Below are 144,179 nucleotides of genomic sequence, written 5' to 3'. Positions count from 1 at the left end.
GTGCATTTAAGTGCCTGCTGGGGCTGACCCTCTTTAAACTGCGGAGCCCTGTAAGATAGAGTCATAAATTCCTGCGTAACCACCGTATTAATGTTGCCCCTATAAAAATGATAAGTTTGCCACTGCTTGCTGGCTGACGTGTGTCATAAATATGGTGCGGTGGTGATTTCTCTGCTGGCTCGCTGTCACTCTGATCACTTTATTGGGGACACTGTTGGTGGAAAACTGGAATGAAATGCCACATATCAAGGCTGTACCTGCCTACACACTCTGCACTCCATCCCCAGTGCCGTAGACTTATTACCCAGTCTCTCAATGTATATCAGCTGTCGCTTGTCCAACTCTATGGCGAATGGTGGTTAACTAATTTGACTACAGACCACGAATTGGCAAACTAAGCCAAATCTTATTTAAAATTTGCATGTTGTACCTTTTACTGCTAACAAGGTAGTATGTGGAAAAAAGGACAGTCAACTAATTATGAGCACGGACTCTAAGACAAGACAATATTTCACGATGTCCTGATGTCCGTTAAAGGACAGGTTCGTTATTTTTCAACCCATCTATTGATCTTCTTTTGATCAATAGATTTATTTATTATGGGAAATAAAATGATAACAAATAATCTTACGGATTTTCCCTTAAAAAATTAAAAATAAAAGTTGAACCCTGGGTTTGAGATGTCCTACCTGCACAGGTGGTCGGTTTCAGCACAGCCTCCCGTGAATCCATCACTCAGCGAATCACAGTTGTCGAACAGAAACGCTTTTGCAATTTTCACATCATGTCCTCCTGACTTGGCCTACTTATGTTTTTCACTTTTTTCCTCAGTTAACGTTTTATTGTTTTCATACACTGTGAACCAAGTCAAATCCCACGTGTCAAACCTCATACAAGGCAATGAAGGGATTCTCATTCTGAAACAATGTGAATCTCCTTCATAAGATTAGAGCCATTTATTATATAATGAAAGCACAATATTTAAACGTTGTCTGGTGTCTCGGTGGACATTAACTTTTTATTTCTCTGCAATAAATTCACTTCAATTAAAATGAAAAGGAAAGGAATGACTTTACAAACTTACAAGCGGAGTTCTGAGAACTTTTTGAGGGCAGCGGTGACGCAGAGCTTTCGAGTTCATTCATCTCTTCCCAGTTCCCTCTCATTCCTCACGCCAAGCGGAGTGGAGGGATCCCGTCCATCCAGCTCCCTGTACAGTCTACTGGCATCGTGGAAAGGAATGATGCCGGGTCAGCTCCGCCTGGTTGTGCTACGTGCGCGCGCCGACCACACACATTCCTTGGAGGTCTAAGTGTGTGTGTGTGTGTGTGTGTGTGTGTGTAATTATAAATGTATGTGTGTGTATATATGTGTATAGGTGTGTGTGTGTGTGTTTGTGTGTGTGTGTATACATGTGATTGTAATTATATATTTGTGTATATGTGTGTGTGTGTGTGTGTGTGTGTGTGTGTGTGTGTGTGTGTGTTTGTGTGTGTGTGTGTGTGTGTAGGTATATATGTCTGGGTGTATGAATGTATGTGTATACAGTATGTGTGGGTGTGTGTATGTATATACAGTGCTGCTTGAAAGTATGTGAACCCCTTGGGCAGTTTAGATGTTTCTGTTGTTTTACCATGATTTCCTTATTTTATCATCACCAGTTTTTATGTATGAAATGACAGATATATGTTTATCAATTGCATGTACTTGTTTAGTGTGACTTGTTTAGGTAGCCCAAAAACTACATGAAACATGGAATTAGTGTATGTGCAAAAGTAAGTGAACCCCCAGCTGCATTGGTTAAGTCAAGCAGGTAACAGACTCAGGTCAAACACATTTGGGTGCTAAATGAATCATTTAAGCAGACCAATGAAATGAGACATCCTTGGGAAAGGATTTGGCCTGCACTAATTTAAAAGAGAGAGGAAACCAACCAAACCCCTGTGGTCCCATACAAATCAACAATGCCGAGAGGAAAGGAGATATCCGAGGACATGAAGAAGAGGGTAGTGACAGCCCATCGGTCTGGGGAGGGCCATAAGACCATCTCCAAAAGATTCCAGCTCCATCCATCCACTGTAAGACAAATAATTTACAAATGGAGCCTTCACCATGACAGCAACTCTGCCTAGAAGTGGACGCCCATCAAAACGATCACCCAGAAGCACCAGAAGAATAATAAATCAGGTAAAGGCCGACCCACACATCACCTCTAGAGAGTTGCATATCTCTCTGGTAGCATCTGGGACAAATGTGCATCCCTCTACAATCATACGAAAATTGAACAGCCAGTCCATTCATGGGAGGGTTGCTAGAAGGAAGCCTCTGCTCTCATAAAAAAACAAAGCTGCCCGTTTCAACTTTGCCAGAGAGCACTTGGACAAACCAGAGGCCTTCTGGAAGTCAATTCTCTGGACAGACGAGTCCAAAATAGAATTATTTGGTCACAATCAAAACCACCGTGTTTGGAGAAAAGCCAACACTGCATATGAAGAAAAGAACCTCCTCCCAACAGTGAAGCATGGGGGTGGAAATGTGAAGGTCTGGGGCTGCTTTTCTGCTTCTGGACTCCATATTATCCAAGGAACCATGTATTCTCAGGCGTATCAACAAATTGACCAGTTGACCAGAATCTCCTGCCATCAGTCAGGGAGTTGAATCTGGGACAAAAATGGATTATGCAACAAGACAATGACCCAAAGCATTCCAGCAAAACTACAAAGGAATGGCTTCAGAGAAAGAGGATTCGCACTCTGGATTGGCCCAGTCAAAGTCCGGACCTTAATCCAACTGAAATGTTGTGGCGAGACCTGAAGAAGTTGGTACATACCAGATGTCCCTCCAACCTCTTTCAACTGGCTGGGTTCTGCAAGGAGGAGTGGGCAAAAATCCCCATAAGCAGATGCGAGAGACTGGTTAGTGGTTCCAGAATACGTTTGGTTGAAGTAATGACTGCGAAAGGAGGAGCCACAAGCTACTAATAAAAGGGTTCACATACTTTTGCACAGTTTTTGTGAAATAAACCACCTTTGTTGAATGAAATAATGGATATTTATCTCTTTTTGTGTGTGTGTCCATTGTTTGGAAGGTGTGCTTTACAAATTGGGATTTGGATGTATGTTTAATAAGGTTATTTAAATGTTTTTCGCAAAAACAGTGACCTTGTCTGGGAGGGTTCGCAAACTTTCAAGCAGCACTGTATATGTGTGTGTAAACATATACGTGTATCTATGTATATACCTGTATACGTGTATACAGTATGTGTGTATACAGTATGTATGTATATACCTATATTTCATTGCACCAAGTTTCTGTACTCTTTGATGGCGTCCTTTTGCCACAACACTGATTAACGTTAAGTACTTACAACTGTTCCTTCGATCTAGGCTCATCAATGTAGTTTTCCATAGCTCCCGGGAAGAGAACTGTCATCACTGTGACGAGTGTCCTCCGAGTCCTCGTAGCAATGACAGTGATGGACGTGATCCCACGAAGGTTCACGAGCAGAGCGAGCGACCTGGAGTTTTGAAACCTGACCACTGCTTGCAGATGCAGAAGGCCAGCTCCGTGCCCCAGCCTTCCGGTGTTGATCGGTGACGACAATGTTCGCCTCTTTTTTTTTAGACTCGGATATTGGCGAGTCAATAAAAAAACATTCCTTACATCTTTATTTCATTTATTTTTTTGACCTGTGCTGCCAGCATTCTGGGCATACACCAGAGAATTCCTGCAATTGCATCTCGAACAGAGTTAGTCTGCAAGTGGAGTTCAGCTTCTTAACCTCCAATGCAATCAATCGGTATAATGCCTGGCTGTAGTTAGAGTGTGTGTGTGTGTGTGTGTGTGTGTGTGTGTGTGTGTGTGTGTGTGTGTGTGTGTGTGTGTGTGTGTGTGTGTGTGTCCTTATTGAACAAAACAAATGAAGCACCGTGCATAACGGGGGAGGTGGGGACGCTCATCCGTCACCCACCAACAGAGTGCCGACTGGACGGTACATTTAAGGGTCCCGGTTTGGGGTTTTCAAAAAATTTGCATGTACGAGGAATTTGTCCTGGTGATTGTCGGTGCGTTATTACAGACAATTAGCATTTATAGAAATAATAATAATATTGAAATAATGAACACACAAAACACATTAATATACACAAATAGCCAAAAAATACAAAACATGCACAGGATAGGTTCTTGGTATGGGTATATATGGTATAGATTATAATTAATTATTGGTTAACTAATTAATTATTAGTATTAGTTCATTGAATCAACTGAACAAATAGTCATATAATAAAAGAGCTGTTTTTAATGAGTGACTCATCAAGATCCAAATCTCAAAATCAAGTCAAACCTTTCATCAGTAGTATAATCGCAATAATCAAAGGAAAGGTATACAGTATTGATTATAATATTATACTATACACTAATATCAGACCAAAACTCCAGTTTTCAGGTTAACTCAAATATTTTGGATATCCTCTTGACAGACAATATATTGATAATATTGAATTATCATATCCAGTCCTGCACGCCAACACAAATGCAACCAGACCAAACATGGAAGACCGCGCGACAGATTACCACCTTCATTTGCTTGCGTGTCGACATCGCGGGGCCAGGGGCCTGTTTGAAGCTCTCGCTCCCAGAAGCCAGATGTAGGGGGCGCTGCACCCGCCGGGGCCGCGCTCGCTGGGACTGTCGGAGAAATGAGGCGTTTGATGTGCGCTGCTCATTTGGGATGCTGCCGTGTGTGTTTATGCTTGTTATGTAAGATGAAATATTCATGCGACAGCCTGATGGAATGGTAAATAACAAGGAAACAGGGCCCGTCGGCTCCCTGAGCGCCGTCCCCCCACTCACTGCGTGGGAGAATCAATTGGAAGTGACTTGTTGTTGTTGACTTGTTGACGTGTGGAATTGAGCAACATGTGCCGAGTCAATCTTTTTCAACTTGATTGTTTTGTGCCGTACCTTTCCAAGATTTATCATTATGGAAGTGTACTCTTTTTTGTACGTATTTACTTAACTTTTGCTTTTGTTTTTTACTTTAAAATATGAACTACATTCATGTTCAGGTTGCAAAACATGAAGTTCGGCATTTTCATGGCCAGCATCCCTTGTTGTTTGTGGATCAACATTTTTTTTTAACATCCATGGGAAATGGTTAGAAATAGATATGTTCTCTGGCTCTCGTGGTCTAACAATAACGTTGATGGTCTCGGGTGGCAGCGACGCTAGGTTTGCATTTTAATAGATACTGATGATGTTTGGATATCTCGAGAAAAGACACTGTTACTTACTGTGTGCCTCACAAGTTACACAGAAAACAATTTGAACTTTAGAGAATGTGCGTGAGAATGTGGCACAATGGCACATAATCGATGCTCGCGTTGAACCTCTATTGAGTTGTTGACTTGGTGCTGAAACAAAAGTGAGACAGTCTCGTGCACGTTGGCCATCCAGTAGCATTGTATTGACCAGAGGAACTATTATTATTACACTATGGAACTATTAGGTGTTCATAAGATTGGACTCTTCTAATAATCACACAGGTTCCAACTGTGTTTAGAATCGCTGTCAAGGTTTCACCTCAGCAAGTAAGCATAGCATAGACTATTGACTATATCTAAAAACACAAAATCTGTTGCACATTTCATCTTTCCCGTCTTTCTGCTGCAAATTGACAACGCACGCCCGGAGGCATGAAATACACTATACAGGGTGTGATGTGGGGATGGGATGGTTTGAGCAGCCACACGTGACCTGGATCTATGTGATTGGGTCAGGGTGGCTGCATACCTGTTGCTCATTGGTTGGGTTAACGAGCAGCAGGTTAAATTCCCCCATCCACACACACACACACACACACACTCTCAGGAGAGGAGCCCTGTCATGGCCTGTTCTATCTGCTCCTGGTTAATTCCACCCAGCCTCCTCTCTGCGATAAACTGATGTCTACAACCCATTGTCTTCTGTGCCGGGGGGCCCTGGAAACGCCACTAGGGTGGCATGTGGTAGGCATAAACTACCACACTGGGGTATAGACTTTATTTACTTTGATATGGTAATGTGCTCCCATACCACAACTGAAAGCTTATTTTACACTGGGAGCGTTTTGAACATGCTGTGATAATGTGTTGGTGAATGATTTTGTTGGAAAGTGTGAAACTGAAGAGAATTGACATTTTGGCAAGTAATGTGCAGTCTGCACTTGCTGGTGATATCCCAGCTCTTATTAAGTCTTACCACACATGACATGAAACAGACACTTTTCAAGATGGCGGCAGTTGTTTTTTTTTTATAAATCTGATAAGAATTTGTTTTGCTCTCATTAAAAAATAAATAAATCAGGATGCCAACAAAACATATTGGCTCAGTTCCCTGTGGATAGAACACATCACATTTTCATCCAAACTTAACCAAGCAGTCAAACTTTGGGAAGCAACTTGAGAATTCAGTTTGTGCTTGTCTGTGCATGTCCATTTTTTTTTTTTTTTGTTCAGTTTATGCTCTGTTAAAAAGAAAAAGTAACAGAAAAGCACATGTGGTGAGAAAAGGTGGGATTTGTGTTTCTCACCCACTACCACCACCCGAAAAAGACCCTTGATCACCCATCCTGAGGCTGTAAAGTAAAGGAGGAAAATAGATTGAAAATGAGCAAGTATATAAATACATAATATAGTATCAATAATAATGATGGTTAAATTACTGCATTTATCTCATCAAATTTGATATGACATCCTCCCAGCAACCTCCTGAGCCATGAATAGAAATGGGTATACTCTATAACAAAACAAAATCTATTCATCTATGATTTATTTTTAATAGATCAACAATCTATCCATTTTGGTAAACCTGCTGGTTAAGAAAACGGATCGAGCTGGAGTCTCTCAGCTTGTTTCATATTGAAAAGTTAAAGCCAAGCATTCTGGAAAATGAAGAATTTTCCTACTACTTGCACTAAAAGAAAGATCAAATAAATAAAATATGATTTACTCTTGAGATGGTAGATCTGAAGTATGCAAATTCCACCTCCTTCAGTGAACATCCGACACATTTAGAATTACATTTCATTATTCAATTACATTGCATAAGAATTTCCTACTTTTTTTGCTCACTTTGCTGCTTAGTTTGCACAACTCCGTACTTTTTGTCAGAATGTGAATTGACGCACAAGTTTGTTAATTTTTAGGTTTAGATGCATTGTCATGTTTCTGTTTTTTAGCATTTTTTTCTTTTTTTTTACTTTATTTGTTCTGATGTGAGCCGCTGTTATACTGCAATGAATAAACTATCGATCTTTAGAGACACTCTCAAATCAGTTTTGATTGGTGCACAATCCTGATGTCAGTCTCCGTTAGAAGCAGAGCTCAGGCGGTGAAAGGTGCCTCCATGAGAGCTCGCAAGAGCGGACGAGTAGATATTGATAAATGTCCCTTATTTGGCACCTTACATACGACATCGCGGGGTCAGGGTTGATGGGAGTCAGATACTGATAAAGCGCCAATAATACTTCTGCCGCTGCAAGGTCAACAACGCCGCTCGCAGTGATGCACCTCCCACGACGTCCGGCCAAATTGCATTTTTATGACAGACCATCAACAGTAATTAAGCTCTGAAGAGACACGATCCGGCGCCTGTTGCTGCTGCGCGGTGGATGGATGGCTGCGGCACTCTGATCCGTCACGGCCCGGTCGCCCAAAACACAAGGACGACGCGGGGCCGGCATGCGATTGATGGCTGGAAGTCACACAAAGACGTTTCCATCTGTAATCTTTACCCCCAAAATACTTTAAACGCTGAAAAATCACCGTGATGTTATCAATTTCCATCGCTTCAGATGGAACGGGGCGGTGGCTTGTGATGTCCGCGCTCTCGATTTCCAATTTATTCTTGAGGGTGGAAGATTGTAATTCCCAAATGATATGTCACTGGGGAAAGAAAAGAAAAACATCTTAGGTTTGGTTGGAGGCCATGTTTGGTAAGTACCATCGGGGCTTTTCTGTTTTGAGACCTATTGATTTTACGCGAGCAAGAAAGAAGTCACAGCACGAGCCGAGCGGAATTCAAAGAAAAATCCGATCAATTATTCAGGGTTTATCTTGAATTCCAATTACGCAGAACTGAACATGTAATGGCTTAATATGTGGATTGACTCAGTTGTGTGAAGAGATTACAGACCCTCGGTGGGAAATGACGTCCCCGTTCAAACGAGCGCATTACGTGACCTATGATGTGTATTTACATAATGAAGCAGACCATGCTTATTTACACGGAATAATTGCTCCCGTTTTGCTTTTCGGGAGTGCGACGTGATATTTATTGTAGGCACAACGCCGGCTGCCCTTGTGGGTTCTCAAATTAAACTGAGTAGCCTGAAATGACCTCGCCGCCTTTCCAGATATACGTTGATGTGAATAAAAAGTATGGATTGATTTGAAAAATCTCTATTCAATCCCATTAAGCTGGAAAGCACAATGTGGCCTCTAGCGGTCGACCGGTGAGTGTGCGGGGCTCTGGCGTTATTCACGTTATTGTATAAAATGTATGTATGCATCGTATAACAAGACCAGGCCACTAATATTTCAACCACAAATTCACGGGTCACAGCCTTTTTTTGAATTTATTTTTTATTTTTTTGGCGTCTACGGCGGTGCGTCAGCATCACAGCGTGCATCTCCGTCCGCTTTCGTTGCGTTACACCGATCCTTTCAATATCTCGCCGGTTTGAATTGATCATGGATTCGGGCAAACAACAATTTTCTGTTTTCCTATTACCGGGCGTTCCTTTATGCCGAAGAATCTCTCCGTCTCCCCAAAAGGAATTAATCACTGCTGTCAAGTTCCGCATGGTTAAACAAGAAGCGGTGAACAAAACAATCATCGCAGCCGCGCACCGACCGGAATAAAAACAAAAAACCAACACCGGTGGCAAAATTTATTGCAAATACAACGGCTGTTTTTCTAACACGTCGAGTCGTGATCAAAAAAAAAAAAAAAGGGAGAATTTAATCCGAATCTTTCAGTGGCTTGCCCGGACGAGGGGCGGAGGTAAAAGTTGACACTTTTATGAACTGACATTTTGCTCCAGAAAGCACCGGAGCAGCTCCACCTTCTCCGTTTCACGGGGCACCAACAGGTGTTGCACCCGCTCCATCGAGGCACTTTTCCCATTACAACACCAGAATGAAAAGCGTGTCGTCGGTCGACCCAGGCGTCGGCCCAGCCATTGGCGGAGGCGGTTTTATTATTGTAAGAGAGGAGATGGAGCCTCTTTCAATGGGAAGATCTACTTTATTTTCTCATTTTACTTCTGCAAATTCCATCCATGTTTTGTTTTTGGGTTTTTTTCAGGTGACAGACTGTCCTTTCCGCCACTGATCCAAGTTGACATTATAAAAGTACTTTACGCATTCCTTCCCCGCCTTCGGTCCTGGAGAAAAGCACCGTAATGCCTAAGGACGGAGCCATGGCACCGCGGATCAGTCTGTACAGCTGAAGGCGCTGGAGATGGAAAATAACTACAATTGCAACTTCCTGCCTGGCTTTCACGTTTCGCCTTCTGATTTCTCTATCAGCTGCAGCTTGTTGCGTGCGGGTTTTTATTTTTTTTTTATTATAATGGAATATTTACTGTATATCAAAATCGACAGATGGATCAATAGGTTCTTTAACATCGACGCATTTTTCTTTTCCGTTAATCGCGTCAGATCGACGCATTGTTACCTCGCCCGCCATCCTGACAACTGACCGTTTCCACGGCGACTGTCACCTTGCCAACTGGGGTCCCATATCAAAGCACTAATGGGAGATGGGAAAAGCTTAACATGAAAGAGAGCGAGAGAGATAGAAGATTTAGTACTTTATCGGTCCTCCGAAGGGGAGGATGGAAGGACAACAAACCGTCAAAGAGTTTCAGTCTATATATATATATATATATATAAATATATATATATATATATATATATATATATATATATTTCCCCAATATAGAAAAACTGACACCAAGAGCCATAACGCAAGAGGAAGAAATTCCTGAATTTTGTGCTTTTGTTTTTTTCCCACTGTCACTACTGAAGTAAACTTTGATCATTATCTTTTAATGACATAACAGAGCCTCAGCCTATAGTAGACGCTAGAATAGACCGCTAGAATGACCGTGAAACAATTTTACTGTTTTCGCTGTGTTTTGCAGTTTAAAAATAAACAAGTAAATAAATGTCTGTTTTAGTTTTAAGACTTTGGACACTTTTCTGTGTATTCGATGTGCGGCTGTGTCAAAACAACACGCTTCTCTCTCTCTCGCTCTTTCTCTTTTATTTAAGGCGTGTTGTAGAACACCTCATTGCTTTTATTGAATGACAAATAACAGCGGGCCGAAGTGTCTGTAACATATGGAGTCGCGGCGTTCCTGTTAAATCATGCATGGTGCGTTTTCCACTTCAGGTGGTGCTGCGTTTAATGGCGCGGAACACTGAGGCGGCCGCTCGGCAGAACTTATTGGGGGAATCTCACTGAAAGGCCCCGCGGCGACAAACATTTATAATACATAACGGCGGCCTGTTGGAGCGTTCACGCCTCTTCCTATCTGCTTTTAACAGCTGGTGTGATGTCGCAGGTTTAATTTATTCGACGGCACAAAGCGCACGGCCCTGCACAGGTACCCAGCGGCGCCGGAGGGGTGACCAGGGGTCCATCCAAGTGAAATGGAGCCACGTGAATAATTCAGGCGCCGGCCACAACAAAATCTAGTCCTTGTGCGTCTTTTCATCCGTAAGTCACCCTGAAACGCCGCTACCTCGACAAAGAAAATCAAATACTATTAACGTTGACCAGGGGACCGGAACCTAAATAAACACAGCGTTTAAGAACCGCCTCCGCAGCCAACAAGAGAAATTAAGCAGCAGGATATGTTCAGTTAAGGAGAAAATTAAATCCTGCAGCTGTGGCCCGCGTTCTCGTTTCTCGCCTTTTTACTACGTGGTAATTTTTCATATATTTCATTCTGATGATAATAATAATAATAAGCGTTTTCCCTACTTAAAGTGCGCAACAGGTCAATCTCTTAATGTGCATCGAGCATCTCCGCTTTGCCGTCTTCCCAACCTCCGCACTCACGGAAAACAATTTCCGGAGCGCGCTAAAGGCTTTCCTCCCTGTAACCGCTGTTCACCTGTCACCCGTGCACCTGAACCGACGCTACAGTCACGTTTTCAGGGCGCTGGTGGAATTCATTTTCCCAGCAAATTATTTCCATATGCTCTAAAGAGCCGAATAGCTGAATTAGACCATGTCAGGTTGATTTCCCTTCAGCACGTTGGGAATTAGCCTCGCCGCTTAAAATACACAGGTATTGCTTTAAAGTTGTGTTGATTCCGAGGCAGAAGGCGAAAACTTTTCAAATCAGTCAATCATACCACTCAGCTGAGGTAATACAGCCGTGAATTCCTATCTGCTACGCAAATAAACCGTCAGCCAGGGCTGTATTTATTTCAGGCAATTCAATTTATACTTATACTACAATTCAGATGAGTGTATCAGTAAAACTTCTACAATAATTACAAGCAGAGAATGTATGTATATACCAATATTTCATTGCACCAAGTTTCTGTACTCTTTGATGGCGTCCTTTTGCCACAACACTGATTAACGTTAAGTACTTACAACTGTTCCTTCGATCTAGGCTCATCAATGTAGTTTTCCATAGCTCCCGGGAAGAGAACTGTCATCACTGTGACGAGTGTCCTCCGAGTCCTCGTAGCAATGACAGTGATGGGCGTGAACCCACGAGGGTTCACGAGCAGAGCGAGCGACCTGGAGTTTTGAAACCTGACCACTGCTTGCAGATGCAGAAGGCCAGCTCCGTGCCCCAGCCTTCCGGTGTTGATCGGTGACGACAATGTTCGGCTCTTTTTTTTAGACTCAGATATTGGCGAGTCAATAAAAAAACATTCCTTACATCTTTATTTCATTTATTTTTTTGACCGGTGCTGCCAGCATGCTGGGCATACACCAGAGTATTCCTGCCATTGCATCTAGAGCAGAGTTAGTCTGCAAGTGGAGTTCAGCTTCTTAACCTCCAATGCCGCTCTTTATTCATTCTTTAATCACTCCTTAAACACTCCTTCAATCTTACGTCTCTTTGATTCTGTATAATGCCCGGCTGTAGTTACCAAGTCGCAAACTAATCAAATGATCGACTCCTTTTGCTGCAATGACTCCTACTACTGCCTTAAAATATTTGTTCGGTAGGAACAAATGTGGCCAGACGTGTCCGTCTGAATAGCTGAATAGCTTAGAGTTTGAGCTCCATCATTATCAAAGATTCAAGATTCAAGATTCAAGATTCAAGATTTTTATTTGTCACATACATATACATACTTCCATACATATATGCAGTGAAATGTAATGCAACGCACCCGGTGATAGCACACAAGAAGTCCTAGGAAAAAGTACTAAAATAAAATAAAATAAAAAGTAGAAAATTACTTTCTAATAGACCGACTAACTGACTCCTAAAACGTAATACAGTAAGTGGAATACTTATAGAATAAGATAAAAAATATATAGAATAAAATACAATAAAAAATAAATTGAAATAAAATGGAATAGGTTGAAGGAATATGGCTATGTATATACAGATATGTGCATTAAAAGTGGCATGTGAATTAAAGTGGCATGTGAATGTGAATAGTGTGAGGTAGTGTTTGGGATAATACAGCACAGTATACAACAGTACGGCGCAGCAATACGGCATCACGAACAACCCTGAACAGTGATACAGTATGCGGTACAGTATGCTACATACAGTACAGTAGGTAGTGGAGCCTAGTGCATGGCTCAGTTAGGACCCCTGGTGAGGTCAGCATTGACAGTTCTGATGGCTTGAGGGAAGAAACTCCGTCTCAGTCTCTCTGTTCTCGCTGCGTGACTGCGGAGGCGCTTGCCTGACCGCAGCAGCTGAAACAGTCCGTTGTTGGGGTGATGAGGATCCTTCATGATCCTGCGGGCTCTGCTACTACACCTCCTGGTGTATAACTCCTGCAAGGGGGGGAGGGTAGTTCCAGTGGTACGTTCAGCTGAACGCACCACCCTCTGCAGGGCCCGCCTGTCCTGGGCAGTACAGTTCCCAAACCAGGCAGTGATGTTGCCTGTCAGGATGCTCTCCACTGCTCCAGAGTAGAAGGACTTGAGGATCCTCACCGAGACCCGGAATTTCCTCAGCTGCCTGAGGTGGTAGAGACGCTGCCTCACCTTTCTCACCAGAGTGTCTGTATGAACAGTCCATGTTAAGTCCTCTGTGATGTGGACTCCCAGATATCTGAAGCTGCTCACCCTATCGACAGAAGTCCCATTAATCCACAACGGCGCGTGTGTCCTCGATTGTGATCCACGCCTAAAGTCCACAATCAGCTCCTTGGTTTTGCTGACGTTCAGGTGGAGGCTGTTGTCCTGGCACCAGAGTGACAGGTCAGCCACCTCCTCGCGGTAGGCCTTCTCATCGCAGTCGGTGATCAGGCCCACGACCACGGTGTCGTCAGCAAACTTGATGATGGTGTTGGAGCTGGACCTGGCCACACAGTCATGTGTGTACAGGGAGTACAGTAGGGGGCTGAGGACGCAGCCCTGGGGGGATCCTGTATTCAGGGTGAGGGAGCTTGACATGTACTTCCCCACCTTGACCACCTGGGGGCGGCCTGTGAGGAAGTCCAGGATCCAGGTGCACAGCGGAGCATTCAATCCTAGCTCCAACAACTTGACAGCCAGTCTGGTGGGGACTATGGTGTTGAAAGCTGAACTATAATCAATGAACAGCATTCTCACATAGGCCCCCTTCTGGCCATCCAGGTGCGTGAGCGTGGTGTGCAGTACCTGAGAGACCGCGTCATCCGTCGATCTGTTCTGCCGGTACGCGAACTGCAACGGGTCCAAGGTGCGGGGGAGGGAGGCGCAGATGTAATCCTTAATCAGCCTCTCGAAACACTTCATGACCACCGAGGTGAGGGCCACCGGACGGTAGTCATTCAGGCAGGTTGGAGAGGCGATCTTCGGGACAGGAACGACGGTGGACCTCTTGAAGCAGGATGGGACCACTGATTCAGCCAGGGAGATGTTGAATATTGTGGTGAACACCGGAGCTAGCTGGTTAGCACAGGTCTTCAGTACTCGTCCAGATATGCCATCTGGACCCGCAGCTTTCCTGGTGTTCACCCGCATCAAAGCCCTCCTGACCTCGTGCACGGACACTGAGAGTGCGCGCTCGTCCCCAGCGGTGTAGCTCCAATTAGCCGGCGAGCTAGCGGTGCTGCTGCCAGACTCGAACCGCGCATAAAAGGAGTTCAGTTGGTTGGCCAGGGAGGCGTCCGCACTCGTGGCTGGGGAGGAGCTGCTCTTGTAGTTAGTTATTGTTCGCAGCCCCTCCCACAAGCGTCTTGTGTCCCCCCGCTCCATCTGCAGCTCCACGGTGTCTCTGTACGTCCGTTTAGCGTCCCTCACCGCCCTCCGCAGATTGTACGACGCCGCTTTGTAATTGTCCATGTTGCCAGATACAAGTCCGTCGTTGTAAGCGGCCGTGCGAGCATTCAGAGCGCAGCGGATGGATTTATCAACCCATGGTTTCTGGTTTGGAAATATCCGAACTTTCACCGTGGGAACGATTTCATCCGCGAGCGTAGCCACAAAACTCACTACAACCTCCGTAAACTCGCTGACGTCACTTGAGCTCGCTTGGAACACGTCCCAGTCTACGTCAGTCAGAGCGTCCTGAAGCGCAGCCTCTGATTGGTCCGTCCACCGCTTCACTTCCCTCGTCATCACCAGATCCCGCGCGATCAGAGGCCTGTAAACAGGAAGCAGCGAGATCGCGGCGTGATCTGATTTCCCGAAAGCAGGAAGCGACACGGGCTTGTATCCGTTCTTGTTCCTTGTTCCTCTTTTATGACCGTATCGCTCACCAGTCTCCAAGTAGTTTGAGGGAATAAAGTGAATTTATTTGGGATTCCCATTGATGACGCTCCTATGAAAAGCGGCCGTACAGTTGCTCACTGCTCAGCTACCGCCATCCATCCAAACGCACACGTGCCCGGTGAGACATCAGCATCTTTGATGGCGTTGAGATTAACGACTCTCCATCTCCTGGCAGCTCATTTGACAGTTTGGTGTAAGTGATCAATCCCACCGACCTGCGACCCCTAAATCACTGAAGCAAATGTTCCGGTGTTAACAGGCATTAGACACCTATGGACCCGCCCCACCACACACACACACACACACACACACACACACACACACACAGCAAAAGGTCGGCGGTCGTGGCAGAGAAATCAAGCGGAGGTCAGGGTGGCGGGGTGAGGTCGGACGATCGATATCAGGGCGGAGTAAGGTGCGTGGGCTCCTCTCTCACGCTGACAGCCGCTAACGATGTGATCTTGTTCCCGCCCGGAGGGGTTAAGTGGGAGACGCGCAGCGCTGAATACCAAGGTCAGGATTAGAAGTAATCCATCACAAGTGACAGAAGGAGCCGCGCACGAGCAGCGTCCACGCTGCGAGGATATCTGGCTCCTGATTGGCCGTTTTCCAGCAGCGGGTATACACTATCAAATGAATATATTTTTTAAAAATGTGGTTATATATTAATTTAAAAAATTATATATAACCACATATATAACCATTTTATTTATATATTTTTTTTAATCGATGGTTTTATTTTTTTTGTTTGTATTTTTGACATCACAATTTATTTCCTGAAGTTTTGCTGAATGCTTTTCTTTTCTTGTATTTTAATTTGAATTGACTTGCAGAACAGTTCCCCTGTTCGGCAGGCACCCGCCTCCGTGATGTTGCAGCGCAGGCGATGCTGATGAACTTGTTGTGGTTTTCAGGAGGTTGGCGTGGCGGCACGCTCCATACCATTAGTGCCACTCGTTTAATGAGGAGACAGAACGTCTGCCCGCTCGCCTGCCAAACCTCGGAGAACTCAATATGTCACCGTAATGAAGTCACAGCTTCAACAGCGCAAACCGCAGAAATCCCACATTTATTTATCATCGGCCCATTTTAATCATGTCCAAGGATATATATATATATATAATTTTTTTTTTACTGTTTCAGGATGGCATATTTGAAATAATGACTTACCGAAACAATGCGTTATAACATTAAAATGGATGATGTCAAGGTCGCGGTTTGTGGATCTCCCAGGGAATACGGGAGACTCGACACGACGACATGATAACCCTGAGAGGGTCCCCGACCGGCTCGTCAAGGACTGGAGCCTCATTGAAGACTGAGTTTTTCATGTCTGTTAACTATTGAACACGTTAAATGAAAACGTCGGGGAAAACATTTGTGAATCAAAATTTGTTGATATTATATAAATAACAAATAAATAAATAAAGATAGGTTTATTCCGCTAAATATAGATCAGAGGAATACGGCTGAGCCCTTTCCCCGTCTTGCTCTCTCTCTCTCCCTCTGTCTCTACTTGTTCTTTTTCTGCCATTCTTCTTATTTGCCGTCGTCTCCCGGGTGCGTCGTGTGGATTTCCTCTCGAGACATAGCGGTCCAGATGGACCAGAGAGGCTAATTATGATGGCACCGCTATGAGCACATTCATCAGCCGGTTTCAAGCAAAAGTTTACATTAGTGAAGTTGAAGGTGTGAGATGTGTATTAAGTTAAGTTGTGTGTGTGCTGAATTATATGAGTGTTTATTATATACATTAATATACATGACTTGGATTAACAGTTTACAGGTACCTGCAGGGTCTTAAAAGTATTAAAAAAAGCAATGAATTTAATAGTCTAAGACCTTACAAAGTATTGTATTTCGTTTACAAAGGCCTTAAATTACTTTCTTGTCCTTTCGTAGGATTAAATAAACACTGTGACGTCATATGAAACTGATGTGGACTGGTCTCACACCCGTTAACATGCAAATTCCGCGTCGCGTTCTGTGTCCATCATCAAGTGGCGACTTCAACTCTTAAATTGCACAGTGCAGGCTGATCTCAGTATAGATTCTTAAAACACAAATGAATATAGTTTCACATTTATCATGATTTTGCGGCCGTTTCAAGCAACAGAAAAAAGCAACAAAGCTGTGAAATGTTCTGAAAATATTTGTGGCTAATGGGGGGTTTATGTTGTGTAGTAATACTGATATTTACTATAGTTTACTTCCATTTTTTGCCTTGTTTTTACTTTGGTGCAATTGCTGCGACTTACCTGGACTCTGTGCATTGCTGCCTATATTTATTATTATTATTATTATTATTATTATTATTATTATTAATAATTCTTGTGGTTTTGTTTTTTCACTGAAAAACAGTTTATGGAAATGTGTACAATGTGCAAATTAGCTTCAGTTCTAATAGGAGCTTTTGGGGCCGTGAGGCCATGGAGAGGGGTGGGAGTTTTTTAGTCGACAAATACACGTCTTTTTCTAAGCTATTGTGTATTTAATATGAATGTGAGTATTATAGCAAACATTAAATTCAAATACTCGTAACTCATTATTTTCCAGGGCTTAAAAGCCAAACCCATTTGCCATTATATCCTTCATACTGTTGCCAGTATGGCCGTGTAGTTGACATTAAATTTAATTCTAAGTGGTATTAAAAACGTCTTAAGTCTTAAATTTAACATGGAGGACCTGCGGGGTTCCCTGTAGAAGAGAGATGGGAGTCAACCCATCTATCGTCCATCTACTTCCATCTTTTAACCATCTCCCATCTATTTACTATTTAGTCAGTCGTGATACGGGTGTAGTGAAATGCACTGAATTGATTATATCGGGTGTCGGGAGCATGCACTACATAGATTTTAACATATTTTAACTTGCTGAATCATTAACAAGACGACACCGCCGAACACGGCAGAGAAGATCAGACGAAGTAGGAAAGTCAGGAGAGTGATGGAGGGAAAACAAAAGGTCGAGAATAAGCGCAGCGGAATCAAAGGCGGGAGGTAGAGAAACAACGAGAACAACTTGAGCTGACTGTTCTGAGCGCGACCAGGACGCGGCGGCTGGACGTGGCGGGCGGCTCGGGCTGACGTTGTAACCCCCTGACGGCCGCTGTCCTGCACGCTTCCCCGTGACGAGGGAGGGGCCCGGGTCACGGCCGCGTGTGAACAGCGACGCTGTTGTTACCGGACCAGTAAGGCGCCGGCGCCGGAGACGAGACGCTCGCGGCCACGAGTTGATCTCTCCGGAGGGATGAGCCCAAGGAGGAGGTCGGGGACGAGGTCTTCTGAACCCAAAAACCTTGATAAGGAATCACATCGGGGGAGAAAAACAACGCTGGTGGCGGATTATGAACAAAACACATTATTCTGGGAGCCCAACGGGACGTTATTCAAACAAAGTCAACGACCGTCACTTCCTCTCATATCATGGGTTACCGCCAGGAGCCCTTTGAGTTCTTCGTTTTTCGGGAGGTGCTGTGAGACATTAGTGGCGCAGAGAGAAACTCCGCCACGTTTCCATTCAGCCTCTCAGCTCTTTCCTTTTAGCCGTAGACACGGATCCTTCGCTAAACTAGAGCAACGCAAATACCAACGGCGTTTTGAAAGGTGATATGAACACCAGCTCGGTTTTTCTTTCCGCTTTCCCGTGCGCCGGTGAAATGAGCGTGCGTTGTCCCTACCGATGCTCTGGCAAACCCGAAATGGAAGCTTCCTGGAGAACACGGCAGGGCACCGGCACGCGGGCTCCTCGTTGTACGATCGAGTGCTTTGTTGGCTCCGTGACAATGTGAGGACAGCGGTGACGGGTTGTTCACGTGCGACATCGCTATGGGCCTCGGTGGTCGCGGCCGAGCGTGAACGTTGAGAGTCCCTGGTCATTGGTCCTGGCTGTTGCTAGTGCGGCGCCCGCTCAAAACATGGCTGTTCCTGAAAGTCGCGGTGGAAAAACACACCCAAACCGCGCTTTTGGATCAACCCGCTATGATTATAACACGTGTCGCGGCTCCGCGCCCAACATGCCCTGTTCGCAACGGGCCGAACGCTTTCACGCGAAAACCCCGCCTCCCCCGCTGGCTCGCTGTTTATTGAAAAGTTGATGAATATTACACGTGTTGCGTGTTCAAATTGCACCGAATTGGACACCGCACGTCCTTGTGTCCCCAGCGACACACCCGCCCAGTGGGGAGTTGGGTCGGATGAACGGTTGTGGAGATAATCGAGGGGCATACAGCAGACAGACAGACAGACAGAGAGAAATCCCTTCCTTTATTAGTTAGACTGGTGCTGGCCCCCTCATCTTACCTCATGGTTTGTATACTAAGGTCACAATACCAAGTGGGAGTCATGTTTGGATTCTGTGTGGGTTTCTTTCTTGGCCATAAAAGGTTTGGGAGATTTTGACCTAAACTACAGGAAACAACGTGTGTGTGTGTGTGTGTGTGTGTGTGTGTGTGTGTGTGTGTGTGTGTGTGTGTGTGTGTGTGTGTGTGTGTGTGTGTGTGTGTGTGTGTGTGTGTGTGTGTGTGAATTAGAGATGACAGATTCAGAGGGTGTGTGGTCCCTATACCATGGACAGACATGTGTTGACAGTGGAGGAAGGACACCCAGCAGAGAGAGAATTAGAGCGGTCGGAGCGGCCGGTTGATAGAGAGGAGGGGAAAGAAGGAATGAAGAAAGAAAAGAAAAAATGGAGGGAAAGAAAGGACCAACGAAAAATAAAGATGGAGAGGACCAAAGGATAAAAGGGTTAAAAATATGGGGCGGAAGAAAAAAGGGAGGAAAAGAAGGGGGAGAAGAAGGTAGAAAAGGGGAAGTAACAGGTAAAAAGGAGAATAATCCATAAAGAAAACGACGTAAAGAAAGAAAGGAAGAGCGAGAAGAACGTTGAACTTCACAGTGTTCCGTCGTGTTAACGTCAAGTGCCCAGCAGGCGGAAAAAAGCACGAGAGAGAGAGGAAGGAGAGAGAGAGCTCTCTCTCCCACCCCCCCGTCTCTCCTCTCTGTCTCTCTACCCCCCCTCTCTCCCACCCCCCTCTCTCTCCCCCCTCTCTCTCTCTCTCTCTCCCTCTCTCCCTCTCTCTCTTTCCGTCTTCCCAGGACCTTGTGATCCTCACAGCAGACATGATCATCGTAGACAACAGTCAGTGTCGATGATCCCGGTTTCCGACCCCTCACCTCTGGAAGGTAGAGAAAAGGCTTCCCTACACGTCCGTCTTCCACGGCGGAGGAGAGCTTTGCCGTTTTTCTACCCCGGCCTTATTAAAATGTTGGTCCCCATCGTGCACAACCCGACCTCGACGAAGGCTTTACGGCACCGCTGAGAAACGTAGCGCTCCGCTGCAGCTTCCCACCGCGCTGAGAGGCAGCGCTGTGGCGGCAGGCGTTTAAGCCTGAGGAAAACATTACATGTCCGTCTTGAAAACAAGTTGGCTTTAAAACCAAAGATTCAAAGCTGCACCCAAACGGAGGAGTGCCTACAGCACTGAACATAGCACAAATACGTTGAATGGTTGTTTCTTAACAAGTGCCAGTTAGAAAAACAATACAATTCGGGATTCGTTTTAATAAAATAATCAAGCAAATACAATTAGGGTCTTAATTAATTCACGTGGTCACTTCACGTGTCAGGCTGTCACGTCGGTGCGTTACTTTGTTGAATCGATCACATCACCTGATAAATTGAAGTTCCACAGATTATTTGTCACATACAACTTTACCTGATTTTGGATTACTGATTTCTGATTGTTCGCACTGTGACGTCCTTACTATTTCTTGGCTTTGACCCTCACCTGAACTGTTTTTTCGGATTTTGGAACGTGGACTTTGGCTTGGCTGGCGCTAGTTAGAGCCCAGTTCCCACTGCCCTCCCCGCGTTTCAGCGACGTGAAGTTTAGCCGATTGTGGCAGCTGCACATCTGGCTGAAGGGCGACTGCTGCAACAGAGGCATTCCCTACAGGCATTACCTAATTATCAAAGTGCAGTTAAAGAAGCAAGAGCAGCTTTCTTCTCTAACCTGATTGCCATTCTAACCCCAGAATTTTATTTAAGGTAAAAGACTCCATCATCACCCCATTTTTCCTTCTGCTTTTAAACATGCTGTGGTCCATCGTCTTTTAAGGAAACCAAACCTTGATCCCTCTGTTCTTAACAATTTTAGGCCCATTTCTCAACGTTCATTTCTTTCAAAGGTTTGAGAGAAGGTGGTATCAACAGGGCTTTTGGTTTTTATGTGTCATTATTACATCTTTGAGAAATTTCAGTCTGGTTTGAGAGCTTAACATAGCACAGAACCTGCCCTCCTCAAAGTAACCAACGATATCCTTTCAGCAGCCGATAGAGGGGATGGTGCCATTTAAATTCTTTTAGATCTAAGTGCAGCCTTGGATGCTGTGGATCACGTTGTTTAAATTGAGCATCTTAACACCTGGGTTGGCATCAAGGACACTGCACCTGCCTGGTTTTATTCCAACCTTTTAGAAAGAACCTTCCCAGTCACCATAAGTAACTACTCATCCTCTACAATTCACATTACCCGTGGTGTTCCACAAGGTTCCATTTTAGGTCCAATTTTATTTTCATTATTTTATCTGTGTGCTGCTTCTTGGCCAAATCATCCAAAGACACAAGGTCTCTCTTCATTTGCTACGCAGACGTCACACAGATAGACCTTCCTCTGAGACCTGGTGACCCAAACAGCCTCGCTGCTGCTGTACATTGTCTCAATGACGTCAACTGTTGGGTGGCACAGAATTTTCTTCAGCTCAATAATTCAAAATCAGAATTCATATTGTTCACTCCCCCGAATTCTATTCTATTCTAGTCATGTTGGGAGTGACCTTGGCGCTCTGTCCACAAATATTAAGTCTGTTGCCAGAAACTTGGAAGTACTGTCTGACTCTGACCTAAACTTTGAACAACAAATTAAAACAATTGTCCAGTTCTGCTTCCTTCAGCTGAGAACCATTTCAAGAATCAAACCAATACCATCACACAGCGACCTGGAAAAGTAATCCACGCCCTCATTTTCTCAAGCCTGGACCACTGTAACCCTCCTTTCTGGCATCAACCAAAAGTCACTCTCTCGCCTCCAACAAGTTCAGAAAGCAGCAGCTCGGCCTCTCACCGCTTCCAAAAGACGACGTCACATCAACCTGGTCTGGCTCAAGCCACATAACAGATATGTTGATCCCATATGAGTCGGTGCGCTGCCTCAGATCCTCCGGCGGGCGGGGCCTTCCTGGCTGTTCCACAGTCTGGACTTAAAAGGAAAGGTGACCGAGCCTTTTCTGTCTGGACCCCTCGACTTTGGAAGGACCTGCCTGAGGAGATACGACCGGCAGAGTCAGTGACTTCTTGTAAATCGCTTCTCAAAACCCATTTTTATAATCAGAATCAGAATCAGAAATACTTTAATAATCCCAGGGGGAAATTACTAAGATCTGCTTTAATGTGACGTCTCCCCTTTTCTTTATGTATTTCATTTTTTACTTATTTATTTATTTGTATCTTTTCCTTTTATTTCTATTTCTTATCATATTGTATCTACTTTTTTGTTTGTTTTGTCTCTTTATCCGCTTTTACAATTTGATAAATTAATTTAATTCCTGTTTATTAATGTTCCTTTGCCTTTAAGTTTCAAGATCTGAACACCCTGCTTTTATTTCATCTGTCAAAGCACTTTGTAAACTGTGTTTTTAAAGGTGCTATATAAATAAAGCTATTATTATTATTATTATTAGTATTATAACTTAATAAGAGTCTTATTGTTGAAGCCACCTTCAGCTGTCAACATGCAAACTGCAAGGGTGATTGAAACCCAGTTGTGTCAAGTTACTTTTACTTTTTTCTATTTTGTCTAGATGGTATAACCTTGTCATTCGCAGTGTTTCTTTGCCTCTCCATGCTTACCAGAAAGTGTTTCATATTTCTCTCACTTTTTCACAGCTCACCCACCACAGGGACCCTGTCATCCCACTGAGCTTTCATCTCACTCCAGTGTCTTCTGGGGCGCAGCCCCGGTCTTTAACACGTCAGTTAAACGTTCCCTTCTGCACATTCCCACTGAGCCGAGCCCCGCTGCTGGAAAAACAACAATGTAAATAACAGAACACCCCAGTGCCTAGCTGTTAAGATGCCAAGTTACACAGAGGAAAACTACAGTTTATCTTTCTTGAACCCACTTTTCGCATCGCAGTCTGAAAATCTTTTGTGTGCAAGCTTGACCCTTTAAGTGTGTTTGGACGTCCATAGGGACAACATTCAAGATTCTGCCTAAGAAGCAGGTGCTCCCTCTGCCTCTCTCCCTGTCTTTCTACCTCTGTCATGAGCTTTCTGACTTCCTTTTAAAAGTCAGAAAGCTTCTCTTTTCCTGAAAGAGTTTATTTTCCTCAATACTCATTGTAAGTTTTACAGAAAAATAAAATATGTTGCATAAAAAAATCTATGTTGCGTTAATGAGGTGTTACTTGCAGAGCTAGTTCTGTCAGACAACACGACGGCGCCACACGCTTCCACGCCCGTATGGGCCGGTCTATTTAAGCAGCCAATCCCTCTTGCCCTACCTGCTTCGCTTCCTGCTTTGCTGCCTGCTTTGTTTGCTGTGTGGCTGCGCTCCCTCCACCTCCCCTGCATCCACCTATTGGGCTCTACTCTTCTATCCAGTGGGGGCATTCGAGCTCATCACTCCAATACGTCTAGCGCATTAAGCCCGCCTATGTTTTCTGCACACCTCGCCGGGTGTACAGAAAATAATAAAAATAAAGCTCATTTTAAGTTGTGTTCTTTTCCTGGTGTGACATGAAGGAGGGCTGTTTATTCAATCTCCCTACGGTCAGGAGGCGATGTGCTGGACCGCCGCTAGATGTGGATTACCATGGTGATGAAAGTTGCAGTAGTAACACAACTCAGCCTGTCAAAGTGGCAATTTTGGAAAGATGACATTGAGTAGGTTTAACCCTTGTTGGCTGAATTGAGAACCCTAAGATATTGGTAGGGATAATTCAGCAGCCTCTCAACATTGGATGCCCCCAACATCCCTACCCCAAATGGAGAAAACCTTTCAAAATACCACCCCCAGGCTGTTGCTAGGGTCCCCCTAATGCCCTCTAGTGGACCACTATGTGGCCCCCTGTTTGAAAATGACTCTGTTAAAGTATTCAGGTACATATCATTAGCCTCACTGAGTTTAGGCTATTACATGGTTACATGGATGGCCATGAAATGCAATAATACATCTGCATGGCTGCCATTTTTGACAAGGTACTTTAACTGTTAAACTGTGGTGCGTGACGCAGGAAGTGATTGTGCATATAAGCCGACTCCAACTCTGGAGGAGAAAATTATTCGTAAGAAAATTGTCATCCACTTCAGAATTGAAATTTGTAAAGTCAAACACAACTTTGAGGTCTTTTTGTTGTGGTTGTTTTTAGAAACAACTTCCAAATACCAGAGGATGGACTCACCGGCGCCTGATTGAGACAAGACTAGGAGTAGGGGCAGAAGGGTCACTCCAAACCTAAGATATCTGAACAGACAACACATCCAGACAAGACTGACCTACTGACCCTCGACTTGACTGACCAAGCACTGACGAGTGATGAGGCATCGCTCCTGAACAAGCTCCTCTCTTGTGTGCCTACACCTCCAAAATAACCTCTTCCAAGTTTCGGTAGAACTCTTTCAATTCCTTTACTCTGTTAAACTCAAGTACCTTTAACACAAGCAGAACGCCTGTCTATCTTAAACCAAAATGCTTCTTTTAACAATGCCTATATTGAAACATTTTGCAAGGGAAAGGATGTTGAGACGCTCTTCCAATCACCCATAGCTCATGTTAAGAACACTATAAACAGCGGACCACATGGACATATGTCATACGAAAGAAAGAATGAACAGTCAGACTGAACAGACTGACAAAGAGGATATGAGGCAACCACCACATTTTATCATTTACAAACAAAATACGGGGTGATCCTAAATGTGCCTTTAAGGGAGAGATTAAACATTTCCTACAATTGTCTTTGGGACACCTGAGCCACCCTGAATTTAAATACTCGACTAACAAATTTCCAAGAGTATCATTAAGTTATGGCTCGCCTAAGGTGCATTCATCCACTGATGGCCTTCCCAAATATTGGTGGATGATTGCAGGCATTGGCTCTTTAAAAGAACCTTCATCCAATTATTTACCACATCATCACATTAGACCGCAGATGGAAGACTCATTCCTCCTTATACCCCCTAGTTATCAACTTGAGTGAGTGGCGACATCCGTTTGATAACCACGGATGTAGGCTTCTTTTGGACTCATTCATTTTATTTCTCGACACTAAAGTCCCGGACATAACCTACATGCATGAGGTAAAGATTTATTTAGTGCCACGGGTGCAGCATTTCCCCTTAGACCATGCCAGTGTTGCCATGCGCGGTGAGGGCGTTGTCGCTCAGCCCCAAACCAGTGCAGCTTCCTCGGGAAGCACGGGCACTTCCCCACGGACACCTCGGCCTCGAAGCAGAGTTTGTCATCGGGCGGACTGCGAACAGGAGCCACGCGGATGCGTCAGGACGCTCTGGATGTCTTTTTTCTTTTTTTTATATTGCCGCGTGTGGGATTGTCTCTACGCCGCATCTACATGAGCTCTAAACACGCACACGCCTGAGATGAGAAACATCTTTGGACTCTTGATTATCCAAATAAATGGCGAGAAATCCGTGTGTGTGGAGGCGGCGGGTGGGAAGTTGGCGATGCCCTTTATTATTTTCTGAAGTGGTGGAAAACCGAGACGGAACAGAGGATGTGACGGCAATAGAGAGAAAGATGGACAGAAACGAAAATGGACACAGAGGAATTGATAGAAAGGGAATGAGGGACAAAGCCCCAGAGAGGGGGAGAGTGATCAGCAAAGAGAGGATTAACTCAACGACAGGCCGTTTGAGGGAAGCATAAATTGGATTTCTTCATTCCAACGTTGTGTGGCTTTGTTCATGTATCCTCAGAAGGAGACAGAATCCATTCCGGTCCTTGCAATGTCGTTTTAAAGAACACCGGATCACCGTGTTCGTGACGGACACCCACTGGTGATCATGGAAACATAGCCGGGCTTCGCTGCTTCTAAGAGACACCGCTCAAAAGCCGAAAGAAATACATGAATTATATGCATTAATTTGTAGGATTGTGAATTTAAGACGATAATAGCTGGTAATTATATTTCAAATCTTTGTACCCCGGTTAATAGTCATAGCATATTTTTTCTGAATGTTGTCCTTCCGTCCTTGTCCTTCCTATTGAACATAAAAAGGGGTTTGAAGAAGTAGGGGAACGATGAAAGGTCCAGACACGGAAGCAATGTTGACGGGTCCTCTCTCTATTTTAAATCGATCACCAAGAGCATATGCCTGGAAGCAAAGTGTCCGTTTATTCTCGCGCTTCATTCCTGCCCTGGGTCACACTTAAAAGAAAGAAGTCGTGGAAATGGCCTCGAGGATATAACGTTCCACAATATAAAGACTATTTTCTGAAATTGTGTGGCGCTAAAAAAACATTCATACAGTACATTCAGTTGTAGAAAGTTGTGATTTCTATCAGAGAACTTTATAACTGAAAAGTAAAGAACGCTATGTATTAAAGTAAGTCTGCAGCTTGTAGATCACATTTCAACACGACCTTCCTTTGGAAGAGAAGGTTTCAAAGGTCTCACATGGTTTCTCAACCTTCTCTATTATACAGTACAGCACAAAGACACGGGAGCTTCAAATATCAGAGTAAAGTCAGTTTACTGTAGATTGAAAAATTACCTGAAAAGTGAAAAATCGACAGAGTTTTCATCTTTTACTCTGGCAACCTCGTTGCCTCGAGCTTGCCTTGAGACCCTATTTGCATGTCAGCGGCCGGGTGCGGGCAGAACTAAACGCTCCGGCTCAGAGCTCCACCCGACCCAAATGACCTTCACCACAAAAGACTCCATGTCGCCCGTGTTTGCCTTCGCCTGAAGACAGGCACTTTGGCCCAATGGAGTACTCTCACTGCTGGTTGTAATTGGATGCCCGTCTCTTCTTCTCCTCTTTCCCCTTTCTTTCCTTTTTATTTTTTTTATTTTTCAGCTCTGCGGGAAGTGTCGTCAATGCGCTACAAGGTGGGAGGGAGAAGCTCGGCTAATAAGACGGCCATCAGCGCCTTCAGCTAGTCATTATTCACAGTAATGACTTTTCTTCCCCGCACTCTCTCAGTGCACACAGCAGTCCCTTACTTATAGCGCATGTTATATATGCAAATGCAAAGTTGGATTGCAGTTGGCGCTTCGGGTCATCCGCGATTGTGTGACACAGAAACTGTTAGGAACATAGATGTTCCTTTGTCCTCCGATGGGATACGAGTCCGGGGAAATGGTCACAACCATGGCGACGGCTCAGCTTAATGTCGAGTGGAACCGCTAAGTATTGGGGTTGCATGCTGGGGGCTAAGTATTGGGGTTGCATGCTGGGGGCTAAGTATTGGGTTGGCATGCTGGGGGCTAAGTATTGGGTTGGCATGCTGGGGGCGAAGTATTGGGTGTTGCATGCTGGGGTTTTGTGTGGCAAAGGCTTTAGGTGTTATAAGAGGGTTCAGGGTCTGTTTTTTACAACGTTGTATAACGTCGTCTTCCCTGAACTCCAGGATGAGTGAGAAATTTTAGACCGAGTCATCGTTTCAGCAAATATCAGAACTGTAGTCAATTGGGCGACTGTTTATTGTGTTTCCTATTTGGGAAAGAACATTTTTGCCACAATTTTTGCCATTTAGTGATCTGTAGACCAAAGAGAGAATTTTTAAAATCCATTCTGAATGGAACGGGGAGCCAACGTCATTTTAAAAAGCACAGGAGTAATGTGTTTGTAGTTATGTATTTTTTATAGTTCCAGTCAGTACGCTGGCAGCAGCGTTCTGGATAGTCTTCAGTCTGGCAGTAGCTGCTTTAGGAAGGCCTGTGCATAAAGAATGACAGTAGTCCAGGTGGCTTGACACGAATGCATGGACCGCTTTCTCGGCGTCCCTAATGGGACGGGAGAGGCCTCACATTATCTATGTTTCGCAGACGGAAATACAGCATTTTTATTATGTAATTAAAATAATGCTTGAAGCTCAGATCAGGGTCAAGAACAGCCCCTCAACTCTTGACATGCGGTCTCGCATATGTGGCAAAACCACCCAACCTGGAGAGAACCAAATGTCAGGTCCAACTACGAGGATGTCGATTTATACTTCATTATGCTGAAGGAAGTTTGACTTCATCCAGTCGTTGATGGCTGCAGTGCAATTAGTCAAGAAAGGGTTTCAGGGTTTCCGGGCTTCGCAGCGACGTACAGCTGAGTGTCGTTGCCATACGAACGGAAACAGGCCTTATGTTTGCCAGTTAGATTTGCGACGGGCAGCATTTTGCAGTTTTGTTTTTTAAGAAGGGGATGAACTGTGCCAGGTTTGTATGGTGTAGGAGAAATACCACTTTCAAGTGAGGAGTTAACAGTTCTGAGAATATGAGTCGACAATACTGTTTTTTCATGTGATGTTTTTAGAAGAGATGAGGAGATAGGGTCAAGGAAACAGGTCGAGGGCTTCATAGGAATGCATTTTATATTTCTTTATATCATATTTGTGCCTTTTCCACATAAGTTCAGCTTTACGACATTGACCTTTAATTTTGCATAGAGATTAAGTCTTTCTGGGCACAGGTCCTTTTTTGGACAACTTCTTTTCCTTTAATGGAGCGACAGTATCCGGTGCAGTAGACAGGGGACAATTAAAGTTGTCTATAAGATCATGGGTGTATAGTCACTAGAAGTTATAGACACGTATTGATTTTTTTACTACATCACAGAACATAGAAATGTGTAAAGAATCCATCTTTTTGTAATGTTAATAGTTGCTCCAAAAAAAAACAAAAAAAAAAACCGCACAGATGATTGGAGAGGTTCATATGGAGGATATTAGAGACGTCTATATCAATTGTTTTTGTAAGTAGTACTGTGGAGCTGGGGTATGTCCAGAGTTGCGTGAGGGATCTTTTACATGCTGAAGGAGGTCGACTTAGTCAAGAAGATTTAAGAACTTGGTCAACGCCTATGTTAAAGTCACCAGTCAAGATCAGATGATCAAACCTTGTGCAGACCAAAGAGAACAGGATGGAAAACCCAGAAAAGAAGCCAGAGTTTGGAAGCTGCTGGAGGGCGATTCACACGCCACTTCCCTGCACATATCTGTATGTACACAACCGTCTATTCCTTTAATTTCTACTTTGTATTGACACTCAGTATATTACCATTTTCACTCTTATTTTATTCTATTTACGAACTAAATTACGTTTTTGGAATCAGTTTGTTTAATTAGTTAGTTAATTGTGTCAGTGCTTATTGTGCATAATCTCCAGGTGCGTCGCAATGACATTTCACTGCATATACAGCATGTATGAACGTATGTATATGTATGTGGCAGATAAACCTCTTGAAACTTGATAGGAGACTCATGATGTAACATTACAGCAATGCCGGCGATAGTGGGTTTGTAGTTTAAACGAGTCCGAGAGTCCCTGTGATATTGAGCAGCAGAAAGGGGAGGCAGTGGCAGTAACAGCATGGACAGCGGGCGAGATGAGAAGCAGTTATAGGAGGCAGTGGTAGCAGCGGTTCCTGCAATCTCAGTCCTAACTTTCGGTGAAACTCGCCAGCCCTGCCTCAGCCTCTCATTGTCAACGCAGACTATGTCCACCACCACCGCCGCCACGGAGGAAGCGGCCGTCCCAGGTCTCCCAGCCGTGCGCCACCTTTGCCAAGGACCGTCTCGTTCACGCACGTAGTCGATGCACCGATGGCCTCGGTGCAGCCACAGATTCCATCCCGTTCTCATGACTGTACGATTGAACATTTGAGAGTATTTGCTAGGAAACACTTTTTTACATAATTCTTCTCATTTGTAAAGCTACAGCAGTCGCCCTATTTAACTGCTGAAAAGTTAATTCTGCATAATGAATTGTTTTTATAATAAGCGCTCTTTTTACAGCTATTGATTGAAATACGGTCCGGATGACTCAAGCTTTTACGAGACAAAGTTTTAATACGACCTGTTGGGTAGCTGATGGCAAAAAAAAAAACTTGTTTCCATTGATTTTTTTATTTTTTCCCATCACCAAAGGAGCTTTAATTAATGCATCACAAATTAGGCTCGTTATTATCAGTCAATCAGTGCACTCGATCAGAGCTGAAATGATAAAAGGTTGAAGTGTGTGCACATGCATCAGGGCCATTATAGTGAAGATGATTAAACAAAAATTGATTTAATTATTGTGCTTGCTAGAGCACAAACCAAAAACAAAAGAATCACCCTGGAGATGCTAATCAATTCTAAAGTTCTTCTCTTGTTTTTTTTTGTTTTTTTTAACTGTCTGTCTGTGGGTCTCTCATGGTCGCGTAAATTTTGTATTTATATGACCATCAGCAGAGACCTTTAAGGCTCCAGTGACTCTCAGCGAAAACGTGGCTGCATGAAGGGCATCTACCAACAGGACGCCCTCAGTCCGCCTCCTGAGCAACCACGCAGATGGCCAAGTTCATAAAGGGCGCTGCTAATGCTCATAAAACTCTGGTTATAATGACGTAACTTCCATTATTCTCCTCGTAAGCTTTGCCCTGTGTGGTTCTATGTGGCATGAATGCAGAGCTGATGAAGCTACCCTCTGCTGGACCGAACCAAGCGCTTTAGAGGATCACACTGCAAAATGGGCCGAAATGAGAAAAAGGAGAAGAAGCGGCCACAATCTGCAATCGGCCTGAGATGACAGGCGCCATCTCAGACTGAGATGGCGCCTGATCCTCCTGTTCAGCCTTTCCCGGTGAAACGAGAACCCCCTCCGACCAAAGACTTCAATGTGATCACCCTGATCTGCCCATAGTATGTTTTATACGGCAACACTCATCGTGGAGCGCACTGCTACATAACATAACACGACTACATATCACATTCTACGCTCATTTCACCGCACTCCAACCTTAATGGAAGCACTGGATCTACTGGACTTGGAAATGGAGGGGGGGGGGGGGCTTTCCTAACCTCTCCTAATTTTGAATGAAGCCACCGGGCGGGCGCTGGGCCAGGGGTCGCTATGCGGCGGGTTTGGGCTTCTCTCTCCCATCAGACAGTTGAAACAACGTTGTGTTTGCAGGAAAGTGGCTTCTCCTCCTCCTCCAACACAGCAGCCTGCTCCATCACCACAGTGGAGATGGAGTGAGAGGTGGAGGGAACAACTGGTTCTCAGGTGAGGTTTTTAAAATGGCTGGGGGGTTAGACAGAGGTGAAAATGCTATTCATTCCAAAAATAATAAATGACATATCATCTTTAACAAGTCCCGATGTACTACTGTGTGTCAGACGTTGCCAATTTGCTTAAATCACATCCTTGAGATGGAACGAAATTAAATGCAATGTGTTTGAGATCCATGCTGAATTTGAAACATGCTGGTTTTCGTCTGTTGAGCTCGTCCTAATTGGCTAATGTGTGCATTTGGGTTTTCAGTGCAAGTTGTTGGTGCCAGGCGCAGGGGAAGCCAATTTAAGCTCACCGGGTGTAGCTTAAAGGGGGTCATAGCCGGAAAAAAATTAATACAATAAATTCTGTCGGTGGATGAATTGCTCAGAACAATAGTGAGAGAACAGAACACGGGTCCTTCCTTTAAGAGGCTTTTTGATATCACTCATGTTCTTGGTTTGTTTTTGTTTTTTTTGTGCTTTTGAGTTTGTCTCATGGAAAATGTATATTTTTTATATTTATATTTCTCTTTTTGCTGTGAATTATCTAATATCTCCTCACCATTGCTCACCATTGCCCTCACGTATCCCTTCTCAAAGTTTCTTCCTTTTGCCAGATTTTTCAGCGTGTCAGTCATTGCCCTCAAACTATAACTTTTTGAACGGGGACCTGCGCAGACCTTTCCAACATTTAACCGTATCGAAATAAACGGTGGACATGTGGGCCCTGGCATGAAGTCCCTGGGAGCTTTTGGAGCTTTTGAAACAGAGGACATGAGGTACTCTGCAGCCACATATCAAACCCGACCAGACACACACCTTTTATTGACAGCGCACAGTTGGCTGGACGGAGGGACGTCCAGGCTTTCAGATGCCGAGATGTGAAAAAGAAAGCCATGAAAGGCAGCTTTGATGATCCATTTGGCCAGATTAAGGAAGAAGAATGTACAAGCAGACGAAATCTCTCTTTGCAGGGCTAATAGGGCAACCTCTCCTCTAGTTCAAAAGCAGCCGGCAGCAGGTTTCAGCTTTAAAGAAGCATTCAGTTAAAGGGTTTCAGCCAAATTTAAAAAAAAAGAAGCTGCTTGACTACATTGGCGGAAGTTGGCGCACCGGTCCAAAGCCCGATTCCCAGAGACACAATAACCAACTGCAACTTTAACTGAAAATGAAACGAAAATCACCCTCTTTTGTATTTAAATGTTGGCGCTCAGCTCGTATTCATGACAGTACACAAAGTATACAGTACACATCATTAAATCGGTTGTGGATCTATACCGTGGAAATATTGTGGAAATATACCGATGTATAATTTCTCAGTCCGACTTAGACTTTTTGTTTTTATTGAAATCATTTAATATATGACTAATTTCTTTATAAATCATAATTTTCACATTCATTCATGGGAAAAGGATGTGATAGCTCTTTCAATCATTCTGCTATTTCTCTCTGCTCTATGGTATGCTGGATGCTGTAAAAAATGATTTAAATATATACAATATATATATATATATACAAAATATACACATATACTGTGTGTGTGTGTGTGTGTATATATATATATATACATGGATGCTTTATCATTTTTCAGTCGCAATAAATTAAATGCGTTCGTATATATACAACTCCCTTAAAAGGTCATTTTCCACTCTGGTTCTCCGCCTGAAGACTTTCTCCTGTTGTGTCCGTGATAAAACACTCAAAAACACAGAAGAGGAGGAGGAAAAAGAGAAAGTGCATGGGAGGAATTGTGAAATGACAGAGGGCGAGCAATGAGTCAAAATAAAACTGTTACTCAGTTTGCAAACCGTCGTGATCTGATTCCCTCAAAGTAAATCATCTGATTTCCCAATGTAATGATCACCCCTGTCTTTCAATGCTGCGAGCGCTTGAATGGCAAAGTACCTGAATAAATAACTATGTTACAGTGGCCCTCAATACGCTTCAGTGTGATAGAGAAATATGAGAAATATGAGTTTTGATTTGATTATTTTGAGTCGAGGCAGTTTAATCCTGTTCACCTCGCACTGCTGAGAATTGGCAGGAAGAGTAAGCATTTCATTGCTAACATGACACTCCCTGTAATGTATACAACTGGGAAATACAATTTTGATATTGGCTTATTTAATTGCGATTAATAAAAAAAAATCAGTTTTTGCCCGAGATGTACAAGCAGAAGGTTGGGAGCAGCTCTAACGACAGCGCCGTTATTGTGCCGGAGCGCGCCCTTCACGGGATGCGGCAGGAAGGACGGAGGTGGGAGGAAAGAGAGGGAGGAAAGAGAGGGAGGAAAGAGAGGGAGGAAAGCCCTTGTTCCTCAGGAGCTCCTCCGCTCCCCTGGCAGGCTGAGAATCAGTCGGTGATTTCCCACGGGGTTCGGCCCTCCGTGGCCGACGCCGCGGCGGACGCCAGTGGCGGACGCCGGCGGCGCCGGGGGGAGCAAAGCGGGAGGCGGCTCGTCGATAACGTGAGGGGCCGGTGCTCCCGGGGCCCGCCTGCGGCGTCCGGTGGATGGGGCGTCGACGAGACAAAACGGATGCCGGTCACAGGCTGGACGCGCACCCAGGGCCGCCCCCGTGCTCCATCGGTACGTGGGCGCACGGAGCTGCATGCAGGCACGCCACGGGCTGGATCGGGGCTGAACCGTGAACCGTGAATAAAATAAAAACGGGTCGGTTTGCCCGCGTTGCCATAATTGTACTATTATTATTATTTTTTAAACCAAAATTGCTCTCGCTGACTCTGCTCTTAGTGTCATTACAGTACTTTCTGCTTCACTCGCTGTAGAGCCATGGCTAACCCTCGATCCCTTTATCCCGTTTTCATGTCGACTACCGTATTTCATTTGACAATGTTATGCCGAAAAAGTGGTGGAAGAATTTAAGTGAATTAAAATGTGCAGTTTATGTTTTATGATATTTTGAAAATGTTTTCCTACTATTGGAGGCTTTTTAGGAGGCTTTTTTTTGGAGGCTATTCGCTTGTGACCCACCGCCAACTAGTCGATTATTAAAAAAAAAAAAGAAAAACAGACTTCTAGACATCCCCAGTAGACAGACTGACACACACACACACACACACACACACACACATACACCCACACACCCACACACACACACACACACACACACACATACACCCACACACCCACACACACAGAGCTGTGGAGGCCTCACACTTTTTATCTATTGATCTATCTGGTGCACTGAGACCTAATATGTCATAAATAAAATCGTCAAAGCAGCAATTTCGGCCCCAGAAGACGAGGCCGAGGTCCTCAACCCCTGTCCTCACGTCTCCACGGCAACAGCATGGAGGCGCGCGCGGGGGTGGTGTTCTCGGGGACTGGGGGCTGAAGAGCCTAATCATTTAATTACTACTTTCAACACTATAAAATGAGAGGTGTAGGCTGCTGGATTTATATTCAATTTCCGAAAGCAACAATAGACATCCATCTCACTTTCTCTCCCCGTTCTTTTACTGCCCGTTCTTCTTATTTGCCGTCATTTCCTGTGTGCGTGGAGTGGTTTCCCTCCAGAGACGCAGCGGTCCAGATGGGCCAGGGAGACTGATTATGACGCCACCTGCACCAGCGCATCCATCAACCGCTTCCCAGCCGCAGAAAGTCAAGAGACCTCCTCTCAATGTGTTGTTCCAGATAGATGGGTGGAAAGACAGCGCTTTTGAATTATTGAGATCTCCAAGGGTTTGGAAAACATTTGGAAAATAGAGGGTGTTGAAAGAAAAACAAAAGGAAGTTTTTATTAAAATTAAAAAAAAAAAAAAAAATATATATATATATATATATATATATATATATATATATATAAAATTAATAAATAAATAATATATATATTACAGGGCAGGAAGCCCGTTTTGACCGCGCACACATTTCCAATTACTGTTATTTCCTGGTGACTTTTTGACTATGATATAAATTAGATCCTCGTCATTATCCCCCTGTGGTGAAATGACATGTCAGTTACCATAACAGTGTCGCAAAAATATTCCTCTCCCCAAAATAATCAAGGGTCAAAATAATCCTGTAATAAGCAGGGCATCTGTTCTGGGTTTTGTCAGGGCCTTGAAGTTTGGACTCCTTAGCGCTGGCAGTTTGTTTGGATTGAGCGGCAGACGATGAGTGGGGGTTTTTTTTGTTTTGTTTTTGTTTTTCCTGTGCACTTTCAGGGGAATATTTGACAGACGTGTAGAATTCTCCGGCATAAAAATACACTCACTTCAGCTGTCTGGCAAGGTGAATTTGAAGATGGTGAGCCATGATTACGGGTATTGATTAATGCCACACACTATAAAGCAAATGGAATCCAGGCTCCACATAAGAGCCCGCTCCGGTGTTTATCGATATTGTACCGCGACGGCACGTGCGCGAACGCCACGCTTCAATAACCAGCCAATCACGAGCCGCCTTGTCTTACGTCTTCCCCGTTTGAGCTTTCCCTGCGGATCTGACTTGTCAACAGCACACATGCGCCATGACTATGAACCGTCACCGTCGCAACGCTGCTGAATTTGATGGCTAAAGATAGCGTGGATCCCTGGTGATCTGCCCACCATAGTGGAACTGAGATCATGTTTTAATAGTCACCAGAAAGTAAAATTCCAATCAGAAGTGTTTACATTAGTGGGTTTCAGGGGCTGGTAAGTATAATTCTTCCACTCATACAGACTTACTTTTAATCACCATGGCTATAGCAGACCATCGTTCCCTAAATCCCGTAATGCCACAGCTATGACCTTCAGGGGCTTTTTTATTTTTTTTCTGACTGCAGTTCGAAGTTATGCGAGAATGTTCTTGAAATATGGCTGGCCATTTCAATGCATCGAAGGCCGCGGTACTGAAAGGAACGGTTGTCCCTGTCCTCTCTCCTTAGTTCTCACTCAGGATGTTTTTTCCTGGAAATACTCTGAGCGTATTCCTTGGACCTTGCAACCTCGGCCTTCGCTTCGTCACGATGTGCACGTGCTGTTTGGGATCTTAAAGGCTCTCTCTGTGAGACTTAATGAGTCTTAATGGTCAACCCAGCATCGTCTGACTGTCTGCAGAGTCTTACATTTGAGTCACTAAGAAGGAATGTAATAAAGAACTTATTATAAACGTCTGCATGTTGGGGACGCCCTAGATCTTTGAGATCATTCGGGTGCATTTTACTTGGGTAAACTGTCCTTCCATTCTCCCAGGCTGACCCCCTTGGCCTCTTGTCTTGACCACATTTAGATGTGCTAAAATCAGTCCATCACTTTAAGAGTTAATTGGGAAAACATAATTGGACTGAGCGCGTGGTTTTTCATGACTGGGCTGTGTGGTCATACATCAGCGGACATGTGCTAATTGGCTGTCAATTAACAGGCTCTTCTGGCGATGCTTTCAATGTTTACTCTTTTAAAATCATTTTCAAACCCATTCAAAACAGCTGGACGGCGACCAAGGGCACTTGGGGACATGTGCCGGCTCTCCCCCAACTCACGTTCTGCTGGGGGGGGATCACCCCCCATCCGCATGCGGCGAGGCTGTTTGGAACCATGACCGGGCCACATTTAGAAGAGTCTGCCGAAAGTGATGGAAAAGAGGAGAGGAGATCCCACCACAAGTCCTTTGTTTTTAATCTCGCCCGCCAGCATCAGACGCTCCACCAACGTGGTTTCCCCGCTACCACCTGGAGAGAAGTCTGTTGTTTGTTCATGTCTTTACTGTCGCCAAGCAAACATAACATTATATGTATGCAAGGAATATAGGAAAGAAATAGTTGCTGGACTGGTTCCCGAAGAGCGGGCTCCATCTTAGCAGAGTTAATTTCATCTTTTCTTATTGTATTGGTCAGGATTAAGTCTGTGACAAGAACAATGTGTCTGTCCTGATCAGTTCTTCCTTTGCAAGTTCTCCGCATCAGGGGTGATGTACTGTATGCTGCCAAAACATTCAATGGGCGTTTCCGAACCCTTTAACAGTGAGTGCCACGCTTTCAGTGCCACCACTCACCCTGTGGATAATGCGTTGCTGTTGCTGTTGCTGTTGCTGTTGCCATTTCTGACCATTTCAACACCGCTCCACGGAAGAGTGGTGAGGGAGCGGTGATTGCAGCTTTGGGACATTAGGACATTTACTTCTACGGTAGCAAAGGGGCGCCGGGGTCACGCGTGAAAGGCTGGGTGTTTAATCCTTTCAACAACCGATTCCAATTCCATCCTCAGAATTTTGCACAATGTTGAGCGAGGCGCCTGTTTTCCAACCTCTGCACCTGGGAGGCACCGGCTGACCGACGAGAGTTCAGCATTTTTATGTGATGAATTTTATTAGAGCCAAATCCAGAAACCTGAAATTTGCTGGGAGTTAAATTGGAGGAAAACTCTGTTCTTCTCACGATGGCCAAATTCGAAAGAAGAAATATAAGTAAACATCAATTATATTTGGGGCCTCACCGAATTCCCGGTAAATTTTACTGAATTTCATGGACATAAATTCTCAAAAATAACAGATTTCGCGGATTTTAAAAGAAAAACACGGCATTTCACGGTGATGATTAAATTCAACTTTTTAAGGGATCATCACCTGCAGTGACAGTATCATCCGGTGCCCGGTGTTTTGTGTTTACATCCAGCGGCGCCAAAAAAAACCCCCAACGTGGCCAAAAAAATGCCAGGTACGTCTGCGGACAAGACCGCGTAGATAAACGCCGACACTGTCGTTTTCTAAGGACTTGCTGCTACTGATTCCAGCTCGGTCACCATGGAAACACAAACCGTAAAGTGGGCTCAGCACGCTCGCACTTCGGCACTTCACGTGTGTTTTTTTTTGTTTTTGTTTTTGTTTTGTTTTTTCAAATTGTCAATTATGCGGCAGGAGGCAGATTTCGCGGTGGCTGACGCGATTTTCACGGTCGTGAATTTAGAAGGGTTATCGTGCTAATCGGGTGCTTTTGACTTTACTTTCTCTTCAAGACAAACAACAGCATTGCGTCTGAGCTAATACTCAGCTCCAAGCAGATATAAGGGATGTTTTCCGCACCATAGACGTCGCTGTTTGAAAGAATATGGACTGCCGAAGTGTCCTCTGAAACTCAGTACACTTACATGTCTCATTTTGCAGCTCGACCACAGGGGCCAACATGGAGCACATCCAGGTATTGTCCATCATCGCTCGTTAGCCGCAGATGACATTGTCCGGAAGCCTTTAAACTCAGTTAATGACCTGTGGAGATGACCACGTACATTATCTCTTATGAACATCAAACCCATCTTATCAAATCCAATCTGGTCTTCAAGTGCAGTTCCCTGGTGGAGTTTGGAGCTTCGAGGCCAAATGCACTGAATTAGTCACACTGTCGGCCCATTGTGTCCTGCCTCAGGCCGCGGCTCCAGCTGACGTGAACGCTTGCTAAATGGGAACGGAAAGGTCCCGGTCATTCAAGGTCAGACGGAGACAATCCCCTCGCGCATTGGAAGTGCAGTTTGTAGATCCATTCAGTGTGAGTCAGCGAGGTACGGTATCAGAGGTTATTTATTCAAAGCTGTTTGTATGGAAGAAGCACTGTATAAATGCTCCTATCTTCAAGTGGATCAGGGTCACCGGGGCGTTTTTTTCTGCGAACCGCACGCAGTCCATTGTCTTTATTTGGGAAAATGAAAAAGTTTGTTTATGGAGCAAACCATAAAGACTCCCTGAGCAATACAATAGTGTTCGCCTCCCACCCGCCACCCAAGTGGGGTGTTCAGGGACCTCCGGAGACACAGAAGACAAGGTTGTAGAGAGAGGGCTGGTTGGAATTAGCCCCATAGCAGATGGACACGTGTCACGGCAAGGGCTCCTCTCTCCTGAGCGTGTGTGGGGATGGAGGTTTTACCTGTTGCTCGTTACACCAACCAACGAGCAACAGGTATATGCAGCCACACTGATCCTGGATCCACCAACTTGCTGCTCAAACCACACCATCCCCACACCACGAATAGTTCATTCACATGAGCTCATCAGAGGAACTGTCGAGGCGCAGCACATGGAAAATGACATGGTGATCTACCTTTCGGCATTGCCAGCTCTCTTGATCCTGTTATTTTTTCCTTCTCTTTCTCTGAGCTAAGGAGTTTATATAAGCATGTTCAGTGTGTGTGTGTGTGTGTGGGGTGGGGCTAATCCAATGCCAAAATGTTTCCGAGGTGAATGTCTTTATTTCTCTCTTTTGTTGTTGTTTTTTTCAAAGCCATCAGCCATAGCCTCGGCAGATGTAGTGGTATGATTGAGTATGAGTACTCTTCCTGTGTGTGTGTGTGTGTGTGTGTGTGTGGTCTCATTCCAGGCAATCCTGTGCATTTTCTTTCCTCCTTCTCCCCTTTTTTGAATAAGGAGACAGAGTATTCCTTCCCTTTTTTTAATTAAGAATGAGCGACCGATTGTTTGTTTGCAGAGGAGGCTGTGCTGCCGACAGGGGCTGCACTCAGGCAGGGAGCGAGGCGAGGAGGATTTTTCATTTAAATGTGCAGAGCGAAGTGTTTTGCCTGCGAGCGCCAGCCTCAGCGTGAGCCAAGGAGGAGGAATCTCGTTTCCCCTGCCCGCCGCTGAGACTGTGTAACCCAAAGCAGCGGGGAGAGATTAGGAATTGATATCCTGCCTTCTCACCCATCCCTGATAATACGTACCAGCCGGATGAGAGCGGCTGTCCAGGCTGCAGATAGGCCACTGTCTGTTCCAACACAAAGACGCAGGCAAAGCCCCTTTAGCATCACCGAGTGCTCCAAGAATGGATTGGTGTTCTTGAAAAGTCCTTCATTCTCATGAGCAACAAATTGTGTCGCACTTCACTCAGTCATGGCGTCATTGATGAAGTCAACGCTGGGATATTTGTGGTTAAACCATTTGGTCATTTGTGCATTTCAGAGGTTCTGGGCTTGATGTGAATAATTTTTTTTTCAGAACCTTTTCGGACCGAAAGATGAGTTCGTAAGAAGGCGTGGAAAAAATGTATATATGGCCATGGACACTTAATTTAAGTTAGAATTTTTAAAGCTAGATATTTTAACAAAACGACCCCAGAGTACGACTTGGTTCCATTGTGCAGATAACTCAAAGGCCTGGCTGCAGGCGGATGGAAAGAGACTAACAAAACATTAAAACATTTGCTCACACGGAAAGCACTGTAGTTCCAACCGGGCTCCCCACGGTATCCGTGCAAAGTTTGGGGCCGTTGGGCTCATGGACCTGGACCTCCGCCTGCTTTGACCGGGTGCCGCGGCCCGGCAGCGGGGTCTAGACCCTCCAGCCTCGGGGCAGGTTGGAGCAAGTTTTTTCGCTGTAAATAGCCTTCTTCAAGGTGTGGCTGTCTTAATGCTGTATCTGCTCAACTGAAGCTGTTGCTTGTGGGCGTCATCGTCAAATGTTGTAGGAAATGTTACAGTGACTATCATTGCGTTACAATATAATACATAAATTGATAAATATACGTAATTTGTGCTTTATATGTAACCTTCTTAGCAAAAAAATAATAATATACATATATATATAGAGTATATACAGAATATATATGGTGAAGTATAGATTTCTTCACTATAGTAGAAAGTAAAAATATCGTCCTATCAAATGCTAAGTTACGTGAGAATAACTCATTAATTGCAAAAGCACCAGATGGTGGAGGGGTCATAAACGGGAGAAAGCTTCCAAGTGGCATGACTTTGTGCCGCCGTGACTTTGGCTTACCTCACCTGAACAGGTTAACATGCCTGCTCCTGGCAGATTCTTCCTTCTTGAAAATGTAAATCACCCTGCGCCTGTCGCTGGGGAGATTCTCCTTTCTTGAGACCTTTATACCAGGACTGTGCCTCCTGGATCTTTTTTTTACAGAAGTGGAAAAGGTGAACTATCTCTTCACGGCAGGGAGTCCCCTGCGGGCTGAGTCGCGTCATGCTCTCCGGATAACACTCACTCATTTACATTTATTCAAACTTGTTTTCCAAAGCTGAGTGACTATTGTGACTCTGTTGAATCAGTCACACACAAGACCAACCAGGTAGGGTTGGATGCCGTCCACTGGGAATGTTTATCTTTAAGGATGCCAACAGGACCAGCATTTGGCGAATCTTTATCACCTTTTGTTTTTAATAGACTGAAATTAAATCAGTAAAGGAGTAAAGGTTATATGAAGGTATTAGATCATTCAATGAATAAAATCCATATCATAAAATAAAAAAGACACCGTGATGTGGTGAAACTGGTTGATCTAGTCCACAGTGCACTTCATTGCTTTCAGGTTTATATAAAATGACGGATGTGCAATAGACTCAGTAGCACACTAAGGAACCGTTCAGTGTGAGAAGGCGAGTGTGCTGCGTAACGCTTTTGAGGCGGCTTTGAATTCCACGGCTTCACTTCCAATACAAGATCTGCTCATAATCTTTGATGGGTTTTTGTTATTTTATCTGCCGCCAACTTTCTGTTGTTCTTCCTGACAAGGGACACTTCTAAGACATTTGCAAGACATTCAATTGCTGGTTTTGGGATCCAGTTGATCTCGTTCTCATGCTTCCTTGCGTAAATGGGGACTGGTTCCAAAGCAAGACGGCTGGCTTGCCAGCGTACTAATGATGAACGGTAAAGCACAACTAAATAACTATGGTATCTGCACTTGCCTCACAACTCACCACAGCCAAATCAGATTTGCTCAATCTACTGGTGGTAAAAATAACTAGAAGGACTGTCAATGCTGAACTCACCAGGGGTCCGAACAAAAAACACTGAGACACTCCCACAGGCCCCACTGCCTTACTGTACTGTATGCAGCATACTGTACTACAAGTTAATGTATCACTGTTCTGGGTTACTGCAGACTGCGCTGTATTGCTGTTCTGTTTGGTGTCACTGTATTGCTGTGTCGTACTGTTGTATACTGTACTGTATATCTCCATACTCACTTTATTCACATGTACTTTACTGCACATATCTGTACATACAAATAGCCTATCCCATACACATAACTCTATTCCCTTTATTTCTGTTTTGTACCCCCACTTTGCATTATGTTTTTTTTTTTGTTTTTTTTTTATTATTCTATTCACTAACTGCATTATGTTTTAGGAATCAGTTAGTTTCAGTTAGTTGCTAGGTAGGCATTAGGTTAGCTATTATATTTTGTTTAGAACTTATTGTGCAACTCTCTGGGTGCGGTGCAAAGACATTTCACAGCATATTATGTATGTATGAACATATGTATATGTCTTATATAATATCTATATGTATGAACGTATGTATATGTATGTGACAAATAATCATCTTGAAATGGTGATGTGATCAGGGCCTAATGAGCCTGTGCTTGACTGTTTGTACATGAACAGGCTCAGTCTGAAAAGGTGCTGTGCCATGGTCATGTGGTCGTTAGCCTCGGAGGTCGGCTCAGGAGGATACATTTTGGTCGGTGAGACTCATCTAGGGATGTTGTCAGAGGTGGAAGGAACGCCGGGGAAATCCTAAACCCAGGGGACACACCATTCATGCTGAAGGCAGTAGTCTTCTGGTGGGTCGGGATCTGGGGATATGAGGAAGCTCCTCGGGGCCAGGGGGGCTGGGTGCGTGGGGTACACGCCTGAAAATCTGCAATGTGCAATGCGATGAATGGGGATGGTTTATGGGGATGGTAGCTCAGGCGGTAGAGCTGGTGGTCTAGTGATCTAAAGGTTGCTGGTTCGACCCAGGCTCCTCCTGCTAGCATGCTGTAGTGTCCTTGAGCAAGACACTTAACCCCTAATTGCTCCTGATGGCTGCATCCGTCGGTGTTTGACAATTGTAAGTCGCTTTGTATAAAAGCGTCTGCTAAATGTAATGTAATGTAATGATGAAGATATGACTTGCGATGAATAAACAAATATTGAAGCGTGCATATCTATATATGTATATATAAATATAGATATATATATATCCGCTATTCAGTTCCTATGTCTTTCTTCTTTGCCTATGCACCCTGAATAAAGCCGTGAAATAAATTATTTCGAACATGCTTTTATTGAACAAATTGCGAATTGCACACCCAACCAATTAAACAGAACATTTGTTTAAATAAGACATGACTATAAGAAATTAAAGTTTAATTTCCATTGCTCCCTTTTAAATAGTTTCTTCTAAACTCAACAAAAAATCATCTATTGAAATAAAAATATATCCGGGGAAAAAGCAACTTAGTCTCACTGAAATAAATATAAGTGTGGGGGAGACTGGCCTTTTAAGGAGTACCGGAGGAACGCTCCATCAAACTGCCCTGTGTAGGTTCAAGTTGTCCCTGACGAAGAGACTTGGAAGAGGCTGTTGTTGTGTCGAAGGGCTTTGCAAATAAATCTGACTGGACTAAAACTGTGCCGATGGTAAACTGACATGTTGAGGTGGACGTGCGGGGAGCACCGATCGGGGCGTGAGACGAGACAACCTCGTCTCCGGGGAGCTACTGTAGCAAGGCGTCTCAGTAAACATCCTTGACATGTTCCATCAGATAACCCTCCCATTTAATATCGAGTGGTATTCCCAGTAACGTACCTGATCATTTCAAGACAACGAGTCAGACAGGAAAACAATGAAACCCAACGAGCCTGATCATGTGTAATTAAAATGCAATGCAATGCACCGTCGGAGTCAATTACACATCCACCGCGGTGACTGTCTCGCCGCCTAATGAGCCGCCGGCTTCCACGGAGCAGGTTCTCGCCGCTGCTACGGTTAAAGGACCTTCAGCCCGTCGACTGGTCAGCGCGCGCGGTTCACAGCGTCCCAGCACGCTCAGTAAACATAACTCAGCAATGGGCGAGCCCTCAGACGAGTACATAGCTGCGTTTTAATGCGCCGCCGCTGTGCACCTGCAGGGTGTCGTCCGTCAGGGTGGTGATGCGCTCCAACATTTCAGCCAAACGCCATCACAGCACACACGCAGCAATGACGAGGAAGAGGAAGAGGAAGATTTACACAATTAAGGGCGACTTGATTTGATTCCCCCTGGTGTGTGTGTGTGTGTGTGTGTGTTTGTGTGTGTGTGTGTGTGTGTGTGTGTGTGTGTGTGTGTGTGTGTGTGTGTGTGTGTGTGTGCGTGTGCGCGCGCGCACTTCATCCAAAGCACCCTGCGCAGACTACCATAGATAGCGCGCACACACAAGGAGGCGAGTAGTTATGAGCCCTTTGGTGCATGATGTGTGTGTCATATCCTCTGAAGCTGTGATTGTCTCCAGAAGACGAATCTTCACTCGCCGATGTGAAAGTACAGAGGGTCAACGCGGCTTCGTGAGTCACGCGGCCGTCATATCCAACGCTTGCTTCAGCCACGCTGGTTTCCATGAGAGCTTTGCTGTCAAATCGCACCACGTTGCATGAACTCATCAGGACTTTGTCATTTGTTGAGATTCCTCCTCATTGCGGCGGGCGGGAGAAGCACGGGGGATGTGCAGCCGTGCTGTCGTAGTGCAGTAGTTGTGTGGTTGTGTTCCAGTGTGACGCATCCGAGACCAGAGGTTCACACGCACACACAATCACTTCCCCTCCTCCGAGCTTTTAAGGAGAAATTTGAGGCGGCATTCGCTGACATTTTACTGGAAATAATTAATGAAAAATAATCCTGAAAGAGGGTTGATTAAAGAGTTAAGCTTTGGTGAAAAAAGCTTTTACATCAACCCATCACAAGCATAATGATAGCATCATCAAATATTCTGTTTTAATTTCTGTCAGCACTCATATATGTGTGTGTGTGTGTGTGTGTGTGTGTGTGTGTGTGTGTGTGTTTTTGAGCCAGATTAGTTGATGAAATATGTTTTGCCTCTAGAATTGGCAATTTAGCTAAACAGATTATCTTTTCAATGGAATCCGTTAAGGTTGTTAAAATGGTTCAAATCTGAGTGTAATTTTTTCAGGTTCTGTTTGCCCATTTATTCACTTATCGAGTTTTAACCAACAAATTAGTTTTTTGCCAAGTACATAATACTTCTGTAATTTCCCACTGTTAGAACATTCTGCCCCAAATTTGCAATTTAAAACAAGATTTCCGCCATGGTCCGAATGATCATTACCTTAATCAATATTATTGTCCATCATTCCAAATCTGTATGAACTTTAGGATTTAGACTGTAAAAAATATGAGTCCTTTCCTGGAAATATTTTCTCATTTGGGTGTGATATTCATCTTTTTGAAATAGCAGATTGAACTAAGCTCTGACCTACTTGTTGGAGTTGTTTCTTATTTTTTATTTCAGTTGTTTCTGGAATTTTGCTGATAAGGACACAGTCAAAGTTAGCAATTTGCAATATAATAATACTATACTACTACTACTACTACTACTACTACTACTACTAATAATAATAATAATAATAATAATATATTATTATTAATAATAATAATAATAATAATAATAATAATAATAATAATGTTATTATCATTGTTATTATTATTGTTATTATTATTATTTGTAGCTACAATTTGAGGGGGAAAAAATGAAAAATGTATTGTGCCATCACAGGACAGAATACTAACCCCTTGAATTTGCATACATATGTATTTGTTGCATTAATACTTTTAATACTTTAGCAGCTAGTTTTAATATAATTGTTTTACAATAAATGTTTAGCTCCTCCTCCGTCAGCTGAATTTATTTCTATTTAATCAGACCGCCCCTCACCTTTGGGCTGTGGTCTGGTGTTGTCAGATGCTGCTGCAGGAGCCATTACTCTCCTGTGCCCCCACTGTTAATGAAACTATCCGTTATCATTCTTTATCCCTGCATTCATCTCTCCGTAGTAGGCTGGACTACAGCCCTCCTCCCTCAGGGGAAAGCAGCCTGTGACCTCCACTTCAGCATCAGCTGCGAGGAGGCAGGAGGAGCAGGGCCGGGAGTCACATGTACACACATCGCTTTTGGAGAATTATGCTTATTCGGAATAAGTGGGCGTGGTCACGATTTGTCAGGATTGGATTTGGCTTATTTTACGCGAGCAAAGAGAGAAGAAATGATGAATAAAAATTAACTAAGAAATATTTAATCGATTTTGCGTCGCTTACAAATGCAAGAGAATCGTGGTACCACTGAAGAATAACTCCCGCTCATAACTCTTAACTTTCTTCAATTAATTGGTGATAAAGTAGGCACCAATGACAATTTCTTTAAAAAAAAATTGTGTGAAAACTGTCAGTGGAACAGGTTTTGTTCATTGCTCGAGACGGATGTGATAAAATGTGTTATTGTTATTAAATTAAATTAAAGTGTTTCCCAAATTTCTGTCATAAAAGTACAATGTGACAAAAACCTGAACGTTGTTAATGATAATTAGTGGTAAGAATAGCTTAACTGTGCCCCCCCCCCCCCCCCCCCGCCAAGCTCATACACACTATTTGTGAGCGGAGGTCCGTGTTCCGGGTTCCAGGTCACAGATAAAGCGGAGATGGGGCAGGAAGGGGGGGGACCAGATCTGGAATCAGCCAGTGGAGGGTCGAGCGTCGCGCCGCCGTGCAGGGACATCTGCTCCTCCGCCGCCGTCGTCCATTCCAGACGACAACACCCGAGTGGACGCAGCTGGGCCGGCCTTGTATTGCACCAGGCACAAGAGGGAGTGTGGTGGTGGGGGTGCAAAGACCAACTCATCTGTATTCTATATATAACTCTGACCTGTCTGTAGGAGCACCAAGCACCCCCCCCCCCCACCCCCCCGTGTCTCACAGTGGTACCTGCCGTCGAGGGAGCGCTCATTTATCATGGGGTGCGGAGGGGGGCGGGGGGAGAGGGGGTTCCAGTCGGGCTCATCTGTCTCATCTGGGCCTCTCGCGGGGGATAAGCAGAAGGCTAGAAGGCACGAGGGGAGGGTCCCGCCGCCCCCTCCGCCGTCTGGAGCGGCGGCCAGGGCGGTTCGCAAAGTTTTCTGGTCAAAAGAAGAGGGACGGAGGGGCGTCGCGGCCAAGCCGCCGGAAGACATCGTGATTTATACAGCGCCTTCAAAAAGACGTTTTACAAAAGCGCTTTGAGAGATGAAATAAAGGCAGAGGGCTCGGATCACAAATTTCAAAGGCAAAGGAGCATTAATTAAACAGGAAGTAAATTAATTCACTAAATTGAAGAAGCCGGTAAAGAGACAATAAAAATAATACATAAATAAATAAATAAATAAATAAACAAACAAATAAACAAATAAATAATAATAAATTGAAAATTAAAAAAGCTTAAAAAAAAGGGGGCAACATCACATAAAAGCAGATCTATAAAAATGGGTTTGAGAAGTGATTTACAAGAAGTCACTGACTCTGCCGGTCGTATCTCCTCAGGCAGGTCCTTCCAAAGTCGAGGGGTCCAGACAGAAAAGGCTCGGTCACCTTTCCTTTTAAGTCCAGACTGTGGAACAGCCAGGAAGGCCCCGCCCGCCGGAGGATCTGAGGCAGCGCACCGACTCATATGGGATCAACATATCTGTAATGTGGCTTGAACCAGACCCAGGTTGATGTGACGTCGTCTTTTGGAAGCGGTGAGAGGCCGAGCTGCTGCTTTCTGAACTTGTTGGAGGCGAGAGAGTGACTTTTGGTTGATGCCAGAAAGGAGGGTTACAGTGGTCCAGGCTTGAGAAAATGAGGGCGTGGATTACTTTTCCAGGTCGCTGTGTGATGGTATTGGTTTGATTCTTGAAATGGTTCTCAGCTGAAGGAAGCAGAACTGGACAATTGTTTTAATTTGTTGTTCAAAGTTTGGGTCAGAGTCAGACAGTACTCCCAAGTTTCTGGCAACAGACTTAATATTTGTGGACAGAGCGCCAAGGTCACTCCCAACATGACTGGTAGAATTTGGGGGAGTGAACAGTATGAATTCTGATTTTGAATTATTGAGCTGAAGAAAATTCTGTGCCACGCAACAGTTGACGTCATTGAGACAATGTACAGCAGCAACGAGGCTGTTTGGGTCACCGGGTCTCAGAGGAAGGTCTATCTGTGTGACGTCTGCGTAGCAAATGAAAAGGGACCTTGTGTCTTTGGATGATTTGGCCAAGAAGCAGCACTCAGCAATAATGAAAATAAAATTGGACCTAAAATGGAACCTTGTGGAACACCACGGGTAATGTGAATTGTAGAGGATGAGTAGTTACTTATGGTGACCTTGAAGGTTATTTTTAAAAGGTTGGAATAAAACCAGGCAGGTGCGGTGTCCTTGATGCCAACCCAGGTGTTAAGACGCTCAATTTAAACAACGTGATCCACAGCATCCAAGGCTGCATTTAGATCTAAAAGAATTTAAATGGCACCATCCCCTCTTACTTTGAGGAGGGCAGGTTCTGTGCTATGTTAAGCTCTCAAACCAGACTTGAATTTCTCAAAGTTGTAATAATGTGTGTGTGGTGTGGGGATGGTGTGGTTTGAGCAGCCATCAGTGTGGCTGCACACCTGTTGCTCGTTTGACCAATCAACGGGCAACAGGTGTGCAGCCCCACTGATCCTGGGCCCAATGACCTAGACCCAGGACAGGTGTGGCTGCTCAAACCACACCATCCCCACACCACAGACACATAAAAGCTAAAGGCTGGGTTGATACCACCTTCTCTAAAACCTTTGATATACAGTAAATGGAAGTTTGGAAATTAAATCAAATTACAATAAAATTGTTAAGAACAGAGGGATCAAGGTTTGGTTTCCTTAAAAGAGGATGGACCACAGCATGTTTAAAAGCAGAAGGAAAAATGCCTTTCAAGCTATTTATAGTAGATAATAAACTGAGTCCAATTGTGTTAATTTTTTTTTTTTTGCTGCTTTTTTTAACTGCACTTTAGTAATTGTGCATAGCGTCTTTCAAGATCTTAAAAATACCTTTAAACCTTCTCTTCTTCCATCTCTGTTCCTTTCTCCTACAGTTTCTCTTTAGTTCCTGGGTTGAGTCATTTTGCCAGGGCTGCCATGTTTCTTTTGACTTTTTGTCTTTGTGGGGCGGCAGAGTCCAGGACAGTCAGACACGTGTCATTAAAATGGGAGACGAGCTCCTCCGTGTTAAAATCTGGATAAAAGGCGGTTAAAGGTGAAGCAGCAGCGTTGGGAAGCTCAGAACATCCATAAAATCAGTAACAAAATGAGATAACAACTCAGAAAATTCTTGCGTAAAGGCATTATTCGGTCTAGGTGGTCCCTATAGTATTAAAATTATCACCGGATCCTTAGAATTTTACGTAAAACTAAGACTTTCAAATGATGTAAAACTACAATGTGAAATGGGAGTGCTTTTAAAATCACTCGTTACACCAAAACAACACACAGCAGGAGGAAAAGGGCTTAATGACAGTGAGTTTTCATGGCGTAAATAATTGATATTTTGAGTCTTATATTAAACATTAAAATATCTTATGACATCACGAGATGGCCTTGGCCATTTGGTTTACAGTTAGATTATAGTTCAACTCTGTTGGTGTGTTGAATTTGCGTTCTTTTCTTTGTCGCTGGCAAAGCCCGTTCCATCGACTGGCTCTGTCCAGCTCTGTCCAGCTCTGTCGAAACCTTGACAAAAATGGGCTCAAACTAATTTCAACATGGGATCAAATGTAACTTTTCATGTTTTAAGGTTTGGGATAGACAGGGCAACAGAGAAAAGCGCTGTGTTACTGGAAGATTGAAACTTGAATTAATACTACCATGCATCTCCTTTGGAAACGGGCACGTTGTGAAATGTTGTGTTGATATTGTTGAGATTGATATTGACTAGTTTAATGATCTGTTTGTATACCCATTTATTTTTACAGTGAATGGAAACCCTTTTGATCTATACAGGGAATACAACTGCCAACCATGGGACTGTTGGTGCTCTGGACATTGAGCTCATTGTCAGCAGGTACAGTATTTTGACATTTTCGACAAAGTATAGTACGTCATTTTTGGACGTTTTTTTGCGTAGTATATTTTGACGTTTTTCAACAGAGAATATACGTGTAGTATGTCGTTTTCGGACGTTTTTCAGCATGCTATATTTTGTCATTTTTGGTCATAGTTCAGTACGTTGTTTTTGGACATTTTTCGGAGTACCATATTCTACGGTTTTCTGACATTATAGTATGTCATTTTTGGACGTTTTTCGTCTGCCTGTATTTTGACATTTTTCGTCATAGATGTCATGGATGTCGTTTTTGGATTTTTTCACCGTACTATAGTTTGACATCTTCGACATAGTAATTGTCGTTTGTGGATGTTTTTTCATGTCATATATTTTGAAGTATTTCGTCATAGTAGTGTGTCGCTTTTGGACATTTTTCGTCCGACTATATTTTGTCGATTTTTGACATAGTATAGTATGTCGTTTTGGGAAATTTTTCGGCGTAGTATAGTATGTTGAATTTAGAAGTTTTTCAGCATAGTATATTGTGATATTTTTCAACACAGCATGTCGTTTATAGAGGTTTTTCACGTACTATATTTTGACGTTTTTCACGATAGTTAATTTTGTCGTTTTTGGACGTTTTTCAGCGGACTATATTTTGACGTTTATCGACATTATAGTATGTTGTTTTTGGAAGTTTTTCAGTTTAGGATATTTTGACAGTTGTCAACATAGTTCAGTATGTGGTTTTTGGATGTTTTTCGGCATAGTATACAGTATTTCGGTCACCAATGACCGGGGTGACTCACCAGTTTGGTTAGATCCAGAGTTCCATAAGCCAGTGTTCCACGTATGTAGGCCCAGCCCAAACCTCGGAGGAGGTGCAGGTGGGGATACCCGGTCTCTTGATAGACTGAGCAAGGTCGTGGCGGACAGAAGAGGGCAGTTCAAAGGCAGGTAGAGGCCTGTCTAGGGGACTTATTCCTAACACGGTGAATCACATCAAGGCAGGAGGAGAAGCAACAAAGAGGGGGAGATTTGCTTTTTCCTGTGCCAAGAGCTTGGCAGCTGATGCCTGCCTGGCAGCGACTGCGGGCGAGCCCACCAAATCCCTCGAAGTGAAGCAACAGAGTGTCTAGCCTCCTTTGAGCCGAGGTGGAGAGTGAGACTCGGCTGAGCACAAGACAAGAGTGTTTGGAATCTCTGCACGAGTGATGGTCACTGAGAACTGGTGCCAAATTGGCACTAGTTCCTGATTGGTTAGAACCAAAATAGTATAAGGTACAGATAAGGACAAAAGGTGCATTGGTGCATCCATTGACTGTCGCTGTTACGTAAATTCATTGTAATTTCCTTTTTTTTTTTTTTTTTGGGTTATACAGAACCACCACCAATTCCCCTCTTTGGTGAACTATTCTACTATGTTTGGGTCTATAAACAACTTATCACTACCGCAAGAGGGAGCGAATCACCATGGGTGAGACAAATAAACATAGAAATAAACAACATGTACACATAAACGTAACGTAAAAAACATAAACGTAACGTAATGGAATGGTTTTTCCAGGTACCAGCATACTGAAAAAAGGGGAATTTTATAGCCAAAGGCACCGAGGGAGACAATGAAAATTAAATGTGAGATGAAGGTATTGAGTTAATATGAGTCTGAGCAAACTATTTTTGGGTTCAGTATGTGTTGTTCCAGGAGGGAGAGCAGGGGACCGGTAGTTCTTTCTCCCAAAGTTCTTTCTTCATTTGTAGCATACTGCCTACTTAAAAGCTTATTCCTAGCAGGCCGCTATGTAATGACCCACCAGGGAATTACGTTTGACATGATCCGATTACATTCCATGCATTCCAAGCATGCCGTACAGGTTGAACGTGCCGGCCCACTTTAATAAGGCTACAGCCATACAGCCAAATGCAATTCATGCGAGAAAGCTGTTGCGTGTAAGGAGGGTAATACCGGCGACTTCATTAAACACCCACAAGTACAATGTGGTCTGAGGCATTGGAGTACGTTCCGACTGTCTGAGCAAAGCGGCTGCCTCCAAGCCACACTGAGAGCGGCCTCAAGTCGACATGATTCCTAACAATACTGTCTAGACCTTGTGTTATCAAAGTAACATTGGTTATCAAGACTATTCCTTATGAACCCAAGGTAGTAGTTACACAGTATGAATCAGTTGTAAACACTGTTGATATACATTATGCTCATACGGACAACACTACCAGCCTCATAAGAGGCTGGTAATTGATAATCCCAATTGATAATCAGCATTGATAGTGGTATCGGTATTGATAAAATCGAAATGATACTCATCCCTACTGTGCGTACAATGTACCTGGTACCTACTCAGCTCAAAAGCAGCCTCCAGAAAATGGGAAAAAAATGTTAGTACAGGGGAAGAAATGGTGTTGACTCTCAGCTCGGCCGTGAGAACCAGCATGACCATTTTAGGCTGTGATACACATTCTGGGCAATGATAATATAACATGACAAATCATAGGATATAAACAGTATGAGAGTCAATTTGCTGGTGCAGAGCGCCGCAGCTAGACGCCTCCAGGGATGTGGTCCTCATCAGGCCCGATCCAGGTGGCTCGCAGCAGCCCGACCCCCCCTCCCAAAAACAAAAATAAAGGGGGGGGGGGGGGTAAAACACAGTGGGTTAATATCCAGATGTCATGTTCCAGTGCTAAAGGGTGGAGGCAGGGTGAGAGGCAGGCTAAAAGGACGGGTGTGGTTAACCAAATGCAAGACTGCACAAATGAATCTTAAGTCCTGATTTAAACATTTCAACAGAAGTCGCAGCTGTGATTTCCGCAGGTCGGACGTTCAGGAGTACCCTGGGGCCCGGAGTGAGAATGCTCTGGAGCCTGCGGACTTCTTCTTAACTCTTGGAATCGATAAAAAGCCAGCATGTTGTGAGCGTAAGGCTCGAGGTGGTACATAAGTCCATAAGGCTAGGCCGTGTAGTATTTTATAAGTGAGTAGAAAAGCCTTAAAGTCAAATCCGAGGTAAACCGGGAGCCCGTGCAAGGCGGCCAATATTGGGGTCATATAAACGAACGTTCTAGTCCTGGTCAAGATTCCAGCTGCAGCGTTTTGTACTCACTGAAAGGCTTTTAATACGAGACATGGGAAGGCCAGACAAAAACGCTTTACAGTAATCTAGGCGTGATGTCACAAATGCATGGACTACAAGAGGAGTCTTTGAGCGAGGCACAGCGAGGCGTCCTAAATTCTAAAGTCCGTTGCCTTCCCAGAGGCAATAGAATCACACGTGGTGGTGCTGCCGAACTACCTCAGAGCAATGTCCACTATTTTGATCCCGTCCGCAAAGCCCATATCACGGATTTTCCCCCAGCTACCAAAGTAATTATTCCAGCCCCGAAAAACCCTACAGTGTTTCAGTAAACACAGGGGTCCTCTGATCATTTAAATGCAATCCGGAACGACACCAGCGGTGATTTCGATAATCACGCGCCAGATGCCGCACGCAAATGCGTAGTTCCCGCCGTCTTCCAATATCCAGACTTTTTCCTCTCGTCCTCCCCTTCGACCTGTTGCCAAATTTCACACGCTGTCGTGCTAAAGAGAAGTGGGGCGTGTTACTTGTCACCATCATGGCGAACCGATAGACCTGTGCATGTCTGGGAAAAGCGTACCCAACCCCAGTAAATCCACACCAAGGTCAGCAAACGACTTAGCATGGCGCTGCTGTACCAGCCGGCACTCCCGTTTTGTCCGACACATTTAAAATGAGTGATGTGCGATCTGTATGTGCGGCGGACGAAGGGCCGGGCGGGCGCCGATCGGGCCGATCCGAGGCAGCTTGGTGGCTGCGGGAAAGGGGGAAGCGCGCTGTCGTCCGCAGCCGGCGCTTTGCCCCGCGCCCCTCCCACGACAGGGCGAACGTGCAGCTTCTTCCCAGAGGCTGTGAGGCCTATGGACTCCCTGACTTAAGGTCTGTCCACTGCACTTTTCAATGCCGCTTCTGTATGCGGCTACTTTTATGCACTGCACATCTATTTAAGTTTTTTTAGCTATACCATTGCAAAATGTTATTTATTCAGTACGCTGCTGTACATGGGTTAGGAATTTCGTTCCCTCCCGTTTTAACCATGTTTGAATGACAATAAACGAAACCGAACTGAACTGAACTGAACGGCCGCCGGGAGGGGCGGGGGGTTTCCATTGTTGGATTGAGTGTAACGGCGGCGTTCCATGACACCAAACTCACATCATTTCCGCACTGGGGCGTCGACATCGCACTTCAGCTTCAATCAGTAATTCAAGGTGGAAATCCTATTTTAACGGCACAATGAGAGAGGTGGCAGGTACAAACAGCTGAATGTCAAGTGTTATATTTGTCCGCGCGGCCGATCTCATTGCATTTGGCAAATTGCATTTCCAAGAATATTATTTCCTTAGCAGTGTCGGCAGAGATGATGCAGCACAGACAAGAGAGGAAGAGGCCGTCCACAGGGATTTGCCCCGTGGAAAAAGGATTCTTGTATTGTGAGGAATAAGGATGGATTTTTAATAGGCCGGCACACTCGGATATTGACAGGGGCTAAATTATCATTATAGGATGGAAAGAATAAGACATTTGAGTTGGAATTATGATGCGCAGGCAGGCATAGTCTGAAGGTCTTTTAACACAATCTGAATTTTTTTGATGTTTTATTTCTTGACACTAATGCTCCATTTTGCAACATGGCATTTTGACAGGCGAGTATATTTAAATATTATTATATTCATATGTGCTTATTTTAATATAGGCAGTAGTCAACTGCCTTTTAGCATGTTACTATATTTAGATTACTCATAAGCTTTAAACATTAAACATAATTTTCTCTTTGAATGCGACAGCAAGAGTTGGGACTAAATATTTAAGGTTAGTGCATTTAGGCAAGTATATTTTGCTTCTGCTGTTTTCTTTATTTTCATATAATTTTAATAATTTCAATAATATATTCAGTCTGTTTGCTTACATTTTTTTTTCATTTTTTTTTTATTTTAATTTTAATTAATGGATTTAAACCGTAGACCCACCATCGGGTATGAATCTTTGGAGCTTGTTTCCAGCAGATGTCATCCTTCCCCTGACATATGGCACCAAACCTGGCAACCCATCCTGGTGCTGCCGCACTTGTCTGGTCACACCGCCTCAGCGGAGAGTTGGCGACGACAGGTAAAACATCCCAACCTGCCTGGTGTTACCGCAGCCTGTGCACACCTTCTGTTCTACACAAAAACCGCCGGGTGTCTGGTGCCCAGGCATCATTTCCGTAAAGGCTGGGAGAAGGCTTTGTTGCTCGGGGTTCATGACCCAGTGACTAGTTGAACTTCCAGTAGAGATGTGTGTGAAACAGCCGCCCCTCCCCTCCGTGTCGTACATGCACCGGAGGGACCGCCGGTCACAAGGAATTAAAGTGGGCAATACATTTATTCTTTTATTCTGCAGCCTAAAGTGTACGTTTCCCAAATCTTTTGAAGTTTTTTTTTTTTTTTCCCTAAAGCTCTGATTATTTCTCAAAAGATTTCCTCAGTGAACCAACACTGCAATACGGGACGAATGTTGGAGTGCTGTAATCCATTGGTTCTCAACATGGGGGTCCGGGGCCCCCCAGGGGTTCTTCAAGAGGTTCCAGGGGGGTCCCCGGCAAAATGATTAATCGTTAATAGCGGCGTGAGAGGATCCCTAGCCATAGTGGAGTACAGACAGGTGTGGAAATTTGGACCAAGTCAGATCTAGTCATAATGATCCTCTGGGTTAAGTCCAAGGGACAAAACCTGATAGAACGGGCTCTGTGGTCCAACGTGTATCGAATGGAGTCTCCTTGACGTGAAAAAGGTTGAGAATCGCTGCTATAATGAACAAGTAGCATCCTGAGATACATCCTTACACTGTGTCAACAGCATGTTGGCCTCAACTGGAACTTGAACTTTTCTCCTGGAAATAGGGGTTTTCTCCTCCTATGTAGCGCACTGATTTAAAAATCACGAGTTCTATTCTGGTTAGATCTACACCTGCCGAACACGTGCGTACGTTTATAATTGAAAAAAAGTTGTTCCGGATGTTGCAAAGGCAAACTGCCGCTGTGTAACTTAATTTTTCATCCTAAATGAGATTTTCGGATTCTAGTTTAGTCCTTGTCATGCCCAGACAGAAGTCTCACGCTGTGCGGCAAAATGAGCGGGGGGTTGATGATGTGAAATAATGGCTGTATTTAATCATTTGTGCGCAGGAGTCTGTCGACCACAAGCGCCGCGCCGGCATTAGAAAAATGAAGTGGTCAAGTGGATTTCTCTCTTCCCCCCGTCGACGCTTAAAAGCAGGCGGCGGCGGCGGCGGCTGACCTTTAAAGCTCTATAAAGCACCGTGCTGGCGTGCTGTGTGGAGGTTATACAGGAAAGAGTTAAGTGGTCCAGATAGGGCCCGACATGAAGGCTCTCGGGGGGCGGGTTAGGCACCGGGCACCTTCAGGTCCTTTAAAAATAATACTTTCAGAAGGACTGAAACAAATTCCCAGACACACAAACCGAGACACCCCGTCGACACCTCGACCCACAAACTGCGCGCCCACCGACCGCCTCTCGCCCTCTCGCCCTCTCTCTCTCTCTCTCTCTCTCTCTCTCTCTCTCAAGTGCTTTTTTTACTTGGCTAATCTTCCCATGTCTTGTCCAAAAATCCAAGGCTCAATTACTGCTGACGCTCCTGCCATCCGACAACCCCTCCGGTTGTCGAGGCAGTAAATAAAAAATTAAGAGCCTCGCGAGGAAAGAGCAGAAAGTGCTCGCAGTAACTTTTAACGGCCTTCTTAATTATGCACGTAACCGTACGACAGCCCAATTTGGAGAGCCAAAGCAGCTCCCCTAAAATCCAGCCGAGTGGAGTCCGTTTGATGCAATGCGTCGCAGGTTTATGAGAAGTTAAAACGGACGGGTCAAAGGAAGGACGGCTCCGTCTACTCTGTAATTAATATAAACACACTGTATACTGTATGTATACACACACACTTGGCCGCCCGGCCCGGGCCGAGCGTGAACGCTATTAATAAATAATATATTTGTAGCTGCACTTATTATTATTATTATTGCCATTTTTTCTTTACTGACATTTTACTATTCTTGTAATTTAAATTAAATTGAGTAAAAACATTTATCTATATCAGGAGGTATTTTCATGTATATACAGTATGTGTATATATATACAGTATATATACACAAACAAAATGACTTGCCTTACTAATATAATTCAGTAAACCGTTTTTAAAATATACCTTTGAATTTTCTGTAGAATTCAAAGATTTCCTGTAATATATATTACAAGGCACAATGAGGCCATTTTTTTTGTGAGCAAAATGAAAGCCCAGCCTTCGCCCTGCACTTTTAAATGAGCTATAGATATGAAATACACAAAATTTGATTATATAGAAAACAGAGGCTACCTGAGATCACACTTCCGACCTGCTAAAGGCTGTTATCCCAAAAAGTAAGACACTGTTTGGTTTGTGCTCTCTTGGTCGGCTGTTTCCCTTAAGTCACGGAGCACACACGGCCACTCATATTCTACCGTTTAAAATCCTTTTCCGGAGACAATGAACTGAGACGACCCACGCAGTGCACCCGGCGTCTCTGCTTTATGAGTGAAAATGTCCCTTCCCTCGTCCACTGCATCGTCCACCACGTGAGGTGACAATGCATGAAGATGAGCCTCGTCCAATCAGCATGCTGCAAAGTCAAACCGCTCTGCTTGGATGGACGGATCACACTCAAAAGTGCGAGCGTGAACTTGAATTTGAGACAGAAGTTCAGCCTCTGAACGATGACGTCAAGTACAGACGAGAGGAGGTATTGATGAACGGCCTCGGCGTGTCATGTCTCACCGCTGGGAGAAGCTCTGTCTGGAAGCTTCTCCTCAAGCGCTGGATGTGAGAAACGCCCGTCACGCGTTCGAGAGCAACCTCTCCGGGTCGCCGTCACATCAATCACCCGCGCGCGCGCCCGTGCGCACGCACGCGCACACACACACACACACCAATCTGAACTAAAATCTCGGTCAGAATATTAAATATCCCTCATGCAAACACACATTGGGCATTATGGTCTGGTCTGAGTCACGTTGGGTCTGAGCATCCAGAGGTCGTCACAGCCTGAACTGAACACACAACGAGACCGGAATAGAATGAAAAATTATGTGGGGGTTTTGTCTGGCAGGTGTGATTTGCCGTAATCACAGGTATTATCTGAAACCAAAAAGGGAAGTACGGATCCCGTCTCCTTCTCTCACGGCTCTATGAGGACACAACGGGGAGCAATGTTCTTTCTTGCAGAATAACCCGCGTGAAAGCACCACATCACCTCCTTGTTATGCACACATACAGAAAAGGTTCTTCAGTGCTATCCCATAGTGGTCTGGGGACCCTCAGGGGTCCTTTCGCGGGGTTCCATGGGATCCGCGGCGAAATGCGGACAAGTCGTGAGCACCATGAGAGAATGTCGGGCTACGTCTTGATCCCAGTTTCTCTGTTATCTCTGTAACTATGGTGTAGACGGGTCAAAGCTCACAGTAGAAATCCTCTCAGATTCGGGGTCCCCAGGAGAGATTTATGTTGGGTATTAACGACGATGCAGCATCTGTGGTGAAGTGCCGCGTGACGGGATTTAAGTAAGAAATATATTGTGAGTTTGTACGACACAGGAAGGATCGATTGCATCAGTGTGTGTGTGTTTAGTCTCTGCCTTTGTGTTTGTGTGGCTTTTCGTGAGTGTGGTTGTGTGCGTGCGTGTGCGCGCATGTACCGGGTGTTACATGTATGTGTCATGCTTACTTTTGAGGCCCGTTCCGGTCTCGATCTCCCATCATACGTCTCACATCTCACATCATCCGACACCATACGTGCCCGGTCGCAACCTGAGGGGCTCTGCCGAGGCTCTGCTGGCCGTTCCGCCATCTTGGCTGAGGACACAAGGGCCTTTTCTGTCAGGGCCCCCACTCTCTGGAACAACCTGCCCGAGGAGATCAGACTGGCGGGCTCCTTATCCTCATTTAAATCTCTCTTAAAGACGTGCTTTTGTAAGTGTGCTTTCTCTCTTCTCTTTCTTGTGCTCTGATTTCACTTTCACCTTTTAAGTCACTTCTTAATAATAAGGCATAAAAAAATTATATATACATTTTATATAATGTTTTGTGTTACTTATTATACTCTTCCTCGTATATAGCTCTAATGGTCCTTTATTTCTTGCCCAATGTTGTATAACCCTTAAACTGTTTTAAATGTTTTTTTACTATTGTTGTCCACCTTTTTCAATTTTAAATGTAATTATTTTTTCTTGTGAAGCACTTTGAAAATTTGTTTTAAAGGTGATATACAAGTACAGTTTTATTATTATTATTATTATTATTATTACATAATTATTATTATTATTATTATTATTAATATTATTATTACAGTATTATTATTATTATAACGTTGTACAGAGCATCAGCTCCCCCTGCTGCTCATGCGGAGAACTGATAAGACTCTTACTGCCTTGATCTACCTGAAAAAAGTTGCTTGAACCAAAACACCTGTTCAGATTTTCATCCACAAACCAAGAACTGTAGGTTGATGAGCAGAGAAATTATTTAAACTATTTAAATTTGAATTGTACACACTGTAAACTCTACACTGTGTTTTTCTGATACTGTAAACGGAGGCCTTTCCCATGTTGAAAAAGAGTCGATCTCTGACTGAAAAGGAGACAAATGGAGCGAGAGCAACTCCTATTTTGATTCCTAAAATATCTCAAAAACCTCCACAAAGATGGAATGAGAAAATGTGAAAATAACTGTTATATATAGATAGAATTAGCAATTGACAGACACAGACAGACAGACAGGCCGACAGACAGACAGAAAGATACCTTTAGAGCATGTTTTCCATGTCCTTCCTTAAAGACAGCAGTAGGGTGAAAGGACCAGAGTCACATGGCGAGAGAGACAGAGAAAGACAGACAGAGAGACAGAGAGAGAGACCGAGGGAGAGGACGGATGGCCCGCTAAGACCCATCCATCAGGTTTTTTCCAATCTGGCAACCCGAGACAAACAGAACTGAGATCATTTATCCTGACCTGGCAACTCGGGTGGCGGGAGGATGGCATCCGTTTCATGGAGGCTTCCTGCGGAGGTCAGCCGTCCAGCTGGAGGGGAGAGCGGCCGCCTCGGCGTCCCTCACACTGTGCCAGAGAGGATTGTGGGTGATTTGTTCTAGCGCTTATCTGAGCCGGCATTCGCCTGGTGTCCTCGCCTGTGAGCCTTAAAACTCACCGTAGGGCTTTAAGTCGGAGGAAAAAGTAAACGTACTACAGTAAACAGTTTTTTAGTTGATTTCAGGTGTATTGTATTCTGGCATTTTCCTGATTAGTTTTTTATTTTCATTACTTTATTAATATTGCCTAATGTTTTGAAGTGCACCGCTGTAAACACTGTGGTTTCCCTCGTATCCAACTAAAATGTTATATCATACTAATATCATATCAATATATTAACAGTTATTTTGAATTAAAAAATGTCTATAATCCTATTTAATTTTGGTTCCCTTTGATCTGAATATAATGGGTTTTTTTAAACACACTTTGATTCAGGCAGAATATTTTCTTTCTTTTATAGATAGAAAGGTGTTTGCTATTACCATAAACTTGCATTTGCTTGATGTAGTTACACACTTCATCACTGTCTGTTCACGCCCACACACACACACACACACACACACACGCACACACGCGCACACACACACACACACGCACACACACGACTCTTCGCACTTCTCTACCTGGTACCACAATCAAATAGGCAACACTATTAAATACCATTAGACAGAATCAATTAGCGTGGTTGTAGTAATTTCATCACCTGTCGTGTCGGGGAAGCGGCCATTCACCGGGACGGCGAGCCTCTCGCTGGGTTGCCAGTTATAGCCGAGTAATTTACTGCTCGGCCCTAATCACAGAGCAGCAGCCTGCCCATTACCCATCAGGCTCTCTGGCAGCTGAGGCCTCGCCGTCTCTCAGAGGAAATCGAAAGCTGGGCAATATTTGGCATTGGCTGGGGATCCTTTGAAACCAGAACCCAAAAATAGAGAGAGAGAGAGAGAGAGAGGGAGAGAGGGAGGGAGAGAGAGAGGGAAAGAGAGGGAGAGAGAGGGAGCGCCCATTTTGGATTTAAGTAACAAAACTATTATTTTTCGGCTGATCCATGTTCCATCAAGAAGAACTTTTACTTTTACACTCACCTAGAAGGCTTGTTTGACTGATTTAACCTGCTTCTATTTTGGTTACCAGGTGTCAGATTGTGCCAGACCTTTTCCCCGGGCTTAGACACCTCATATACAGAACCCGTGTGCATATTCTATTCTCTAATCATCCCAATTTCCCAACAAGGACAATGAAGCGTCATACAGTATAACCGAATGTATCCTCAAAATCCCAAACTTAAACGTGTGGTTAGCCGCACATAAATGAATGAGCAAGTCAATGAAATGTGAAGTTTTTGTCGGTGAAGAATTATAATATTTTGTGTGCGTGTGTGTGTGTGTGTGTGTGTGTGTGTGTGTGTGTGTGTGTGTGTGTGTGTGTGTGTGTGTGTGTGTGTGTGTGTGTGTGTGTGTGTGTGTGTGTGCGTGCGTGCGTGCGTGCGTGCGTGCGTGTGTGTGTGTGTGTGGGTGGAACAAGGAACAAGGGGGGGACAAAGTCAACCCTTTCTGTTCAAGTGCTGAAGTTTCCTCCGGTCGGACCTGCCATGTTTAATGAGAGTCTGCCAGATAAAAGAGAAGAGTGGAACACGCTGTCGTCCTGTCGGACATGAAAGAGGGGCGTAGAAATGAAAGCGTTGAACAAAATGAAATGAGAAAAAGGCCCCTATTGACTCCCTCTCTTTTCCTATCAAACACTTCCCTCTTGATGTGTTAGCGGCTCCATATGATCCGCTGATTTCTGACACATTTAATTTAAAACCCTGTCTGTAAACAAAATTACCCCTGTGGCACAATGATATTTTTAGTGCAACAAACATCCGACACACACACACACACACACACACCTCGCACGCATGTGCAGGCGTGGACGCACGTGTGCACGCAGGCGCTGGCGCGCACGCACGCACTCACACACACCCTAGCCAACCTATATGTGCGACAATAGTTGGGATTTGTGTGAATCTCATTCAAGCACGGCCCTTTTCTGAAAACATTCGAACCGATTTTTTATTTCACACATTACTTATCGCGACGTGGCCTGATGAAAGCTCCGCTTCTCTGCTCATTATCCTGCGGACGATCAAAAGTGGACGGGGGAAGGGGTCAGGGTTTGAGGGGCTAAATGGTTCATTTGAATTTTGATCGAAGACTGTTGGGCAAACGATGTCATCTGATGGGGGCAATTTGCAGGCAGGCGGGCCACCAGCACGGAGCAAAGACATATTTACTGTGCAACTTTGTCGCTGGGAGCATATGGTTGCTGCCATCTGTGGTTTTTTTGAGAGCGAGAGAGGGAGAGTTGGAGAACAAAATGTTTGGTGTTAAAACAAACCGTCTGGGGGATGCTTCACAAGCAGGATTTTCTATCTGTCTTCCAATAAATCAATGTTTGAGTGTTAACAGGGGTGTTTCTAAGGTATACATAATTGTGTAATCCTGTCGTATTTTGTACATACAAAGTTTAACGTTTGCACATATCATCTAATCATGTACCTACATCACTCGGGGGATGGATACTGCTCGGCTGCTCTGTATCTGCTGCACTGTGAACTACAGCTCCCTCCTGGCCACAGTGTCACGCACAGATACATCCAGGAAATGGGACGAAAAAAAACACAGAAAGGACACCTGCCTGGCTTTGAGACGATCAACTAACGAGTCCAAATCACCCTGCTTTCCTTATCCCTACGTAATGGCTGTACAGCGTTTCTCATGACTGGGACAGTAAGACTCAGTACAATGATAACATTTGAATTAAATTTAAAATGTTATGAAGTCAGGAATAACTATACTGACATTTGACCTACAGTATGGAGGGGCAGAGCAGGGCCCAAGGTAGACGGGGCAGAGAGTGCCAGGCCTACAGTAGGCAGGGTATGAGGCAGAGAGGGGGCCAGCACAGACAAACAGCATCAATTTGTCTCACATGTATGCCTTCTGTTGTCTTTATCTGTTGTCCATCCCTTTCGTGACCAGATGATAGATCACACACGCAATGCGATTTACACACAAGACAATAAGGGCAGGGGTAGTGTGTATAAAATCTAAAATATATAAAGCAATCTTAACAAATACTATATACTGTACACCAATCAACCACAACATTAAAACCAGTGATAGGTGAAGTGAGTAACATTGCTCATCTTGTTCCAGTGGCACCTGTCAAGTGGTGGGATATGTGAGGCAGCAGGTGAACAGTCAGTTCTTAAAGTGGATGTGTTGGAAGTAGGAAAGATGGGCAAGCGTAAGGATCTGAGCCACTTTGACAAGGATCACATTGTGATGCTAGACGACTGGGTCAGAGCATCTCCAAAACCACAGGTCTTGTGGGGTGTTCCCGGTGTGCAGTGGTTAGTACCTTCCAAAAGTGGTCCAAGGAAGGACAATCAGTGAACCGGCGACAGGGTCATGGACGCCCAAGGCTCACTGATGCACGCAGGGAGCGAAGTCTAGACCGTCTGGTCCGATCCCACAGAAATTGGTGAAAAAAATAATGCTGCTGTGATAGAAAGGTGTCAGAACCCACAGTGCATCACAGCTTGCTGTGTGTGGGGCTGTGTAGCTGCAGACTGGTCAGAGTGTCCATGTTGACCCCTGTCCACCTCCGAAAGCGCCTACAATGTGCATGTGAGCGTCAGAACTGGACCATGGAGCAACGGAAGAAGGAAGCCTGGTCTGATGAGTCACGTTTTCTTTCACATCATGTGGATGGACGGGTGTGTGGCCGTCGTTGACCCGAGGAAGAGATGGCACCAGGATGCACTATGGGAAGAAGTCAAGCGGGCGGAGGCGGTGTGGTGCCCCGGACAACGTTCTGCTGGGAAACCTTGCGTCCTGGGCATTCATGTGGATGTTACTCTGACTCGTACCGACCAACGTGCACACCGTCGGGCGGGCCGGCGCTGTTTTGGCGGCACAAGGGGGACCTACACAGTAATCGGCAGCTGGTTTCAATGTTGTGGCTGAGCAGTGTATTAACCAAAATCAGACCGTTGAAACCTACTAAACGAACATACACCTGTGGTCCGTCCAAAGCAGAATAACAACAAAAAAAAAATATAAATATATTAATATAATGTATATGAATAATTATCAGCTGGATGAGTTGAGAGAGCGACGGCCTGTAAATGAGAGTACCGTACGTAATGACGTCAGGGTGGACGTTAAGTCCCTCCCACCCCCTGATGGGAGGATACGCCGCTACCTCCGGCGCTGTGGAAGGACGACGCGGAGCGGAGCGGCGCGGCGCGGCGTTGCTCTCGGCCCCGTTTCGGGTTCGCCGCCCCGAGGGACGACATGCCCGTGGGGCGATAGCGGCGCCGGCGCACTCGCTCCCCCCGCTCGGTGTCGGCGACGGCATGGAGAGGCCGCCGAGGCTTTTGTCGTCCCGGCTGCGGCTGAAAAGCGGCGTCTTCGAGGTCTCCCTCAGCCGAGCGCTGCTAACATGGAAGCAGCCTCCAGCCGAGAAGAAGCGCGTCTCCGGGGGCGTCTACCGCCCGTTCAAGCCCGGTGAGTGTCGCGGAGCAGCCGGGGTGAGGGTCAGGGTTAGCCGCTGTAGCCCCCCCCCCGGGTGACACGGAGCTCCATCGCTTTGTTGATCCGCTACTTTCGTTCTGCGCATGCGCAGCGACGGTTCCGCTCCCTGCTCGGCTGTTGTGCAGGAAAACGTGTTTTGTGTTTGTGCTCAAGTTGTGGAAACAAACAAACAAACAGACAGACAAACAAGTTGACCCGTTGATGATGAGTCAAATCAACAGAATCGACACATTGCGGTGGACTGTCCCGATGGGGCAACACTAAAAGCACGGTCACCTTCAGCGTTTTTGTTATGACACGTAGCGTTTGTGCGGGGTCCTCACAGGGTCCAAACACGTCTTAGGTTTAAGTTTTCACAAATATTAGGCCTTGAAAGTCATGAAATTGTCGTGCTTTTTTTTTTTTTTTTTATCTGTGGGGTCTTGATTTCAATGTAGGCAGTCTCTGCTTGTATTTATCCGTAATTTTCGTTCTTGTTTAAATTGGTCAAGTTCTTCTCCGTCAGTCAACGTTTCCGAGGTTCTAAAACCCTGAGCCTGCCGACTTAACACAGGCCTCTCCAGCTAATACTTAACTCTGCCCTGTAAAAAAAACATTTCATGTGAATTGTCCAAAAATGGCTCAAATTTCACCAGAATTTGTTTTAAAAGTATTGAGTTGAGCGCTCCGCCCCCCATGGAGACACCCTGCACAGTGCAGTGTCTGTGTTGAGGGCAGGGGGTGACAACATATGTCCCATATATTTGTCCTATTTGTGAGGAAGAGCCGTAAAATTACGAAAAGATTCTCAGCTGCTTTTTCTTCTTCTTCTTCTTCTGGCTTTCGCTCAAACAAAGTAACGGGTTGATTACATTTCAACATTCTTTATTCTTTTCAATTTTTCGATATTCCTTGAAAAAAAAACCCCATTGTCTCCCAACTTGGGTAACTTTGGCTTATTATTTACCCTCTGTACAGAAGTGCTAAGTCTCCCACCAGTTTACAAATAGTCTTTCTTTTCATGTTTTCCTTTCTGGCCATTGTGTAGTTTGCCGCAAAGGCAGTTGAGCTATGGAATGGATGTGTGGTTCAGAAGTCGTTCATTCTCTTTGTCTGATCAAGTGGCGCTCAGTGATCGCATCTCTGCAAAGATGGATTTGAATTGGCCAACATTTGTGATGGGTGCATCTTGTCCGCGGGCCTCGCGTTTGATTCATGCTGCCCAAGGTAATAAAGAAACACGATGACCATTTTGTGTGTAGTGGTCAGGTAATGGAGGATTGACTGTTCGTGTCACTCGTCGTGATGGCCCAAAATGTGGGGTTTATTTTCATGTAATTTAACACGGTAATGTAAGTCAGCAGTCTCACCTGTTTCCACGTGAGGTTGTCAGGAGTGGGCATGTTTTCTCTTTGAGAAATCGTCTAATTTGACACACATTTATCCCCCATTGTACCCTCTCCAAAACGTGATTTACTGTTAAAGCTTTTTCAGTGTACTTGACTAATGTTGGTCAACCTCTGGTGGCTGCAGTTACTCCAGCACCTGCTAATACACATTTCCATTGCTTGAATATTGATAAATTATTCATCCTTAAAGTTTATTCCTTATTATCCTTAGATGATCAAATTCCTTGAGGAAGAGATAAAGTATTATTGTAACTCAGTTTTCAAAGGTTAAACAATGACTGCGTGGCATGTTCACTGAATGTACATGTAGCTCCTACTAATCTTGTCAAGTTGTGCTTTAACAAATGTACGTTTACTATTGATATAGGGTTAACTGTCCTTCAACTACCATTGTTTGAGACTGGAGATATACACGGAAACAAGGGTTTGCATTGTGCGGTTCATTGTAAAATTGTAAGTTTTGCATAGTCAAAGTGGCCTATACATGTCTGAATCCTATATCCAAAGCAGCGTGGTGGTTGGGGGGGGCTAAGGCCAAACTGCTGTTCAGCTTAACTTCCTCCGGTTTCAAAGAGGCCTGATGAGCTGCCAGACCACAGAACAGAAATCCCAGCCTACACAGCAGCAGGAGAGATGATCACTTGGTTAATTTATGACCCAGACGTGGGCATGAATGGCATACACTTGGCTCTCTCTCTCTCTCTCTCTCTCTCTCTCTCTCTCTCTCTCTCTCTCTCTCTCTCTCTCTCTCTCTCTCTCTCTCTCTCTCTCTCTCTCTCTCTCTCTCTCTCTCTCTCTCTCTCTCTCTCTCTCTCTCTCTCTCTCTCTCTCTCTCTCTCTCTCTCTCTCTCTCTCTCTCTCTGACAAATACCACTTCATTCCAAAGTGGCTCTCAAGGGTGTTACCATCTAAAGTGGTTAACATTAACAGTTCTTTCATTTAAGCCAGAAACCAATTATACCTCGGGTCAGATCTGGTTCTTATATTAAACATCATACACATTGCCTGTATTGGGTAGGTCTGTCCTGCCCTGTTGTATTGAGTGGGTTTGTGTGTGTATTGTATTGCTTATTAGAGGTGTATATTGGGTATTAATTCTTAACTTTTGATCACAGCAGGGCCTGGAATTTTGTGTATTTTGGATCAACTATACTCATGGAATTGTCTCACTTTTGACTGTCTACCCGCATGGTCAGCCTATCAACATTAATTATCCTTCAGTTTGGATGTGCATTATCCATCCAGACTCAGGCAAGGCAAACCTTGTTTAAAACAGTTGGTTTAAGAGCAACTTGGCCTAGAATTTGGCTGCTCCTTAGTCCACCAGTGATGGGAACTCAGTTTTATGTAACCATAAGATAAGGAGAGGCATTGAGGTCAGTCATATTATGGAAACAGGATGAGAAGAAAATGAGTTTACCAGAATGCTTCTGTGTGGTTTGAGGGAAATGAATAGCATCATAGGATGAGCGTCTTGACTAAATATATGTTTTCATTGATTTTCTAAGCTGTTTAGTTTTAGCTAAATTATTTTGTTCTCAAAAACAGGATGGTAAATTGTCTCTAGCTCTCTCATGAGCTAAATGTTAGTAAATGTCCTTGTTGCTTAGTTCGTGTGCCAAAAGCAAAAGTGAGCAGATTGCTTTCTGTGAGTTAATTTTACGAGTAGAATACTACAATGTTAGCTGTTGGCTGTGAAGAAAATCACTTAAACAAAATAGGCAAAATAAACACACCCCTGCTCAGACAATGCAGCAAAAAACCCAGACGGCGCCCAAAGTATACATCTGACATAAATACAGAGTTAACTGGGCAGAAGAAAGGGGGCTAGTAAGGAAAGAACCAGCAACGACAGTCCAAAAACAACACTAAAATATGGCCTTAATTTAGACATATCGGGATAGAAAATCCTAACTACAAGGCATTCTACCATTTCTCTAGGCCAGAACAAGGACATACTGATAGGCTGACCTTCATTTGAACCAAACGGAAAAAAGACAAAAAAAGCATTTTTGAAGAACTCGCCTTTGAACAGTCCCTTATTCCACACAAACTGGGTCAATACCAGCTCTCCTTTTGGCCTTCATGCCCATGTTCAAGAAAGCCCACATGCAATTGGATGCTGGTATTTAAAACGCTTTGCAACCTCGATGCACATCCCTACAAATCTTCAGATACTACCTCAGTTTTCGCCATCTCAATGGGTGGTAGGCTTTCTTATGGTCTCCCTTAGGGTCCAATTGTCCTGTAGGGTAAGCAGGCTAATTCAATATGTTGTAATATATTAAGTTGCAATGCAACTTAACAACAACAGTGCAACACAGCCCAATTTGTTGCAGGCAGGCCTGTTAGAATATTGACACTGCAAAGAGAGGACGAGCTATGATTCATCTTAAAACCCTCCGTGTTCATTTCACTAATTGTATGATTGACAAGATAAGGTTTCCCTGGGCTGTGTGGAAGAAAATTGACTGCAGCAAATGCCTTGTAAACAGTTAATTTTGTAAACTTGTCTGTGAAAAGTTCATTAAGCCCAGTTTTTTTCTCAACTAACTGTAGTAGTAGACCCCTACAAATTACACCTGTGGTCGTGATAAATATGTGGCTTGTTAGGACACAGCCCTAGACATGACTAAAAGCTTACACGCGGAAGTTAAGATCTGTATCACCTCAGTGATGATTTTCCTGTTAAATTTAGAGTTACTGGTTTCACAGAAAAGTACTTCATCATTTGGCAGCAAATGCAGACGGGGTAGATATACCCCCACATAATAAAATGTATTTATCTAGCAGAAGCTCAACAACGAATCGTGTTTCCTACATCTTTATGGCCTGCTATCTTACAGTCTAGTATCTTAGCATTGTTAGAGGACTTTCTGTATCTTGTAGGAGAGAGGCACCTTGGTATTCAGCCATTTCATTTTAGCAGAGATGTTATCTTATTGGTACAATACAGAGATATAAAAAGTGCAGATATAACCCTTTACATTACGGCATTTGAGATCAAACATTTTTTGAAAAGTGATAGAGTAACACCAGAAAATGCTTGAATCAATAGATCAGTGGTTGTAATATTTAAATATTCTGTAGCAACATGTACAGTAGCAGCAGCAACAAGGCCCTGATGGAGAATACACAATATTCCTTTTGACAGCTTGCATCAAAAACAATAGGCAGTAACAATAACAGACAATATAATAAAAAAAATAAAAGTGGCCATCTCTGGGGGAAAAATATACGATGAACCTCACAGTTGGCTGTATTCAATAAAATATCATAATAATAGAAAATAAACCTGAAAATTGTAAGCAGTATAAACAGAGAAAATGTAAGCAGTGTGACCTTGCAAAATTGAAATCAATACACCTACATCATGTAATGATGCTGTCGGGTTGAGGTATCAAAGCATTTTTATGAATACAAATACATGAACACAGTATTACTTTGGCATATTTTTCCAAGGTGTGCGTGTGCCTGTGTGTAAAATTTCTCAGGAGCTGAGAAATGAAAGTTTGCTTTCTAACAGAATCTCATGTGTTGTCCAAGTTGTACATTCTTAAAGTAACAAGCATCAGAAATCAAATTCTTTAGTTCATTTATTTCTTCAGGTTGGGTGGTCTGCTTAGAATGAAACATCTAAGCCCTTAATACGGTCATTATCTTCAGAATCAACGCCCTCTCGCTGTGTGGTGGAAGACAGTATGATTTTGCACAGGCCTGTGTTTTGTCCTGGCTTATGTGCTTTCCAGTTCGACCTGACCTAGAAAGAGGGTGTGGAATCAGGTGCTCCGAGGCATCCCAAGTGACTGCACAGCAAAAAAGAAGAGGCTTGCAGTGCTCTGTAATGCGATCCAGTCATGGATATGGCCTCTACACCTGTGCCCAAACCCCTTTGTGTATGGCCAACAATGGATCGCTCTGTAATCCTCCTGTCAGATGGAGTGATTGGCCTGAAGTTAATCCAGGCCCACTGATGCCTTTCATGCTACCTGCTCGCCCTGCAACACCGCAGTCCCAGTACAGCTCTTTTACTTGAAATTCTTTCTATATCTAAATTGACCTAGTTCTTATAGGAAGCAAGGCCTGGTTGAGTCAGTCGTTTCAAGTCTCGTACGGATCATACAAGAGCTGGGTGATATGGAAGAATTTATCACAATAATCAATGTGAATGTATCCAGCTTTTCATCACAGGACTCTACTTCTCTGCTAAGACTCCATTTTTCTCCATAAGACCTTGTATTGCAAGAACTTTTGTCATGATACATCAGGCTAAAGGGCGATAAACAATGATATTGATAGGCTTTAACCATAATATTAGTGTATCAACCAGCCCTTCGCTTTTTCAAAAGCCTCACTTCTACCTAGATGTTGTTGTGACACAGCAGGATGTTTCTGCCTTCATGGAATTATAGAAGAAGAATTCTTCTTTTTCTGCTGCTGCCACCTCCTGTCATTGTAAAGTATTGTGATGGCATGAAAGGGTGGCGTGATGTTTCCCACAAGGGGAGGATGTTATGTAAGCCTGTGTTTCATCTCTGCACATCATGCGTGGAGGGATTCTATCAATATACACCGAAATGCGGTGGTTATTTTTAGAAGGGGAAATGAAAACAGTGATGTTATGAATGTGATTCAGCCACGCCATCACACAATTATACTACAATACTGTGAGTGACGCTATGTAAATGCAAGCTTCGAATAATGGGTTTTAATTGCTTGGTTCTTACTAAAAATATGTCTTGGAAGGCTCTTGGGTGAGGAACTTCTGTCCTCCAGTTGCTTCAGTGTCTCCATTGTCAAACTGGGATGTAGACTGCAGTCGACAGAAGTTCCAACAGTAAAATACCGTGGTTGTACTGGGCAGCACCCAGTGACTAACAATAAATAACTTGGTTTGTATTGAGCAACTTGTGCTATTAATGGAAAGTGCTTGAATGTGAAATGGGGCAAAGTCTGAAAAAAGATGATGAATTCTGACCACTGAAGCATCTCAACGCTTCCCCTTGATGTTAGGGCAAACGGATTCTCTGGTGCCGAGGTAAAATGAATAGAGTTATAAAAAGAGTGTATTTCCACTTCAAGGCCCGCCCATTAAAGACGATAAAATACCAAATGTTTCAGAGAGCAGACTGCTTCCCCAATGTTAACAGATTGGACTTCCCCATGGTGATAGCATTAATTGCCCTCAAGTGACTCTATCCTAGCATTTTGTCAAGGTTAGCCCACGCTTGCCGCAGCGTATCTGGTACCTTTGTTCCAGGCCTGGGGCAATCGGAATCTTTTACACCTGTACCCACCTGAGACGACTATAAGCTCCATTAGTCTGCCCTCGCAACAACAGAATGTTTTTCTGTTTGAACAGAAAACGCAAATGAATCTATCTGAAAGGCTTTAGAGGGTGTTTGGTGTTCCAACGTTCCTTATGTTGACAGATTGTTTTCCTCTCGGCCTCTGGTGAGCTAACGCACTAATGCCATGCGCACACTACACGACTTTCAAAGTGGTGACGCCGCTGTACTGTCCACACTACACAACTTTCTGACCTGTGATGGTAGATCTTGCAGTCTCGTGGTTTGGTCGCTACACTACTGATCAGTGACAGGGGGTCACACGTTACCAGATCTTTCACCAGGAGGAATCGCCGACGTGTCTGTCGGGTCTTCAAGCTGCGCTTTTGTTACGAAAACACACGCGAGAAGTGACACCGGAAATGACATGATACCATGCGTGGGGCAGGATTCTAGTCCGAACTCGGCATGAATTAACACATCAAGTCTTTGAAGTAATTGAATGTCCTCCAACAGGCTCCTCGTGAACATGCCAATAGTTTGTTTCATGAGCAAATGGGGACGGTTAATTTTAGCGATGTGTCGTTATACTCTGCCTGCGTTACCTTGTTAGCTAGTGGTATAATTTGAAGCCAATTAGACATTGAGGGTATGAGAGGATACACATAAACCAAGCAATTGCCAGAAAATTGTAAGTGTTTGTTTTAACATTAAAAGGGTCCAATCAAACATAGGAAAGTAGACAAAGATTTCTTTCCACTTCCAGACCTTCTTAATGAAGTCATGTTAACTAACATTTTCCACTGAGAAGAGTCTACTAGTCTGCTTTTAAATTGGATTTGATTTTATTATTATTATTTATTTTCATTTCAGCCTAGGCCCTTGAGGCCTCCACAGGCTGTGGTTTTGTTGATTCGGGTATCAATTCTACTGTCCCAGACGCTGGACGTGGTGGGCAGATTCTTTCGTAATGGATGTTCATTGGCAGTCTTTGGTCGTTAATTTTGGAGTTGTGGAAGGCGGGTCACACTTTATACCCCAATCATGTAGCTTGAATTGTGTGACGATGTCGTAATGATTGGATTTGGCTGGTCGTCGGTGAAGGAAGGATACAAACATGTAGTTAAATGGATCGCACAGCATGCCGAGGTCAAACGGCTGCATCCCGCGCCGTCTGACTGCTTGACTTGTACTGCATGACGATTTATATTCGAGTCCCATCACACAATCCGAGATGCATTAAATGTAAAAGACACGCAGACGTCGGCGACAGCCTCTTATGTCTCCTCACATTACTCAGCTCGCTATATATTTTAATTCTTCCGTTTAGCTGCTTTGTTTGCGGCTTTAAATTTTTTTTCAGTGTCTCCCGTAATTCCTTAACAAGAATTGAGGGTCGTTTTGTGTTCTGTCAGCTCCCACATAAAGCCCAAGCACAGTCCCCCTTAAAGCTGAAACAGAGTCATTAATTGCTCCATTACAGCTCCAATTTCATCACATTAAACTTTATCAGTTTCAAATCTTTACATGGGAGTCATTCATACAGACTGCCTCTTCTGGTTTGGTCTAGGACAAGGGAAGGGCTCAAACATTAGCCCGTTGTCTTGCAGAGGATGGATCATCTTTTGCTGATCATTGACTAAATTGAAATCTTCAAACTTTTTTTTTTTTTTTTTTGGAAGTCGCTAAAGATGTATTGGAAAAGCTATAGCTGCCCTTTATATGGACAAAGAAAGTATTACATATTTGAGAAGCTTCATCAATTTCACACTTCCACACAAATTTAATTACAATTAAATTAAAGTTTTCTAGACCACAGGGTGCTTAAGGTCGGGCAGCAACCTTGTTTTGGTCATGGTCCAATTGATTATTGTGGTAGAAGTCAATGATTTTGCCGGCAACCAGGATGTAGATGGCCAAAAAAAAACCTGAGGAGTGGTTTGGTGATTCCGTAAATTCTTTATGGATTACACTTTTTTTTTTTTTTTTTATAAATCAACACTGGCAATTGCAGTGACTTTAGGGTTATTGATCCAATTTAATTTAAAAGCAAAGTTTAAAAAGACCATGTAAAGCCACACATCATGCTCGAATCTTTAATGAAAAACTTTTGATTATATTCATTGTTGATTGTCAGAGGAAAGCTTTTGTGGAAAGCATCTCGTCTGCATTTTCTGGGGTCACGCTGATTCTGGACTGACCATCTCTTGTCATCTCTGGATTCCATGTCTTTCTTATTTGTTTTTAAGGTGTGTGTGTGTGTGTGTGTGTGTGTGTGTGTGTGTGTGTGTGTGTGTGTGTGTGTGTGTGTGTGTGTGTGTGTGTGTGTGTGTGTGTGTGTGTGTGTGTGTGTGTGTGTGTGTGTGTGTGTTCGTTCACCAGGTGTATGCCACAGTGTTCCGGTGTCTGAAATCATTGCGGTGCATGAGCTGGATTCAGAAAACCTCAGCAGACCTGAGACTGGCGGCAGGTGGCAGAAATTGCAGTCGCGGCCGAGTGAGGTTTACCAGCACGCTTTCACAGGTAAACACACCACTTAACACTTCTATGGCCACTCCAGTGTTAAAACACAGAACTGTAGTTCAGAACAGTGCTTTTAAAACAATTTTTGTGTGTGTTTTTATGAATACAAATACATGAGCACAGTATTACTTTGGCATATTTTTCCAGTGTGTGTGTGTGTGTGTGTGTGTGTGTGTGTGTGTGTGTGTGTGTGTGTGTGTGTGTGTGTGTGTGTGTGTGTGTGTGTGTGTGTGTGTGTGAAGGTGAATTTGGAATCAGGCTAGAATAGGTGGCACATAACTTAAATAGAACTCAGAAATTCAATATTTATTGTTTATTATCTTCTTAAATACCATTCGAGGAGCATTTTTTTCAGACCCTGATGTAGACCCTGGTTTGAGACATCTGGTTCATGCAACTGATGTCCTGTACCGCACTACACAAAAAGATATGCTCACCATGTTGATACTACCATTGTATGATTTAGCATGTTTCCCAATGCCTGTTAAAGTGCATTTAAAGTTGTGAGGTTTTTCCGACGATGCTCTTGTTTGCTAATGAGGGCCACCACCCCTACCCCAAATGTTCTGTCCACACAGTGTCCTATGTGGAGAGGATGAGTCGACACCGCTGGCGGTGCAGTGACGTCACCTTCCACTGTCCAAAGGGGGGTCTGTGCCAGCAATGGGTCAGCACCCTCAGAGAGCAGCTAGCAGCACTGGGTATGACCTTGTGTGGAACTGGAATCAATTGCTTTGTCGACAGGATTCGACAGTAAAGTTTCTTTGGTAGATAAATAGGGAAAGCTTCTTTTCCGCTAATAGGTCAGGGCTAGGGCTGTACCCGAAATGAGAATTTTGTGAGTCGAATCTGGTTCCGCTGTTCAATGTGAATATTCAGGGAGGGAGGGGCATGAGCGATCGCTCGCTCCTGCCTAGGGTTGGGTACCTGGGGACCCTGGTATTAAACAGGCTCCGGGGCTAGAAAAGAGATTTAGAAGAAGATATTGGAAGACGAGAAGATATTTGTTTAAGAAGCACTTTTTGCTATCATCAGAAGAGACATCTCTCCTCCTATCTCTCCCGCTCCATCGCTGCAGATATGCACGATTGTCCCCCGATCGCCCCCTCTCCATGCGTAATGCGCAGGAAATAAAGCAGTGTTTATTCTTCTTTTAATTTGCTTTAGTTTTCATCTTAAAAAATAAAAAAGGAACCGATAAGAGTACCGTTAAGTACCGGATCGATAAGCAACATCGGTAAGAGTAGTAGTACTGTTAAAATCGTAACCACACCCATCCCTGCACGTGCCCCGTCACTCCAAATAAAACATCTAAAAACATGTTTTCAGTTGTTTTATTTGGAGGAACGGCTCTACACGATCAGGGCACGCAGAGAGAGTGTTTGTGTCCGCACTCGCTCGATTCCCCTTATTTATAATTCCTCATTGCAACGTACTCCCTGTGGATTTTGTGAGCTTCTATCTGTTTAATCCTGTTATTGTAACGCACTCTGACTGACGAAAAAAATAAAATAAAACACTGCTCGACTTAAAAATCTCGGTCGACTGACAGGTCTCCAGCTGACGATTCGACTTGTTGGCCTTCAGCCGTAGAAATATTGGGGAAAAAAAAAAACAAGTCTGACAAATCAAGCTTGTCTCCAGGGAAGGGAACATCTTAAAACTTAATTATCATAGGATGGTCATGCTGAGCACCTGTTTCCCTCTTAAAGTGTGAAATGGAAAGGTCTGCTGCGGTTTGTGCTGTTTCACTGTGAATCTCTGAGCACAGTGTCACCTTTGATTTCACCTCATCTGAAGCAGTCGTCTTTCTGGCTGTACAAGAGTCACTTAATTCCGACAACGAAAATTCGCTATTGATTTGAGAGTCACGGTGACTGTGATAAAGCTACCAAACAACAAAATCCGCATAATCAGATTTTTCTCTTCTGTCCCAGCCAACAGACCCAAGCACCTGCTGGTGTATATCAACCCGTTCGGGGGGAAGCATCAAGGAAAAAGCGTCTACGAGAGGAAGGTGGCTCCGCTTTTTGCAAGCGCCAATATCTCCACGGACGTTATCGGTAAGTCATCGGTGCGTTTGAATTTTTCCGTTGCTGTCGAAAAATCCGAAGAGAAAGTCAATCCTTCATCCGTTGCCGCAGTTACAGAGTACGCCAATCATGCCAGGGACCACCTGAGGACAGAGCCGGAGCTTAAGAAATATGATGGGTAAGTATTTACACTTTTCACTGAACTGAAGCAGTTTACTAGTAATCCAGTATTTAACTTTTATGTAATTGTTACATAAAGTAAATTACTTAGATCCTAATGTGATATGCAAGTAAGGGCTGTGGAAGATGAGTTATATTTAAGTTCAAATTTGTTAAACTGTAATCCTTTGATTACTCTAACGCTACTGTAACAGAATTTCCAAAACAGATATCAGCGTATAACCTGAGGAAGTGACATTTAGGGCAGTCGTAATCATTGACATTTCATTTGATACAAATAATTGCAATTAACAATTTGACTGACTTTTTGTGTATTTTATGCCACTATTATCGTATAAGCAAAAACATGTCTACCCATTACAGAAGAGGCATATATGGACATTGAATATCAGAACTTTCTGTTCATTTGACGGCTCTAACTGCCTTCACACTCAGGCTTGTAGTTCCACTATGGCAGTTTCGGGTACATTTACGTTTAGTTGTTTATCAGAGCAAAGAAACTCAGATTAGAGGAGAGTAGAGGAGGTCGAGGATCCTTGTGAGGCGGAGCCCGAAGATCTGCTTCTTCAGCCTCCTACGAAAGGTCCTCTGTCAAACAGCGGCACAGTGTTCGTTTTGCACGGCAGGCAGTGACTTGATCCTTAATGCTACTCATGATGACCTCCAACCCCTGACCTTTGCATGCTCTTTGACCCCCCGCCCAGCGTCGTCTGTGTGGGCGGGGACGGCATGTTCAGCGAGATCGTCCACGGGCTCGTCTGGCACACGCAGTGCGACAACGGCGTGGACCAGAACTGTCCGGAGGAGAAGCTGGTTCCGTGCACGCTTCGCATCGGCATCATACCCGCAGGTCACACCAAAACACTCCGACGCTCCGAGCCTCCATTATCGATGCGCTCAAACTGCCACGCCATGTTTTATTAGCGGGTTATCTCGGGGAGGCCCGATACTTCCAGACTTATCTCTCTCAAACAAGCGAGCCGCTTGCACATCTTGTTTCTCATTGTTGTACGATGAGGAAACATTAACTGTGATTGATCTGCATTGTTTCCTTGACGGAAAATCAAGTTGGTTAACAGAGGAGTTTACCCTCGTGTCCAGGTTCCACAGATTGTATCTGCTTTGCCACTGTGGGCACCAACGACCCTGTGACCTCAGCGCTGCACATCATAGTGGGTGAGTCACCAGCAGTCAGGAAGGGCTTTAGTTGAATGAACCTTTAAAAAGCTGTGCAGGTTGTTTTGTCATCTGATCGTGGCTGATCATCCCTGACGTGGTCTTTGTCCGTGCAGGTGATTCTCAACCCATGGACGTTTGTTCGGTGCATCACAACAACACTTTTCTGCGCTACTCCGTTTCACTGCTGGGATACGGTTTCTATGGCGACGTGCTGACTGACAGCGAGAGGAAGAGGTGGATGGGGCCGGCGAGATACGACTTTTCGGGTAGGAACCTTCAGACGTTTATCGGCGTTGTGTTTGGGTTGGGCGGTAAATCGATATTATCGTTTCATTGTCTTGGAGTGGAATCCTCAAAGATGTTTATCACCTTTCTCAAATAGACTTTTCCGGCAGGGTAATGCCCAGGAGTTATATATAATTTAAATCAAGACGTGTTTTGTGATGAAGATATTACCGAGTTGATGATGATTCTGATGGAGCTCGTACTAATATAAGTGTGTCGTCCTTGTGTCAGGTTTGAAGACGTTTCTGACCCATCAGTACTACGAGGGCACCGTGTCCTACCTTCCGGCGAGCGACGTGCTGGGAACGCCACGCGACCGGGCCACGTGCAGATCCGGGTGAGGCTCGTTCCACTGTGCAGGCAGCTCTGGCTCGTCCAGATCGCCACTCTGCTGTACTCAGACGGACAGGAAGCGGTTTTTAAAAGAAAGAGATTGAAGTACATCAACGGTTGTCGTGTTCCCAGCCTCCACTCAGTAGCTATCAGAATAACAGTCACCTTGTTGTCAGAGATAAGATTTGTTCTTGCACAGCACTGATATGACCCAGTGTTCTGTTCCTAAAATGACTCGTGCGTGTGTGGACAGGTGTTTACTGTGCCAGCACAACGGGCAGCTGTGTCTGGGGGAGAAGGCTGAGGAGTGCAGGATAGACCAGATGGTGGACAGCGGTAAGACCCCTCGTCCGTCTCTCTGTTTCAGCGTGAAATGGAGGGGGAGCACCGGCGAGGAAGCCGAACGACGTCAGCATTTTGTAACTTGAACACGCTTTTCCCTCCCTGGGATTAATGACGTCATGCTTTATTCCAACCCTCGGAAAACACATTGCAAATGTACAAAATGGGATGTTTACTCACCACTGTCCACGTTTAAGGCGAGGCAGTATATCACATAAAAAGGGTCAATCCGCAAACATATCAGCCCAACACGTCGGTTTTGAAGAACATGAAGAGCTCAGACTCCATAAATGTGTTGACCTCGTAGTAAAGAGGTTTTAAAAGTTACTAACGCTGACGTGACCTTGACTCATTCCAAGTGACTCTCACCTGTAATAATCATCAAAACGTGTGTTTAGCTGCAATACGTGACAGATAATGGTACTTGGACCTGGTTGTAGAGTGTGAGGGCGGCTGGAAGACCATCCGGGGGAAGTTCCTGGCCATCAACGCAGCCAGTATGAGCTGTGCGTGTCCTCGCAGCCCCAAAGGCCTGTCGCCCGCCGCCCACCTGGCCGACGGCACCACCGACCTCATCATGGTCCGCAAGTGTTCCCGCCTCAACTTCCTCAGGCATCTGCTGCGTCACACCAGCAAAGACGACCAGGTAACCCCCTGTTTGTTTTCTATTATGTTAAGATTTCACTGCAGACTCAATTGAGGTGTGTAGTGTGCGCATCTGGGCGATTTCAGCCCATAAGCGGCTTAGAGGCCCGACAAAGCCAACGACACAAAAAAAAACAAAGAAAAATAAAATGCAAACCATCTTCATCCAAAAAGTATAAAATTAACTTCTGCCATTCTAGAGAATATTCTCTCATGTTTTATATCCCTAAATGCACACTGCTTCTGCAGAGTCATATGGCTGTTGGTACTTTAAGCCCTACAGGTATTTCTAACCTTAACACATGTTGAAAGGAACAGTATGCATCAATGTGACGGCTCCAGTTGAATGACTCTGAATACTAAAGATCCAGATTTGTTTTTAACCGTGTTTTGACAAACCTCCCTATAAGTACTGCGTGGTAAACAGGCACGTATCTGCCACCAGTTCGACCTGACCTTCGTGGAGGTTCACCGGGTGCGACGGTTTCGCTTCGCGCCGCGGCACTGCCAGAGCGACTCAGAACTGGAGCTGCAGGAGAACGGCAAGCGGCTGTTCGGCCAGATCTGCCGCGACCAGCCGACCTGCGGCTGCGTCCGCACCTTCAGCAACTGGAACTGCGACGGAGAGATCCTGCCTCACGCAGCCATAGAAGTCAGGTGCGTGCGCCGTCTCACCTCTGTTCATGTCCATTAATATCGACACTTCATTCGTCAGTGACAAAGACGGACTCAAGATGTTTATTTGTACGTAGTGAAGTGAAATGACATTCCAACGCAACTGCTAAATAACTTAGATACTGAGGCACTCTAGATTTTCTGGGCAGCTGCATTGAACGTCAAGGGGAAAACAACGCTTCGTCATTGAATTAAGTTGTTAATATTGATTGAATTACGTTTCTTTCTTACCCCCCCGCAGGGCTCACTGCCAGCTGATCAAGCTTTTTGCACGAGGGATCGAGGAGCAGGTGGTGTTTGAGGATCTCCCCAACCCGTGTGCGGTGTAGACCCCAGAACATCCCTCCACCCCTCCTTTCCTCCCCGTCAGACACTGGACCCCGTGGCTCGATTCCTGCTGCTTCCGCTCGCCTGTGCGCGGTGGATGAGGCGGGCGCGTCCCATTCGTCATCCGCGGAGCGCGTGTTCCCAGTCACGACACTGCTGCGCTGCGCTCCGTACAAGCTGCAACGCTCTGACACCGCTGCTCCGACCTGAGCCGGCACCTGCACATCCTTTCTTTCTCCGGGCGCGAGTCCGGTGACGTCTCCTCCCGACGCCGCCGACACTTCCTGGATCCCAAGCCGCTTCCCCCAGCCCCTCCACCGTCGTGGCGTTCGGAGGAAAGCATCTGGAGCGGGAGCTCAAGCAATAACTTTTCCCACTTTGGTACGGGGCTTTGCTGTGACTCGTCCAAGAATGTTGTTTTTTCTGTTTTTTCCCCCGCGTGGAGGACCAGCGAGCGGCAAACTTACCCTTTACTGGAGGAAAAGACATGTTTGTTCTGTTGTAAGGATGAGAGGTTGGTGTTTGGAATTCCAAATGAACCCTCTTGAACAAGTGAATGTGGAAGTGTAGACCACGGAGAATTCATCTTTTCTCCTTATTTAAATGAAAGATACTTATTATTAGGAATGATGGATTTTCTTAACAGTGCTAATTAACTTTGTTTTTACAACACAGCAAAGTTAAATTTGAGGGGCTGTGGTAGAAACCCTGTCGAGCATCAGGAGGTTTAACTTCTAACTTAATGGATGTGGCTTTAGAAGCTTCTATTTTACTTTGAATAGGAAGAAGCAGAAAGGTATAAACTCACTGTTACCATGGCAACCATAGCGTTACATTGATACTTTCAGGTAGATATTGTGAGAGTGAGTGTTTCTATTTTTTTTTTTTTTTTGTTTGCACTTTTGGGTCAGATTATTTTATGCACAAATTAACTGTTACAGTAGTCTTTTAAACAATCATCATGCGCGTTGCGAAATCAACAAATACTTTTTACAAGAACACCAAACACCAGCCAATCGTTCCATGATCATGTAGCACAGGGTGAGGGGTCAATTTGCTTTTTGTTCATTCGCAAGAATTATAACAGCGGATTGGCTGACAATCAAATACTTTTTCATTTTTTCTTATGTGCAATATTTAAAATTAAGAACATGTACTTCTCTGTTGGAAAATAAAATATTTGGCGTGGAAGCCAAAAGCATAGAGAACCTTTACTTTCTGAAAGGAAACTGACCCCTCACCCCAGCTGGACGGATTACTACCTGTTGTGGGGCGGTGCATCGATGAGGCAGTTTAACAAACTGAATGGAAAGGATCAAAACAGAAGTTAAAAAAAACAAAAAACCAGCCGGCTCTATTATTGATGCAGAAACATGAAGTCAACAGAAAAAGCCTGGAGGTCTGGCTTATACTCAGCAACCATTTACCTTATTCCAATGACTAAAGGAAGTAGTTTATGCAATGCCAAGTTCACACACTGTGTTCGCCACAAGATCATCTCCCTGATATGAAGGAGATATTCACAGGACGGACGGGGCTGCGAAAACAGTCTGGTCTCCTCGGCTGAGCTTGTTCTTTTATCCATAAATTCCTAAACGGATTCAACGACTGCAATGCGATGCTGGTGAAGCTGAAAGGCCTTATCGGGTAGTGTTGTATCTGGTGCGCTGCATTCAATCCAGACCCCCTCAATTATCCAAATCATTTTGTGTAGTTAATGTGTAGAACACAATCATGTTATCCTGCTGTGGAAACTCTTCGCCTTTTGGGATATTTCCACTCTTGTGGTCAACGTCGATTGTTTGAACAAGAGTTGGATAGCACACAAAATGGCCGACACTCTGCTCCCCTACGTCGCTGTAGCCGAGCTGGCCTCGGCACAAAGGAAGCAAAATGGTAGCATTTTACCGTGTCCAAACGGTGGTTGTGGTTGTGGCGCAACTCGCAAAATACAATTAGGTGGAAACCGAATGCAAGTGTGTTCTGGTGTACAAGCGTGTGTGCAGCTGTTGGTGAATGCAGGGAACGAGTTTCCTCCCTCTGCTTTAACTCTTTACTGTAACAGAGACCGAGGCAGCAAGCGTAGAAACTAGGGATGCAACCACGCTACACGCTGTTATCGAACCCCTCGGTGCGCCCCCTACGGTTCAATACGCACACGTGAACCGCAGCGTTACGGTAAAAGTACACTTGGGGCGGCGTGCAGGCGTGCTTCTTCCCCATTGAATGCACTGTTGCAGCTCCACCGGCCCTATCAGCCGCGCGGCATTTCTCCATATTTGCGCGAGAGGTCTATTATTTTTATTATTATTATTATTTATTTTTTTTACTGGGTGCAGCTACGCAGCCTTTTCAAAAGAAACACGAGATAAAACTCCATAGAATGTAGTTTACATGTTTGTAAAGAGCGCGGTCAAACAAGCCGTCGGGAAATAGCCCCCTGGGCTGGCGTGTCCATCGTGTCCATCTTAATTACAAACTTCTCTTCAGACGCTCTCTTCCACTCCCACCGGGGTTGGGTCGGTCACGAACGATCCGGTCCTTTTGAACGGCTCTTTAGTAGGAGCGGAGGGAACCGAGTCCCGCTGGGGGAGGAGCCCTTCTTTTCTCCTTCGTCAAGTTACAGTTTCTATGTTGTGGTGTTTGTTTCAGTTACGGTCTCCTCCTCCATTTAAGAGAGCCCACGCTCCTCCCTCGCCGGGAGGTGCTCTGGCTGAAAAGGAGCGCACCCAATGTCTCAGTTAATATTTGAATTAACCCCCGTCCCCCCTCCCCCTACAGTCATGCACACAGAGCGTTACACTGGTTATTTATGGCAGACTACTTTAAAAAAAAACATTTCTACACCTTTTTAACTTTTTTTTTTTTTTCTTGAATACAAAGAAGCCGAACCTTGAGCCCACTGTACCGTCGCATCCCTAGTAGAAACCAGATGAGGTCTCTCAGGTCAGCGTTAGAAATCCCACCGTCTCAATTCAAGTCCACACGCTCTCTCCCAAGTCGTATTTAAAGCAAGAAGGAGCAGGAATTGAATTGTACTGTTTGCTGGAGGGAGCGACGCAGAATTCACTATTTACTTTTCATGAAACTGCCTAGATTAGAATTGTGATTATCTTTGTGCAAAATGATAGCATACACGACTCAATGTAGCATTTAGTAGCTTAATTAAATCAGGGGGGGAAAAAACTAGGTTCCAAAAGACACTAGTTCTGGTTGATTAGTTACAATTATAAACTATGTAAAAAAAATAAGTGTATTTTAAAAAGTGAAATTGTTGCCAACAGCTGTTATTATTATCAACCTGCTGTAATTATCCATAATCAATGAGCCCAATCCCTATTTTTCTTAACCTCTTCAGAGTCAAATACCCTTCCAATCAAATCCATTCTCTCCAGGTACATGTCATAATGCAGAGATCGCTGCCGCCGCTTCCAAATATCATGTTCAGTTTTCCAATTTGGGGCAGATCGTCGTCAATTTTACGAACCACCCCCACAACCTGAATGTGCTTTAACGACAACGCTGCGTATATCAGCGTGGGGGGGGGGGGGCACACGTTCTCAGGTTTCTATTTCATTTTTCATTTGAGACAGAACTACCCAAGCTTCCCAGTAGCAATTCAAAAGTCGACTCATTTCCATTTTAGTTTTGTTCTTTTATGAATCTGTTTTCTTTCTTGTGTAGAAATCGCATTTCGGGAAGTAGTTTGAGAAATCCCCCCCTGACAGGCCGCCACCACGTAATAACACTGACACCATCAGCGCACACCAAAAGCCTCCGTCACCCGGCCCTGTCGGGGCGGCGTGCGGGCGTGCGCAAGCCCCGGCTCAGAGTAAAGTTTAGAAACGGTTCCTGTCGTCTCGACGGCCGACAGCGTGATCACCTTTTCGATCTTTTTTGTTTTTCCCGTCCTTCCGCCGCGTCTTTCATGTGTCGTTTCGAGTCCCTGAAAATAAAATCCAAAAGTTTGAAGTGAGCGCTTGAGGAATCCTGTCTTGTTTTATTACTAAAGTACATTCAATCTGCATTGGCTGGACCTCTTCCACATAGAACTATCCAAAAATGTATCCTTAGTTTAATGCAATTTAATTATGGGTACATTTCATCGGGCAGGGAGTGGATTTCTAAGCCACTATTTTATTGACTAAATTATCAAAAAAAAATTTTTACATAGTAGTAGTACATTTATTTTTTCATAATTTAATACATTTTAGGATTTATGAAGTAAAATGCAGTATTCTTATTTTATAACCTCACACTTAAACATAAGTTTATGAAAACTGGATTGTTTTGGCCCTTTAAATGAAACAAGGGATTTGGTGAAATGATGGTCAGGTGACCGACAGCTCTCTGCCTGTTTTTGATGTTTCATTTTTGTGAGGTTTCATTTTGTCACTGGACTTTCCGTCCGGCCTTGAGCAGCGGAGGAAGGTCATCGTGTCACCCGTCATCCCGGGGGGGGGGGGGGTTGTGACCCCTCTGCCCCCGCATCCAGCGGCTGGGTGTAGAATTAGATTTGGAGCGGGCGGAGGAGAGGCCTGACGCGCAAAGTCACGACTCCCCCTCCACCTGCGAGGCTGCGTCAGGGCTTTTCCGCCCAGAAAGGGAAATACGGAACAAGAGGCGAGAAAGCGATGACTCAGCGCGTGTCTCGAAATAAAAACACTTTCCCGCCTCTAACCATCCCACTTAGCATCCAAAACAAACGGTCAAAGGAGTTTGAACGGTGTCAGGAATTGCGGTTCCTCAAATTACTTCTCAGGTCGGGTTTATCTCCGGAGGACGACGTCAAGGAGAACGTCCGGTTGCCGCGTCCGTTGGCTCTCATCCGGCGCGAGGGAGTCGACCCGAAAATCAAGGACCAGTTCAAAAACGTCGTCGTCGTCGTCCCCGGGGGGCGAGAGCGGTATGGCGTCGCTCCCTGGGGTGTTAAAGCCAGCCCGGACGACCCCCGTGCGTGAGCCCGAACTCGAGGCTTCAAATTGTCTCTTCAGGAACCAACGGGCGACGTCACAGATGATGTTAAGATGACCTTAAGCGACCTGGAAAGGACCTGGAAAAGGACCCTGAAGGGTTTAAAGTCTCCTGATGTGGACTTAGTGTCGCCCCCTTCCTGGGCGGCTCGAAACGAGAAGCCACGGAGCCGACGAAAAAAAACAAACTGCCTGTCTGTCTGTTTCACCGTCCCTCACCTTGAAGGACCTTCAACGGCGCCTCAGGCCCAACACATTCAGCGGGGGAGGGGGTCGCAGACAAACGAGGCGCCCCGGGTGTAACGGCCCCATCCCATAAAAAATGATCCTCATTACATTTAAAAAAAAAATGACGGTAAAAAACAATGTCGGGCGGAAATATGAATCTGTGTTTCCTGCGACGCCACTCGCTGAGGAAGGGCCCTCGCTGGCCGCCGTAGGACGGGGCGCGCATCACGGCGTTATCTGGACCAGCATGACAACGAGGGACACACACACACACACACACACACACACACACGTAACTGATGGATTTGTTGAGGCAGCTTGCAGATGAGGTCGTCAGAACTCCGCGTGGAGCGGTTTCAAGGACGCGGTGCAATCAAATGGCCGGCCGACGCCCACGCAGCGAGGTCCAGGCGAGCCATTTCGCCGCGACGATAATCGTCCGGAATGGGATCCCTGCCGGCACGGCCTCGCAGACTCCAACCGCGCTTCGTCACATTGAAGCTACATATGGAAATGTATCCCACCGGACGCTCGTCAATGAGGAGAACTGAACGGTGCACTAAATCACCATGATGACGATAATAATAATAATAATAATAATAATATGCATTCTGATCTGAGCCTCATCAGTCAGACTTGCATGGAACATTACGGTAGAAAACACCTCAGTTCCCGAAATCGCCCCCCCCCCCTAAAAAATAAAATAAAATAAAAACACCACCAATCCCCATCAAGCAGCGACGGCGTGGAGGTGAACGTCGACGTGAACCTAAATAAAAAAAAGACTTCAAACACGGGAAGCAGGAGATGTGGGAGAGGGGGGCGGGCAGCACGCGACCGAGATCGCCACCGTACGGGATCCTCAGGCGACGCAGAACGGCGGGGTCCGGGGACCACCTGTGGGAGGCCCCGGGGCGGGCCCCCAGCCAAATGAACGACGGTGGAGGCTGACGGCAAAGCTCTCCCCAGGGCTTGTGGAGGAAGGCGTCAAACTGAGGTTTCCTGCGGATGCCGGCACTGGGGGGCCCCCCCCCCCGACGTGGAGGACGATGCCCCGCGGAGAAGAAGCGATGGAAACATCCCAGAGGCTGGAGCGCCAACAGAAAGCTCGTCCCTGGGTTCATGAGCTTCATGAACGGATGAGATGAGTTAAGAAAAAGAATAAAATAAATAAAATAAAAAATAAAAATAAATAAAAGCTGCTTCCGCTACGGTGGGCGTCTGCGCACCATCGCCCGCTGGATGTTTTAATAGATTTCAACACTTTGAGGCGGCGGCATCGGGACCATATCCACCGCCAGGAAACCGCGAAAGCAGAAAGTTTCCTTCTGACCGAAAGGCTTATTTTAGGGTTGAAAAGAGCGTTTTCCCTGACCACAGCTCACATTCGTAGGTTTTAAATATTGCAGGATTCCTTTTTTTTTTTTTATTATTATTATTGTTGTTTTGTCAATTGCATCCTGTTTTCGGGTTTTGGAAAACGTGACATGACGCGACGGAAAACACGCGTTTCCGTGAATTTTACTTCTTTTTTTTTTTTGCTGGATTTTGTATTTGTTGTTTATTGATTTAACAGGAAATGAAACAAAAACACGAGCCGCCGTCACCGCCAGTGGGAGGAGGACTGAAGGAGAGAATTTCCAACGTAGTTGTGTCACCTTGTCGGGAGGATTTTCCCAGAGGCAGATCATAGAAACGACGTCAATGTGACAAAAATTTGTGAAATCTGAGTGGGATGAAGGGAGCGGCTCAGACCACACAAACGGATTCTATTTTCTCAAGGCAACTTCAAATGACCCCAAAGTAATAATCAAAATCAGCAGAACCGAGTTTGGAGCGAGGACCCGGCCTGACGGTGAGGGAGGGGAAGGAGGGAAATGGCAGCATCACAATAATAATAAAATAATAATAAAATAATAATAATAATAATAATAATAATAATAATGAGATTAAAAATAGAGAAATTTAAACCAGAAAATAACTTATAAACTTAACTAAAAGCTGATGTGCATATATATATATATAAATAATATTCAATACTGTCAACCCAAAAATTAACAAAAAAAAAAACCTAACAATAGACAAAAAAGCAGAAAAATAGATTAAAAAAAAAAATGGCAATATACAGGGAACCTAAGATAACAAATCTAAAAAGGAATATTATAAGAATACTAAATAAAATAAAAGACAGTTTTTGTCAGTCAGACAAAAATAAAAATCTCATCCATCATAAGAAAAAGGGCGGGGCTCATGGAAAACGTGGTGCAGACCAGAAAACAGGCTACAGCTCCACTTGACGGCGCTCAGACGAGTCCGGGAGGACGTCGACGCCGCTGGACTCCTCAACAACGGGAAACAAGAGAAAATCAGACGCTTTGATGTGGACTCGGGCGCCTGAGGTGGAGTTCTGCCGCTTCCTGGCGGTGTCTTCCAGCCTTCAACCGGGTGGAGGGTGGAGGGTCAAGGCTCCGATTTAAGAAACAGAGTGATTTTCTCACTGGTCGTCAGTGAGACCACCCAGGACCCCCAGGATTCCCACAGAGAGGGGGGGGGGGGGGGGGGGGGGGCTTCCACAATCTGTCAGCAGCACCAGCTGCTGCCCCCCAACACCACCCCCACCCCCACCCCCGATGCCGTCGGCGTTGAAATGTTCCAGGAACTCGGCCAAATGGCACGAGGAGTCACGTGTTGGGTGCCAACTGGGACGTTTAAGTGACCTGGCTAACGGTGCATTTAGTCCAAACCTGGTGGGTGTTGGTGGGGTGGGGCGGGGTGGGGGTGGGATCAGCCCCCATTAGTTGTTGGGCTAATTATGAAACACCGGGCTAATTACGAAAGACAATCACGGGCAAAGCGGCCAACTGCCCCCGTGTCCTGCGGCCGCCCGGCCCTTTATCCGCCGCCGTCCTTCGGCTCAGATCTCTGCAGCGCTCGCTCTTCACTCTCCGTCTCATGCAACAACAGTTGTTGTTCCGCCGCTGCCCCCCCGCCGGCGGACGGCCCGGACGCTGCATTGCATTGTGGGAGGCAGATGGGGCCTTGATGAGGTCTGATGGACCTTGTGGAGAGCGGTCGGGGGGGGGGGGAATGCAGCGCCGTGGGGGCGGCCGCCAAACGGGCCGGCGACGCGCCCGGCGCGTTTGGGACAGTCCAGGGTTTTAATTTTGAGCTGGGACGGAGCGTAATTTGCACATTCCGTTTTCAGATGTCCCGCCAAGCGGGAGGCGGAGGGAACGGGGTGGAGGTGGAGATCGGCCTGGGGATGCTGTGAGCACCCAGGTTAGAAAGGCGGACGGGGACGTCGTACGTCAGTCTCATCGTGCACTACGGGGAATAGCCTCACTTGGTTCCATTTCCACAGGGAACCAATTAAAAACACCACCAAAGGCAAGGTGTTTGCACGTGGAAGTGGGGTAAAAACGCTCTGGACAGGAGCTGAGATCGGGGTTAAGAGGTGGTAACGCATAAGATTGTCTGTGCATTCTTGCCGGGAAAGGCGGACCCCGCCACCAACAATCTGAACATCATATAGAGGAGCACAGGCATAATGCAAAAATATTGAATGGCTCATATAGTGTATATTGAAAAGTGAACCTAGTTTCTTAGCTTAACGCACTGAAGCAACCAGCCTCCCCCTTCTCTACAGGTGAGGATTAGCAGGAAACGATCAGCGTCGAAATGGTACAGCCAATTTGATTGGCTATGTGGCAGATTGGGGGAATCTATACCTCCCTCCTGTCCTCTTGAAGGAGCAGTGCGGAGGAATGGCAGAAGTAAGAGGCTGGTTTTGGGACGCAGCCTGACCTCCAGGCCACCCTGGTGCTTTGTGTCCTTCCCAGCCTCCTCCAGAAAAGGAGGCCACGTTGGCCTGTTTGGCCCCCTGAGAGTAATACCGTGCTCTCCGCCGCTGCCATGCCAGCCACATTATCTCAGCGATTTGGACGGAAAGTGCAGAACATCCCAGGTGTGCGGCTCGGCACGACCTGCGGGTCTCTAAAGCGCCCGAGAGGCCGAGCCATACATCAACGTGCTGTGGGGAGGAAAAAATGAAAAAAAATATGAAAGAAAATACTGTCTTTAGGACAAACAAACCCAGGAAGACGGATGTGAACACACACACTCGCAGTGCACATATTTGTGTGTATACTCAGCCACAGGCCTGCACAAACATAAAAGGACAAAATTAATCCATAAACACATTTCTGATTCTCACACACACACACACACACACCTGTGAGAGCCATCGCTCACTGAGGCCATGCAAAACTTCTTTTCTCAGGAGCCTCCGTCACCGAGCGGCGGCTGTCTCCATTCAGCCCGAAACTTTACCCGGTGAGTGGCCTCCACCAGGTCTGAGAGGCCAGTGGAGGTAACACCCACCTGTGGTATATCCGTACAGTAAATATATATATATATATATACACACACACCGATTAGCCAGAACATTAAACACACTGTGCATCGTAGCTTGCTGCGTATGGCAGCGCTCTGAGTGTCCATGCTGACCCCTGCCCACCCACCCAAAGCTCCTACAATGGACACCTGAGCATCAGAACTGGACCATGGAGCAATGGAAGAAGGTGGCCTGGTCTGATGAATCACCTTTTCTTCTACGTCATGTGGATGGGCGGGGTTAGGGTTTGATCCGATGGAGCGTCTGTAGGATGTGCTCGAACAACAGGCCTGATCCATGGGGGCCCCACCTCCAACTTCCAGGACTTCAAGGATCTGCTGCTAACGTCTTGGTGCCACCTCCAGAGGTCTGGTGGAGTCCATGCCTCCACGGGTCAGAGCTGTTTTGGCGGCACGAGGGGGAGCTACACGATATGAGTGGTTATTAGTGGTGTTTTTATTGTTGTGGCTGATCGGTGTACACTGTATATATTGAGACGATTGTAGATCACGATGTTTTACTACAATTACAGTAAGTCAAGGCACTTTATTTATAAAGCGCATTTCATACCAGGGCAACACAATGCGCTTTTGTAAGTAAGGTTGCATGTTCTGATGGAAAAAAAAAAAAAGGCTTCCATTAAATGTTCAGTTAAAATAGTTCACCATTATGTCTATACATTATTTTATGTAAATAAAACTACGACTACTTCTTCTTGTCCCGATATTTCAATCCTCCAAATCATCAATCTGTTCTTTTGATGGTGCATTTCACGTCAGTCAGTAGGAGGTCTCTAATAGAATCATTCATTAAAATGAATACCTTGGATAATACACAATTTTGGCCTTGACCGACTTCAGAAGATGCAAATCTGTGTTTACAGCCCTTGTGGCTGATTGTGCAACTGTGCGTGCGTGTGCATGTTTGTGTTCACTCCCCCCCCCTAAATTCAGAGATATCATTTTGGTGCAAATGGATGAAAAACAGTGAAAACTAGAGATTCTGCACCTCCTCGGTGGTTGGATGAAGGCTGCGAGAAACAGGAAAGGGCACAGTGAACCAAGAGGGGTGTGTGTGTGTGAGAGTGAGACACCAACATTAGGGGCCGCGGTTCTATTCCTGAGCACTTGGCTGTGACTGTGACTGAAGACCTGGGCCCCTGGAGCCGAGGCGGAGGCGGGCGACGGTGACGCGGGGGCTCTGAAAGAGCAAGAGCCAGCCAAGGCGCGGCCCCTCGGGGGGCGGGAGAGCGAGCTCCCGAAAACGAGGAAGGAGGAGAGGTGCCTGATGGGAAGGGAGTCTTCGAGCCAAGTCTGAGCCGTAATGGCGGCCTCCTCGGGGGGGCTCCTCTGCTCAGGAGTTGGCAGGTGGTCGCCCCGTGTTTTTTTTCTCGAGTTCCTACGGGGAAGCCGACGGAACGAGCGAGAAATGATCCACGGCCGCGAAAAAGAAAAAACAAAGAAAAGTAAAGAGGAAGACACTCTTCACGCCAGTTGTTACTTACAGACGAGTGCGGAGTTGAAAATAAGCAAACGGCCGAACGGTAGCCCACAGCAGGCGCGTCGCCGCGTTGAGAACGACACGACATTAACCCCAATTAGCCTCCGCCACACCAGCAAAGCCCGGACGGGAACCCCACCCAACCCAACCGCCTCCGCCGCCTCCTTTCTGCGTGGAAGGAGTGTGGACGGCGCTCAAAAGGGACCCCGGCTTCAGGAATATATTACACTGCAATTATCAGCAGCGGCGGCAGCAGCTGTGGAGCCGGGGTCGGGATCGGGGCCTAATTGGCTGAGAAATGTCAGCGTTCCAGTGGCACCGATGGGGGAGGATGGGAGGGGAGGGGAGGTTTCCTCCAAGCGGCCGCTTGCAATCACAGCGTCGGGGAGGAGGCCGCGTGAAACGGAAAGACGACCCGGAGCGACCAGGGACGGTGGAATGGGTGGAAAACACAAGCCGTGCAGGACAAAAAAAAAAAAAAAAAAAAAAAAGGCTTTAGTTGTGTTGTTATTATTATAATTATTATTATTATTATTGCTGCCGTTCCAAAAATGGAGACGGGAGGAAGCCTGAGCGTCATGTGAGCGTGAGAGGGCCCTACGCTCGCCGTGACTGAATTACAAAACAGGCGGAACTGGGAGCGACGTCACTGGTGGTGGCACTGATGACGACATGCATTTGGTGAAAAATAAAAAATAATTAAAATTAAAAAAAATAAATAAAATCCCATCAACGAGTAGTCGGTGAAACAAACTTCTTGCAGATTTGAATCACTTTCTGGACACCGGAAAAAAATAAGATATAAAAATAATAATAAAAACAATGATGTCCTTCCCCGAGTTCTTTTGAGCAAGGCACTGACGGAACGGTAGACGACTGAGGCGCAAAACAGCAGCAGCGAAGATAGAAAAATACATACAGATGAGCGATCAATTATCCGTATTTATTTTTCTATCTCCATCATTCGTTCATCTTCATTCATTTATCTCCATCACTGCACCATTCAAAAGACAGAAGCGGGGTCATGGCGACGTCGCGGTGCTCCAGCGGCACCTGCTGGATGTGACCGGATTTTCAGCAAAAGGTTAAAAAAAATAAATACAATTAAAAAAATAAAGTGGAACAACAAGGCAAACATCAGTACTTTGAATCGTGTTTACTTAAATAAAAAAAAAAAAAGAATGTACATCACAATTTTACAATAGAACATTAATCTTTTTAAAAACTTTACAGAAATTTGTACAATCACAGAATTGTATAAAATCCTTGTCTGAGCGGTAAGACGGCAGGTCCGAAAGGGTTGACGTGAAAGGACCAAATAAGATGTCGTTTGGGGCGGTGTCAGGACGGCGACCGGCTCCGTCGCTCCATCCGGGAGAGGCGGGGCCCTCGGCGGCCGAGTGGGCTCGCTGCTGCGCCGTGTGCTTGTACCGGAAGTTGGGAAAAAAAAGAAAAACTAAAAAATGTCTTCCTATTTACTCAGCAGCGATTTCTGGACACAATCTTAAATTCTCAGAATCTGAGGTTTAGTCTCCAAGGTTACAAAACGAGTTGGATTCGAGTTGAATTGATTTGAATTCAATTTTTTCCTTTGCAAGAAGTTCCCCATCATTTAAATTTAGGGTAACTGTGAGGTATTAACTTTACGGGTTTTTCTTCCAACACATCGCACTCCCAGGTTGAACCGGATGAGCAAGATGGCCGCCTTGCCGGAGCGCTTCAAGTGTTAAAAAAATAATAATAATAATAATAATAATAATAATGGACATTCTCTGCAGCTCGGCGGCTCCGCGTCACCACGCCCTCGGAGAGAGGAAGCCGCTTTTATTTAGAAAAACGCTCGCGTCGGAGAAACCGAAACATACAAAAAAAATAGAAAGAGGACGACGCCGCCGCCTTGGACCGAGCGACGTGAAAAATGAAGACCTACGCCAGTACGACTTGTCGGATAATAGAGAATAAAAACAGAAAGAGGAGAAAGAGCGCAGCTGATCAGCAGGAGGCCACGTCGGTTTTCATGCCCCCGTTCACCAACAGGGAATCGAACCGACTTCAAAACAGTGAATTTCAACAATAGCCAAAAAAAACAAAACAAAAAAACCCTGTAAACATTACAGTTTGTGGCGTCAAGAAAATAAACGGCAGAGAGAGAAAAACTAAACAAATCAATAGATTTGGCAATACAGCACATAAACACCTTGGATCTTTTTAATGACGGAAGAATAAATCAGGAATATCCGGGTCCGTTTGGTTTCCAGGTGATCTGCAGTTTAGGGCGGGGCCGTGGGAGACGCCACACGCGGCGTGCATAAGAACGCAAGAAAGTGCCGACGAGGGGGGGGGGGGGGGGGCGGGGCGGCGGCAGCGGCTGAAACGTTCCGCGCTTCAAATCCGCCTCGGTGGCTTGAAGGGCCGACAAAGCATCTGAAGTGTTTGTCGGCAACGACGACAGAAAATAAAAAAAAATGAAATCAATTGTGTTTTTAAAGCCGGGCCGTCAGGGGGTTCGGATGGAGGATCCTCTCTCTCGGGATTCATTCTCAAAAGACGCTTCTCGGTGAGTTCCAAAGCAGAGGGTTACGTCTGCTTCTTATCAATTCGGATCGCCATGGTGTGTGTGTGTGTGTGTGTGTGTGTGTGTGTGTGTGTGTGAGATTTTTCGACACAGGAGTGAAAAGGAGGGATTATACTCGTGTTTTCCCTAAATCTCGCTACGTACACAACACAGTACACCCTTATCCCCACGGCAGCGCCGCGCAGAGGAACAGAAGTCAATAAAACACGTGTAGCCGCCAGGGCTGGAGTCCAGCCTGCAGTCATTTGCTGCCTGTCTCACCCTCTCTCTACAAAACAAAACAAAACAAACAAACAAACAAAAAAAAAAAAGGCTCAAAAAATTTAAAACAAGCAACAAAAGAGAAAATCTTCTGCTTAACAGGCGCCGTTCAACATTCAACCGCTCACCTTTACAAATGAATATTTGGGGCAGAAAATAGATATTGCACAACAGTTAAATGTGGCATAATCAGATATTTCATCGATCGATCAACATGGTTTATCACCTCGGGTTTTGCAGCAAATTCTTTTTGATTTTTGGTTTTACTAAATCAATTTTTTAATTTTTTTTACTCACGATCAACCAATCAAACAAATTGAATTTAGTCATCTTCAGTCATTATGTCAGAGGAGGCATTTCTCCTCCTTGGCTTCCATTGTTAAATAACGCAATGTTGTTAAAAGGAAAAAGTGGCAGGCGGGTTTCACTTCTGGTGACAAAGACGTTTTAAGTCTGGTTCGACAAAGGCAAAGAAATAAACAAATTCACCAGCCACAAAAATGAAAATAAAAACAAATAAAATAAAATATAAAAAGTGGAATTTGTCACAATGGACGACGGTAGTCGTGTCATCATTGTGAATCCCGGGCTCCAAAAACCACGGTTAGGGTTATGTCCCGATTTGCACGTCACAGGCAACACTCAGTCCATTTGAAACATCAAACTGAGTTTCAGTCAAATCCGGAACCTTTGAAGAACCTTTAAAGAACCCAGGAGCCTCCAAAACCTTTGCGGGAGCCGTTGATACTGACGAACGTAGAACAGACACACGCCTGAATCTAGAAGCAACATTATCTCCGATGAAACAAGGATCAATTCAAACGGCTCGTGCAGAGGTCCCCGAAAACCAGGGAAAGAAAAGGAAAAAAAAGGAGAAAGAAATGAAACACAGTGGTTGGAAGCGACGGGTCGAAGCAGAACCGGAGCCTTGTCGCCGACGCCAACGGCGCTTGGAAACACACCCCACGACGCCGTGTGCATTCTGCATTCCGGGCGTTAAAAGCCTCTGGATCCAGAGTCACAGTCACAGTGGACGGACAAACTTTAGCTTTTAAGGGAAGGTGCTGTTCGACTTTTCCATAAAGGACGGTCTCATCCTGCCCCCCGTCGGGCATGGAATCACATTTATATACGTATTAAAAAAATAGTAATTGAAAAAAAAAAAAAAAAAAAAAAAAGCGCGCTAAAGAGTGCGAAAGGCAAAAGAAACCAAAGAGAAAAGCAGTGGGTTCAAAACGGCACGGGGGGGGGGGAGTGGAGAGCCAGCCTCCATTTGTACATGTCGAGAGATGACCACACACACACACACACACACACACACACACACACACACACACACACACACACACACACACACACACACACACACACACACACACACACACACACACACACACACACACACACACACACACACACACACACACACCTCAGGTTTTTTTGTGGAAAAGACAGAACTGAAGCCACCAGCCTGACGCCAGGAGGCCGTGAGAGGAGGATCCTGAACTTCTCTCACTCCCTGTCGTCCAGGACACTCGTCTTTTCGGGGTTTTTTTGTTTTGTTGTTCGTTTTTTTTTTGTTGTTGTTGTTGTTGTTTTTGTTTTTTTTAGGGGAAAACGTCGGTCGTGAAGACATGAGTCATTGTCGAAAGGACCGCCGTCTTGTTTCGCAGGTGAAGAGGTCACCCGCTCGCAGCGCAGCGGACCCAACGAGTGCACTTGGGGTTAAGTCACTTGTGGTGGCCATCTTGGAGCCGTGGGGGGCGGTGGAGGGGGGTGGAAAGGCCTCTAGGTCTCTGGGCTGGCCGCCGCTGCCATGGCGGCCGTCTTCATGTACTGGGTGAAGATGGCTTCAAAGGCCTCGTCTCTGTGGATCATGGCACCGAAAACTAAAGGCTGGAGAGGAGAGAGGGGTCAGACGGAGGCGTTGGTTAGCGGGGTGGGGTCACGGGGGAACCTGAACAAAGACGCGTCTGTCGAGGAATCCAATCAAGAGTGGAGGAGGAGGAGGAGGAGGAGGAGGAGGAGGAGGAGGAGGAGGAGGAGGAGGAGGAGGAGGAGAAGAAGAAGAAGAAGAAGAAGAAGAAGAAGAAGAAGAAGAAGAAGAAGAAGAAGAAGAAGAAGAAGAAGAAGAAGAAGAAGAAGAAGCATCATCATCATCATCATCATCATCATCCTCATCCCAGGCCCAGTTATATGCCAGCACTGAGATGGGTCCAGTGAAAGATCATGCAGTGATGACCTTCACTTCCAAGGTGGATGCCGACGTCTCACTTGGTCTAAATCGCTGCTCACCACCGCACACTCCCAGGAGCCTCGCGAGGCCCCTGGACTCCCACGCCCGCGCTGCGAGAGGCTCTTTAAAGGAGCGGGGCCCCCCCCGCAGTCAACAGCAGCACATCGCTGGCAGGGTTGTGGCAGTTGTACACAACGGTGAGTGACAATATGGAATGAAACCTGTTTATCTTTCCCAAGATAAACAGGGAAAGGAAGGAAGAAGGAGGGAAGATGAAGGCGTTCAGGGACAGCAGAGTCAAAGAAGCAGAGAAGAGAAACGGAAACAAGGCACCGTGAAAGAAGAGGGAGAAGAATTTGTGGGGAAAGGGCCTCAAGGGCAGAGACGAAGCGCCGCCATTTTTATACCGGTGCCTTTCACCGTTTAGAGGTGTAGTTCAGACCTCCGCCGCCAGAGGGCAGCACCGGCTGCCTCCGGCTTTCATAACCGCTACGGGTGTATTTATTTTAAGTAGGGTTTGGAGGCGCGGCTCGGCAGTGATGTCATGGAGGGGCTCTCAATCCCAACCTGCACAACGTACCTTTTGAGTGGAGGGGGTCGCTATGGAGATGCCCATTCCGGAGCCCGGCAACACCGACAAGACTTTATACTGTGGTATCACGGAGGGAGAGGAAAAGGAGAATAAGATGTTTAGAATCCAGAAGGTGAATGATTTCAGAATGGAAGGACGGGGATAAAAATAATAATAATAATAATAAAAATAATAATACGCTCGATACAGCTGGCTAGAAAAATGACGATACTAGTACCAATACCAGTATACTTAAAGTGATACTAACAGAGTACTTCAGTCGATACATTTTTTTCCTACTGTACCCATCATGTGAATGGAAGCATTCAGTTGCCTAAAACGCCACCACTCCAACACAACCGAATGATTTTTTACAAAAATACATTTTGAAAGTGTTCAAGTTATTGAAATATTCATTTAATTACTGTACACAAACTGTGCAATGATGTTTTTGGGCGGTGTCTTTTTAAACGGATCGCCAGCACAGGAGGAATGATTGCAGCGGGGAAAACCTCTTTGACTGTTCATACTGTATGGACACCTGACTGCGGTTTTTTAGAGCGACTTGAAGAGAAGCGGTGAACGTGTGTCTTAACAGACCGTTGCAGCTGCTGCTGCGGTCGTGAGCCGATCACATGTCGCACTAAATCAAAGAACGCTTGCTGTGATTGGCTGTGAGCAAAACCATAAAAAGGTCATTTTTTTGTAGATCTGGGTACAACGTCGTCTTGACTGGAGACGTTTGGATACTACTTGCTCTTGGGTTATTTGGGTGGACGCCTTATTGAGTTCCGACAGCCAGCCCTAGCGCTCGGTACCTTCTGGATGTCGGTGACGTCCACCAGTCTGATGACTTTGTTCTTCTTGGAGGATCCGGATCTGGAGCTGGAGCTCTCGAAACACAGATAACTGAAGAAACACAAGAATAAAGTGACATTTTAGTCAGTGATGTACTGTACATTCCCCTTAGTGATACAGAAAAACAGGAGCGCTGAGAAGTGGATAAAAAAGTCAGTGTTTTCTGTGTAAAAAAATAATAATGAAAAGGTCCAAGGCTTCTTTCCAAAAGACACCATGACGTCCTTAAAAACATGGTCATGTGACTTGTGTTCAGTTCTCTGACCAAGGCTGTTTTGGCCGCTTCACGTGGAGCTGCAGCCCAGTTCACACGTCTCTGGTTTTAAGAATTTATTGATGAAACAGAAATCACAATAAAGGATTTATTATTTTCCATGTTGGTAGAAGAGTTTCTTCTATGATTTCGCCTTTTTCCTTTGGCACTTTGCTCCTTAATGTTTAAAAACTGTAATACGGTCTGACAAAAGCCAAAGTGACATGAGAAGTGCAGCAAGTTAACAGCAAGTTACTTTGTAGAAATTATCATCATCATTATCATCATCATCATCATCATGTAGGCGGAGGAGGCAGTTTAAACATACTTTTCTGTGACGTAGAGAACTCCGTTTCGGATGTAGTCTGTCGGCATCTTCCGGTCTCTGTTGATCAAACAACACCTCCAGCCGTTCTCACACACTGAGGAAAAACAAACAGCCACAGCAACGTATTCACAGACCAGCGGCAAAATACTTGAACTTAAAAAAAAAAATAAAAAAAAAATATCCCAAACATTTTTATGTTTGCATCGGGCGCTTGGAGGGGGGGGGGGGGCTTTAAGTGGCCTCTTTACTGCACAGTTGTCAAGTTGCTGCCAATGGTGTTTTTCAAAGTAGCCCGTCTAGGGCTAGGATGTGCCCCGTCTGTGCACTGAATGCAACACACACACACACACACACACACACACACACACACACACACACACACACACACACACACACACACACACACACACACACACACACACACACACACACACACACACACCCTCAAGTTTACCTGCAAATGCAGCCAGATAGACCCTGTGTATTGCTGCCTGCAGCTATATTTATTATTATTATGTAGAGCTATATACTGAAATTATTGAAGGTTATAAATTTTTCCCTTGTGGAAACGATTGAAACCAATGCTGCTCCTCTTTGGAGCTAAAGCTGCAGAAGCCAGCCTACCTGCCAGGGGGCGCTCATTCTCAGACAGGTTGAAGACCTCGTGGAAAGCTCCCTTCTTGTTGCTGTACGTCCGTCCGCCGTCCTCCTCCCGACTGACGCCGAGAGGCAACCCCGCCGCTAAGCTGCCGCGGGCCACGGACGATGGCGCCTGGAACAAAAAGAGGCAATAAAGGAGTCAGGACGCTGCATTACCTTAACCTGTAGGGGGCGCTCATCCCGAGCAGCGACGGCAAGGAAAGAAACTAAGCTGTGCTCCGTCAGAGTCATTTCTGCCGAAAAAAAAAAGATAAGCCTGCAGAATACGGGTGGAGTTCACAGCCCAAACCAGGGACTTCCACCGGCGGATCAAACCACACACACGCAAAACGACAACTACAACAGATTTGGGAAGAACGTTTTGTACCTGCATGCCAGAATTAACCTTCCAGGAAAGCAGAGATGCACACGTGCAGAAAGCTAAAGGGTTCACACTTAATGCAGTTATTTTAGACGGTGGATGTCCTGGGAAAAGTCCATTTGAACACTGTTCACCTGCACCGTGCTCTTTTTAGAGCTGTAAAACAAGTCTGTTTTCTAATCAAACACATCAGTTCTGCTCATAATATCAACAACTGTGTACTACAAATGTGATTCAATTTGCATTATAGGTAGAACGTGTGCGGCTCAGCAGGGAGACGTAGATTTGTACTTTTACCGGCTCCAAGCCACAATTTTTAAATTTCATTTTATTTTAATGTATGCAAAAAAAATAGTGTAGGGTGTGTAGGTTATTAATTATAGCGAGGCTTAAAACAGGGTGAAATTACTCTGTAAAAACTTGTCAGGGTTGATAAAAACGCCCGATGTGGCTCACAGCCAACACAGTCTAGACGAACACTAAATGTGAACCCTTTGGCTTTCCATGCACGCAAGTTAAGGGGTGAACACACACACACACACACACACACACACACACACACACACACACACACACACACACACACACACACACACACACACACACACACACACACACACACACACACACACACACACACACACACACACACACACACACTTCACAGCCAGAGAGCTGAGGAAGAGAAATGTAAGAGTTTAACGTAAAGGGAACAAGAAATCCGCCGCTCAGCCAGGTGCAGTGAGTGTGTCTGAGGAGAACAATTACACATTGATTTTGGAAGGAAAAATCACAAACAATCAGTGTTAAAGGTTCATCTCCTAACAGCGTCCAGTTTTGTTTTCATTTTATGCTTCCCCAAAAAATTCAAGTATTTTGTTGAAATGGACATATTTTGCTTTCCATTACTTTGTCTTCCAGTCTTTTGTCAATAATTGATTTGCGGCTTCAGATTTCACTGGGAATCCAACATTTGGACGCAGAACATTTGAAATTATAACATAGAAACTGCAAATCCCCTTTATACACCCCGCATGGGGGCTTTAATCGAGCTTATGTGTGAGTCTGTTATCATCCATCTGGCGGGTGTGTGTGTGTGTGTGTGTGTGTGTGTGTGTGTGTGTGTGTGTGTGTGTGTGTGTGTGTGTGTGTGTGTGTGTGTGTGTGTGTGTGTGTGTGTGTGCGTGCGCGCGCTAACCCGTCTGGCCAGCGTGGCGTTGCAGCGCTCCTTGAGCTGGGGGTCGGTGGGGAGGTGCGTCCAGACGATGTGGGGCGTGTCGTACTTGTCCCTCAGTTTGGGGCAGCTCTTGAAGATGAAGTCTATGATGAAGAACTTGATCCCAGCGTACAGCCCTGGCGGAGGATTTGGGAGGAGGATGAGACGCTGACCTGTGTTTTAATGACAATGAGGTCCCAAGAGACTGCGACAATTTATTTTCCCTTTGTTCCTTCTTAATTATTATTTTGGAGTCAGCACAGGTCCTTGGATGTGTACATTCAGGCCTTTAAGCAACAGACTGAGGCAAAAATAGAATCTTTCTAACTGTACTTTCAAAAGTATTACGGCTACTTCTATTATACCCTAGACTGGTGATTCTTAATGTTTTTTTTCCCATATCGAGGACACTCAATTAGATTTGCATTAAGCTACGTCCAAAGTGCCACACCCGTCTATTCTATAGTTCGGGAGATAACAGTGAAACTCGAATCAAACAGTCATTATTATTATTATTATTATGTATTCTCCAACATCTTGAAAATGAAATTTTACTATTAATCGTTTTGCTGGGGACCACCTTGTACCTCTTCAAGCACCCCTGGAGGGTCCCCGGGCCCCACGTTGAGAACCACTATCATAGAGCATGGAGGGAGCTCCAAATGGACGATATAGAAATTGGCACAATATTTCACACTTATGGCCTTATCAATCAAACATCAATACATCCATCTTAGGGAACGTCCCGCGACCCGGTGGGCATATCAGGTGACCCAACACGGGGCCACGACCCCATGCTTGAGAACGTCTGGCATGTTTATTGCACCTTTCTGCAAGTGGGTTTCAATAATTGAATGAGCTTGTATCAGCGTTGATATTTTATGTTGCTTTATTGTTGTTTATTTTTTTGTCTGTGCCTTGCCGTGACAAGTTTTTGTTTTTCTTAGCTTTGGGGAAATCATCAGGTATTTCATGTTAAAAGCCGTGGACTGGGCGGAGGTTCTGAAGCCACAAAACCTGATTTGCAGTTTCGCATTGCGGCTTTTGCGCGTGGCAGTGATGCAGCGGTGTTAGCAGCTCACAATTACCCACAATCCCCTGGGGTACATTCTTAATGCGTTTGGTCGCCAATGCAGGACTCGTGACAAATGTTTTTTTTGTTTTGTTTTTTTTAAGTATAAAATGAAATCAAAGAAGGGAAAAAAACAAAAATAAACAAGAAGCGAAGAAAGTCCAGAAGTTAACAAACACACTTTCTCCACCGGGAGCCACCGGCAAAAACGGAATAATCCGACTTGACGTCTGACCATTATTTTATGATTTGCTTTAAAATAGTTTTCTCTAAAGCCCCAGAGAGGAATTTTTCACCATTTGACCTCCACAGGCACAATTTATTTAAGATGCGTCAAACTAAGCGACAAAATATTAACTATTAACATCAAACTTGTATAAAACCTCTATAATATAATTGCCACTGGGCGGGCCTCTGATGGAGCGTACAGAGCGTCTGGGATGTCTTACTCACATATTACCACAGTGCAACGTGACTTTCAAAGTACTATTTTCCATAATTTCTCCCTTCAATACTAATGGATTCACCACCACAGAGTCAAAGTAGCTCTTTGAGGCAAATTAACTCACAGGAAATGCATTTTCGCTCTCTCTCTCTTTTTTTCTCCAAGGAAGTCTAATGCTTTTCTAAATGTCCTCTAAGGGCTCGACGTGGTCTGTGAGAAGGTACCTATGATGAAGCCCAGGAGCTTGTACGGCAGGAAGCATGAGGTGAGGAAGGCCATCCACAGGCTGATGTAGAGCTTCTGTGTGATCTCTGGCTGCACCCACATGAAGAGGCTGCGGACACACACACACACACACACACACACACACACACACACACACACACACACACACACACACACACACACACACACACACACACACACACACACACAATATTTCGAACAAGATTAAAAACAGCCGATGGACGAATGAACATGGAACGGGCGTCAAATGAGTTAAGTCTTCACTCACTTCTTTATTTTCTCCAATATGTCGGACATCTTGCCAAACAGATTCTGTGGAGAGAGACACAAAGCTGTGAGGACCGGTGTTGCCGGATGGGGTGATTTCGCGCCCAGTTTGGCAACTTTTTATTTGACCGGGCAGGTAAGAACGACTTTGGACGGCTTGTGATCATTTGCGTTCCTCTCCTGGACGGTTTTCCCCCAGTGAGAAGTTAAAGGGCCAAATTTCAATGAATGGATGCCTCCTCTCCTCCAGTTAGAATGAGTGTCGTTGAGATGCAGCCAAACTCTCGGTGGGCAGGGGCCAGACTGAGACTGGGGCCCGACACACGATGATTATAACAGCAAGGCTTGACCGGAGGCCATTGTAGAATCTGAGGGGGCCAGGCAGAAACACCCGCCGTCCTTTTTTTTTTTGGTTCATTGACATTATGTTCCCCATATACGTATACCAAAAAATATTAATAAAAACAAGGCTCATCGATAAGTATCCATAAAAATTTTTTTTTATAAAAAAAACGCTGGTTACGGGCCTTGACTTGTGCCAGTGCAGCACCCATGTCCTCCTGATCTGCAGAACGTTTCTCTTCCAACACCGGTGAGCGAGGCCAAAGAGAGAAAGAAGAACTCACACCGCCGGCCCCTCCCGCCCGCCCGCCCCGCCCGCCCGTCCCTTCTCACCTGAGCTTTCTGTGCGACGTCCAGAACGAGCTGGAACTTCTCCGACACGGTCAGGTCTTCTTTAGGAGGCTCCTGCCGAGAGGAGGATCAAACAAATACAAGTAAACAAACAAACAAACAAACAAAAAAAACAAAAGAACAGTCCCCGGCAGATGTGGCTGCAAGGAGGAGAGCTCCTTTGCATTGCCCCGACAGTGATCTTAAGAAAACAGTCCTTCTGGGAACTCGAGGGGACTATTTGATTGTATTATCCTCATCACAAGAACAAATAAGAAGAAGAACAAATACTCAAGGCTCATGATAAATGACCAGGCACGTTTATACTCAATACAGCATCTAGCGCTGAACGCTGTCAGATTTGCCAACACTGAAATCATTTTCTTCTCCTTTTTTAAAATAACTGCATATCTCAGATGTATTATCATAAAGAATCGTCAACGGAAATATACTATTGGGAAGAAAAAAAAAATAGTCTTTAATTTAGATTTAGACCCAATTACCCCCCATCACCCCGGGAAGCAGGATCATTTATATCATATTTTTATTTCTCCTTTTCAAATACAATAAGCGTTTTAATATGCTAAAACTAATTAAAATGAGACAGCATTCGCGATATAATGAGGTGGAGATCAGGATTTGCTGTTGTGCAATTGTTTGAAATTGGTGTCAGCTCAGGTCTCACCACCGGCTCTGAAACCTCGGGCACGATGCTCCACTGAATTCTCCAGCCCCTAAGAAAAAACAAAAAAACAATAAAAGTACATTCATTTAACGCTCCCAAACAAAGAGACTCATGCAACCAACAACGGGACATAACTATTTAAACATCCCATAATAAACAGCACACACGCTACTGTGTGTATGAGGCTAAACAGGGCTGGCACGCTGCTGTCCCTAGGGTTGCCAGATGCAACTGTTGCGTTTGGTTTATCCCCAGAAACAATCACCAAAACTACACTGGTTCAAAAAAATAAATTAAGAATTACGAATAAATGCAGCATCGGGAATGAAAAAAAAAAAAAAAAAAAAAAAATATATATATATATATATATATATATATATATATATATATATATATATATATATATATATCTCTCTCAGAATTGTTAAGCGTCAAGATTTTCTTACCCTCCTGGGGTACGAAGTACAAAAAAATAAATATGGCCTTTTTGGAACTATAAAGCTAGAAAATCAAAAAAAAATAAAAAGAGGAGAAATAATGAAATACTATCAGAATACTTTAGTCTCATTTTTATTTTTTAAACCAAAGAAATCAGAGAATGACATTTATCGTCCATAAATTAAATAGTGATAATTATCTTAAGGATAAATGCAGTGTTGGGAATGAAAAATAAATAAATCACAATTTGTTACGCGCGTCAATACTGTCTTGCACGCCAAAAAAAAACGTTTTAAACTGCGCATTCATGACTAAATCGATTTTGTTTATATAGTCTGACCTCGCGATGAGGTAGTTCAGGGACAGTCTGAGGATGGCCAGGAACAGGAACATGGGGATGGCCCAGCCATGCCACACTGCATTCATATAGATCTGTGGAAAAACAGAGGGAGGGAGGGAATGTGTCAGGAGAGGGAGGACGAGGTCAGTCGCACTGACTGTCCGACCCAGTTGCTCGGCTGAACTACATTTATATGGAACAGAGTGACGTGACGAGCAACACCCTGACCACTCCCAAAACACACCATCTACCTAGCCATTGTGTCGGGAAATGTACTGATATTTATTGTTGTGTCACATTTAACAACTGGTTTTAAAGCAAAACCTGTTGTAACGAGATGGCAAAACTACGGAAACTTTAGGACGACAAGGATTTAAATTTTGGTCATTTGAGGGTTAAAGGAGCGCATCCTGAGGGCTGGACTGCTGCGTAGCTGCAGACCGGTCAGGGTGCCCATGCTGACTGGTTATTAGTGGTGGTTTTAATGTTGTGGCTGATCGCTGTATATCTGTTGTCATCTACTATTATAAGTAGATGATAATATCTTTCCAAACGGGATGGATTCTATTTACTTTTATTGGCATTATTAAGGTTATTGTAACCTATAGAAGGTCGTAAAAGCCATTTTGGAAAATGTTTATTACGTTACGATTTGAATAACAAAACCAGGAGGGAATATCACTGGTTTTACCGCATTTAGTTTCAAGGACTTTTCAAGCACTTCAAGGTAATCCAGTACTTACATTTCTGAGGACGAAATTCGAGCACCTGGTAAGAACTGAGTAAATGTGTGTGTGTGTGTGTGTGTGTGTGTGTGTGTGTGTGTGTGTGTGTGTGTGTGTGTGTGTGTGTGTGTGTGTGTGTGTGTGTGTGTGTGTGTGTGTGTGTGTGTGTGTGTGTGTGTGTGTGTGTGTGTGTGTGTGTGCTCACGATGAAGGCGATGGCAGATGTGTAGACAGAATGCCAGCTGGATAAGGCGGAGAGATTCCTCATGAAACTGGTGACGGGTTTGGCACCTCGCTCTGCACACATTAACACGTCACAACTAATATAACACATCAATAACACCAAGAGGAACTTTGTTTTGAATGTTTTAATTTTGGTAAAAAAATAGGATCAGAAGGATGTGAAATCTATTTCTATGTGGTATGATACTTTTATTTTAAATGTGACTTTTACATGCAGATGAAGGTTGTACAAGATAATGTTATGATAGTTATATATAATCATTATAATAGTTATTGTTATAAAATGTTAAGAATATAATTTTAAATTAATATTGTATATCAATTTTATATTGTAACGGGAACACATAACACACACACGTGTTGCAAATCAACACACCAACTCTGAGATGTACAGATATATAAACAGTTGCAATATAGAAAATGTAATACTTAAACAAACATAAAATAAAAGACAGGCAAAATGTGGGAGAATAGTTTGGATGATATATACAGTTTGTACTCTGTTCTTATTCAAATCAGAAACCTGGTTTGAAATGATTTTAATAAAAACTGGTGACACTCACTCAGTCTCCTCATGTTTTCTGTTAACCTGCGAACAGAAGACAAAATGTTTTATTTAGTAGAAATAAAAAAATCCAGCTTTCTATCAATTCATGGAAAAAGTGTTTTATTTTGGCGGCACTATCAGTCTTTTCATCCCTCTGGCTGTAACAGTAAATCTCACTCTATTCACCTTGTTTTTGCCTTCAGGTTACACATTAATCTTGATAAGACCACACATCCAAGCTTCCAGAACAAAGAGAACAATACAAAACCCTTTCTTGGTTACAGTCACTTTCCCCAAACGCATGGATTGCAGCTGGATTACTTTGGTTATTTGTTCCTATTCATTACGAAGAAGAAATCATTTTCTACATCTTTGATCGACATTTGGGATCCCACCAGAAAGATGAATACACAAGAAATGTTGCAATACCGGGTTTCCACCACCAGAGGGCAGACAACACCTCCGGTAATGCTTTGTCTCACTTGCACAAAAGAACATTCAAAAGGCTTGAAACCAACGCTCATTTCTTGTCACAGGGATTTCACTGCAGTCGCAATAAATTCAGACTGGAATGAGTGGCTGAAGGGCAGATTTCTTTGCTGTGTTGCTTTGAAAGTCTGATGAATCACGCAGGGGCGGATATTTCATTTCACCGTTTTCGGGGAGGCAATAAACAGAAACATTTCTTAAGAGAAATTCCTGCAGGGGACACCAAGGGTGCAGCCGAAAGTACTGTTGTATTAAATGCTTATAGACGAAACACTTATGAACACCGGATAATTCAGAGGTAAATAATGCTTTGAAAGAATCCTTCTCTGCAGTAATAACACAAGACCTTCACAGATTGACCAGCACAAATCATCCAGCTTTTACTCATTTAAGTCCCATAGCAACGGAAAGCAACGGGAAGATGTGTGTGATGAGGTGATTTTTGAAAAAGAAAACACAGGAAAACCAGCACGGGAACGCACGCACAGCGCAACGCTGTCTGCAGAAAAAAAAAAAAAAAAGAAACCTCCACTCCATTTCTGAGTTAGGTTTAGGTTTTGCCTCAAATGCAAAGCATTTCCAAGCAGCACTCCAGCTGTTTTCTTCATCACCCAAAACCGGTCCCCGCAGCCCCGCACTTGCCCTCTTTAATGAGCCAACACCACCACGAACCAGAGCGAACGAGACGAGTAGAGCAGCGGGAGTGAGAGGAGGCGGAGCTATGTGGGCTCTGCAGCGGTGTGTGTGTGTGTGTGTGTGTGTGTGTGTGTGTGTGTGTGTGTGTGTGTGTGTGTGTCTCAACTCACTGTCGGAGAGAAGAGAGAGCGAGGAGGTGCAGCTGGGCTTTGCATATTATTTTAAATTATATACTTGTGTTTACAATGATATATTGAGGGGGGAAACTCTGTTTTTCCCAGGCAGGGGGGCCCCCACCCCCCTCATAATTTCCGCCCCTGGACTCACCTGCTGACAGACTGATACCGCTGGCGACGGGGCTGCAGCGTGAAGCCAAGCAGCTCTCGTCTCCGTGCCCTGCCGGGCGCCAGATCTCTGTGCCCCTGGCGTTTGTGGGCGTCGGCTCAAAATCGACTGGCTGAAGTGGGCGCATCAAACCTTTTAAACCTCCCTCCTTTTCCTTATGTAATATACATTATGTAGATAGATGACGCCGTGTGTACTTAGATAAGTTAATAAGTTACCTCTAGAAAAAAAAGAAAACTACATGACTAGTCTTGTCATCCGTCCCTTAAAATAATGCATTAAGTGTTCTTTATTTTATCGATAGTTTAAGGGATGTTTTTCATTTTGAAAACAGCCTAATCATGAACAATTACGCAGTGGTCCGTGCGCCAATTTTCCAAGGATCAGCGCCGCTGAGAGCATATCTTCCCTCCTATTGGCTGTAGCCCGGCGCTGCTCATTTGCATAGAGTGGAACCTCTCAACTTTCCTTGTCGCTGTGAGTTCATCGCCGAACGTAGCTCCGCCCGCCTGCAGCCGGATGAAGCCAAGCTCAGTTTGAAATGCATTGCAGCCTGTTGCTTTGCAGCGCCCCATCGCCGGTGGTGTGACTGTACCTTTAGTCTCCCTCTCTCCCTCCCTCCCTCTCTTTCCCTCCCTCCCTGGGTTATAAATTTGTAAATCCATTAACTGCAAACACATAAATCGTTCAATCCCTCCGCATAATGTCCAGATAATAATGTGCGTTATGGAGCCATTGTTTGTCTAAAGTAATGGGACAAGGGTCAGGGGAAATCACATGATTGGGTGGGGAAAATAATTTGAGGTACAATGTATATTAATGAAACAATAACTCTGGTATTTTTAATTGATTTATTTTTGGAAATTTGTTGATGTCATTTGAAATTTCAGCAGTGCAGTTACATTTTACAATAATCAAATAATTTAGAGTGAATTTTAGTTTTATTTCAGGGGGAAATTTTATTATTTTATTTCATTAGTTATTTGTATGTAATTATGACCAATTTTTTTATTTTTATTTTTGGGTCTATATTTTTGGACATACATACATACATAGATAAACACTTGTATTTTTATTTTGTTTTTCTGTTATTTCTAGAGCTGCTTTCACACATGCACTGTGGATTATGTCCGGACCTGATTATCTGGACATTGTCCTGAGTTGCCCTTTCACACATGTAGCAAAAAAATGGAGATTGTCTGTGTCAGACGTGTTTACACCACCTGGAAATACTGGGTAGAGTGTGCAGGAGGCAGGACGTGACGCAATGACGCTGCAGAGTTTTACAGAACACCCAAGATGGCGGACGAGGCTACTGACTTATCAGTTGCTGGGCCTTTTTCTGCCTTGATAATCCAGGTATTTTCACGTATCCACAATATAAACGAGTGATTGGAAAGGAATAATAAAGAAAAGCAGAAAGGAGTACGCAGCAGCTACGCTCCGTGCATGAAGATCCGCACGAAGGTCAATAACTGGCGCATGATAGAGACATCATCAACAAGCAACACGCCCACTCGCTCGCTGTGAATGCTCCGCACAGTTACCTGCTCTGTTCACACATACTGCTCAATTGGACATTACCCGGACTGTGCTGGCTGGGTTAAGTCTGCGTAATGTCCGGGTCAAATCACTCAGGCATTTGTGTTCACACATACAGCTCCTCCGGGTAATGTACGGATAACTTCAGGCTCGCACTGCATGTGTGAGAGCCGCTCAAGTTATATATTTTGTTGGTTATCATTAGGTCTAGTGTAAATGACCATATTTTATTGTGTAAAGTCAACGCTTTTAGTTTATTATTATTGCCTATTTTTTATGTAAGCTGTTGCTGACACTGCAATTTCCCTTTGGGGATGAACTAACTATACTGTAGATCTATCCATCTATTCGTTTTTGGTTCTTTTTTACCCGTCATTTGCATAACCCCGCCCACTGACACCTCCAACTTCACTGCATGAGAAACCTTTTAAAGAAGTTAAAGTTCACCTCTTGGCGCTGAGCGGCTCCTCCGTCTCCACCGTGTTCTCCTCGGGCTGGAAGCGGAAATCCTCGATGTAGGAGCCGAAACGCTCATACAGCCACTTCTGTATCCGTGCGCACACCGTGTCCTTCTGCTTCTCTGTGAGGATGGACAAGGAGGAATTTATTACCCCAATAACCACAGGGGACATCAATCACCCCAATGACAGCATCAGCATCTACTTGCGTCTAATGACCATTTAACTCCTGCCATCGGTCAAGTATGGCTCCAATAACTATTAGTACTTTATTAAAGCCATTTGTTATCACACTAACTCAGTAATGTACGGTTTCTACATATATACATATTCTGTATATATTTATGCAAACTTAGTCAGTTTCCACCTTCAGAATGTAAATTATTGATACAGAGGTTTATCATTTTCTTTATAAAAATGTTTTATTATTTGTATAGTCAACATTATTTTTTTTAATGTTTATTGCATATTGTGTATTGTTGTTATTTTCCCTGCATTATATTGCAATTTTCTCTCATTCTTATTACTTTAATATTGTTAGTGTGTGTTGTTTTGATGGGAGCTGCTGAAACACCGCCTCCAGAGATGAATAAAATATCTAACAATCTACCAAACTCCCCGTAGAACATGAACTGCATCCCAGTATTTTTTTGGCAGTGTACTATTCACCCTCTCATGTTATGCAACTGCTGTCATACAGTCTGGTTTGACCAATTTGAATACAAACGCCAAAAATAAATTCTTACCACAAAAATGTATCACCATTGAAATATACATACATACATACATACATACATACATACATACATACATACATACATACATACATACATACATACATACATACATACATACATACATACATACATACATACATACATACATACATACATACATACATACATACATACATACATACATACATACATACATAGCAGCTTTTCAAAGCAAAACTGCCTCTAATGTTTCAGACTTGAGTAATATGAGGTCATATCACCTCACAATCTTTCGTTTTGAATCCAAACTGGGGTATTGTTGTCGACCACGGTTTTGTTGATTGTTTTATCAAGGTCAGGTTCACAATTTGTTAGATGCCCATGTGTCTCCCACTGCTCAGAATAAACACCATTTAGGTTTTCAAGGTTTTTTTAGGTTTTCACCAGAAGTCAAATTTAGAGGAAGCAAAGGTGAAACTGGAGAAAAGTGTAGGTAAATAAACATACAGCAAGGTGTCCCCTGGGTCAACGGTGCAATGCTGGTTTCACCTCCTCTGCAACTGGTTTTACTGGAGCAATAAGCTTCTAGTGACACTAGAATCAGACTGATGCTTTTATTGATCTTTATTGATATTCAGAACAATGGTCCTTCTCTTGATCAAAAAGGAAAACAAATCATCTTCCTGGAAAACAATTTTCTTCTAATCAGTGAAGCTACATTCTTATTTTTCATTTTGCCAAAATAAACACAATATTCTGATTTCCCCACGGGCCTTCAATTTGTTGAAGAATTCAGATGCAAACTTGTTTCTCTCTAAACTCCCAGTGGGACCAGGGAAAAAGATGTGGTGCTAGATGTCTGACTCTCTCTCTCTCTCTCCCTCCTGCTAATTGCACCTCCATTTAGCAGTACCATACACGGAGAGGCACAGAGACAGAGAATACAAGACAGAAATAAGGATCCTCACTTCACATTAATTGAATTCACTTTTCCTTAGTTTTGTATTCTTTCGCATACATACATACATACAGTTTCTTAGAATATATGCAATTTTCTTGCATTAGCATTAGTTGAGTCAGATCTGCTCTATATTCTGTGGTTGGTTTAGTATGAGTTTCCTTTTAGCACTTTCTGTTATAGTCAAAGGACAAGTGTTGATGGTTTGTGAGTTTTTGCTTAACGGTTTGACACACACACACACACACACACACACACACACACACACACACACACACACACACACACACACACACACACACACACACACACACACACACACACACACACACACACACACACACACACACACACACACACACAGCAGATCCGGCGGCAGAAACGTGTGTTTTTCAGTAGCTGCTTTAAGCTGCATATTATTGTGTTTTCAGTTGAAATGTAGGAATCTTAAATCCTGAACAGAGCATCTGTGTACGTGACAAAATGAGACAGAAAAACAGAATGAAAAAGAAAGAAGAGGAGTATGAATGAGAAGTAGGCTTTTAAAAAAACAAAAAAATTGAGGGGGGGGGGGGTTGCTCCTGTGAAAGCAATGACATCTGTCCAAATCTGCAAATTCGGCAAAAGAAGCTCTTTCATGATGTTGTGCAGCGCGCTTCAAAAGACACAGCCATATTTATTATTTATAGACAACGCCCCGTCAGAGTGTGTGTGGAAGAAGGAAGGAGGGGTGTTCCATTAAAGGGTGACTCCACAATTGATACATAAAAGAGATAAATGTAAACTTGAAAGAGGAGAACATGATATGGAGCTGTGAGGCACCAAAGGACACCAGGGCTCTGAACGGTTCTGAGGAACGGAAATTAAAACCGGAAAACAAACAAAAATGGTACCAGGAACAAAGACGAAGACGGAATTATATTTCATCGTTTCCGGGAACAGAAGCGTTACTTTGAAATCGCCATTACCCGGTTAAAAACCTACATTTATTTTGTTCCATTTAATAGTGAATTAAAAAAAAAAAAAAAAATCTCTTTATGTAGCTATTTCTGCTTTATTATGATTATTATTTCCATTTTCCCTCCACACAACCCCAAATGTCATCATCAACATGACGTCTTGGCATGTCTTTGTGTGTGTGTGTGTGTGTGTGTGTGTGTGTGTGTGTGTGTGTGTGTGTGTGTGTGTGTGTGTGTGTGTGTGTGTGTGTGTGTGTCCATCCCACCTGTACCGTTGACCGCAGGAGGCGATGCTTTGGGCTGTGGAGGAGAGTCTTCAGGCCTGGAAAGGGAAGAAGCATTTTCTAACTTATCTATTTCGACACATTAAGGGATCAAGCTCCATCTTTATGCTTACGATTTTAATATTTCCACCGTCAGTTTGCTATCTATGAAAGGCCTTTTAATAGAAGAGCACCTTGGACTTTCCTTTCTTTTTTTTCCCCTGTTATTGTCCCTACAGACCAGAGAGGCTCATGTCAAACGTTGCTCGTTTGTCACACACACACACACACACACACACACACACACACGTTTGTTGTTCAGACGACACACTCAGCGGCGAGAAAAACAGACCCCCCTCCAGAGCACCTCCCTGCAGCCTCCCACCTGGCCTTGAGGACCTCGCTCATCTTCTGCTCCAGGTCCAGCCTCTTGGAGCGCTCCCTGTCCAGCTCCTGCCTCAGCGTCTCCACGTTGGACTCCTCCCGCAGCTTCCTCAGCTCCTCCTCTGGAAGACACAGCAGACGGACAGAATACATGAGGACGAAGAGCAGGAGGGGGAAGGACGGTGAATTTCCCAGTCCATGGATTTAGTTTTACCGTGTAGCCAACCATTACAATTTCCCCAAATATTGATACATAAAAAAAAAATTAAAAAAAGCATCTGGGCATTTTTTCTCCTCCACAGATGAAGCGAGGATTTGTCCTCATCTGAAGCCGCTGGTTTCTTAGTGTTTTATCCCTCGTCCCTGATCTCTACACTTGGCACTACGAAGGGAATGGCTGAAGCACTCGGCCAGTTTCACTTTTGGTCAATTTTAATTCTGATTCAATGAAAGTCAAGTTGACATTGACTTCCTTTACCTTCAGTTTCAATACAAAAATCAATCCGCTTTAATTATTAAAACCAATTTTCACAGTAAATGCAATTGAGGCAATACCAATAGATTCCTGGTAATGACCCATGGATAAATATAAAAAATGGTTTCAATGATTTTAGAGGAAAACTTAGTTGCAACTTTTTGATCAATATTGCAATTTTATTTATGATATGAATATCCAACGGCATTCAACTCCTTTGTTACCATTTCCCTCTAAGTGATTAAGTGAAAAATAAAGATTTTAAACTCTCGGGTTCCAGGGGATTGTCAATTATTCAATGCAATTAACCAAAACTATCTATTGTTGACTTTTAAGAGAATGAATAATACAAGGAGGCTGGAATGGAGGCTTGATCTCTGCTCGATCTGTCTCTAAATCCAACAAAGTTACCAGCTTCCAAGCCCCATTCTGACCCCACAGTCGAGAACAGAGCAGAGCAACGCTGCTTCTTATTCATCACATCTTTCTCTCCGTTTACCGGCTGGGTGCTTTTCCAAATTCTCAAGCACTGTTTCCACTAAAGCGACTGCCCACCCGGCAAACGTCTCCCTACAAAATGAGCCGAAGCTCCGGTACCCACAGAGCACACAAAGCAGGCGTGCTGCATTTGACACACACCAAATAAATAAAGAGCTGCAGCTTCTGCATTTGAAGTCGCTAATGTGATGTGAAAACGATTGACCAAGCAAATCAAAAAATTTTGCGCCCTAATGGAAAAGCATTAAAGCTGGAACACTTCAGATCTCGGCCCATTTTCCATCAAAGGTGACAATGTAATTAGAGTAAAAAAATAAATAATTCTTGCCCGGACCAAGAATCCGAATTTACGATTCTGCAACAACCAAAGGCCATTATGCTCTCCCCAAAAGTCACATTTAATCATTGCAGCCGGAGCTGAAGGCAGGAACCGACGGACCTGCCGCTTTCAAAAAGACTTTTTCCTGCGGCGACGCCCGGGTGGGGCGAGGGATAAATTTCACGCCATGAAGCCATGAAGCTCGGCTCGTTCAGCGACTTGTTAGCCCTCATTAAAAACGAATGAGCTGGCACCGAAAATCTCGGCCTAGTTCATCACTGGAGCAGAGCTGGAGTTGGAGAGGACAGGGGGGGAGGGGCATTTTCCTGAGAAACAGACATTGATTCCCGGAGTGGGAGAAAGAGACGGCCCTTTAGATATAGATCAGGTCATTCCCTCCTATAAAAAGGTACAGGAGGGGGAATTATAAACTCTAATTATAAAAAGGTGCTAAAAAAAAAAAAAAAAAAAAAAAGGCTAGGGAGCAAAGCAAACCGGTGCCACCTCGCACAGAGAGCACCCGCCTCGAAATTCTACTGAATAGTCTTTTTTTTTCTTTTTTTAACAGAAAGGGAGGCAGAAACTTGGGAAAAACCAAATAAAAAAAGCAGGTCAAATTGATGTGTTTTAGACACTTAAACTTGGGGTCAACCCCACGTTGACTCACTTGATACGCACACAAGGGTTGTGGAGCATTTCAATATTTCAAAATAACCATTTTCAATATAACTATTTGGAGCTCCCTCCAAGGGCTATGACATCATAAAAGCTGCAGATACTGAGATTCACATGAAACTGTGAAAAAAAGAAAAATATTCTTATTTAACCTCTATCTGTTGCTTATACACCGATCAGCCACAACATTAAAACCACTGACAGGGGAAGTGAGTAACAGTGATCGTCTCGTTCCAGTGGCACCTGTCAAGTGGTGGGATATGTGAGGCAGCAGGTGAACAGTCAGTTCTTAAAGTTGATGTGTTGGAAGCAGGAAAAATGGGCAAGCGTAAGGATCTGAGCCACTTTCACAAGGACCACATTGTGATGCTAGACGCAGGGAGCCAAGTCCAGCCCGTCTGGTTCGATCCCACAGAAGAGCTACTGTGGCACGAATTGGTGAAAAAGTTAATGCTGCTATGATGCTGCTATGTATGGGGCTGTGTAGCTGAAGACCAGTCAGGGTGTCCATGTTGACCCCTGCCCAACGCCGAAAGCTCCCACAATGGACGCGTGAGCATCAGAACTGGACCATGGAGCAATGGAAGAAGGTGGCCTGGTCTGATGAATCATTTTCTTCTACGTCATGTGGATGGGTGGGTCTGATCCGATGGAGCATCTGTGGGATGTGCTGGAACAACAAGCCTGATCCATGGGGGCTCCCACCTCACAACTTGCAGGACTTAAAGGATCTGGTGCTAACGTCTTGGTGCCAGATACCACAGGACACCGCCAGAGGTCTGGTGGAGTCCATAAGATAAGATAAGCCTTTATTAGTCACACAATGGGGAAATTTGCACAGTTACAGCAGCAAAAAGTGACAGAAGAACTGATCGGTGATGTGTAGGCCTAAATATGAAATAGCCCATAATATGAGTGGCACTAGCAAAATCCTAATAAAAGCTTAAATAATATCCGTGGAAAATATTCCACACATTGCAACCGTTGAATTTATTCAGACATGTGTCCATATCTTCTGAATCAATACAGTGACGTGATATTAGAGGTACACAACAGCTCATTCGATGAAGACTGCTGTGCTTTGCTAAACATTGGTGGTGCTGTTAAATAGCACAGTGGTAAATTGTACACTTGTACGCTTAAATCTGTTCCAAGAGGGGGTTTTGCAATGTCCTTAAAGACTCAACTCCAGATCAATGACTTGTTCAGAGGGTTTTTCTTGGTACTGAAGTGCTGCATCACGCACTTTTTCAGACCCGATTTGGGTCAACCCGGCTGAAGAATGGGCAGTGTGTGTGTGTGTGTGTGTGTGTGTGTGTGTGTGTGTGTGTGTGTGTGTGTGTGTGTGTGTGTGTGTGTGTGTGTATATGTGGGATTAGAGGACCAGTCGGGTTCTTTTTCCCCCCCAGTCGGCCTCGGCGCTGGATGAACACTCTCCTAAAGCCTCCGGATTCCAAACGTCCAACCCTGCGCTGTGACGCGCGGCTCATTCTGGAAGGTTCCGCAAGCGTCTGACACAGTTGGCCCAGGACAAGAGGGTTCTGTGGGAAGAGGGATGGCGTGAAAAGAAAGGAAAACAATGAACGCCAGACGGGGAGAGCGGGAGTGAAAAGGCGAGGGTGAAAGGAGAGGGAAATGAAGACGTGAAGGAGAAAAGGAGGGAGAGCCGAACGAGGAGGAGAGTCGCTAGGACACTGTACGCAGCACCAGAATTTGGCATTTTTTTTTGGCCTTTGGTTTGTCACATTCAATTATCTGGACCTGTCCCACATCTTGACACTGCATTTCAGAAAAGCCCTCTTTTCACCCTCTGGTTGACCTGCCGGTGTCAAACCAGGACCACACCGCTGGGGTGGTGATAAGCACCAGTGAGCACCCCACAGCCGAAAAACCACGACGCAAGTCACTGACGTTGAGGAGGCAGAGAAAGTGCGTGAAAGACCCCATGGGTTTGAGTGTTTGATGCAGATTGCCCCAAACTGCCCCCGCGGGAGGCTCGGCCAATCACACGCAGACTGATTTCATCCAAACAATGAAACAAATGTTTCACTATCGTCCATGTTGATTATTACAGGGCTCTTTGGAATACTCTATCGTGATTGGGTCGATAGCACCAATCACTGGTCGGTTATTTCTGGATAAGGGTGCTGACCGTTGATGACCGTCACGGGCAGCCACTTCTCCATCTGGATTAACCACAATGGAAGACTTGACTCTTTTTGCAGGCGAGTAGCTCGCTACGATGAAAACTAGTTTTGAAATACTAGTAATAAAATTATTTTCATCTATTATCGCATCTCAACGTATTATTTAATGGACTAAGTAGCTGTGAAACAAGTTGGACAATGTGCATCGGAGAGGTTCTTTTGTGATAATGACGATCTGGCTGCACATTATCCATTGCATAATTGCAAAGCTTTTAGATACTAAACATAAACGTCATCACCTCCAAACCTCCATTAGGAGGCAATATAAAATACAGTCTCACAAAATTGCATGGCACACCTGACAACACGTCACGCATCAGCGCTCACCCCCGAGCCGCCCGCCGTGCCGCCGCTCATGGAAGCGAGGTGACGGGAGGGCGCTGGGGCAAATCCTTCCCTGACATTGGAGTTGTGCTTCAGCCGAGACCGCGCCCGGATAGTGTCACATTGCTGTCTATCTGCCACAAGGTCACCTGGCTGACCGCAGCCCGGTACGCCGGTGCAGGAGGAGACGTCGCGAGGCCGCACCCACTACACCTGGCAGCTTGGAACCAGGCAGGAAACATCTGAAAATAGGGCTTGGTAATGTAATCAATTTGAATTTACTTCAGCTAGAGATAGAAAAACTGTCCCAACAATTACATTTTACCTGACCATTACCTGTCATACATGCAAGTGTGAGAAACAATTAAATGTTTTTGTTCATTTTAATGCCACTCTCATCGCATACACTTAGTAGTGTAATACACGTCCTCCTTATGAGGAACCATTTATTGAGCGTTAGAAAAAATAGGTAGACCGTCACTTTGCTTCAACCCAACTTGAACTTGCATTTACTTAATTGTAGAGCATTTCCAAACAGGAAAAAATGTAATAGTTGTGACGGCTCTAGATAGCGGCAGACCACAAGCATGGCCGATGAAAAGTTCAAATACCCAAATCAGCCAGTAAGTCGATTTTAAGAGCCATCCACAGCGACTCATTGTTTTAGCGTAAGCCAGCCCCACCCCACCGCGTGCAGCTCTGACTAATAAGATCTAAAGCTGAATGCCTTCACTTTTATTTATTTGTGACTTAAGGCGATCGATCCGCCAGCGAAACACCACAAATTCCTTTGCGAGCAAGAAAAAAAACAAAACAGAAAAACCCACCTCCCCCTGAGCTGTGATCATAATGAGTACAGCTCTTTGCCACCCTGCTAAAGGTTACCATATATTCACAGGATCATATGAGAAGGCTGGCCTGGCGGAGCTGGGATTTGTTTATCTTTTATTATTATTATATATATTTTTTTTTTAATAGCATCCCAGCAGCAGTTCCTTCCTTTTTTTAAGTCATTAACCTTCTGACGAACAAAAGGCAGCGCTGCGAGTCAACTCTGGAAGTGACTTTCAAAGAGCACATCCATTATCTGCGCTGTGGCTCAACCTGGGAAACGGTGCCGTTTGTGTGGCCGGCTCCATCGGCCTAACCGGAGAACGTGGCGCCGTGGAAACAGACGCACAACCTGCGACACCGCGGGCGGGACGGTTGGCGGCTTATAAATATTCAACAGGAATAAGGAACCCCTCCCCACCTCCACCTCCACTGTGCTTCCTGACTCGAACGAATAATTAGGAAACTGTCAGATTCTACCACAATCTGCTGCCAACTCTGTTTTTATACCCCCCGTGATGTCATTGCATAGATTAAGAGGAGACGTCTCAGCCGTTGTCGGCGCCCCTAAAAAGGTTTTGATTTGTACAATTTGAGACACAGGAAAAAATAAACAAGGGATGGGGCGTAGGACCCTGACTCGTGGATGATACATTTTTAGTCTCTGCATTTGCTCACAGGCGCTAAATCAGAGGAGAAAATAAACTACCCAGTCTTCCCACAAGGTATTCCAAATTATTCTACCTCATGTTTGATTTTATTAAGTCTCTCTGGACCCTGAGCCTTTATTATAAAAAAAAAAAACAGTGCATGAATCATAACACCGTCCAAAATGGTTCTTTAAACCCCAGCCATAGTAATAAAAAAAGAGAGACAGTCCATGTAATGTAAGCAATGTTTTGGCATTATCTTGTTATCATAGTTAAAACAGGTTCATCAACACTTTGCCATATATTATGGTTTGCACTTTGTGTGTATAAAGAGCACAGAGGAGGTCAATGACTCCAGTCACCGTCAACAGTTTAGTCATGTGATCTGCATCTAATTTAGTTTGCATACACAAACCACATATAATGTCTTGGCATAGTTCAATTGGGATATTTGGGGATTGGGAGATTTAAATTACATTATTCAGCCACATCCAGTTTTATTGTTTTCTTTTGTCCCTGACCTCCTCCAGCAAAGAGAGGCAATGACAAAAACTCAGTGTGGAAGAACTTCGGGCCACTGGCAAGGTTCCTTTCAGCAGTGTGTGTGTGTGTGTGTGTGTGTGTGTGTGTGTGTGTGTGTGTGTGTGTGTGTGTGTGTGTGTGTGTGTGTGTGTGTGTGTTGTATTTAAAAAAATAAACCTTGAAGTTCAGAACATGAAACACTACTTTGGTTCTGTGGAACGAAAGCACCGAGAGCAGCTTGGGGGATTCTCATACGACCCATTGCATTTTCTGAATGGGCAACACGCTGAAATGTGTACTAAAAAAAATAATAAAAATAAAATAAAAAATAAAAATAAAAAAAATAAAAAACTGGCAGCCATCAGCCTCCAACAAAGCCATCACGCTGCATAGCGGAATATAACGTATGCCCCAGATACTTATGTAAGCCGTTTGCATAGAGGCCGGTTTGACACGCAGCGCAGCCTCGCGGAGCATATTGCCCCAATCACATGCCCAGCTTCGCCAGGCCTGAGGCCCAACTGGGAGAGGGTGACAGGGAGCAGATTCAGTCAGATCTCAGGCTGTGGCGGGGTGTGGGTGTGGGAGAGGAACTGGCAGAATTGGAGACTAAGAATTGGTTCGTTTACAGGAGGGAAAATAAAAATAGTATTTAAAATGAAACCTGGCATTTTTCAGAAGTCACTGCTAACATAGTGGGATATTTTGCTTCAGTCTTACAGCAGATGTTGCTGTAGTACTATCGGCCTGGGAGGTAAGGATGACAAAGATAATTAGAAAATATAGAAGGATAACTGTATTCTGTGCTGTAGTGTCTCCAAAGAGCATTCAGAAATGTGCTTTTACTATGATCCGTCATTCATCAATACCCTCAGCTTTGGCCAATATTTGTGTTTTACAGATCTCTAATTTCCTAAAAGCCCTTTAAGCCCACCCGTCTCGTTAAAACAGCCAAAAAAAGAAATGCCCAGGATTAAAAATAGAACAAAACCAAAAAAAACCTATTAGGCAGAGACGGGATGAGAAGAAAACCATAGGTCAAATGTTGTAAATAAAGGCTGAACCAAGAGCAGAGCATTTCTGAACTAAATCCCATTATAGCAGAAACCAGTTGAATGAAAAATTATGAAATTTAATGGAAACGTCACTTTGAGTATATTTGTCTGTAAAAAAAACACAACCTACAAACGGCAATTTTACAAAAAGGATCATTGGATTAAGATAGTGTAGAAAGCATACATTTCATTGGTCCAGTGGCCATGAAATCTACTGAATTCTGACCCAGTTAAATATGATAATATCTCAGCTCTGTTCGTTTTCCCAGGGTGAAAATAAGTTTTTAGCAAAGCAGCTTTTAGTACATATGCCCCTGAATTATGGAAAAGTTCTGGGAAAAATAAAATCAAGATTCAAGATTTTTTTTATTTGTCACATACATATATATACTTTCATACATATATGCAGTGAAATGTAATAATAAATGTAATCCTTTACCATCACATGTTTATATGGCTATTTCGTTTCATTTGTATTCAAAACAATCTCTGGCCCTAACAACCTTTTGGGCACAAGTCTTAGGGGCATACTGTCTTACCCCTAACTGTTGGCCATCCTGGCTTTCCTTACAAATATGAAACGTCTGCCGTTATTAAGAGATTTTCTCTGATACAACACCCAATTTCTCCATTGGTATCGGTATAACATTCTCCCCGATTCCAGGTGCGTGCAGGGGCAGCGGACCTGCCCGGACCAGCGACTCCATCAATACCGTGCAGTCCCGACTCCCCCCCAGCGTTTATGTAACATCAGGATATTAATAACCGACCTGTTGTTATTTAGAGCCCACGGGATATCAAGATACAGCACCCCCCGTTTGACTTTCCCTTCCCTGCGAGCTGGTGACGGCCAGAGATTTTGTGATCCCATCTGCATACAGCACGAGCCCCCGGGATAAAACACACAGTCAATACGCACAAATGAGCGGATATCGCTGGGATTACAAACGCCTTGAATTTCTGCCACGCACGCATACAAATCCAAACACGAGAGGGGGCGTGTGGACATTCCTGCTGGCTGCTAAGAAGCCTGACGAAAAGGGCAAAGTACACGCGCGCACACACACACACACACACACACACACACACACACACACACACACACACACACACACACACACACACACACACACACACACACACACACACACACACACACACACACACACACACACACACACACACACACACACCTCCTGACATGATTATCAAGCTCCTCTCCCACTGAGGTCACAGCGTGAGAAGCGTCGATGGCTTTCCGAGACTCTCGTTCAGACATTAATTCCCCTTCCCCACTGCACCGAAACCCGTTAACACCCGCTAACATCCGGCATTTGTCATTAGTGGGAAAGGTTACACCCGGGTTTCATTCCCGGGAAAGATGACGCTGCAACAGTCCCGGGTTTTTGTTTTTTTTTAGTTTGTCTTTTTCCCCCCTCGGTTCTGGCTCCTGATGGAAACATGACAGCCGGGTGGACAAGCCTATTTTTGCAGCTTTACCGACGCGATGCGACGTGCGTTGAAGTTTCGGACGTTGGCGCGCAAATAGACATGAATATCCCCTGTATCATTCCATCATTTCATACAACATTTAGAATCCAAAATCAAAATCAGAAGTTATTGACTCCCCCACCACCCCCCCCCCCCCCACATGCCCGCCTTACCAGAACCCCCGCGCTCGCTGCCGGGCTCCAAGGGACTCAACCACCGCCCAGAGCCTGGTCTCCCAACCAAAGGAGCGTCTCCACTTCCCGCCGCCGAAGGACCAGCGTCAGGCGCTGCCAGTGCACAATATGATTACTCCATGCTGCTTCTACTGTCCCCCCCCCCCCCCCCCCTCCAATCACAATGGAACCATGACACGGCCCTTGTCCTGCATGTTCGTGACGCCAAACGTCACGCACAAAAAAAAAAAATAATAACAAATAAATAAATAAATAAATAAATAAATAAATAAATAAAAAAGACAGGCAGTCTCCGTCAATCGCCTATTTTAGGAGGGTTAAGCCAGATTTGAAAAAAAAACCTGGGTATACACTAATTTCGGTATAAAAACGGTGTAGATATAGACGTGACAAACACATTAAAAAGATTTTCACTCTCGTACACATAACATTCAAGATCCTGTCGGACTCTGAATGTGAACAGTTTGTAAAAAGAAAAGCATAAAGTAAGGGTCAAGGGGCGCGGTTCTCGGTAGATACTGACAATGGCACCGACAAAACAAAGACAAATATCCATTTATGAATATCTGCACTCGAGTTCACGTGCACACGCTTGATATCACCTTCCAGGGCATGGGTAGCGTTCCAAAGCTAAAGTCTGCGTAAAGCCGAGAAGGCCTGAAATGCCCAGATCAGATGGTGACTTGGACAACTGGATTGACCCAGATATCCCGGCATTCATGTCTACAACGACAATGGAGAGGAATCCAACAGATTTCATTATTCCAAGAACAAACTCAAAGGAAATTCTTTCCAAGAACAAAAGCTCATTCCTCGAGGACTTCGCATTACGGTGGTGGTGACGGTGGTGACGGTGGTTTCCAGACGACAAACTGACCATGTGAGCCTTTGACAGTTACAGTGATCTGTAAAAAAAATAAATAAATACTTTTGCTTTCTTTCCTTTATCGGCAGGTCAGGGTGCAAAGTGAACATCAAGCGTGTGGGCACTAGACATTCGGCGTTGACCACAGAAGCAGTGCGACCCAGGAGGCCTGAAGTTATTTGGCGCATATTTGAGTCTGGGTTAGAGGTTCTATTCTATTTGTGGTTTATTGGAGAAGGCGTGACGGCACAGAGTCTGGGTTGTGCTGCACTCACATGGAACGCGGCAGATGGCAAACAGGAAGTCATGTTAGTGGACGGGAGCATGACGGCAGACAACACCGGCAACGGTGCGCGGCATTTGAGTAATGCCGTGCACCGTATTAACTTTGCTGTTAAGACATTTTTACTTTTTGCCGTCCTCCGTGATGGAATCACGGCCGGATGTTATGTGGGCGAGGAGCAGACTCTACTGCGCATGTCCGCTGTGGCTGCCGGAGACCCGCACGTTTGGAGTCTGACCCGCTAGATACAGTTTTCTCTGGAATATCCCACATAAATGGGTTAAATAACAACAGTGGATCCATATAAAAGTTGTTTTTTTCTATTTAATAATTAAATGGAGGCCGTTTGGTGCTTTTAGTGAGGGAGGGTTTGGACGTGGTGGTGGTGGCGGCGCAGTCGCTCAACTAAAGTCGCGGCTCCAGGTTATACTTATATAATAATATAATTAAATATGAATAATTAATAATAAAAGAAGGGCTTCTACTGCCAGTGGAACTCAGGTGATCACTCAGTAAACAGATCATTAATCACTACCAGGAAACACATCTCTATAGCTGCGCTCTCTATAGAAGCCGCATGACTATATCCATAATGCAAGAAATCCATTGTAGAGCTGCTTGGAGATGAATTTGATGCTCGCGTAAAGTTAACCAACTATGACTGACAATATGTTTGGAGGGAATTTAACATTAATTTAAGTTCACAATTAAATATTAATAGCCTATATTAAGCTGCATTGTTATAGCTACAAGCATTATTGAAATTCCTCTATATAATGACAACACATACAAAATAATATAGTTAACTATATTTTATTGGAGTCTTTGTACCTCACCACAGCAACATATTGTCACGTATTGCTGTGGCACCTCCCCCTGGCTCTCCGGTGCCGTTCAAAAAGTGCTGTTCGCCGTCTCCCGTGTTCGGGGCTCTATTCCCTGTGCATTATAATTTATAGAGCATGGCACTCAGTGTAAAGATAAGGGATGGTGTGCGGTGTGTGTGCAGGGGTTTGAGTCAAACTGCTGCAGAGAAGCATCCATTTCACTCCAAGATGCTGTGGGTGAACACGTCTGAAAAGGGGCTGGATTCAAGCCACGCCCACGTTGTAAGTAAGTTATATCTTAATGCCTCTGCCACTGTGAACTGAAGTGGGGTGACCGAGATGACACACGAGATGGTGCAATGAACAATCTCCGGTGGCTCCAGTTTTCGTACCAACTGGTCAGTGAATAAACTGAAGGAAAGAGCAGATTCGGGGTTCGTTCATTGCCCTGTTCGACTGGGAAACCAAGTCGATTCCAGACTCGACTGGACAACACCAAACAGTCTATCCTGAAAGGGCGGAGCTTTCATTTGAGAAAATTTACGTCAGATATTTTTCTTATTAATTTGTGTAGACTAAAATCGTTCTCAAATCGACAATATGATAACACTCAAAGATGATAATGATTTTAACAAATCACTCAGCACTACTTTTATTTTTGTCAAATAAAAACAGTTTACTCTACATACAATACAAGTTTCACCATTGACCAAGCTCATCACCATTTTATCTCAACCTGATGACTCGACAAAGACTTCTCAGCCAAATGTTGACCTCATCTCTTCGCTGCTGCTATGCAAGTGACAACATTTCCTCTTTATCTAGGAATGTTATTTGAGAATATCCTTATCTTTCTACTGGTGCCGGTGACCTCTGCAGTCAAGCAAACACCAGCCAGAGTAATTTGTCATGTTACAGCCAAATCAGCTTGTTAGCAGAACTCTGTTCACCTGGTTTGAGCGCTGACATTGTGCAACAGTGGAAGGTGCTGATGGTTTCGTACCGCACTGGCAGCGCTGATAGTTACAGCTATTTTTTAAATCCTCCACTCAAACGCCCTGCATCCATCATGTATAAATAGTGCAGTTTGCTCCCCAATGTTAAACATTACAACCATTAGGAAACTGAAACTAAACCTCTTGTGTCTCCAAGAGTAATTAACCAGAACAATTCCCTCCAGCTTCAATATGTGAAAATACAATATGCATTTTCATGTTGTGGCTGCAGAGGGATGCTGTGTATTTCCATTAATACTGTGGCTTATTCCACATTTCCTCTTTCTTCTTTGACCAAATACAAGTGTTGTATGTACACTTGTTTTTATACTTTGTTCTTTATATTCATTATCTTTTGCGCTCTGGCACAACAATTGAAATTCCCCTGGAGCTATTAATTAAATACCACATCATCTTTAAGAGAACTAAATAGAAAATTATAGCAATTGTTCACGCAAATGGAGCAAAAGCGCCGCTGCAGCACAGCGGTGGCGCTGAGGGACGTGACCAGAGCAGGTTGTCCGCGTCCTTCAGCGCCAGACAGAGGTCAATGGACCTGGTAACAGAGTGTGTCCCGTTCTGCTGACACACACATTACCAAGGGGAAGTGAGGGGATTGGTGGCATCTATAAATAGAAAACCCCTCCCAGAGTCCCATCTTTGGCAAACAGTGGAGAAATTCCTTCCTGATCAATACACAGTCTGTGTGTTGAGCCTGGAGTAGAGTAGATAAAAAAAAAAAAAAAAAAAAAAAAAGAACCTGGTTGACAGCTCTGAGGTGTGATCTCCATCGCAGGTACCGGTTCCGCTCATCCCGGGATGACACTACAACAATATTTTTGTCATTTACCATGGTCACCATGTCAGATCATGGCTGGCCGGGCACTCTCTCATTCCATCGGTCATGCAAAGATCAAAAACTGCTGATTTTAGATTTTCCTACTCTGCTTCTCATTTCCTCAAACTACAAACCATAACTGGAACCGCCGCCCAAGTTCGGGTAATTGAACGCCATGGCAACAAGCGATAAACTAAGCAGATTCTCACCAACACCAGGCTACTCGCTGGCGTCATTAACGAAAATTGGAAGTTTTGAGGATTTTCCAAAAAGCAGAAAGCTCATTTCCTCAAGCTAGTTGTCGTCGAAAGGCTGTAGTCGTTCTGTTTTGCGGGGAGGCAGAAAGAGTATGAAGCAATGGTTTCGGTCCGGTCACAGTGGGTGTCTCTGCCAGCTGGGATCATCATCCTACGTGTACATTTTGTGCCAAGTACAGTTTCAACGATAGCTTCAAATGTAGAACTCTTAGTGGTAAAACCAATCATCAAAACGTACGACACTGACTGTGATAAATGAAACTGCTCAAAAAATTTACAGAGGCAGTTGAACTCCGGCCTCCGGGGCCGAGGTAATGGGTCAGAGCTAATCTGATATCGCAGAGCCGCGGCCTGTATCACCAGACTCTATCAGCTCGCCCAAATCTAATATGACACCTGAGCAGAGGCAGAGAGGCGGAACAAATGCAATTTAGCAGCATTACAATACTGTAAGTTCTCCGATGGCCAGACAAGCTGCAGGGGGGAATAACGCTCAAACATCCCTTGTAGTGAAGTAGCAAAAGACCCTCTTGTTGTACATCACATTGTCAGCATGGAGCTTTGAGAGACCGGGGGCCGTCTGAGGTATCCTGCAGCAACTTCTTCCTAGAACTAGAAGCCGTAAAATGGCAATAGAAACTCAAGCGTGGCTCCACATCTGATCAAACGCCGCGGTACCTACGTATGTTGTTCAATGGCGTGGGGATACTCACGCAGGAAGTGCTTCTCCAGTAAGGCTATTTCCAGGTGACCTTTGACCTCGTTGAGTCGATCGGACTCCGTCCCCTGGAAGTCCTGGATGGCCGCAGCCAGCGTCCCTGGGCCCGCCTGTCCAAGACAAATCAGACGGATCAGCTTTAGCTCATGACAACGGTGAGAAGGTTAAAGCATAAAAATGAGTCCGAAGAAGAAAGAGTCAAAACCGCCGGAGCAAATTTGGCCAGTGGACCACATCAATTGGACAACTGGTTCAAAACAAAAAGGTTTTCTTTTCCAATTTTCTCACTCCTGTTCAGCCAAACTACTATTACTTACTGTAACACAGTCATGAGGGAAAACAGCGATATTGATATTTCTTGTTCCTAATGGAGTAAACGTGAGAAATACCTCTGAATTTACATACGACTACGCAGCGGCCGTTTGTGTACAAGGATATAAAATATGAGAATAACATCCTGAAATGTATTGTGTAAGAAAGTTGTTGTTTTTTTTTCCCCCCCCCCCTTTCCTAATTTTGGTTAGAGCCACAGAACACAACGACTACTGCAGCAATACCATGTGAAGAGGGTGAATGTACACACGCAAATAAGCAAACGCAGACAGACAGACAGACAGACAACACACACACACACTAATAACACTGGCAGTTCCCTGTCGACGGTTTCTACCACCGTTAGACCGCAGTGTGTGTGTGTGTGTGTGTGTGTGTGTGTGTGTGTGTGTGTGTGTGTGTGCGCGCGTGCGTGCGCGCGTGCGTGTGTGTGTGTGTATTAATCTGCAGCAGTGTTTCCTGTCATTTTGTGCTTGGGCAGGAAAGAGAACAATACATGAAACAGAAGAGATTTCAATGCAACAAAGAAAGTACGAGCAGGAGAAAAAAAAGGACCTAAAGGAACGGCGAGAGAGAGAGAGCGACGGAGGCGCCCACATGAGTTGAGCTGCAACCTGTGTGAAAAAAACAAAAACAAAACAAGAGCAGAGATGGAGCTGATTGTGTGATGTCGTGATAATGTGGAAAGTGGAGTGAAAGGGGATGTGATCTCACTCACACACACACACACACACACACACACACACACACACACACACACACACACACACACACACACACACACACACACACACACACACACACACACACACACACACACACACTTCCCCCCCCCCCATTAAGCGTGACAGAAACTACTGGTTTCTCAAAATATATTTTACCTTCCTTTCGGGTGTTTATGTCCCCTGAATATAAACTCCCATTCTCAAACACATTATACAGGGGCGCAAGTTATTAGGAGAAATAAAAGCATAACAGAAGACTTTTTCTGTAGTTCTGTGGCTCCAAGCAGCAAGACATGATAAGAAAAAACAAAAACTGGGCAGCCAACAATACTGGTGTCGAATATCACTCATACCAGGTTAAAATAGGGAATTTTTGTCAAATACCCCCTCGATACCAAAAAATAACCCTAAAAACCATAGCAAACAAAAAATGATTGACACATAAAAAGAATGTTAGGTCTCCAATAAGGCACAACAATATCAATAATCATAATCAATAATTACATTCTTATGACATAATGACCATGAATTCTTCAACATAATGGCTTTATTCTATTCCCCTTTTTTTTTTACATAACTTATAAAATAATGATGATTGTAGAGGTTTCGACAGAAAACACATGCTTTGCTTTAATAAAATGGTGGGGTCATGCTGGCTCATGGTCACAGGGACAACACTTCCTATTCCTAAAATCCGGAGGAGTCACAAGAGGTCAACATTTGTACCAGAAGCATAACTTAGAACCTCGAAGATGGGAAATGAACTCCAAGTTCAAACACCACCCAGAATGCCTGACATGAACTGTAATCAATATATGCACTTTTAGGCAGCGCAGTTTATATAAAAAAAAAAAAAAAAAAGTAAATAACATAAAAGTAAAAAAGTAAAAAAACATAAAGAAGCAGCATATGGCAAAGTTCAGCCCCTAGAATTAAGCAAGGTGAAACATAATTTATACATGACGGCCCTTTCTAGAGCTCTCACAACAACAGAGGTCTCAACGTGCTGAATATAGTCACGCACAAGAAACACCAGGTGAAACATTTCCAGATGAATCACCCACATTTATTACCACTATTAATAACATTTCCCTCCATTACTTATATATGCCACATGCTAATTAGTGTCAGAGGATGTTAAATAAATTAGAATGAGCCCTCCATCAACAAGGCTGGCAGGTGTGTGTGTGTGTGTGTGTGTGTGTGTGTGTGTGTGTGTGTGTGTGTGTGTGTGTGTGTGTGTGTGTGTGTGTGTGTGTGTGGGGTCAAATGATATGACTAGGCTTCGACAGGGAACTGCAGGTTTGGAATGTGGCTTCACTCTGCCCCCTAAATGCCTTCTTCAACGTCAACCCAGCCTCACCTTTCTGCCTTCAGCTCATTCAATCTACCACTGATAAGAGTCTATCAAAGCTCCATGAGGTTTCCAACATGCAATAAAACGATACCGTGGAATTGCTCTTCGTGTCGGAATTGGCACGAACAAACCCAAATAAAATCAACCCAACGTGACTGAGATTCTAAAAGCACGCCTCCACCCGATCAGTTTCAGACGCATTTTTTGTCATTATTTTTTCTTTTCCTTATTTTGTAAAGTTTTATATTATTAATAAAAAATGTTTATAATATAAAATATTTATAAATGATTTACATTATTTATAAAAAAATATTATTCACCTTATTCATAATAAACACTAATAATCATAATTATAAATGCAACAGTCTCTACCAGCTCAGTATATACGTGCACGTTTTTCCCGACGCACTTATTTACTGTAACATGTGTCTCAAGTCGCTCGCTGCATCTTATGACTTCCACTATAAACAAGCATGGATGACGAGCAATTAGTTACTGAAGTGGAGAAGCAGAACATTGTGCAAGATGCACGTAGCCATTATTAAAACACCGTCCACTTTATTATGCAGGGCCCTGATTCTGGAGTAGAAAAGCCTCCACCTCAACGCTGGTATGCCAAATGCATTTTGTGCGCAATTATCCGGCTTACCTTACAGGAAACTGGAAGGAATTTCCATTTGGCCATTACTTTAGCAGAGCACATGGTCCTAGATGGCAGCCGGCGCGGACAGGAAGGAGCAGACGTGCCCCCTCACGACATTAGTGAGCTACACAGTAACACGGCAGGAAATCAAGCTGCCTCGGAGAAAGTGACAGCGTTGACATGCATCAGGAAGGGACGCCAGCACCGCACACAGCGAGTTGTGATGCTGGAGGTTCCGCGAACATGGAGCTGGTGGTAGAGGTCGAAACATTTCTACAGGCGCCAACACACGCAGAGGTCCTCTTAGTCTTGGCCATTTCCTGCGAGCATTGCCATTCACAAACAACTGTAAAATAGCAAAGCAACGCTTTGTTAATGCAAAATGCAAAGAACGGATGCAAAAACTTGCACGTCCCATTGCAGCAGAGTCGGGGGTTTTCCTGTCTAGCGGTGTAATTGCTGGGGTACGAGCCGCTGGTAGGAAGTCTTGGGTGCACAGGAAGTGAAGTGTGCATCCCCCGTCCCCACTCATCTTAATTCTCAAAATGACTCTTTCGCAACAGAGACCGGTTTATGTGCAGCTGACACTTGTGCCCACAAGACACTATTTCATTTTTATTTTTTTACCACTGCCTCCAAATTCCCCTGAAATTTGGAGGCAGTGTTTAAAAAATAAAAATGCTCCAACAACTGGAACTTAGGTTCATTAAACATCAGTTGGGTTTGGGCAATTTAACTGCTTAGCCAATTTCTATGTCAATAAATGGCTTTTATTCTTTTAATCATGACAGCCCCAGCTCCTTTGAAAGGTTTGCAGCTTTAATATCAATAATACGTCATGCAACCACACAAAGGTGGACCACTGCATTCAAAAACAAAGGACAATCGATAATTTAAGGGTGAATTTAAGGCAAAAAGCCATGTTTAAATCTTATAAATCATTAGGTTAACCACACACACTGGATGTGTGGCTGCGGGCCAGAGAAGTCAAGGAAGGTGAACGACTCAGACGAGGGGTTCATGCCTTTCGTTCCAAGAGTAGTTCTCTGACACACACACACACACACACACACACACACACACACACACACACACACACACACACACACACACACACACACACACACACACACACACACACACACACACACACACACACACACACACACACACACACACACACACACACACACACTTTTGTCAGTAGGAATATTAAAAAAAAAAAAATGTTATATATATAATAAATAAATCAATAAAAAAAATCATGAATTGTATTAAGTCACTGGAAAGGCATAATAATATTTAAAAAGAGAGCAAAACATTTCTTTGACCTTTGTCGAAAGAGTAGACACAAGGAAAAATAAAACAGACACCTCTTGTGAAAAACCTGTCAAGCTTTTAAAGCTGAAATTTTCATGCAACGCAAATCACAATTTTGGCACCTCCAAGCCCATTGGAGAGAGAAATTCACAAAAATGAACAAGACTGAACTTGTTCCAGCTTCATCGCTTTGGTGCAGAAAGTCGGTCAAAGCGTTTTAAAACAGGGGCATTGGAGTCGTGCCGCGCTGCAGGACGGCTCAGGAAGCTCCCTGGAGAAATGCAAACGGACCAGTTGATCAGCATGTCGCAGAGAAATCAACATGGAGACACCCAAACGGTGGCAGCAGGATTCCCAATGAAACATCACGTTTTGAGGTTTGATCTCTACCGCCACTGCACAAAGAGGAAAAAAAACACCGCCGACTATGAATTAGAAAAAAAAAATTTGAAGAAATATTTGGGGTTCTAAAAAGGATTACAATCACCTCAATTTAGTCCTTCTCACGTCGGCAATGACGTTTTACAGAAAATAGTATTTTATTCCAGACAAAATCCATCCAGATCACAGCAGAGCGCAGAAAAAACCCCACAATAATTGCTGAAGAGGAAATTGCAGCAATTAATATCCCCAAAACCATCAAGAGGGTTTTTACACATATCTATATTTATCGCAATCTACTAAAATCAAAACATGAAATTTACCACAATATCTAATAAAATGTTCAATCCTAAAAATCAGAACAGGAGCTCGACTAACATCCGGTTATGATCAGTAAATCAGTCAGAACAAAACTCTCATCTAAATACTCTGATTGTTTACCACTGAAAGAGGATACACAAAACCTCTCATTTCCACCACGCCCTTATCTGGGATTCTTACGGGGCCTTGCTGCCATTATTACTCATTTTCTCACACGCCAAATAACACTAATAAAGGAGTCTGAAAGCCACGCGGCGTTGAGCGGCTTATCCACGCCGCGCTCGGAGGGTTTTCACCCCAACATGAGATCAACAGGAAAGAGATAGAATAAACAGGAACACGGAGCGTCACCCAAGGAATTTCTCAGAGAACGGCCCCAGAAATCTGACCACAATGAGGGTAAAGTCAGGCAAACCCAATACACCCAATCTGTTTGATTTGGTAGAAAATTTATCAATTGTGTCGGCATTTTGGCGAAACCATTTGATTCGTTGCAACCAAAGAAAAAAAAAAATAATATTGTGCCGCACGGAATCTGTTGTTGCAGGATTTTCTGATAATATGACGATAAGCTGTGGTTGTGTTGCAGCCACACAGAGAAGAGAACCAGTCTCTCCCTTGTAAAATGATCCGTGGAGGCTAATCACATTGAACTGTGTGGTGATTTAAAACACTTGAGAACATCATCATATCTTCAGCTTGATTATTTAGACAACAAAATTGCATTTTGTGATATGACAATATGTTTGTTTTAAGATGAATGAACACAAACGACAATAAAAACCCAATAACAGCAAATTGTCGTCCATGTCTAAACACAATATGCAGCACAGTTCAAACACACAGCACAGTAGGACTGGACGATATATTGTCGTAATATCGACGTCGTGATGAGACGAGAAATCATCTGGGAGTTGGGCCCTTGTAATCTCGTCATACAGTTTTAATGTTGTCGTCAAGGCTGCGCTGCAGTAAAATAATGCAACTGCATATCCATTCTGAAACATTTATTGTGTATAAATATCTAATGAAAGCACCGTAGAAATCCCCCAAAATATCATCAAATGTTTGATATCGAGGTATTCCTAAAAAATATATATATTGTGACGTTTTATTTCATCGGCATCGCCCAGCCCCACAGCACAGTTCACCACCATCTAGGAGAGGAGGAGCGTGTTCCTACTTGGGCGTCGGCCTGGGGGAGCTGCTCGCCGGCGGCGTCTCGCAGCTCCTCGGCGTCCTTGAGGGACGCTCGCTGCTTGGTCGGGACCTCGTCTCCACATTCGTTGTCGGACGTGCTGGGCGACTCGGCCAGGTCCAGGAACTCGTCGCGCCTCTGGCCCCGGAAGCGGATCTTGTCCAGCCTCTTCAGCATCGTGAGCGCCGTGGACTGGGTCTTCACCTTAACATGGCACACCAGGTTCCTGCACGGCACGGGACGGGACCAGAGATGGAATCAGATATCTAATAGGGAGGGTGATGTTCAATTATTTCACAGATCGAGTGATCGCATTATGTACTCGATTCCAAATCGATTACTCGCATGGGGAAGAATCTATTTTTTGGACTGCATTCTGGCCGCACGGCACCACTGGTTAAAATGCAAACATGCGCACATAACACGTCAATACCCAGGTTTTTCCATAATATTGTAGTCTTAATGCTTAGCCTATTGTCAAACAGTCCCATATGACACAAACAATTATATTCGCTCACAAACGATTCACCATGACAAAATGACACGAAATAAAAGTGTGCCAACGCAAGAATTATGGCTCTCAACAATAATGAGCATTAAAATGATTCAAATGATAACATCAATTGGAATTTGTAGCATAGTAAGCAAACATACAGTATGCTATTGTTTTGAATTAAAAAAAAATAAAAAGTGGGTCAATGCGGGAATTATAACACATTTAATAAATGGAGCAAACGCGTCATCATGACATGCATAGCCTTTGTGAGAAAAAATAAAAACAGGATCCAGGAGGCATGGCACGTACCCATCCCTAGTATCTAACACGTGAAAATGACAGAGGCATCTCCATATATGGCATAAGTGGCATTGAGAATCATCCATCCTCCCATTTTCATCATTCCCGTTCATGAAGGACTCAAACCTATCGCAGCGACCAATGATGGCAGTCCATCACTCTATGCACAAGACTTTCACTCCAGTCACACCCACCAGAAACACCGGAATATGTACAGCATGTGTTATGGCCAGAGTGCAGATGGAGCACCCTCTGAGCTGAGCGCAGTGAACCATTCAGCATCACGCAAACTATTAACTAATGATTGACACGCTCTCTGCGTCCCCCATCAACATCCTCTATGAAATATTAACAGCTTTCAATATCCCATCCAAATAATGACACGATGATGTAATGATGTCATGATTTGATGAAGCAATTAGGTAATTGTAGGAGGCAGTGAAGTGCAAAAAAAATAATAATAAATAAAAAATAGAATAAAATCATCTTCGAATGAATGCATGTTGTGACTAGGGGTCGACTGGTATGGGTTTTCGGGGGGGGATTTCCTATGCTTCTCTGAAACCTTTATGACCACCCACACCCCCCGCCCCCACAACAGCCGCAGAGCAGACTGCTGACATCTGAGAGGCTATTTAGGCGTCGCTGTTTGTGTGTCAACCAACCCAATGATGCTGCGGGACGAGAGATTACAAACTACAAACTTTCCTTTCCTTCCCACGACTTACCTTTCAGGACACGGGGGGGGGGGGGGGCGGTCACATCACATAAAAAGGGACTTTTTTTCTTTCTTATTTTCTATTTCATTTTTTATTCCCCACTGGCAACTATATCAGTCGAAGTGACGAGTGAATTAATTCACAAAACATGAACATTAAACATAAAACGTGCATTAACATTTCCTGCACTGTGTTGTGTCACATGGGATCTTCCCAGTACAACATCAGACTGCCAGGTGTTAGGGATGTGCGCCGTTAGTCAACGAGTCGATTAAATATTGCTCCCCTCGGCTGTCAGCACCAGAAGTACTATTAATGTACACATTTAAATGATATGTTATTGACATCATTTGCACTGAAATGCCTTGTCTTCCAAGTCAAATGTTGCATCGTAAAAACAAGCCTCGGTTACTAATGTTGACAACGCCACACACACACACACACACACACACACACACACACACACACACACACACACACACACACACACACACACACACACACACACACACACACACCTCGGTGTCTGCGTCCCCTTGCTAGGGACCCCTCGTCGGGCGCTTTCCCACAACCAGCTCTGGGTGGGCTTGGAAGGGTTGGAGGGGCCTGTATCAGGGCCGATCTCCATCTTGGATCCTGGCCCCGGGGCTCGGGCGCAGCACCGGCTCGCCTCCGCCCGGTCCGTCAGGAAGTTGGACGTTGAGCGCGTGCAATAGCACCCGAAAGATGCTGAACTATGCCTGGGCAGCGGCATTAAAAATACGATTTGGTTACTGAAGAATGTGATTAACGGTTTCAAATGGCGCTTATAATATACGCAATATTTTTTCGGACTTTTAGACTTGACGACTAGTCCAAATTTAAACTTCCGTTTAAACTACAGGGAATTGTGTTGTGAGAAACATCCAGACCAGAGACCACATCCCATGAATAACCCACATAACATCCAATTTTATGATGACTCAGCTAGAATATGGAAGGAGTTATGTGTCACAATTTACAAATATGCTTGAATAATTTGTAAATTGAATACATTTTTTTTTTTTTTTTTTTTTTCCCCCAAAACAGGCCACATAAATATATCTCCCCACTCACGTCAAAGATGGAGAGGTTAAAGACGGAGGGGTTATAGATGGAAAGGCATTAGGGGCGAGGCGCTGGAAGACAGACTGTCATGGCCCCGTTCAGAAGATGCGCAAAGATGTCTTTTGTTCCTTTAGAGAGCGAGGTGAGACGGGAGGATGACACAGTGTTCAAACGGAGCCGTTAAGCAGCGACTTTCATTCAAAATGTCTCACACGAGTACATTTGTCAGGACTTCAGTACCAAACAGGAACATCAACAGAGGAACAGAATGAGATCAGGGTTTTTATGAATAACACCGAGACAAAGGGAGGGTTAGACAGTGAGAGTGGTTCGACTGACTCAGAGGAAATAAAAAGCAGATCAGGGAAAGCGTAGGACGGGTTAGTGAGTCTCATTAGGTGGAGAACTCCCTGAACGGGGGAGAAGCATTCCCAAACAAACCAACACTAAAGCCTGTTTTGTTTCTTTTTTTTTCTCTCCTCAGCCTTCGACGCTGTTCATTAATCTAAGGAGGGTGCGCACAGCAAGACAGGCGGATAACAGCCCGGTTTGAACAAGGAGTACAAACTCCACCTGGGAGAGCAAACATGAGTAAAGCAACTAGACATCAGAGCTGGCTGCAATCTTGGTACACAACAGTGACAATCAGTGGGGCTATACATTCTAAACAGCGGACAGCTAGAATGTTATTCCTATATAAATATAAAAGGATTTGTTCTTTTTTTTTTTTTGCCCTCAATTTCCGGGTTGTGGAATATTTAAAATTCAAGCACCAGAAATATGGTTAAAAATGTGCAAATATTGACACAGCACGTAACCCATTCCATGTCCGCATGTATTAAGACAACAAGCAAACCAAATCTTATTTCAACTACGTAACCCTGAAGGCAAATAATTACAAGTCAAATCATTTAAAGGACCGATTATTCAAAACTCTTATTCCGTGTGAAAACTGTGAAATAAGAAAACTCGGTCAGTTTATGTGAGCTGTCCGTTTCAGAAAACTGTGATTCGACAAGCCGTTCACGTTTGCAACCGCTTCCCACCTCAAGTGGGGCTTCGTTAGAATTTGAACCCCCCCCCCTACGTCTGAGTAACTCCACCCACGGCTGGAGAAAAACAAGTTGTGTTGCCCTGTTGGCTTACAGACCAGCACAAATCTTTTAAAGCAAAGCGGAATTAATATCAACTTTCCGTGAAGAAACTGCAGACGATGGAAATGTAAGTATTTAAAAAAATATATCCGCTGTTTCTTTCTAAAAAAAATAAAAAAGCCGATAGACGTATGCTGCGGCACGGGCTCCGCTGTGCGTTTCTCCAAACAAAAACCAATAAAAATAGTGTTTTTATAGTAGACATTCATTATATTTTCCGATGTTGACATGAAACGAAAGGTCCCCGTGTCTGTCTCCCACAAGCCTTGAGGACGGCAACGAAAGTCGGAACAAACTTTTAGATGAGGCCTTGTAGATCCTATATATGAGTGAAGACTCGGCAGCTGGATTGCTTACTTCTCGCCTCAAATTTGTTCAGAAACTGATTTTGGTGGACTGATGAGGTGAAAACAGTGAAAGTTTACGAACTAAAAACAACGAAACCCAGATGTGAAGCTCAAACTTCCATTGGCTCACAGAACTTGAGACCTTAGCAGGGAGGCTCCACCCCACAGAAACAGAGCGTGCTGGAACAGCATGGGTTAGAGGCATGTTAGAAGGCATAATCTGAGTGGGACTTTCAGCAAAAAGAAAACCTTCAAAAAGCATGTTTTGGGGACCTCAGAGACCTATATTAACTTGTTGAAAAGGAGCATAATAGGTCCCCTTTCAGGACAAGACTATTCACTAGAATATCTTTGAGTGAAAGATTTGGGCGGCAACGCTCAAAAAGCTATGAAAACAGGTATGACATTGAAATGTATTTCAGCAGATCCAATCGTAACCAGACTGCTGTAGTTACAGGTTTGAACACGTCCAAGCTGCACTGAGACATATTGCATTCAGGGAACCCACATTCAGAGGTGGTCAGGGACACATGGAACCACCCTGTTAGTTTATTTGTGAGTGAACGTGTTCCCTGATGACCGACATGTTCCTTTGAAAATAAAGTCAGTTTCCCCACTCCCCAATCCAATACATTGCTGGATAAAAAAGGCAGAGGCAGTAGGTAGTCACACATTGGCCTCCTTTACGGAGAAGTTCCGTTTGGAGTCCGTCCCCACATCATCTGTTACAGATCCAGTACGCGATGGGTGAGTACGTTATGTCCGGTGCAGATGCAAACGTTTGGACAATCTCTTGCCAACAGACGTACAACCCGAATCGGTTTGGTTTTTTCCTGGCTCTCAGAGACCAGCGCTTCGGTTTCCACCTCCCAGTCTCCCCGTCCCTCCCGGACGGACTCGGTTCCACGGGCAGATAGGGGACAGAGCCCCCCCGTCCCCGGACGCAATGACCCTAACCCAAACTTATTAAAATCAGTGCGGTCATTTTCAAGCCGTCCTACGCTCCCTGCTTCCAGAGAAGGAACGTTCCAGCTCTTCCTGTCCACTCGCTCCCTCTCAGGCTCCGGTGCAGCTGGCGCGGGCAGGCGAGGCGCTTGTGCCCCATGTCACCGCACTCAAAGCACTTCATACTTCCTGCACTGACAGACACCATGAGAGCGCCCCTCTTCCTCCCCAGATCGAAAATACACGTCTAGTGTCTGAGTGGCACTTTTAAGAAACATAAAAGACCCGTCTCCGCAGAGACCGGACGTGTTTCAGTTTCTCATCTTTGCGGCTGAGCTCCACGGCTCGGACTCTAAAAACAAAGTTAATATTGGCTTTGCAGGTATTTGGATTCTGCTCCACCCCTACTTTACGTGCTTGTGCCGGCAATGTTAAAACACACACACACACACACACACACACACACACACTTTTACGGAACACCAACACCGGTTCCTTTTACCAAATGAGGCAGATATGAAACATTGCCCTTAGATTTAAGGCTTTCGGTGAAAGTGGGGAAGAGCTGGTCGTCTAGTAATCCAAAGGCTGCTGGTTGGATCCCAGGCTCCTCCTGCTAGCATGCTGTAGTGTCCTTGAGCAAGACACTAAACCCCTAATTGCTCCTGATGGCTGCGCCCGTCGGTGTTTGAATAATTGTAAGTCGCTTTGGATAAAAGCGTCTGCTAAATGTAATGTAATTTGCAATTTAGTCGGTAAACAAAAGAAACGCAGCATGTCAAATAAAAATTGTCAATCGTGTCAACATAACTGAAAATCTAAGCGCGGCGACCCTGGTAGAAGTATGTGTGCGTTCATAAGAAAATGTGAATCAACTCGTTCAACGAGAGCCATCCTTTTTGGTCTAAGGTTTAGTTCAGAGTGAACTTGATAGCCCATGTTGAAACCAGCCTATGTTTGAGGGCATTCGCCCCAAAATGCAGGTGATAAAATAAAAGACGACCAAACACGGCAGCAATTCCAAAGGGGAAAAAAAAAACAAAAAAAAATAAAACCAAACACCTTCAGCTGGCTTAGGACACAGCAGGGGGAGTAAAAATCATATCCCAACTGGTCACTGGAGACTCATCTGCCGCGCGTGTTAACACCAGCTGTGATCACAGTCCTTCTCAGACACAACGGGGATATGAGACGCCAAGATCCAAGCCGGCTCTTAGGGATGGGGCTAATCGCTGGTAGACACCAGGGACCAGACTAACCCCAGCAATGAATTTGTCAATCAAGCTTCATCATCGGGGACAAGTGGCGGTGATGTAACGACAGCACAGCTGAGCTTTAGAGCTGTCATTCTGTTAAGTGCAGCTGAGCTCCTGGATGATAATGAACACACACACACACACACACACACACACACACACACACACACACACACACACACACACACACACACACACACACACACACACACACACACACACACACACACACACACACACACACTTTTTTTTAAACCAACCAACTCAACAAGTAATTATAAACCCATGCACAGAAAACTGTATAAACTTAACAATGAACATCCGCATAAATTGCGCCCATTTCTTCAAACAGACCACTTCTTCACACACACACACACACACACACACACACACACACACACACTTTTTTTTAAACCAACCAACTCAACAAGTAATTATAAACCCATGCACAGAAAACTGTATAAACTTAACAATGAACATCCGCATAAATTGCGCCCATTTCTTCAAACAGACCACTTCTTCACACACACACACACACACACACACACACACACACACACACACACACACACACACACACACACACACACACACACACACACACACACACACACACACACACACACACACACACACACACACACACACCTTTTTCTTGTTGCTATTTCAGACAGCATGAATCCTGTTTCTCTCCGTGACAGACTGGTAGAAAACTAATAGAGGCAGCAAACAGCGAGCACACTGATATGTGGGAAGGGGTGTGCGATAGAGAAACACCCTTTGTACTTTACAGAAGTTCGCCTTTTTCTGATCGGCACAAATTCAATCACCCCACCGTGGTTCACACCTAGAGTCAAAGGTCGTATGTGGTTAACTATTGTCGTAAAGCTCATCAACAAGCACTTGTTCCACAGGAAATCAATAAAGGCATTAATATTCTATGTGACGGGAGGACGGATGCCTGGTGGTGGATGGCGACGGGAGCATGACATGGTGATTAAATTGAAGACGGCTGCCAGCAGCACTCGCTGCTTTTACAACCACTCATCAGCGGTTTTACAGGCCGCAGACGTCAAAAGCTTTCCAGAAGCAGAGAAAAACAGAGAATAAATAATAAAACACAGCCGGCATTTCCCAGAAAGATACGAAGAAGATGATGAAGAAAAAAAAAACATTGTGGGAGTGAAGGGAGTGCTCTGATGTTTACAAAGAGGGGTGAAAGTGGGAGAGAGCACTGGATGGAAGAGAAGTAAAGCAGCCGGAGGGTGGCGGCGCTGACCTTTGACCCGTCTGATTGCGGAGTGTAGTGCTAAGACATTTTGCCAAAATATATGAGATTATCATATTTCACTGCCAGACAGTATTTTGATTATTTTTATTTTTTTTACCCCCAATAATCTAACAATTATATTTCAATGGCATTCCATGTCAATGATACAATACGCAATTCTTAAAAACAAAAGAAAATATCATGACAATGGTATTGTAAACAAATAGAAAATGTACTAATGAGCTTAAAATATTTTAAAACTTAATTCTCTGTCAATTGCCCAATATGTAAGATTTGAGCACCTTTTGTGGGAGATATGGCTCCTAGAGATGCATCAAGACACTATACAAACTTGGTAGATTAACACAAGTTAAATTAATAAACAGGTTGGAGAGTAGGAGATCACAGGGAAACATCTTGCATGGACTAGAGATGCAGACCACATTTTCACCTGTAGCTGTGTTTGCACTATTGTGTAGCTGTGTGTTCCTCTCCCATGGACCACCATGATTGCTGAAAAGACAAAACTCTCAATATTACAACTGGCAGTGGATATTCTGTGTTGCCCCCACAATATCTAAGGGCCCTGGGGGGGAAAACAAAAAAAAAATAATAATAATATATATGGCTTCTGGATGGGTGGGTGGATGCATTCATTCATTCATTCATAATCAAAAACAGATACTAGTATCAATGGCAGGTATCTAGTCCAGTATTATGCTCATGTACTCTTACACGTACTGTATGTTGTGTTTCCAGGACCTTAACCAGAACAGAAGTCCTAACTCAGGCAGTGATGGTGTTAAGCTTGTTGTAATTCAATACCCCTGGATCCAAGGTTTGTTCAGGGTCAAGTCAATAATGGTTTTCCATCGATACTTTCAATAGATCCTACAGCGCCGTCACAACTGGGATTTTTTATTTTTATTTTTTTAAGGACAAGACCTGATCCCACACCACAAAGAGAAAGTCGTGTTTTGACAGATCCGACCTGTCCTTTTTTTTTTTTTTTTCCCCAATTCTATTCCTCAAACTGAGAAAGGGGGTCGTGCTTTCCCAGCCAGAGCTCTTCATTTAATATGGAGATTCAATGTGAAGCGTCAATGCACTTGCAGGCAGATGAACTGCACTGATGCATCCGATTGTGTCTGGGCAACTGACAGTTCCAGTTCCAGTTCCAGTTCGTTTCTATCATGTTCCCTCGGTTGTCGTCATGGGGCCACTCCTTCTGGCTTTTCAGCCGAAATGCCACTTCCGTTGTCACAACATGCAGCTTGCTGCTGCGGGACGTACAGACTTGCGTTATTTACAAGCAACAGGGTGCAAGGGCATCCCCGGTGGCCTCTAAGGTCACAGCGGTGGTGGGCCGCTTCCTCCAAACGTGAGTTCAACCAGGACCCGAGCGGCACCGTCACCGTCGCTCCATAACGACCGCGATCCCTTGAGCGGGTCCCGATCCTCTCGGGAGAACCGCTAAGGTCTCTGAAATCCCACGACCGCACGGTGCGGTCAGCGACGCCAGAGCACCGCTTTCCCGGTTGCCCCCCCGGACCCAGAGAAGCCGAGCCGGTCCACAACGCGACGCGTGCGATCATATGTTCGCATCCAATTTTGGGGCCGACTTTACAGCAACGTCGGAAACGCTGCAAGAAATCGAATAAGATGGGGTTCAATCGGCGGAGTCTGGGAAAATTAACCGCCTGCACGAATCCTTAAGTTCCCATCTTCCGATGCCGACAAGTGGCACGTCTGCAATGGGTAGACGCATTATTATTATTATTATTACTATTATTACTACAAGTAAGAGACGACTCAGTTGGTAATCACGATTATTCGTGTGACGATTAACCGCCACCTAAAATGTCACTGAAATGTCCTGCTGGCCTTGCTAATGTTCTCATACTTGAAATAAATAAATAAAAAATGACCGGATGAAATGAAAAATATTGTAAATGAAATAAAATAAAATAAAAATAAAAAACCAGCGGAAACACACATCATGTTCGATTAAAAGTACCGAACGGAAATCGAACGGGACAGCCGAATGGAATCGCAACGCGCCGTGCACGCGGCTTTGAATGCCGGCGTACCGGACTGTTACGGACGCATCTGTGTCGCGTTCGCACGGTACCGTAGGCGATGCGTATCGGGTCGTCGGCGAAGGGGGGCAACGCCAAGGGAGATTTCGCCTCCTGACAGCGTGAATAACAGCAGCGCACCGCGGCCAACGCCGTTCGCAGCAGGAGAGGAGGAGGAGGAGGAGGAGGAGGAGGAGGAGATCCCGCCCGCCTGTTGACAACAAAAGGCCAACGACACCGACGACAACAACGACGACGACGACGACAACAGGGAGGCGACAAAGGAATCGGGGCAGCGAGCCCCCCCTCACCTGGAACCGAAGCAGTAGCGAAGTTTCATCAACCTGCGGCGGTTCGTGTCGTTCGCGCCGCGTCACGCCCCGGTCCTCGCATCCATCCCCGCCGCACGGACCCTCCGGTTCAACACCCCCTTCTGTTTCCCACCCAGTGAAGCAACGCACGCACGCAGCCCGAAGGGAACCACCGCTCGGGGAGGGGAGGTCTCTCGGAACCACGCAGCAGACACCGCCGCCAGGTGCCCGCCAGCCCGACCGCGCTGCTCGGAGGGGGCTCGGGCTGCTCGTCAGGCAGCGGAGAACCAGGAAATCTGTTCCATGTCGCGGGCAGAGCTCTTAAAGGGGCCGCGGGACGCTGGCGGCGACGGGCGCCACATGTTGAAAATAAAACACAACACAACGCAACGCAACGCAATGCAATGCAATAAATACTGCCTTTGGTCATATTTGTGTGACATTCGCTTTGTTTTACAAATATATCTTTTTTGGAAGATAATTAGGGCCATGTAAAAAAAATAATAATAATATTGCCACGTGCAAAATATTATTTGAGTTCAGATATTCTCAGGGAAAACTGTCAGATTTCACATTTTATTATAAGAATTCGGATTTTTATCACTGAGACATCTTGAGATTATTCCAGAATTCTCAGAATAAGGCCGGAACAGAACTCTGAGGTTCCGAATCGTGACTGTAACGAGACTCTAGGAGATGGAGAAGGAGGCGGTTGGAACAAAAAACAGTCTTTGCTGGATGTTCATTGGACCTAAAGTCAAGACGTTTGTCTTTTCAGACAAGCGTCTACGTAATCAGGTGGAGCCCAGCCCCGCTGTCAGGAGGGAGAGGGTGTGGTAAAACACAGCAGCTTTTAAATACTCTGCAAATTACCTCAGTCTTCTGCAGCTGCGTCACCTTCCGGTTGCCAATGCTGGCTCTCCCCACCTGCAGACGGTGCCAAAACCACTCTTCACTACTACATAACCGCACCACCCAACCTAAGCCGGGGAGCGGCCTGGCCAACAGCTAACCGCCCCCCGAGCGAGAGCGAGAGAGGAAGTCTGCCACCACTATCTTAGCCCCC

The 144,179-nt window shown here is 44.5% G+C and overlaps 2 protein-coding genes across 7 annotated transcripts; one reads left to right on the top strand and one right to left on the bottom strand.

The window, feature by feature from the left end:
* The first annotated feature begins 64,530 nt into the window (after positions 1-64,530).
* Positions 64,531-83,982, top strand: LOC307231669 (ceramide kinase-like). Of its 2 annotated transcripts, XM_080002445.1 has the most exons (13): positions 64,531-64,781; positions 73,867-74,007; positions 74,586-74,708; positions 75,945-76,070; positions 76,152-76,218; positions 76,925-77,070; positions 77,322-77,396; positions 77,513-77,665; positions 77,916-78,021; positions 78,271-78,353; positions 78,800-79,005; positions 79,450-79,661; positions 79,921-83,982. In XM_080002445.1, exons 1-13 carry the CDS (start codon positions 64,631-64,633, stop codon positions 80,006-80,008), a joined length of 1,677 nt encoding a protein of 558 aa, XP_079858571.1. In that variant the 5' UTR covers positions 64,531-64,630; the 3' UTR covers positions 80,009-83,982. The 2 variants fall into 2 exon arrangements, with proteins under 2 accessions (XP_079858571.1, XP_079858572.1); XM_080002446.1 differs by lacking the exon at positions 73,867-74,007.
* Positions 83,983-95,724: 11,742 nt separating this feature from the next.
* Positions 95,725-133,358, bottom strand: gramd4b (GRAM domain containing 4b; the record flags this gene model as incomplete). 5 transcript variants are annotated; one of them, XM_080002451.1, is made up of 19 exons in its annotated part: positions 95,725-95,832; positions 96,753-96,821; positions 97,562-97,652; positions 98,183-98,276; positions 98,807-98,954; positions 99,858-99,878; positions 100,402-100,556; positions 102,161-102,270; positions 102,451-102,494; positions 103,125-103,196; positions 103,807-103,855; positions 104,585-104,676; positions 105,515-105,606; positions 106,116-106,141; positions 109,559-109,691; positions 112,469-112,524; positions 112,851-112,971; positions 126,869-126,983; positions 133,164-133,358. In XM_080002451.1, 19 exons carry the CDS (start codon positions 133,326-133,328, stop codon positions 95,725-95,727), a joined length of 1,761 nt encoding a protein of 586 aa, XP_079858577.1. The 5 variants fall into 5 exon arrangements, with proteins under 5 accessions (XP_079858577.1, XP_079858573.1, XP_079858574.1 ...); XM_080002447.1 differs by having other exon boundaries at positions 133,137-133,328; XM_080002448.1 differs by having other exon boundaries at positions 99,864-99,878; positions 133,137-133,328.
* Between the last annotated feature and the right edge of the window lie 10,821 nt (positions 133,359-144,179).

Source organism: Zeus faber, assembly GCF_960531495.2.
Source record: "Zeus faber genome assembly, chromosome: 6".
NCBI lineage: Eukaryota > Metazoa > Chordata > Actinopteri > Zeiformes > Zeidae > Zeus > Zeus faber.
This window is presented reverse-complemented; position numbering and strand designations above follow the sequence as displayed.

Coding starts and splice junctions, on each gene's coding strand:
- LOC307231669 (XM_080002445.1), top strand. CDS start 64,631: ATGGAGAGGCCGCCGAGGCTTTTGTCGTCCCGGCTGCGGCTGAAAAGC. Junction 64,782..73,866: donor CTACCGCCCGTTCAAGCCCG/GTGAGTGTCGCG, acceptor TTCGTTCACCAG/GTGTATGCCACAGTGTTCCG. Junction 77,397..77,512: donor AGCGCTGCACATCATAGTGG/GTGAGTCACCAG, acceptor TTGTCCGTGCAG/GTGATTCTCAACCCATGGAC.